The sequence below is a fragment of the Megascapheus bottae genome, chromosome 16 (assembly GCF_031878675.1).
Source record: "Megascapheus bottae isolate mThoBot1 chromosome 16, mThoBot2.hap1, whole genome shotgun sequence".
Classification (NCBI taxonomy): domain Eukaryota; kingdom Metazoa; phylum Chordata; class Mammalia; order Rodentia; family Geomyidae; genus Megascapheus; species Megascapheus bottae.
The window spans coordinates 7,543,971-7,651,865 of record NC_143524.1 but is presented as its reverse complement, the minus strand read 5'-3'; the positions used below and the strand labels follow the sequence as shown (position 1 = coordinate 7,651,865).

General features: G+C 49.9%; 5 protein-coding genes across 7 annotated transcripts; 3 read left to right on the top strand and 2 right to left on the bottom strand.

The window, feature by feature from the left end:
• Positions 1 to 7,969: 7,969 nt before the first annotated feature.
• On the bottom strand, positions 7,970 to 18,902 carry Prpf19 (pre-mRNA processing factor 19). Its single transcript, XM_090347591.1, has 17 exons — positions 18,690 to 18,902; positions 16,635 to 16,784; positions 16,408 to 16,484; positions 14,699 to 14,840; positions 14,544 to 14,617; positions 14,364 to 14,426; positions 13,339 to 13,380; positions 13,132 to 13,206; positions 12,698 to 12,773; positions 12,490 to 12,599; positions 10,944 to 11,099; positions 10,665 to 10,734; positions 10,401 to 10,486; positions 10,023 to 10,193; positions 9,781 to 9,886; positions 8,325 to 8,467; positions 7,970 to 8,073 (listed from the first exon to the last, which is right to left on the bottom strand). Exons 1-16 carry the CDS (start codon positions 18,706 to 18,708, stop codon positions 8,370 to 8,372), a joined length of 1,515 nt encoding a protein of 504 aa, XP_090203717.1. The 5' UTR covers positions 18,709 to 18,902; the 3' UTR covers positions 7,970 to 8,073; positions 8,325 to 8,369.
• Positions 18,903 to 24,587: 5,685 nt separating this feature from the next.
• On the top strand, positions 24,588 to 35,145 carry Tmem109 (transmembrane protein 109). The gene is made up of 4 exons (XM_090347590.1): positions 24,588 to 24,709; positions 32,232 to 32,476; positions 33,640 to 33,742; positions 34,476 to 35,145. The coding sequence occupies exons 2-4, from the start codon at positions 32,240 to 32,242 to the stop codon at positions 34,862 to 34,864; spliced, it is 729 nt and encodes a 242-aa protein (XP_090203716.1). The 5' UTR covers positions 24,588 to 24,709; positions 32,232 to 32,239; the 3' UTR covers positions 34,865 to 35,145.
• A 1,875-nt stretch (positions 35,146 to 37,020) lies between these two features.
• Positions 37,021 to 48,373, top strand: Tmem132a (transmembrane protein 132A). 2 transcript variants are annotated; one of them, XM_090347587.1, is made up of 11 exons: positions 37,021 to 37,232; positions 40,102 to 40,316; positions 40,541 to 40,759; positions 41,445 to 41,776; positions 42,604 to 42,753; positions 43,300 to 43,495; positions 43,570 to 43,713; positions 44,798 to 45,000; positions 45,758 to 46,034; positions 46,444 to 46,635; positions 47,048 to 48,373. In XM_090347587.1, the coding sequence occupies exons 1-11, from the start codon at positions 37,142 to 37,144 to the stop codon at positions 48,089 to 48,091; spliced, it is 3,063 nt and encodes a 1,020-aa protein (XP_090203713.1). In that variant the 5' UTR covers positions 37,021 to 37,141; the 3' UTR covers positions 48,092 to 48,373. The 2 variants fall into 2 exon arrangements, with proteins under 2 accessions (XP_090203713.1, XP_090203712.1); XM_090347586.1 differs by having other exon boundaries at positions 43,297 to 43,495.
• A 50-nt stretch (positions 48,374 to 48,423) lies between these two features.
• Positions 48,424 to 63,030, bottom strand: Slc15a3 (solute carrier family 15 member 3). Its single transcript, XM_090347589.1, has 8 exons — positions 62,316 to 63,030; positions 57,742 to 58,031; positions 54,808 to 54,958; positions 53,173 to 53,283; positions 52,212 to 52,380; positions 50,663 to 50,821; positions 49,239 to 49,394; positions 48,424 to 48,583 (listed from the first exon to the last, which is right to left on the bottom strand). Exons 1-8 carry the CDS (start codon positions 62,865 to 62,867, stop codon positions 48,429 to 48,431), a joined length of 1,743 nt encoding a protein of 580 aa, XP_090203715.1. The 5' UTR covers positions 62,868 to 63,030; the 3' UTR covers positions 48,424 to 48,428.
• Positions 63,031 to 72,131: 9,101 nt separating this feature from the next.
• On the top strand, positions 72,132 to 102,868 carry Cd6 (CD6 molecule). 2 transcript variants are annotated; one of them, XM_090347585.1, is made up of 13 exons: positions 72,141 to 72,386; positions 91,681 to 91,758; positions 92,928 to 93,257; positions 94,224 to 94,535; positions 95,508 to 95,810; positions 97,078 to 97,143; positions 98,234 to 98,374; positions 98,782 to 98,886; positions 99,840 to 99,962; positions 100,852 to 100,923; positions 101,104 to 101,343; positions 101,581 to 101,682; positions 102,016 to 102,868. In XM_090347585.1, exons 1-13 carry the CDS (start codon positions 72,338 to 72,340, stop codon positions 102,081 to 102,083), a joined length of 1,989 nt encoding a protein of 662 aa, XP_090203711.1. In that variant the 5' UTR covers positions 72,141 to 72,337; the 3' UTR covers positions 102,084 to 102,868. The 2 variants fall into 2 exon arrangements, with proteins under 2 accessions (XP_090203710.1, XP_090203711.1); XM_090347584.1 differs by lacking the exons at positions 99,840 to 99,962; positions 101,581 to 101,682; positions 102,016 to 102,868 and having other exon boundaries at positions 72,132 to 72,386; positions 101,104 to 101,430.
• The last annotated feature ends 5,027 nt before the right edge of the window (positions 102,869 to 107,895 follow it).

Genomic DNA, 107,895 nt, shown 5'->3' with positions numbered 1-107,895 from the left:
CTCAAGGCTGCCTGCTCAACCACTTGCATCACACCTCCAGTTCTAGCTTTTGGCTGGTAAGTTGGAGATAATCTTTTTTAAGGAACTATGAGCCATCAGTGTCTAGCTTTTGCTTGAACTTGGGGACCTTGCACTCACTTGACTTTTTTCATGGTTGGTGTTCTACCACTTGAGTCATACCTCCACTCCCACAATTTGAGAAACTTATTCCTTCGATCTAGCTCTGCTCTTTAAAGAATTATGAACTCCATTACAAATAGCCATGTACCCCATGTCATTGCACTCCAAAATGTCATAACACATGATGGAGCTGAGAAATTCCTCCTGCCTGGTATAGTAGGAAGTTTAGAACACATGTGTGTGCACTGTGACCTTCAAATCAGCCTTCTAAAAGAGTGCATCAAGGGCCCAGAGTTTGGCATAGTGGTAGAGTGCTTGCCTAGCATGCATGAAGACCTGAGTTCCGATTCCTCAGTACCACATACATAGCAAAAAGCTGGAAGTGGTATTGTGGCTCAAGTGGTAGAGCTCTAGCCTTGAGGAGAAAGTCTAAGGACAGCGCTCAGGCCCTGAGTTCAAGCCCCACAACTGGCAAAAAAAAAATTATGCATCTAGAGGCCCCATAGAACAAGGGACCCACTTGGGTGTGTGGAAAACTTTTGGTCCTGTGATGGGATCACTTCAAGAGGCATTCTCACCCTTCTGTCTTCGTGCAGCTCGTATGTGTGCCCTGGGCCTCAGTGGTGTCGGTGGTGTCGGCTGCCTGGCAGGGCTGGAGGTGGGACTCTTGAACTCTGAGCACATAAGACTGCATTCTAGGCAGAGGAGCCAGCCCAGGGCACAGACTAGCAGCTGAGAAACTGGAACCTGACCAGAAGGCAAGCCAGGCAAGGCGGCTTCTCAACTTCCCTAAGACAGAGTATTGAAGGGGCATCCTCAGGGCACCTGCAGTGTGGTCTTCTAGGTGAGAAGGCAGAGTGTCCAGGGGGAGAACCTGAGCTTGGGGATAGCTCCCAGATCCTGGTTCAAGCCCCATGACTAGCAAAGCCTAGTCACTCCTTCAGTCATCACAATTACTATATGCTTGCTGCTAAGACATGTCACCATGGCCAGTCCAGGATGGGTCTGCAGCCCCAAGAGGAAAACCTGATACTCAGTTTCGCCCCCTTTATCCGGACAGAGCCACCTGGAAGTTTTCATTACCCCAGATACCTGCTGTGGGGTTAAGTGACTCCCTCCTCTGGGCCCACCTTCTATCCATGGCTACTCCTGGCCAGTTTTCTGCTTGCCCAGGGGAACAGGGGACAGTGTACAGGACTGGGGTGGAATAAGAGAGGCTATCTAGCGGGGCTGACTTGCTCTTGGGGGCTGAGTTTCCATTTCAGTGCTCGTCCCCTGAGTGGACCTAGGGGAGACCCCTGTACTCTGCAGGCACAGGATGCATTATTCCATAGATACCAGTTGGAGTCAACATGACAAGAGTATCTGCATTGTTTTCTATCTGAATACAGTCCCTAATTCTTGAAAGTATTTGATGCTTTTTAAAAGGAAGGCAAGGGCCGGGAGTTTGGCCTAGTGGTTAAAGTGCTTGCCTAGCATGCATGAAGACCCGGGTTCGATTCCTCGGTACCACATACATAGATAAAAGCCGGAAGTGGTGCTGAGGCTCAAGTGGTAGAGCTCTAGCCTTGAGAAAGTCCAAGGACAGTGCTCAGGCCCTGAGCTCAAGCCCAGGACTGGCAAAAAATAAATAAAAGGAAGGCAAGTGTTATAAAGTGCAATTTTTAAGCTAATTCTATCGTATACCATTTTCTTAGAATAAATTCACAGGAGGATATGCTGGGTGAAAAACCACATCCCTTATGCTTGCTGGGCATTGAGACGTGCTGTATCTGCTGCCCACAGACTAATAACCACACTAGACCTCTGCCTATCTGAGCAGAAGGCAAGTGGCTTTGTCTTAAAATGGATCTCTTTGATTAGATTTTTTTGTTTTTTGCTAGTACTAGCATTTGAATCGAACTCATTCAACTTGCTTAATTGGCTGGTGCATTCCCACTTAAGTCCCATCTCCAGCCTGGCTTTTTTGCTAGTTAATTGAAGATGGTCTAATGGGCTTTTTCTGCCCAAGCTGGCTTCAGAGTGAGATTCTCTAGACAGATCACAGCCCACTGAGTAGCTAGGATTATAAGTGTAAGCCACAAACACTTGCATCTTTTACAGACATTAGTATCTGGTGAACTGCCCTTTATGTTTTATATTTCAATCATTTGTCTGTAAAGAGCATTCAACATGCTCAAAGATCCCAGTGATCAAACATTGGTTTGTGTGTGTGTGATAACTGTTTAAAAATTGTCACTCATATTTTATTTTCCCTTGTATCTTTGAATATGGCAAAGATCTTCCTCTGTCCCATATAATCACGAAGTGTTTACTTTTGTGATATTCAAGTATTTCTTACTTTCAAGTGTATATAAGTACATGGGTTTGGTTTTGTTGGTGTCAGTGAGGTTTGAACTCAGGGCTTCAGGCTGGCTCAGTAGGAACTCGGCTACTCGAGCCACAGCTCCATATTCAGCTCTGTCGGGTTAATTGGAGATAAGAGCCTCACAGATTTGTATGCCCAGGCTGGCCGCTTAGGATCACAGCTTTGGACCTCAGTCCTCAGATCTTAGTCTCCTGATTACTAAGAATTATAGGCATGAGCCACTGGTGCTTAGCTGGTATGTGACTTTTATAACTTTAACTGATATTTAAAGTATCCAGAGGTTTTGTCAACACATCTATATCAAAGAATTCTGTGTTCAGAAACAAGCTGGGTACCAATAGTTCACAAGTATAGTCCTACTCAAGATGAGATGTGAGGATTGAAGCTGGAACCCATCTCAGACACGAAACTCCATGGTTCTTATCTCCACCTAACCACCAAAATGCTGGAAATGGAGGTACACCTTAAGTGGTAGTACACCAACCTTGAGCAAAATAAAAGACAGCACTAGGTCCTGAGTTCAGGTCCCGAAAGGAGCTCAAAAATCCACAAATTAAATTGTTCACTACAGTACCAGGTTCTATGCTATCATGGCAGGAAAGCAATCTAACTTTTTTTTTTTTCCAAGTCCTGGGGTTGGAACTCAGGGCCTGAGCATTGTCCTTGGGCTTTCTCAAGGCTAGAGCTCTACCACTTAAGCCACAGCACCACTTTCAGCTTTTTCTATGTATGTGGTACCTAAGAATCAAACCCAGGTCTTCATGCATGCTAGGCAAGCACTCTACCACTAGCTCCCCGTCTTGAAAGTTCACTTCAAGCCAGCTGGGACAGTAAAGTCTGTAAGACCTGATCTCCAAATAACCACCAAAAAGCCAGAAATGGAGCTGTGGCTCAAGTGGAAGAATAGCTGCTAGCCTTCAGCAAAAATGCTCAGGGACAGCACCTAGCCCGAGTTCAAGCCCTAATACTGTTGTGCGCACACACACAGAAATAGGGAAAGTTGCTGTTCTGCGATTGTCTAGAGGATCTAGAAGACTTTGATGTTCTGCTTGGATGAGTACAAGGCCTGAAAATTAAGCCCATAACTAGAAAGGTGGGAAGAGTCGAGATGTTTGTGTCTAAGGAAGCTGGGAGCCCATGGGTTGCACTCAGTGCAAGGAGGAGAAACTTTCACTGTACAAAACTCTCACAACAAGAAGGGGATGGGAGGGAATCTCACTGTTCTTACTCTTGGTGCTGATGGATGATTAGAAAAGATAAATAGGGCCAGGAGTGTGGCCTAGTGGTACAGTACTTGCTTAGCATGCATAAAGCCCTGGAATTGATTCCTCAGTATCACACAGAAAAAGCCTGAAGTGGTGCTATGGCTCAAGAGGCAGAGTGCTAGACTTGAGCAAAATGTGTTCAAGGATGCACTAGGCCTTAAGTTCAAGCCCTAGGACTGGCAAAAAAAGAAAAATGTCCTGTGATCATCTTTCCTCTGGGTGCAGTCCAAATTCCTAGCATGAGGGAAGAAATGAGGGGATCCTCAAAGGGTCCTGAGGAAAAAGCCCTCCAGGGCTGAACTTAAAGTGATCCCTGGTTCAGGCAGAAGCAAATACAAATCCCATGTGAACAAACTTCAGCCAGTTTCAAGACGTTCCGGGGATCCTGTTACAAATCCATCCAGCACCTCCCAACAAGGGATGGCACAAGGGGGAGGACAAAACATAAAGCGGGGACCACAGCTCCAACACACTGTTGGCCAGGAATTGCTATTCAAACACATGCATCTTTTTTAAGAGCTACAAGCCATGAGAACAAGACAACACAAAGAAATAGGTACAACACATTATAGAAGCTTCCAGTGATATAGAAAAGAGTGAAAAAGACGGGCTGAGATCTGAGGCTCTGTGAGTCTCTAAGTAATCATTGAAAATCATTGTGGCTCAACTGGGAGGGCATCAGCCTTGAGTCAGAAAGCTAAGGGACAGTGCTTAGGCCCTGAGTTCAAGACCCAGTATCTGCACATAGGTGCGCATGCACACGCACACACACTGATCTTTTTTTCTCTTTTTTTTCTTTTGGTGGATCATGTGGCTTGAACTCCTCCTGGGTGCAGTCCCTGAACTCTTCAGCTCAAGGCTACCGCCCTAACCTTGAACCTGGGCGTTGTCCCTGGGTTCAACAGCTCAAGGCTACCACCCTACCCTAGAGCCAAGCTCCACTCTCCATTTTCTAGAGGTTAATTGGAGATAAGTCTCAGATCATTTTGTGCCAGACTGGCTTTCAGCCTTGATCCTCAGATCTCAGCCTCCAGAGTAGCAAGGATTATAGGCGTGGGACACTGCACCCAGCTACACTGATCTTTTAATTTTGCCAATCTTTGAAGTTCTTTTTTCCTAGGGCTTTGAATCTCTAAGTGTTGGTACGTTCTGAGGATAGAAGCATCCCATCACTGTCACAGAAGGTCAAGACATTGACATTGTCTAATTGCATCCTGTTACCTAACATCATGGCATGTGTGCTCTCAGGCTGGTAGCCCAGAATAACCCCGGCACCAGGATGTTCACAGTAACATCGTTCATAACCACGAAAAAGGGATGAAACCAAAGCAACAATTCTGATGTCTATTAACAGACCACATCTTCCTACAGAGCTTTGACAGTGATCAACTGTAAGGTGGGCTTGGACCCCAGTCCCCTAATTATGTCTGAGGAAGGGCTGGGTTCCATGTATGCAATGCAGCAATTTGGCATGGGCCACGTCACATACAACCCCAGCTACACTTAGATCCTAGACCACCACTTCAGAAAACCCGACTGGGAGACAGCGGGGGAAAGGGTAACACTGTCCAAAAAGAAATGTACTTATTGCCAACTTACAAAACTGTACACTGCCATTATAATTTTTTTAAAAAAAAGCACAACCCACTGGCCCAGTCTCCCCCGCCCCCCACCCTGTTCAGCTCACTGCTAGAATAGGGGGGCCACGAAGGACAGCAAATCTGCAACTGCTATCTCCAAACAACACTGGCCCAACACCTGGGCATGTAGTCTGCTGTTCCACACATTTGCTGTACAACAGCGAATGAACTACAGCTACAGGTACCAGTACAGGTAACTCAAGAACAACAGTGAGTAAAGGAAAGCAGATCCAACAGTTCCATTTATACAAAGTTGAAAAATTAGTTTCAATGTGTGTGTTTGTGTGTGTATACACCTCCTCAGATTTCAGCCTCCCGAGTAGCTAGGATTTCAAGTGTGAGCTATCAGCACCCAGCCCAACCTGCTTTGTGTCCTCAAAGCCTACAGATGGGTCTGTGGATGACCAGGCTCTCAAGTCAAACCTTCATAGCATGTATGTCCACGGCAGGGGCCACCCAGACTCTCTACAGCAGTGTGGAGCAGTGACCTTAGTAGCCGACATTTTCATGCACTCTCTGCATGTATTTATGTATTATTACAGCACCATCAAATAGGCAACCCAAAGTTCCCTTTCAGACACAAAAGCCCAACAGAGAAAACTGCAGAGCACTGCACTGCCCCCAGGTGACTGCTTGTGTCAGTGCTCCAAGTTCAAGCATGAGATAAGATGACCTGCCAAGTCTGCCCTAGACTAGAACGCAGTTAAGAATTGATTCCATCCTTAGGTAGACCTTTGAGGACGTGCATTGACATGAAACACTGGAAACCACTGACAGCTCCTGGGACAACGGCACCTCCGAATGCCCTGGGCCCTACTCTCAAACCCTTGGCTCACAGCTAGCTATCAGTCTACCTAAAGCTCAGTTGTCCTAGTTTCTATTTAAATTTGTCTGCCTCTGTCTCAGAATTATAGGTGGATCTCTTCTTAAAATAATGTGTAGCCCGGTCCCTGAGTTCAATCAAGCTTCAGGACTGGCCAAAAAAAAAAAAAGTAGCTGGGAGTTTGGGCTAGTGGTAAGAGTGCTTGCCTAGCATACACGAAGACCCAGGTTTGATTCCTTGGTACCATATACATAGAAAAATGCTGGAAGTGGTGCTGTGGCTCAAGTGGTAGAACTCTAGCTTTGAGAAAGCATAAGGACAATGCTCAGGCTCTGAGTTCAAGGCCCGGGACTGGCAAAAAAAAAAAAATGTGTGAAGGGCTAGGATTTACGTCTCAAGTGGTAGACCACCTTGTCTGCCAAGTACCCAAGATTTGTGTTCAAAACCTAGTACTGCCAAAAAAGTAAACAGTACCCCACACCTGTAATCCCAATTACTAAGGAATTAGAGATTGGGAAAGGCTACCCCAAAAGTTAAGTGAGACTCCATTTGAGGAAAATGAACTAGGCCTAGAGGCATATGCCCAAGTTGCCAGCCAGGGAGGAAGCACAGATAGTAGGATCCTGCTCCTAGGCCAGCATAAAAACACAAGACGCTATATGAAAAATAACTAAAGCAAAAAAGGTCTAGGGGGACCAGCTGAAGGAATAGATGGCCTGCTTGGCAATTTAAAGGCTATGAGTTCCATGGTTTATGTTCTGATTCCTAGCACCACAAAAACAAAAAAAGTTTTATAGATTAAATTACTACAATCACACCTTAAATCATAGCTTTGAAGACTGGCAGCAGTTTGGCAAGGTTTCTTGTGATAGAAGCTTGAGAAAGCAGGAAACCCTCTCAGAGCTCAGCCACTTCCAGGGGGTTCCAAGATGCTTACTGGCACAGCCTTTCCAACAGCTGACACCTGGGTTGTGCTAAGAGCAAGAGCCATGAACCACTAGCTGGTACACAGTGAGGACATACTGCTCTACCTGGACAAAACTAAGTGAGGTTACAATGCTTCCTTGCTGCAGGGATTTCTGGAGTATTCACTAGCTTCTAGGAACAAGGCCCCAGGGCAGATGGAGTGAGCTATGCCTACAGAGCATACCTGGACGCCATGTACCAACAGATTCCATTTCCAGTTCCCCTCCTAGCACAAGTTCCCATGGGTATGGACTCCCCAAAGAGCATTCAATCAGCACTGCCCTCCCTGGGCCATGCCCAATGGCTACCACACTCCACTGGCCTCCATCCTACTCCTTGCATCTTGTGTTTTTTCCCTCCATCTGCCACTCTTCTCCCCCTTGAGCTCCTTGTCTTCCAGGACCCAGTGTCCTTGTCCTGCCACTGGCACTCCACGACTTGATGTAAAGCAGCTATAGGACTCTGCATTAACCCCTCCACACGCATCTGTCACCAACCTCTTAATTTCCTGTTTGTTGGCTGACTCTCCTACAACCAGCTCTGTATCAACGTATCAACTCCAGTCCATAAGACCGCCTTTTTGATCTTGGCTGGTGAGCAACGTTTACCACCTGGAATCAAGGAACCACCACGGATTCACAGCTCCTGATCAGCAGGCCCAGGCTGAGCTTCCTGATGGCCAGCCACCTCCTTTGTATGCATGTGCTCCCTCCTCCCGAGCCCACTGCCTCCATCCCCCAGCTCAAGATCTCTAGTACAGACAGACATAGGAGGCTAAGGCTTACTGTTTTCTTTTTTTAATGAAACTATATCACTGCTTACAAAAACCTGAACAAGCCCCTCTTGCCCGCCCGCTTCACAGTTCCCTTGGCTCAGCCTGTGTCACGGGAACTGAAACAAAGGGAGTATGGAACAGCTGTCACCACCAGGGGAGGCTCTGGACTCCAACCCTGAGCCTTTCCAAGGTGACAGCTCCCCCAGGTCATGTTGGTCCCCAAAGAGCCTGGAGGCTGCATGGATGAGGATGTTCTATGCCCCATGGCTCTCAGAACCAGACCAGAGTGAAATGGTATGAATGTTCCCACCCCCCACCCGCCCTCCCCAAAAAGGTGCCCCCCACCCCCTTTCCCCCTAACTCTAACCCACTGCTGAGATGAGGCCCCAGCTACTGTAAGAAGGCACAGGGCCTACAGGCTGTAGAACTTGAGGCTTCTGTCCATGCCGGTTGAAGCAATGAACTTGGCGTGGTGTCCAAAGGCCACACCAGTGGTCAGGCCACTGTGCTCTGGGGAGAGAGACAAGAGGCAGGTGTCAAGAAGGCTTTTCCCTGTCCTCCTTCAGGGCTGGCGGTAGGGAGCGCTTTGTGTCACCCTGCTAGTACTCAGCACACTACATGGTACTGCTAGTTTATGCAGTCCCTGCTGACTAAACCCACAAGGACAGGATCCTGCTCACCAATCCCCTCCAGTGCGCCAGCACCTGCACAAAGCAGGCACCCCACTTTTCACTAGTGGGATGAATGACTATAGGAATGTCAGTCCCCCTTCTTGCCTAAGTTTTCTGGGTGAAATTCAATTCAGCTGGAAACGCTGTTGTTCACTTTACTGGTATATGTTTAGTTCTAACTTCTTGTTTGTAACTAGAGAGGACCGTTAGCTTGATGGTGCTCACAAGCCTCCAAACCCAAGGCAACTGGGCCCTAAAACACTGGGCCAAGGGCGACTGAGGGTAAGCAACCCTCTCTCTGTAGGGTCAATTCCTTCTAGATTTCAGATGACATGTAGAACCCACCAGCTCCCCACTAAAAGCCTGTCTAGTTCCCTTCCCCACCCCACCCTCCCCGACCCCTGCTGGTCCCCTCCAGCTGCCACTCTTCCCAAGTAGCTCCCAATCAAAACTAGTATGGAGCTGAAGCCATGGGAAACATAATTAGGCTGTGACTCCTCTGGAACACAGACACAATGAGCACGGCTTGGAAAATATGGGGAGTGAAGAAAACACCTAGAATCTTGCCTGCATTCTGGTAATAAATCTCATCACTAGAGCCAGGAGTTTGGCCTAGTGGTAGAGTGCTTGCCTAGCGTGCACGAAGACCCGGTTCAATTCCTCGGTTCTATACACACATAGAAAAAACCTGGAAATGGTGCTGTAGCTCAAGCAGTAGAGTGCTAGCCTTGAGAAAGCCCAAGGACAGTGCCCAGGCCCTGAGTTTAAGCCCCAAGTTTGGCAAAAAAAAAAAAAAAATAATCACTAAGACAACAGAAGCTAGCCTTTTTATTCAGCATCTAAATGGCATGCTACCATGCATGCAATCTCCACACTATCAGCTGGCACCCTCGGCTAACTAGTGCCAAGAGCCCCACTTCGAGTTCTCAGAGGGCAAGCCACACACCTGGGCTCTACCCAGAAGTAGGAAATCTATTTAGGTACTGCAGTTAAGTAAACACTGTACTGACCTTGGAGCAGAACATTTGCCTTACGCACACAAAGCCCCAAATTCCACCCCAGCTACAAGAAGAGAGAAAAAGCAGCAGCCTGGACAAATCCAGGCCAAGCCCCAGGCTTCCCACAACCTTAGGAACCCAAGACCAGCCCTACCTGTAAAGTGAAGAATCTCTGTCCACTGTTTGCAGATGTAGATCTGGACATCTGTGCCCCCAAGGGCCAGGTAGGTACCGCTCTGGTCAAAGATCAGAGACTTCACCTGCCAGAACCAGAAAGAGGTTTAGCCCACAGGGAACAGGAAGTATGGATAGCTGGGGACACATAGAAGGAGCAGAGTTAGTTCAGTGAGCAATCAAAAAACAGAGAAGTGAGCAAGTGTTGGGGGAGGAGTGTACCTCAAAGTTGTTGTCCAGCTGCAACGTTTTGAAGTTCTTAAGCTTGCGCAAGTCCCAAAGCTTGACAGAGGAGTCATCCGCTGCTGTGGCCAGGTAGTAGCCATTCTCTGAGAAGGCGATGCTGGTGATGGGACCTGAGTGGCCAGGGAAGTTGGCCACATTGGTGCGCTCCTATAGGTGTGGTTTGAGTGGTAAGTAGGTCACTTCAGAAGAAGCAAACTCCTACTTCTAACACCTGTGTCACTTAGGGATGGCGTGGGCACACTCCACACATGCCACACACAACCACCCTTCGGAACACCAGAGAGCCCAGTGCCATAATCAACCAGACAATGGCCCTAACCCCAAGCTTCCAATTAAAGTGTGTCTGTGTCTCACCTTTAAGTCCCAGATCTTGATCTGAGAATCCATGGTTCCTGTTCCAAAAATGAGTCCATCAGGGTGGAACTGCGCACAGGTGAGGGCTGTGAAGAAGGGAGATGGCTTGTAATCAACATCCGCCAAGAGAGACTAACAGCAGCCGAGGCTGCCCCTTGTTGTCTCCTGCTATGCCTGCAGCACCAGGCCAGCACCGTGGTAAATATGTTCCTCAGAACAAATGACAAAAGCAAAATGACCAAGCAAAAGCACCCAGCAACTTACAGCAGCCAGAGGCCTCATCCGTCACCTTGGTGAGCACACGCCCTGTCTGGATGTCAGAGAAGGCCCAGTACTAAGAAAGAGAGACAAAGAAGACAGTGAGAAATGGGTCCCTAGAGTCCAGTGCCCTTCAGAGAGCCCATGGTACAGCAAACCCCAGCAAAGCTAGCTCTTCCTGCAGAAAGGAAACTATGTCCCAGGACCCAGGAAACTGGCTGTGGCTGAGAAGAGGCCCCCCCTCTTCCAAGCAGTTCAAGTTCAGGGAGCTGCCAGGAACAGCACCTGATCATCAGAGGAGCTCAGAAGATAGTCGCCAGTGGCATGGAGACTGAGGCCTGTCACTGCGCTCTCATGGGCCCGAACAACCTGTACACATGAGGTGTTTGGGACCGACCAAATCCGGATAGTGGCATCTGGTGAGGCAGAAAATACCAGTTCCTGAAAGAAAAGCCAAGAGGCAAAACATTAGAGGACAAGAAGAAAAATAGAGTAAACAGTCTTTAACGTAAGCTAATTTTCAAATAAAAACAAAATAGTCTTTCACATGGGAACAGGGATGGCCAAAATTATCAGCTGCTTCTCTTTTCAGCCCTGCCCACCCAGGAACTACCAAGCCAAACAACGCCTAACAGAGCTAATCTAAAATGGTACTTAAATGGTCAGACAACATCAAGCCTATGGTGACTTTGTGACCCGGTAGCAAAGAGGGTAACTACCGCTGACAGGTATTTCCCAACAGATTTGGAGAACCAGAGAAATGTGAATGGTAAAATTGAAGTAATGAATTCTTAATTTAGTTTGCTATAGGGAGCAGGCTTGAACAGTGCTGGGTCTGAGAAAGGCTATCGGTCATGTTTCAATTGGTTCCTGGATTTCAGGCACCAATTAATTTTCAAAAAGACCCAGTGTAGAACAGGGAGAACTTAACAGCATTTACCATTATTTTGGTAAAATATTTTGCTTAGGACTTTGTCACAAGATATAAATAACTATCATTCTTTTATTAACAATTTGACAAAAAGCAAGACTACTAACACCAAGTAAACAGATAAAGTGCTTTTAGTTGGAATCAAGTGTTAGTTTAGTAAAAATATGCTTTGTTAGCCAGGCGCCACCTATGGCTCATGCCTATAATCCTAGCTACTCAGGAGGCTGACATCTGAGGATCACAGTTCAAAGCCAGCCTGGGCACGAAAGTCCCTGAGACTGTTATCTCCAATTAACCATCAGAAAACTGGAAGTGGTGCTGTAGCTCAAGTGATAGAGCACTAGCTTGAGCAGAAGAGCTTTTGGACAGCCCCCAAGCCCCAAGTTCAAGCCCCATGACCAACCAAAACATAAATAAATAAATAAATAAATCTTACTCTTTAATCTCCTACTAACCAAGGTCAAGAGAAAAGCATGGTTGCCACAACCTCTGCAGTCCTGGACCAAACAACCCTATAAGTAAAACTCAAGTTCCATGGAGACATTTAATCTGGCCTAATGAGCTCCCCTTATCCTGAAAGGTTATCCAGAGGTTCACATCCTTTTGAAGCTAACTACCCCGGAGGAAGCATGACTCTATCTTCCTCAGACACACATCAGCTGTCTTCTACAGTTTATATTAATGTTTCAATAAAGACACCGTATCAAATAGCATTTTGCCTTTGCTGCTGGCCTCCGGACTGTTGTCTAGGCCTTCACGGAGCGCAATCTCTGCTCTGAAGGCCCATAAATGCCCACTCCTAATCAGAGCTTCCTCTGCTCTTCTTCACCAAGAAGACTGACCAGAAGCCTCTGAGACAGGGCTCGAGAAAGATAAGCACAGATGACCAAGAGAACTCACCTGAGAAGGGTGAAACACCACACTGGTAACTTTCTTGGTGTGGCCCTTGAGGGTAGCCAGGATTTGTTCAGAACTCTTATCAAAGACAACAACATTTTTATCTGCACCTCCTAGAGAAGACCCAAGAGACTGTCAGTACACTGACCCTTTTGCAGAAGAACGTCCTTCTGTCCTCAGGCCCACGAATGGACCAGGCCCACAGACTCACCAGTGAGGATCTTGTTGGTATCGGAGGGACAGAGATCCAGGGCAAGGATCCCAGGAATACTGGCACTGTGCAGCCCCTTTGCAGAGAGAACAGCATAAAACCCAGTCATGGCCAAATGGAGGCAGGCCAAAAGCCACACAACTCCCCCACTTCCACCCCAATCATCTTGCCAGCCAGGCAAACAGGAGTGACTTTTATTCCTTATCTATTTAGTTTGGCTTTCTGCCTGGAAGCAGCAACTTGCTCATTGTACTACTGGGAAATGCAGCAGCTAAGAGCTAAGCAGGCAAAGCCTGGCAACTCAGTAGCCAAAATGAGGTACAAGGCCAGAGCCCTGGACAGCTTTTCATTCACTGCTCCCCATGCTACCTTAGCCTCACCAGACTGCTGGGAGCTTATCTCCAAGTTGGGGGGGGAGGGGCCCAGCCACTCACCACATGTGATGCCACCTGCCGGTATTTGCTAAGCTCTTCTGGCTTCACCAGCTCCTCAGGCACCGTCTTCCCTCTCTAAGAAAATGCAATGCCCCCCCGCCAAAGAAAAGCAGCAATGAGTGCCAGACTCCATGACTCTCTTTCCTTCCCAAGAAGCCCAGCAGCCCATGTCAGGTGAACCGTCGCATGGCTCAGGGAAAGACTCACCTTCTTACGCTCTGTGGTCAGCACAGTGGCCTTGTCTTGCAGCTGTGAGAGAGAAGTAAAGAGGCACAATGTGAGACACATGATTGTGCCAGTGCACTGGATGCCAGGCACATCTGGATTTTCACACACACAGAGTTCTATGCTTATATGATAGGTGAGTGTTTAGGGCTTGTTCCACAGTGGTGGAACTGGAACCTCAATGAAAAGAAGTCACCTGCCTTGGGGCCGGGAGTTTGGCCTAGTGGTTAAAGTGCTTGCCTAGCATGCACGAAGACCCAGGTTCAATTCCTTGGTACCACATACATAGAAAAAAGCCAGAAGTGGTGGTGAGGCTCAAGTGGTAGAGCTCTAGCTTTGAGAAAGTCCAAGGACAGTGCTCAGGCCCTGAGCTCAAGCCCAGGACTGGCAAAAAAAAAAAAAGAAGTCACCTCCCAGGCCACAGAGATAATAAATGGTACAGGGAAGACATCCCCCTGCTCTGTGGAACTCTCAGGTTTGTGCCACATAAGTGAGAACTTGGAATGTGGACACCTGAGCAGCTCAGAAAAACTTTATCAAGCCCCATGAGGGAGGGCTCTGGACATGAATCAGGAGCCCAGCACTACCTCTTCTAGGCTATATCTTTGAATCTCAGTCTCAAAGTGCTTCAGCCATAAAGATGAAGATTCCTATCCTGTCTAACAGGGAAAAAATGTGAAACAATGCAGTTTAATATCTGCAAAGAACTCCCACTGGAGCAAGATGTAAGCACTGCATTTATCAATAATTTAAATCTTTTCTCCAGGCCTGTGAAGAAGGTGCCACTGCTCACAGGTTAGAAACTAGAGGAATGAACCACAGAAAGGTTGGCTAGGTGAGCAATGGGCATAAAGCTTATGAGTAGCCACACCAAAATACATGCCTGGGCAACTCGGTTCCAGAGTCCATGCTCTGCTGTACTCCATGCTCCTCCCCACACGTGGGTTTTATTATTGGCAATGGACCCAAGGTAAAAAGCACTCGTATTACGTGCGAGCATGACTTACCTTCTGGATAATCTCGGGGGTCATTCCCACCAGCTCACCCAGGTCCATGGGCTCACCTGCGCCCTGCCGAGAGAAAAGTGGGTGAGAAACACAAATGCTGGAGATGAGGGAGGTGCTCTCCTGCTCTGCACAACGACAGCTTGTGCAGAAATGGCTGCTGGCAGGTGGAAGAATACTCACCACAACACTGGGCTGTGAGCTCGGCACAGCTTGCGGCACTATGAGACCAGCTTGTGGTTTCAGGGTAGCCAGAGCTGCAAAAAAAGAAATGTTAGAAAGGGGCTGTTACATAGCAGAGCCCATCCAGAGTGGGGACACCTGGGGATAAGCCCCACCTTCTCGGGCAGCGGTGACCTCCTTGGTGAGACGGGCAATGACACGGCAGGCAGCATCGTGCTGGTAGAGAGCATGGGACAGCTCCTGGCGCGTCGTCTGCAGCTGCTGGCGCAGGGTGAAGCTGTGCAGCATGACGGCATCCTGGGAAGGGAAAGGTCACTAGGAGGGAGGAAGGGTTCAGGCCCTGAGGAGGAGATGCTACCTTCTGTGCTGAAACCCACAGGAGCTGTTCAGAGAACCAAGCAACATCCAGGGACCCTGGATGCAATGGCAGACAAACACCCGGAGCTAAGCACACAGACATAAGTGGGAGCCACCTCCCACCTTCTCCGATTTCCCAGCAAATAGTAGTTATGTGTCACCTCTCTGAGAGTAACATAACTGCTGCCTCCATTAGTCATTTGTGCCATGTTAGGACTAAACCAGATAGTCCCTCAAGACTCACTCACTCACTCACTCATTCACTCACTTATTTAGTGCCAGTATTTCGGCTTAAACTCAGGGCCTGAGCATTGTCCCTTTTTTTGTTCTGGCACTCTACCACTGGTGCCACAGCTCCATTTCTGGCTTTTTGGTGGTAAACTGGAGAGAAGAATCTCATGGACTTTTCTGTTTAGGCTGATTTCAAATCTAATCCTCGGTCTCAGCCTCCTGAGTAGCTAGGATTACGGATATGAGCTACTAGTTTCTGGCTTCATCCATCCATATTTTAGATATCTATATACCAGGTATTCCTCTTAGCCATAATTAAAAAAAAGTCCTTAATGTTGGCCAGTTGCTGGTGGCTCACGCCCGTAATCCTAGCTACTCAGGAGGCTGAGATCTGAGGACTGAGGTTCAAAGCCAGCCCAGGCACTAAAGTCCCTGAGACTCTTATCTATAATTAACCACCAGAAAACTAGAAGTGGCACTATGGCTCAAGTGGTAGAGCACTAGTCTTGAGCTGAAGAGCTCAGGGACAGCACCCAGGCCCAGAATTCAAGCCCCACAACCAACAAAAAGAAAAAAGTCCCTGACGTGAAAAACTCCTATTTTAATTTTATTCTTTCTCCCTATAAAACCTAGAGACACATGTAATCTATGTTTTGTAGTCAGGCAGGAAAATCAGGACTAAGAGACTGAGCAGCGTGCCCAGTCACATAGTTAATAAGCAACAAAGCAAAGCTTGGAGCCCAGACCTGCAGGATTCCAATAACCAGACCCCTCCTGTTTCGCTATCCTGCTCCTCAAACAAGAAAACAAAGCTGGTAAGAAAACTAGGGTGTTAGTGGCTCATGCCTGTAATCCTAGCAACTCAGGAGGGACGATCTGAGGATCATGGTTCCAAGCCAGTCTGGGAAAGAAAGTCTGAGAGAGTCTTATCTCCAATTAAACTAACCACCAGAAGACCATAAGTGGAGCTATGGCTCAAGGTGGTAGAACACACTAGCTTTGAACACATAAGCTCAGGGACAGCATCCAGGCCCTGAGTTCAAGCCCTAGGACCAACACAAACAAAAATAAAAAATAAATAAGAGTGCAATCAAATGGTAGAGCACTTGCCTAGCATTAGCGAGGCGCTCGGTTTGGTCCCCAGAAGAAGAAATGGAGGAAGGAAGGAGAGTGAGGGACAGAAGGAAACAATGCTCCATTCTTCTAGCCCACGGGTGGTAGTCCAGTGATGCACTCTACTAGAGTGAGGGAGACAGAGTCTCTTCCAGGAACTCACCCACTCATCCTGCAAGGCTTTCAAAATGGCTGGGATGCTGGTAGCCGAGGGAGGTTTGGGCCGGATTGGGTGAGCAACTGCCAAATGAGGGAAAACAGGTATGAAGAACCATATGATCCAGTCTCACCCACCTCCCAATGCCTTTCCCTTTAGCCAATGGAATCCACTATCAGCCATCCTCCTAAGCTGAGCTATGGTGGCTCGGAACTGTGGACCTCAGTAGGCACCTTTGATGTCAATGAGCTGCTCCTCCGAGAGAGGCTGGTTGTTGATAGGATCGGTGCCATTCTCTGCAATGTACTTCTCAATGAGCCGCCGCTCATACACGTGATTAGAGACAGGGGACACGCATGGATGCTCTGGCACTTCATTGGAAACTGCAGAGGAAAGCAGGTAGTGAACTTGGGGAAAAAAGGAATCTTGGGCTCAGGGGCTTCTTCATTTGGTTCCCAAATGCTTTCTAGCTACATAACTGGTTTCTCCGTTAGCCTCCTGACAGCAAGAGAATCAACAAATGAATACGAACACAACTGTGTGCCAGGTACCTCGATGGCAGTCAATTAGCCCTGACCATTTTTTGAACAAAGATACCTAGGAACATTGAAGAGATATAGAGGCAGAGACATTGCTCAAATTGCAGCCATCCATCTCAGTCTAAAGCTCTGGATGAATCATCAGAAATTTCAAAGCAATGTGACAAGCACTATATTAAATATTTTCAGTGTTTTCTAGGTACAGAGCATGGCTATAAGCACTTCAGACTAGATCATGAGCCCTTGAGGGCAGGGATTACAGCTGGTCTCTGACCTCCATTATAATGCAGATGACAGTACAGATACCTAGAAAGTACTTGGTAAACATTTAGATGGTAAAGGAATGAGTGCTTGAGTACTGGGGTTCAAAAAAAATGATACCCAGAGTATGCAGCTTCGGCATGTTGTGTACACTGAACTAATAAAGAGACTGGAAGGCCTTACAAGCCAGGATCAAAACCAAAGTCTCTGGCACTTTTTTGGTCCTCCTGTCCTTGGAATTTTCTCTCAAATTCCCATAACCAGAAAAGATGAGCTAACCTTGGCAGGGGACTGGAGGCCTTCATACTCAGAACTGTACCTACTGTTTTGAAGGCTGCTTGAAAACAACTTTTACTACTTGTGAGGCTTTTTATCAGCACAAGACAGTTTTTATTTCCATCTAATTCTCTTCACCCTGTCATAACCTGTGTGTCACTAGTGTGTCACTCTTTTAGAGCCCCAAGCTTTTTTCTTTTTGTACTTCTCTATAAACTCCCCCTCTTGAAGACTCCTATTTTGAAGGATTCTGGTGCCCACCCATGTAATGAAATATGGTCTTCCTCCTATTAATCTGCCACTGTCAGTTCGTCTTACAGGCTCAATCATGGAATCAAGACAAGTTTTCCCTCCCCTCAAAAGTTGGTGCTGGGCAAATGAAACCGTGGAAGTGAAAATAGTTGGTAAGCTATAGTTTCTTCGGGGTGACAGCCCCTTTTCTGTTTGTTTCCTTTCCTTCTTTGGATTAAAGGAAAAAGAGCAGAGAAAGTGATGGGACATCTAGTGTCCTGGTGATGAAACACGAAGAACGGAAAAGACGTGTATACCAAAATAAAAGACAATAAGCAAGTGAGGGGGGAAAAATGGATTTAGGGCCATGGGTTTATACCATGGGTTAAGGGGTTTCTTGTGAAGATAAAGACGGGATCACGGTCTTGGAAGCGCGTGAAAAATTAATAAGGGATTAATAAATGAGCGTTGTTTGTGTCTGACACCGAAATCCCAGCCTCTATCGGCTAAAAACTCAATTGTGTGCGCTTTCCAAACTGCACAAAACTCGAGATACTCGAGGCAGGCTCCTCCCCGGACAAGCAGGCACCGGGGGCCAATCCTTTCCATTTCTGAGGCCCCGAGGCTGGGAGTCACATCTGGAGGTCGGGTGCCCGGGTCATGACCAGGTCCTCGGGCTTCCCACCCAGGGGCCGCTTCCCCGGAGCGGGCTTCCCTCTGGGCCGAGCCCGTTCCCCGCTGTAACGCCGAGGGGGTGGGACTCGAATGACCCCACGCCGCGACCCTTCCTTCCCAGGAGGCCTGCAGACCGCGCGAATGCATCCCGCTACGAGGACCGGTGACCCTCGGGGGCTGACAGGCCGGAGCGCGGCCCGCTGGACGCCCGTTCCCGCCTCCGCCCCGACCCCCGGCTCTCAACGGCCGCACCGCCCTCGGGGTCCGCTCTCGGGCCTCCCGCGACCCGACGCGGCCAACACTCACTGGAGCAGATCAGCGACATGGCGCCGCCTCAGCGCTCCGAGTCGCCTCACACGGGGCTCCCGGACCAGCTCCTGAGCTTCCACGGGCCACTTCCGGTTCCCCGCAGCTTCCGGGACGCGCGAGCACCGACCCGGCGGCCCAGCGAGGCTCGCGTAGCGCTTCACGTGGGAATGGGGCCGGTGGCGCGCCTCAGCCTTCAACACCTAACGGAAACTGCCCTTTCCCAGAATGCAACTCGGCAGGAAGAGGCGCGCCACGGAACGCTCGGCTATTTCCGGATCGACTCGGATGGGTTCCGGAAGGCAGGAGGCGGGAAGGCGATCTGAAACTACATTTCCCAAGATGCAGTGGGAACTTAAAGGTGTAGCTGTTTGGCGGCGCCTTTTTGTGCCGTGTGTGTGTGTGTGTGTGTGTGTGTGTGTGTGTGTGTGTGTGTGTGTGTGTGTGTGTGTGTGTGTGTGTGTGTGTGTGTGTGTGTCAGAGCCGGCGCTGTCCTGAGCTTTTTAAAATATTTTAAATTGTTATTATTAAAGTGATGAACAGAAGGTCAGAAGGTTTACAGTTACATAAGTCAGGTAAAGAGTACATTTCTTTTTGGACAATATCTCCCCCTTCTGAGCTTTTTTTTGCTCATAGTTAGCAAATCACTTGAACCACAGCTTCGCTTCCAACTTTTTGGTGGTTAGTTGGAGATAAAAATCTCATGACTTTCCTGCCCAGGCTGACCTCTCACCCTGAGATCTAGCATTACAGATAAGAGCTACCAACACCTGACTTGGCAATGCTTGTTTTGAGACTGTACTGCTTGCTGTACCTTGCATGGCCCTGAGGCAAGCATTTCTAGGCCCTCTTTTGAGGGACACTGCTAGATCTTCCCGCAAAGAAAGCTCAGCTGAGCCCGTGACCATTGCTACGGTTCATGCCTATAATCCTAGCTACTTGTGAGGCTGAACCTGAATAGTAAAGTCCATGAGATGCTTGTTTTCAATTAAACACACACACACACACACACACACACACACACACACACACACACACACACACTCATAGCTGGAAGTAAGCCGTGGCTCAAATGATAGAGAGCTAGGTTGGAACAAAAAAAAGCTGAGGTACAGCACCCAAGTCCTGAATTCAAGCTCTAGGATAAACACACACACACACACACACACACACACACACACACACACAATCTTTCCTGTACCAATCAAGAAACTTCGCACCTAACTAGTACCCTGATTGCACCCTCCCCCACTCACACACACACACACAACAGCCAGCATCTAATTATCAGGACAAATCTATTCACATTGTTCCCCAGACTTTTCATTCATTCATTTTGTTTGTTGTTGTTGCTTTTCTTTTTTTTTAACAGGTGCCTCCTCTGAGCCTTGTTCTGATAACTGGAGATATAAAGAGAAATATGACAAGTTCCTGTTGTCTTAGAGCTTACATTTTTGTGTTGGGGGGGGTCAAAAGATACAATCAATATATAAAAGGACAAACAGTTCCAGAAAGTAGTGCTATAAAGAGAAATCAGTGTAAGGTAGCTAGAAGCATGTACCAGTCCTGGCGTCTTGAGATCGGGTACTGATCTGTCTCTGAGCTTTTATGCCACATCTCCACTTTTTTTTCTTTCTTTCTTTTTTTTTTTTTTTTTTTGTGGGTCATGAGGCTTGAACTCTACCTGGGCACTGTTCCTGAGCTCTTCAGCTCAAGGCTACTAGCACCCTACCCTTGAGCCAAGCCCCATTTCCTAAAGGTTAATTGGAGATTAGAGTCTCAGATTCTTTTGTGCCCTGGCTGGCTTTGAACCTTGATCATCAAATCTCAGCCTCCTGAGTAGCTAGGATTACAGGAGTGAGCCACCACACCAGCTTCCATTTCTGTCTTTTTGGTGGTTATCAATTAGAGATAAAAGTCTCAATAGACTTTCTTCTCTAGTGTGGTTTGATCAGTGATCCTCTGAATTCAACACCTTGAGTAACTAGGATGACAGATAAGAGCTAAAGAAGTGACATTTTTTTTTTTTTTGCTGAGACCAGAGTCACTCCCAGGACAAATGAGGAAAAGGAGCAGAGGAAATCTTCCCCCAAGTCCTGTACCTTCTTGTCTCCCTTCAGCCTTCTCTAGTCTTACCTGGACCTTTCAATGCCTCAAACACACCCACTTAGGCAGGTAACAAAACTGTTTCCTGAAATGCTTTCTGTCTCCTTTGCCAAACATCCTCTACCAAGCCTTCCAGTGTAAAATTCAGTGTCGTTTTAAATGTCTCTTTCTCTAGAGCCCCTCTTGTGGCCTCTGGCTGGCTGGCTGGTGTGTGTGTGTGTGTGTGTGTGTGTGTGTGTGTGTGTGTGTGTGTGTTTGTGTGTGCGCGTGTGTGGTTGATTAGAGATAAAATTCTCTACATAGCCAGGCGCAGTGACTCATGCCTGTAATCCTAGGTACTCAGGAGGCTGAGATCTGAGGATTGAATTCAAAGCCAGCCCGGGCACTAAAAAGTTTGTAAGACTCCTATCTCCAATTAATAACCAGAAAAAAAATTCTCCACAGCACCGTGATTTTCCTCCAATCAATTTCAAACAACTATTGTCATTCAATTGTTTATAGAGAGCTATTTGCTATCCCAGTTTCCTGCTATACATAAATTATGTCTGGCTTATTCTTGCTCTTAGAGGCCAGGACTGTTACACCATGCCTGCCCTTGGATGACAGGAGAGGAAATAAATGACTCTTTTTTTTTTTTTTTTTTTTTTTTTTTTGCCAGTCTTGGGCTTGGGCTCAGGGCCTGAGCACTGTCCTTGGACTTTCTCAAGGCTAGAGCTCTACCACTTGAGCCTCAGCACCACTTCCAGCTTTTTTTTTTTTCTATGTATGTGGTACCGAGGAATCGAACCCGGGTATTCGTGCATGCTAAGCAAGCACTCTACCACTAGGCCAAACTCCCGGCCAGAAATAAATGACTTTTGTTTTTGTGTAGGTGGGATCTCAAATCCAAAGCGTGTAGACTACATTGAACTGGCAGTATACTCTGGGTTCATAGCCAGCATGGGCAGGAAAACCTATGAGAATATTTTCTCGAAGCACCAGGAAGTCAGAAGTGGAGCTGTGGTTCCAGAGGTACAGTAGCAGCCATGATCAGAAAAACTAATTAAGAGCAAAAGGCTTTAATTCAAAAAAAAAGAGCAAAAGGCTTTAATTCAAGCCCCAGTGAGGACATTTTTTTTTTAAGTTTGTGCTCTGTCTGGCCATGTGTGTCTTCTGCCATGTTGATGTAGTGCCCAACAGATACCAGTGCTACATTCTTGAACTTCTCAGAAACACAAACTAAATAAGCCTAGTCTTTATAATTATCCAGATTGTGGTATTCGTTTACAGCAACAGAAAACAGACTAAGAAACCTAGTAACTATTGGCTCTATGTGTCAAAGCAGATACTGCATGTGAGCAGCAGAGGTGTCCTGCTATTAGATAGGTTATGGCTCTGATGTAAGCAGAGCATATCCAAGGGGAGCATCTTGAAAGCCTTTCCGTTTCAAAGGCCAGCTCTTCAGGATCAGAAAGAATTTAGGGTACAGAAGAGAGAAAAATTATTATCTGTACCCTCTGAGGTTTTTGGTAATTGGATCAAATAACATAAATAGACAGTGGATTAATAGGAGAAAAATCTATTTTAATTACATTTTTCCAGTCTTCGGTCCCACAAAATAGGAAATGAAGAAGAGCCAGAGGAATGAAGATTTTCTAGTATCCTGAGCTAAAAGATAGGGGCTTTCTACTTCTGGGAAAGGTGATGACACGGTGTCAGCAAATGGTGGCTTGAAGCTTTGTTCTCTCGGGTAATAAAAGTCTGCCAGTGAACAGCAGCCATCAGAAGACTCATAGTCTGTGACAAAGCCTGTCTCTGTACCAACAAGTTCATCTTCTCTAGTACATGATTCCCAGGCAGGACCACTGAAACTCCCCATTAGAGATGTGTCCATCTCTAGGTAGATAAGATACTTGCAAAGAAAGCACCTGCAGGCACTTAGGGGATGGGGCTAGAGGGGTTAGAGACTGGAGGGCCTGGGGTCTGAGCTGGCTTCTAAAGCCTTCAGGGTCTCTATTTTTAGCATGTCAAAGTACAATGCTTTGGGGGTAATTGTTGTTTGTTGTTACTGGCTTTTTTTTTTTTCTCCCTGAGTCTCAAGGTTAACTGATTTTTGGAGTAAATAAGATTCTTAGGCAGTTATATGTACAAATGTTGATGCTTTTGCCCCACCTCCAACCTTACCCCACCCCCACTTCCCAGGTTAAGACTGCTGCTGCTCCAGCAGTGTGGGGACACATTGGTCCCAAACCCAGAAACATTTACATTTCCCAGAAAGATTCATTTTGTGCCACTGGTTTGAACACACCACAGAAATTAGGGCAGGATTGTGACTCTCAAGAGTTGTTACCTTGGGGCTGGGATTTTGGCCTAGTGGTAGAATACTTGCCTAGCATGCACAAAGACCAGGGTTCGATTCCTCTGTACCATATACATAGAAAAAAGCCAAAGTGGTGCTGAGGCTCAAGTGGTAGAGCACTAATTTTGAGAAAGTTTTGAGGACAGTGCTCAGGCCCTGAGCTCAAGCCCAGGACTGGCAAAAAAAAAAAAAAAAAAAAGTAACTGACACTGAGGGGTTAGATGAACCAATCCCTTCCTTTTAAGTCTATGAAAAACTTCTAGATGATCGTTATAACCTAAAAACCAGGAACCTGTGAAATGTCTGACATTGTTTCTACCACCTAGAAGTAAACTGAAATTTAAATCAGAAAGCGTATCCCAAGATAATGCCAAGTGGCTGCTGGAAAGCTGGGGAATGGAGATCCAGGATTCTACCAGACCCCATGCTGAAGAAAGCCTCTCTGGGCCGGAGTGTGGCCTCGCTGTAAGAGTGCGTGCCTAGCACTCACAGAGACAGGGCTCTACTCCTGGGTACCACACACATGGAAAAAGCTGGAAGTGGTGCTGAGACTCAAGTGGTAGAGTACTCGCCTTGAGAAAACACAAGGCCAGTGCTCAGGATCTGAGTTCAAGCCCTAGGCCTGGCAAAAGAAAAAAGAAGAAGAAGAAAAGCAAGTAACTACGGGCCATCCCAGGCACACATGCGGTAAGACTAAGAAAACAATCCGACACTTTGGAATCTGATGGCACTCATTAACTTCTTGAAATTTCCAAACTGGTAATGAAATGCTACTCCGTGTGTGTGTCCTGGGACTTGAACTCAGAGCCATCACTTCACGCCCCACCTCTACAGCTTTTTGCTGGTTCACTAGGGAGAAAGTCTTCAAGCTGAGCTCCTCAGATCGCAGCCTCGGGCTGAGGTGATACCTGTGGTCTCCTACAGCTCTCCCAAGTCAAGAAACTGAGGCCCAGGAAGAAAGGCAGCAGCAGCGGGGTGTGGGGGCTGATTCCTGGGCTCAGGTTCGGAGCGGAGCCGCCTGCAGCATCCCTGACCGCCACCTTTCCTGCTTTTGAGCGCGAAAACAACGTGTTCAAACCCCCAGGCGTGAGGACTACATTTCCCATGATGCCCCGTGGCTGGAGCACTTGCCCTACACAGCCCAGCGTTAGCAGACGTCGGAAAGCAAGTCGACACTAGCTCTACAGCCCGGGTAGAACCACTGTGTGCCTCTCCTTTTCCTGCCCGAGACTTCCAGCTGCAACACCGGATCCCATTCTTCTGGAGGGAAAAACTCAGAGCCAGCATGGTGAATCTGGAGGGGGGGGAGGTGCGCAGGGCGCATGCGCCAACTCGCCCCCGGCCCCCCCCTCCCCTCTCCCGCCAAAGAGGCCGTCCGGACTCCTCGAAATCTTGCGTTGTACGCATGCGCTACGGCGCCCGCCCGCCGCAGACTCCCCAGGGAGGCCGTCCTGGCTCCGTCCAAACCTGCGCACGCGCAGACCGTCCACCAACGCCCGGGAGTTCAGGCGCGGCTCTGGTGGCGTGTTAGAGACCAGTCGCACGTGAGAAGATAGCGGTGGCCGGAGGAGGGACGGTGAGCACGCGCCGGGGTCGGGGCTGGGAGGCCACACGCAGGACGGGGAGGCGACAGCTCTCCGCAGGCAGGCCCGGAGGGGAGCCGCGAGTCGGCCTGCCAGCCTGACTGGGGAGGGAGGGAGAGAAGGAGGGAGGGAGGCGGGGGTCGGCCGTCGAAGCTAACCCGCACCCGGGGAGCCTCCTGGCTTTGCAGTCGGGGGCGCTGTCGCTAGGTGACCTAGGAGCGGGGGGCTCGGGTCGGGAGGGAGGGGCGTCGGAGCTGGGCATTGCGGATCCCCCCGTCCCCTCCCGGGCCCACCTTCCCCCGCCGTCGGCGTTCCCTGAACTCCCGAGCCGAGGCCACGTCCCACGCCGGCGACGCCGCCACCGAGCAGCCCTTGGCAGGGGACGCCGCGTTGGAAATAGCACATGTCACGCCGTGTCCCCAGGCCCGGCCCGCGGAGCCGCCCCTCCGCGCGCTCCCTGCCCCCCGAGCAGTTGCTGGGCAGCTGCTGTCGGGCTTCGCGGGGGACTGCCTCGCACCGCCAGGACGGTGACTTCATTCTCCCCCGTGGAGGCGCCTCTGTGGTCACTGAGGATCTTTCTGGCACCCAGCAGTGGTTCTCCGGTGGCCATTGTATGTGAAAAATACACAATAACTATCGGTGTTTTTTTGCCTTCGTGGCCTCTTGGCAGCCCACTAATAGACATCTAACAAGTGTTTGTTCCTCATCGGTCTGTGCTAGGGGATGGACATTCCAAGAACCTAGATGTCGAGTCGGAGAAAGGGATTCCCAGTGCAGCTGGGAGGTGGACAGATAAACAGCTAGACCGTGTTACAATGTAGTGAGTGGTGTCGCTGCACATTCATGTGCTACAACGAAACTCTGTGGATGTCTGCAAAGTGTTGTTTGCAGAAACATCTTAACTCTTTGCAACAGCTTTGAACCCAGTGCCAACTGGATTTTCCGTGTAAGGAGGCTAAACCAGATTAAGTAACAGGTATCAAGGGATAGCTTCTTGCTTGTGGCAGAATGGAGTCTGTGATGGAAGTCAAAGGTCCTTTGAACACCATGAGACACTAGAACATGGACCCAACCACCTCTGACCACTTTGCCTTGCATTCAAGGTCCTTTGCAGCAGCTGCCTGCTTAGCACTGGAAATCTCTGGGGAGCTTTTTAAACAAAAGGCCATGCTGGCATGCTAGATCTGTGGGAGAGTCTGGGTGCGGTAGACATCCTTGTTTAACAGGCTGTGCAGGGAATTCTGATGGACGGACAGAGTTGAGCAGCTTGGGATAGGTACAGCAATGAGTAGTGATGGGATAGTTGGGGCCAACAGAGGGCACCTATCAGCTGCCCTTTCTGCCCTGTAGTGATTCATAGCATGAAAGGAGAGAAAAGAGGAAGGAACATTGACAGAGGTTTGTGTGGCTGGCTCCTCCCTTCCCTTACAGAGCAAACCACAGTTGAACATATAACACCTCCTTAGCATGCCATAAGTAAAAGTTTCTCCAGCAAGCTGGCTTCTCTTACCCCAGCCTAAGCTGGGGTTACAGCTGTCTGAGTGGGAGTGACAGGTCTTGCCCAACTTTGGCTGACTGGTAGAGAATCAGCATTTGGAAGCCCAGCAGATGGATCATCTGATGTGTGGTCTCCTCAGGATTCTATAGCTTGTTGAGATTTTGGTAGGACTTCAAATTCCTGTGGGTGAAGAGCCTGTCTTACCTAGGCAGTGTGTGGGTGAGGCAGGCAAAAGGGCACGACTGAGTTCTTGGGTTCTGGAATAGAGTTCCAGTTCTGTGGTATGATATTGGGAGTAACTTGGCCTCTCTTAAGTCATCTTTTTTTTTTGGAGTAAAATGAGGAACTTGTATGAACTTAAATTATAGGTACTTCATACCTATAATCCTAGTTGTTCTGGAGACTGAGATCTGAGGATCACAGTTCAAAGCCAGCCTATGCAGGGAAAATCCAGTTAACCACTAGAAAAGTTGGAAGTGGAGCCATGGTTCAAGCAGTAGAGTGCTAGAGCCATGGTTCAAGCAGTAGAGTGCTAGCCTTGAACAACAACAACAACCAGCATGGCATCTTTCTTATTAAAAGTATTTGAAATGAGGGGCCGGGAGTTTGGCCTAGTGGTTAAAGTGCTTGCCTAGCATGCATGAAGACCCGGGTTAGATTCCTCGGTACCACATACATAGAAAAAAGTCGGAAGTGGTGCTGAGGCTCAAGTGGTAGAGCTCTAGCCTTGAGAAAGTCCAAGGACAGTGCTCAGGCCCTGAGCTCAAGCCCAGGACTGGCAAAAAATAAAATAAATAAATAAATAAATAAAAGTATTTGAAACGAACACCAGTGGCTCATCCCTGCATATCTGTTCAGATCTGAAAGTCGAGGTATGAAGCCAACGCTGGCAGGAAAGTCCATGAGGTGAGACTCTCATCCTCAGTTAACTACAGAAAAGCTGGAAGTGGAGCTGTGGCTCCAGTGACAGCCTTGAGTAAAAAAGCTCAGGGATAGCGCTCTAAGCCCCAGTGCTGGCATATATACTCACACACACACAAAAAGTATTGAAAGTACTGTAGAAGTAGCTCAATAATAGAATGCTTGTATAGCATGCTCAAATATCCCTAGCACTATAAACACACACGCGTGCGCCAACACTGCCCTAGCCAGTGGCCTTCTGAAATGTGCCAGAAACCAAATCTAGCAGGAACCTAGAGTAGACTGTTCAGAGCTAACTGGTGTAGTGACTGATTCATTTCTCATGCTGCTTTTCCTGACCTGGGCTGCTCCTCTCTTCTTCCCAGTTAAAGTCAGGCACTAGGACCCAGCACCATACCATCCTATCTCCAGGGGTGTTGGCCTCACTATGGGGAGTTTACTTCTAGGTCCTTAGTTTGGGACAGATGGCCAGTTGAGGTAGAGGCTGGCTCTGATCACCCTGACCTTTTTTGGGGGGTGGGGAAGGGAGGGAGACGATATCTGATTCCTGCAGCTGGAGGTCCTTGGATATAGGATCCAACCCAAGATAGCCACTCTTGAAGTCTGTAAGATGACCCAGATAGCTCAGGGACAGACCTGGGCTTGCTTCCTTTCTACCCTGGCAGGCAGGGACCACCTGGTTCTTTATTTGTGCCAAGAAGAATAGAAGGCTTTCCCAGCCAGAGGCTGTGGCACACAATTATGTTTGGCAACCCTGCCTGACGCTACAGGCGCGGGCTGGGGCTTTGGGTAGGCATTTCTAGGCCAGAAGGTACCTCATAGTTGTTTTTCTGTTTTTGTTGTTTTTTTCCTTCTCTTTCCCATCCTTTTTCCTCTCCTTTAACCAGATGGCTGCCAATTTTGGGCCAGTTCCCAGTGTCTTGGTAACTGCAACATAAACTCAGGTGTATTTGAAAAATACCTCTCTCTCTCTCTCTGAAAATGTTGTAGAAAGCCAGGCTACAAGGCCAGATTCAAACATCTGGCTCCTCTATCTTGGCACAAGTGGCTTTCTAAGTCGAGTTACTTAGCCTCGGATCACCAGGTCTGAATCATTGGAACTCCTGGAGCTGCAGGTGCCTTGTAGACCTTCAGAGCAGGGGATGTGTGGGGCAGTGTAGACAGTGCACTAGCGTGGTGACAAGCCAAAGGTAGACCTGCAAATATTTTTCTTGGCTGATCTTCAGCTGCAGCACCAAGTCGGTAACTTGTCAGGCCTTAGCTTGTCCATGGCATTGTGTTACAGAGGAGCTCAGAGCCCTGAACACAAAAGCGCGTAGGTGAATTTTCATCTGTAATTCACTAAGAGAAGACTGATGCATTCCAAGTTTCTTTTAGCTTATGAATAATCTCTTGGGACATTTTGTTTTTTTTTTGAGAGTCATGGGGCTTCAACTCCAGGCCTGGGCACTGTCCTTGAGTTATTTTGCTCAAGGCTAGCACTCTACTACTTTGAGCCACAGTCCCATTTCTGGTTTTCTGGTGATTAACTGGAGATGAGAGTCTCACAGACTTTCTTGCCCAGGCTGGCTTTGAACCAGGATCCTCAGTATCAGACTCCTGAGTAGCTAGAATTACAGGCGTAAGCCACTGGTGCACAGCTTGTTATTTGTTATATGACTCTCTTTCTTTCTTTCTTTCTTTCTTTCTTTCTTTCTTTCTTTCTTTCTTTCTTTCTTTCTCCTCCTCCTCCTCCTCCTCCTCCTCCTCCTCCTCCTCCTCCTCCTCCTTCTTCTTCCTCTTCTTCCTCTTCCTCTTCTTCTGCCAATCCTGGGGCTTGAACTCAGGGCCTGGGCACTGTCCTTGGACACATTTTGCTCAAGGCTAGCTCTCTGCCACTTGAGCCACAGTGTCACTTCTGGCTTTTTCTGTGTATGTGGTACCGAGAAATCAAACCTAGGGCTTTGTGCATGCTAGGCCAGCACTCTACCACTAAGCTATGCTCTTGCCCCCCTTGTGTTATGACTTAATTTTTTTATTTTTTTTTGCCAGTCCTGGGGCTTGAGCTCAGGGCCTGAGCACTCCTCCTTGGGCTTTCTCAAGACTAGAGCTCTACCACTTGATCCACAGCACCACTTCTGGCTTTTTCTATGTATGTGGTTCTGAGAAACGGAACCCAGGCCTTTTGTGCATGTTAGGAAAGCATTCTACCACAGGCTAAACTCCTGGCCTGTTGTATGACTTTCTAAGCCACTTCTAAGTCTAAAGTAAGAGATGGCATAGTAGAGTGGTTGCATGTGAAGAGGCCAAAGATGGATCCTTCCTCCATTTTTCCCCTTTGGAAAACAATAGCCAACCCTGTCTAACAGATAGTTGTGCAAGATAACCAGTTCATGGCAAGACCAGAAACATGTTAGCTCTATGTGTGTACTGGTGCGTGTGTGCACGCACCTGTGCTCCCATACCAGTATTGCAATTTGAACTCAATGCTGGGCATTATTCCTGAGCATTTTTTTTAAATTTATTTTTTATTTTTTATTTTTATTTTTATTTTTGCCAGTCCTGGCCTTGAGCTCAGGGCCTGAGCACTGTCCTTGGACTTTCTCAAGGCTAGAGCTCTACCACTTGAGCCTCAGCACCACTTCTGGCTTTTTTCTATGTATGTGGCACCGAGGAATCGAACCTGGGTCTTTGTGCATGCTAGGCAAGCACTTTAACCACTAGGCCAAACTCCCGGCCCCTCCTGAGCATTTTTGCTCAAGGATAGCTCTCTACCACAGTTCTACTGGCTTTTTGCTGGAGATAATTGGAGATCATTTTCCTGCCTGGGTCAGCTTTGAACTTTGAACCTCTAGATCTCAGTCTCCTGAGTAGCTAGGATTACATCAGCTCTCTGAGCCACCAGCACCAGCTTTTTAATTCATTATGTTTTTTTGTTAAGGCTGTTCTTCAAGCCTTTGCCTATTTGAAGCCAGGTTGTGACACAAGAAGTTGTATATTATAGATACAGCATTTTGGTTTCATCCATACTTCCTGACTCAGAGCTCCTGTAGCCCTTGCCATGTCCCAAGTCAATAGAGCAATTAGAATGCCTTTTGCTAAAAATGTTTGGCTTTTTGGCATAGCTGCCTGCAACAACTTCAGAAGCCGAAGGTAAAAGATAGAGTTGGCTTTTGTTTTCTTACTTTGTTGTTATTTATAACAAGTTCTTTCAAATGCACTGGAGTTTAAGTGTAATGAGGCCATTCTGCTGTTGAAAGATTCCTTATATAACCACAGGATGAGGGGCTATTCCCCAGAGAGGCAGAAGTGTCAGTCCTCTGGGGAGGTAGGGCAGAGGATTGAGTGAATCACCAGCAGTAGTTTGGAGGGTTGTGCCTACAGGATGAAACTTGAGGAAGAATGGGGTTTGGGGAGCTTCATGATCCTTGAACACATGGAGGCTCCTGGAGGGTAGTAGCCATGGAAACGCTTTGCCCCACCCTCCACCTTGTCCTATCTAGCTTCACATCTAGTGCTCATCATTGTAACCAAACCTGAGAAGGGAGTCTTATTGTCTACCCAGTGTGTCAGAAGCACAGATAATACAAGCGAGGACTGGCATCTGAAGTTGTTACTGGACTCAAATCTGCCTGAAGGACACTACTAGATAGAGATGCCGGACAGGAAATCAGGTTCAGCCAAAGGCTGACCCTGAGAAGATGGAGGGATGATTGTCCTTCCAGATCCATCTTAGGGGAGGGAGCTCAGTCAAGATACAGGAAAGGGACTTTACAGGGAGGGGAGGTGTGTGAGGGGCAACAGGCAATGTGTTCAGTGAGGTCTTCTCATTCAGGGTATGTGACTTTTTCTTTAGCTGACATCATATCAGCATATACATTCTATTAGTTGAACTATTATGTAGTCCCTTATGAGCTCATGCCCATAATTCTAGCTACTCAGGAGCTAAGATCTGAGGACCACAGTTCAAAGCCAGCCTGGGGAAGGAAAGTCCATGGGACTCTATCTCCAATTAACCAACCAAAAAAACCCTCCAAAAACTGGAAGTAGAGCAGTTGTTCAAAGTAGTTGAGCTCCAGCCTTGAGCAAAACAGCTGAGACAGTGCTAAGGCCCCAAGCTCATGCCCAGTAGAACCTGTGTGCTTGGGGACAGACATGATGTTTGCAGGTGGTTACATCAAGCCACCCTGGTTGAGAGCCTCTATATACTCTGCCTCTCAACAAGTATAGGATCTGGAGTTCATATCCTGGCCTTTCTTAGCCTAATCACCTTGCACAAATGCTTAACTTCAGACTCCCACTTTCTTCTTATCCGTCCCCAAGAGAGGCCAGGAAGAGAACAGGCACTTCGTGTAATGGTCCTGCAGAGCCAGTGACACAAATGTAATCCTTGTTCGAGCACTTAACCAAGCCCTTTGCTTTACTTTATTGCACAATGATAATCTTCTTAGTGTGCTATTTTAAAGGTGCTTTGTATATTTTATCTTAAGGAGATTAGAAACTTTGGGGGGGGGATGAAGCCTTAGACTCTTAAAATTCTTTTATGCCCCATGACACCTATGACATAGAGATAAGCCTTCAGGTTTATACAACTGGAATAAATTTTTATTATTTTTATTTTTGCCAATACAGGGGCTTGAACTCTTGCTTGGCTTCTTTGCTCAAGGCTGATGTACTTGAGCCACAGCACTGGCTTTTAGTGCTTACTTAAAGATCAGAGTCTCCCACACATTTCTGTCCAGGTTGGCTTTGAACTATAATCCTCAGATCTCAGCCTGTTGAGTAACTGGGATTGTGGGCGTGAGCCTCCAGCACCTAGCATGGGAAAGAAGTTTTCTTGGCTACCCCGAATCATTGAATAATGAAGCATTTTCTGCTTATTAACATGAAGTGAGAAAGAAAGCAGAAAAGGAACTTGTGAATCTGATAGTAGAACCCAGCTTCAATTGCAAGTCCCAGTTTTTCCTTAGCAAGCAGCTTGGTCTAGGAGGGCATTTGCTGAGTTTAGCTAGAGTGTTTGCTAGGCACAGGGCTGAAGGAAGATGATGGCACATCAGCCAGGAATGGCTGTCTGTCAGATCCCACCCACAGTTTCCCCTGTGCCTCTTTCCTGGCAGATCCAGTCATGGCAGGTTCCGGCAACTGTCCACCATGCAGCAAGCATCTGTTCAGAGCCATCCCGATGGTCCTCGTGGCCCTTGTCCTTCTGCACTCAGTATCATCTCAGTCCCATCGAGACTTTACCCCACCAGGCCAGCAGAAAAGAGAGGCCTCAGCTGACCTTCTGACCCAGATTGGCCGATCTCTGCGGGGGACACTGGATACCTGGCTGGGGCCTGAGACCATGCACTTGGTTTCAGAGGTAAGGACGGTTGCTCTTACTGTGGCTGGCCCTGCACATAGGGAAGACAAAAGAAAAGTCATTGCTAAGGCCACCACATCCTCTCTGTGTCATAAGCCTGGTGCCTAGAGCCCCAAATTCCACTAAAGGTGAAGACTACGGACATCTTGCTTTCCCATGTGAGAGCCTTTTAGCTCCATCTCTGTCTTCCCCTGGCTGTGGCCAAAGGCTGGAAATGAGTTGTCCTTGCGGGACTAGAGTCTGACTTTGATGGAAACCTGGCAGCCTTAAACTGGTAACACGGGGCCCTAAGTCAAGGTTTCATCTGTAGCATTCGGGTAGGGTTGGTAGAGACTTATGGCAGGATCATCTCTTCTAGCCAGTGATGTCCTGAGTATGGGGCCCATCCTTCCTGTGCGTTATGGATTGGTGGTTCTGAAGTGCTGGGGCCAGCCGGCAGCAAACCAGGGTTCGCAGATTGGGGTTCCTGAAATAGGGGGCAAGGACTAGGAAAAAATAGAAGAGAGACAGACACACCGGGTCCGGGATGTCTGCAGCCCAAGTAAAGACTGCCCCGTTTATTGTCAACTCCAGCTTATATCCCTTCTTGAAACCAGGGAACTTCCAGCTGTTACATTCATATGGTAAATCTCAGGTAATTTAAACAGAATAAGGCCATAAAACAATAAGACAATAAAGCCATGGTCTGATGCAAATCAAGGTACAATTTGATTCTACTCTGGCTCCCAACACTGAAGGGCAGATGTAATCATTTACAACATCCCACCATAGTACCACAGTGAACGCCTTTATCATTGGAGCCTCTGACTTTTATGGAGTTCTTGGCACATACTTCCAGGCTTTGCTGGGAGCTTGAGGACTCCAGGGGTGATGACTAACGGGATGGATAACCCCCCTCCTGTCACACAGAAGTGCACCCCCTATTAACTGCACAGCATCCCCGAGGAACATCCCACCTCCCACACATCCTGATTTCTAGGTTAGGAGGAAGTGGCCCTGGTCTGGAAAGTGGACGGGGAAGTAAGGTCCCTGACTTTAACCCAGGCCTATCACTGCTGGCTGAGAAACAGGTTAGACCTTCCCTGCAGGCTTCCTCTGGGCTCTGGTGACCAGACGAGGAGAAGAACAGCCTCATTTAATCCTTCCCAATTCTCTCTCCGTAGAGCCTGTCTCAGGTGATGTGGGCTGTCTCTTCCGCCATCTCTGTGGCCTGCTTTGCACTGTCTGGGATCTCCGCACAACTGCTGAATGCCTTGGGCCTGGATGGTGAGTGGCAGAGAACTGGCTTGCCTGTCCTCTCCTGTGGGTGGGAGTCTACCTTTGTTGGGAGTCTAGCTGACACTCCCCAAAAGTTCCTGGAAGTGTGATGTAAAAACAGCTTGTCTTCTCCTCCCCCCACTCCCTGGTGTCTATTTGTGTTAGGCACAGCCAAACATCTTCATAGCTCAGTGAGACAGGAAGAATTAGTCTGTTAATAAATGGAGCTGAGTCCTGTTTCTTTAATGGAAGAATGACTGTTAGTAAATGGAACTCAGTTCCATTTCTTTATCCCTGGATGCCAACTAGATGCCTAGGGCTCCACAGAGCAAGCTGAGATTCAAACCTGTGTGTAGTGTGTGTGTGTGCGCATGTGTGTGTCACATGCGTCTGCATGCACACGCCAGTAGTAGAGTTTGAACTTAGGGCCTCAAACTCTTACCTGGCATTTGCTCAAGGCTGGTATTGTACCACTTGAGCCACTTCTGGATTTTTACTGTTTAATTGGAGATCAGATTCTCATGGATTTATCTGACCAGGCTGGCTTTGAAATGTGATCCTCAGATCTCAGCCTCCTAAGTAGATAGGATTACAGGGGTGAGCCACTTGTGCCTAGCTCAAACCCACAGCTCTTGGTGCTATGGGGACTTGGAGAAAGGCTGGCCTCCCCCGCTTCTCTGGTTCTTACTCCTCTGTGCCTTCTCCACTTCTTCAGGTTGCTGACTCTCATTCTCTCTTCTAGGTGACCACCTCACCCAGGGCCTGAAGCTCAGTCCTAGCCAAGTCCAGACCTTCCTGCTGTGGGGAGCAGGGGCCCTGGTCACCTATTGGCTGTTGTCTCTGCTCCTTGGCTTGATCTTGACCTTGCTGGGGCGGATCCTGGGAGGTCTGAAGCTCGTCATCTTCCTGGCAGGCTTTGTGGCCCTGGTGAGGTCAGTGCCAGACCCTTCCACCCGGGCCTTGCTACTCCTGGCCCTGCTAACTCTCTACGCCTTGCTGAGCCGGCTCACCGGTTCCCGGGCCTCTGGGGCGCAACTGGAAGCCAAAGTGCGAGGGCTGGAGCGTCAGGTAGAGGAGCTGCGCTGGCGGCAAAGGCGAGCCAAGGCCTCCCGGAATGTGGAAGAAGAGTGACAAGGATGTCCCCAAATGCCATCACCTTCACCATACCAAAGAGCTGAGCTGTTTCTGGGCTGAACAGCCCTCCTTGCAGCCCCCTGCCCTTCCCTTGCCCTGTGTCTGAACCTTCAGTACCTTTGTCCCTGCCTTGCCCCTTGCTCGGGACTGGTCCTCCACCTGAGGCAGGCGATCTGGAGGTAGATTTCTGCCCACACTCCCCTTCCAGCCTGTCTCAGCATGGCAGGTTGGAGGGGGGTCTCTGCTCCAGCTTCTGCATCTGCTTTGGACCCCGTCACTGCCACTGCCACCGGTCTCCTGTGACTTACCCATCCCTCCTGCTGCTGCCTGGCTTCCACCCCAAACTCCACCTCACCTGCCATTTTGCTCCTCAGCTACGCCTCCAACTCCCTTTTCCTCCCAGGCCTGATCCTACCAAACCGCAGCCTCTGGAGGCCTGCCGGTCCTCCTCGTTGCCCCTCAAGGTGGGGCCTGCGTCTAGGGAAGAGGAAATGGGGATCCTGGGCAGGTAGGGTGGGGAATCAATGTACTTTAAATCTGTTGTTACAAGTGCCTTATTCTGAGCCAGCAGAGGGCTCTGCTGGCTCACTGCCATACTGTATGTGGGAAATACTGCTTTGTTCATAATAGAGCAGTCCAGTCTCTCCAAGAATCTGATTCCCCTTCAGCCAAAGCCCAAGGCAGCCGCTGCTCTGTAGGCTTGTCCTGCAGCTGGGGCTCTGAGGAAGTTTCAGACACCTTGAACGAGGTTGGAGGACTTGATGCCTTGTCTGCCTAGCTGGGAGATTACTCTCTGTCCTTGTGGGTGGCTTCAGTAGCCGCCACCAAGGAATAGTGGCTGACTTGCGCCACCCAGCAGTTGGGGAGAGCCCAAAGTGGCCCTTTTGCTGTCCATGCTCTGCAGGACACAGAGGGCTGCTAACCTCCCCCCTTCCCCCCACCCCCAGAGTGTCTGCTCACTCTTGGACTCTGGCTTTCAGGGGCCTCTTCCTCCCCTGAGGCCCCCGTGTTCTCTAGGCCAGGCTAGCTCATGATAATGAAGTTCTGACTGTTCAGGTTTGATGTGGAATCATGACTGCAGTGATATATATTTTTATCAGCGCTTGGTTGGTTTTAAATAAAGTGCACGCTATTTTATTATCATGTTCTGAATTAAAAAACGTATTTACTCAAAAGTCTGGATTGCCTTAACGTCTCCCTCTGCTGTCAGACCCCTTTCTGTGGTATAGCTGTGCCTCCTGACTTCTCCACTAGGGGCGCACTGACGCTGTGAGGAGGAAGAGGGCAGAAAAGGCACTTGGTACCATGTTACCCGTGGAGTGAAGGAAGGAGGGAAACATGCCCCATTACAGAGCTTGCAGGTCTGGCCAGCACTGCTGCTAGGGTGTGTGGGGGAAGGTACCCCTTCCCTGCTGTGCTGGACGGCTACCAGGCTGGTTCCCTGGAGGAGGCATGCCTGCCCTCTTTCCTGTGGAGGGTGGGTTTCCTGCACCTCCTTCTCACCTGGGGTCAGCTGTTTTGTGAGGGCACACATTTGCTGTTTCCCTGGGCCCGGGCCACTTGCTCTGGGCCTTTCTCAGCACCCCCTGGGGGCAGACCTCCCTCACCAGAGCCGGCCAGCCCTCATCCTTCTCCCTTGGGGCCTTTTCCTGGGTGGGGCTGGGCTTGAAACCGGAGCTGCCTGCCCCTGGAGGAGTCTTCCCCAGAGGTGGCCCTGTCAGGGCAGGCCCAGGCGGGTGTCATCTGGCCTCATTTGGCCTCTCCTTTCCTGCCCCTGCAGCTCTATTCCCACAAGTCCCAGAATTCTAGTTCGGATTCAGGTGAAATACCTCTGCAGGTGAGATGCTTGTGGGGGGAGGGGGAGAGGAGAGGCTGAAAAAGTCCGTTCCTTGTAGAACGGCCAGCAGTCTCCGAGGGGGACCTCCACGGAAGGTGCCACGTGCCTCCCGTCCGTGGCGTCCAGTCCGGGTTCAGTCTCCGGGGACGTGGCCTTCCTGACCGAGGGCCCCCGAAGCGCCTGTGGGGTTGCAGATCTGTGGGGCACTAGGACCCGGCGGGGCGGAGGGGGCAGCCTGAGTGTGCGCCGCGCTCCCTCCCACCCCAGCGCTCCCGCTCCATTGTCTGCGAGCTGCGGCCGCGGGCGGGCGGGCAGCGGCGGCGGCAGCGGCGGGGACTCCGCCGGCCGAGAGCGCGGGCGCCGGCGAGTGCGGGGGATGCGCGCTCCGACCGCCGCCACCTGAGCCGCCGGCCTGCGCTGGGAAGGCGAGGCGCCCCATGGCTGCGCGCGCGGCCCCGGCCCCCGCGGGGCTCCGAGGCCCCTGGCTCTGCCTCCTGGTGGCCCTGGTGGCCCTGGACGTCGAGAGAGGTCAGCGGGAGGGGCGGGGCGGGGCGGGGGGTAGCGGGGGAGACGTCTGCGAGCCGGGCGCCCCGGTGCTGGCACCCGACCGGAGCGTGGTGGCCGGGAGGCGCGCGCGCCGGGACCCGGGGACGTCCTGCCTCCGGGCGCCGGGCTCTGGTCGCCCGCCTCGTGGGCTCCTTCCTGACTCGTGGCTGGCCTGGCCGGGGGCGGGGGGCGGTCCTGGCTCTTCCTCACCCGCCCCCGTCCCCACTCCGGCTGCCAGAGTTCCCTCCAGCCCGGACCTCTAACCCCGCCACCCCGCTCCGGGCGCACCAGCCTCTCCGCTGCTTCTAGTCTCAGATTTGGGGAGCTGGACCTCCCCACCTTTCAGGACCCCTTAGCCAGGGTCCTGCGCGATGTGCAGCCTCCCCCCACCTTGCCCACGATCACTTTCCGAACCTGGAGTCTTCAGGGATAACCCCGTTATTGCATCTCTAGCTCTGGAGAGGTTACCTGGCACTGGGTAGGGTAAGGAAGAGATAGGGGCTCCCCTGTGCCTGGAGGTGGGGGGGGGGTGACTGGGATGGACTGGGGCGAAGGATGCCACAGAGGAGTCGGAGGTGGCCAGGCCCTCCCCACTCTCCTTCCCCGCACAGAGGGAGCTGAGCTGGTGCTGGAAGTCCGTGGGAGTTTGGTTAGTGAGCATCTTGTAATTAGGGAAGCGGTGGAGTAGGTGGTGGACTGGAGTCCAGGAGCCATCCCAGGGGGCAATAGTGATCAGGTCCTTGGGGACATCTTGTACACATGCTCCTTAATGGGAAAGGCCAGAAATGAGGCTGAAACCAAGCCCCCCTCGCCCCAGGCTGAGGGGGGAGCTGGCTCAGGCTGCTTTCAGCCACCTGCTCCCAGCCTGAGGGATCCAGGGGGAGCCCTTTATGGCCCCTTCCACAGGGATAAGGGAAGCCTTGTTACTACATCCATTATGCAACAGCATCAATCCCATTTCCAGACTTGCCGCGGCCGTCCCCTGTCCACAGGTCACTCAGTGATTCATGCCAGCTCTACAGGTGGAGGGTCATCCCAGAATATCGACCATCAACCGGTCTTTCATTGAGTAGAGCGTGGATGTTAAGTCCCTGGGAGCTTCTCCAGGGGGGGATTTCCCAGTTTGGGGGCAGTTCAGGATGAGGGGGGCAGTTCAGGATGAGCGAGGCAGGCTTTTAGGTTGGTGAATTCAGAAGCCACAAAAGCAGTGTGGAGCACCTCTGTGGTCCTACCTACTAGAGGGCCTGGGGTAGGAAGATCTTTGAACCCAGGATCTGGTGACCTTCCTGATTAACACTGTGAGACCCTGGCTCCAGAAGAGAGAGGGCGAGGAAGATCAGCAGAGGGACGGGTGGGAGGGTGAAAAATCAAGAAGGCTTTCCTTGAGGAGGCAGCATTTACTCTTTTTTTTTGGATGGGGGGTGGGAAATCCTGGGGCTTGAGCTCAGGGTCTGAGCACTGTCCTTGGGCTTTCTCAAGGCTAGAGCTCTACCACTTGAGCCTCAGCACCACTTCTGGCTTTTTTCTATATATGTGGTACCGAGGAATGGAACCCAGGTCTTCGTGCATGCTAGGCAAGCACACTACCACTAGGTCAAACTCCCAGCCGGTGCAGCATTTACTCTTGATCCAAAAAGAGGAAGGAGGTACCACCAGGTAGAAGAGGGGAAGTTCAGTCCAGGAGTGAAGGCTCCAGGGCATGCTGCTGCATTCTGAGGTGGAGAAATAGATGTGGAAGGAGAGGCAGGGTAATCTAATGGTCAGTGCCTCAGCTGGACTCCCAGCTCCATCACTCCAGTTGTGTGACTACAGGAAGGTCCCTGAACCTCATTTTATAAATCCACAAAATGGGGTTCATTGTACTAGAACCTGAGTCTCAGAGTTATGAAACCACAAGTGATATAAGTGAAATGTCTAAAGCAGAGCCTGTATGGTTATTGTTAATCATTATAATGGTTCAAACCAATGTGATCTTAGTGATCCTTTGTCCATTTGTGATTGAATAATTTATCTCCCCAGGCTTGTGGTTCTCACCAACAGGGTACATCACAGACCTCTCTGAACCCCTCCACCCCCAGCACCACTGCTGCACTTGGGTACCCACTTGGTACAGGGAAGGAGGTAGCTTGGAGGGATAATGTGGGTTGTCATGGCAATGGTGGGGTGGGGGAACATTGTCCAATCAAGTCCTGCCAAGGGCCCAGGGCCAGATAGTTGCTGCTTCTATAAAGCTCATCTCTAACCTTTTTGTAAAAACTGCAGATACTATGAGTGGAGAATCATGAACAACCCCCCTGCCCTGCCCCACCAAATGCCCTAATATTGGAGACAAGCCAGCAGTAGGTAGGAGTCAGGGAGAGACATTGAAAGCTGTGTTAGAGGGAAGAAGGTAAGGCCTGTGCAGGGTAGAGGTGATGACTGGAAAGCTGCCATCGCTTTGTTATAGGCTACCTGTGTAGGGTTCTTTATGTGTTACCTCATCTATGAAATGGGGAGGCTCCCCTACTTTCTGGGGGGATAGGATATTTACAGTACAATTCTTTCTTCACTATCTGCCACTACCATCTCTCCATCTCTACTTCTTTTCTTTTCTTTTTCTATTTTTTTTTTTTTGTGCTTGAACTCAGGGCTTTGCAGTCTCGCTTAGCCTTTCACTCAAGTCTGGGGCTCTCCCACTTGAGCAATACCTCTACTTCTGGCTTTTGGCTGGTTAATTGGAGATAAGAGTCTCATAGACTTTCCTGCCTGGGCTATCTTGGAACTTGATGCTCAGATCTCAGGCTCCTGGATAACTAAGATTACAGGCATGAGCCCTGGTGCCCAGGCATCTCCACCCTTTATTCCTCTCCAGTGAACTGTGACCAGGCCCACCAGGCCCCCATCTACCTGCCAGTGGCCCTGGAACTCCTAGATACCCCTGAACATTTTCGTGTACAGCGGGTAGGCCACTACCCACCTGCCAACTCTTCTCTGAGTTCCCGATCTGAGACCTTTCTGCTCCTGCAGCCCTGGCCCAGGGCCCAGCCTCTTCTTCGGGCCTCCTACCCACCTTTTGCCACCCAGCAGGTAAGGAGGGGCACACAGGACTCAGAACCCAAGATCCAACAGGTGTGGGGCTCAAGGGCTTTCATTAACCTCTGTTGTGTTCCTTGTTTTCCACACTGAGGGAAACTGAGGCCCATAAAGGTTCTGTCCTGCTAGGTTGGGCTTAGACGTCCCTCTTCCCAGACCTTCTCGGGCCTCCTTTCCCAGTGTGCCTCTGCTTTTGTTTGGCATTCTCATTCTTCCAGGTGGTTCCTCCCCGTGTCACTGAGCCCCACCAACGGCCGGTACCATGGGACGTGCGGGCTGTTTCAGTGGAAGCAGCTGTGACGCCAGCGGAGCCCCATGCTCGCGTCCTGTTTCACCTCAAAGGACAGGATTGGCCTCCGGGGCCTGGTAGCCTGCCCTGTGCCTGGCTGCATGCCACTCATCCTGCAGGCACTGCCCACCAAGCCTGCCGCTTCCAGGTGAGTAGGCTAGCTGTACTGCTGTGCCAGCCAGCAGTTGTCGCAAGGAGGAGAGGAAAGAAGGGGTTCAGTACTCCTGGAAACCTGGGGTTGCAAACCACCTGAATCCCTTCTGGCTTCATTCACCGTCAGTCCTGAGAAAGGATTAAATAGGGCCCGTTAAGATGTTTGGTTCATTGTGTGTGACTTTGGGCAAATAGTCTGTCTGGGACTCATTTGTAAGATGGGGTAATAACAATTCCCAACTTCTATGGGGCCGACGAAGGAATAAATGAGGTGAATATAAGAATTGCTTTTAGCAGAGCAATCACTGATATTGCTAGTGTTGCGTGAATCGTTTCTATCCCCATTCTTTGGAAGCCTGGCGTAGGAATATAATGGAGAATGCTATTTTTCAGGTTTTAGTGCTTTGAGAAGAAATCTGAGTTGTAGGCAGGGCGGTTGTGGGGACCTGATCAGAGCAAGGTGCTGGGACTTGTCTGAGACTAGCTCCAATGAGACTAGTCTGAGATGTGTTCTGAGATGGAGACTTGGTGTCTGGCCCTAACGGATCACTAGCCCGTCATGTCACTTGGGCTGCATCCCTGAACTGTTTTTGCGCACCGCTCTAGCTTGGGGTCCCTGGTATAGAGAGGGTTTCTCCCCTCACCCAGCCCTGAGCCAACTACAAACCTCATCTTCACAGCCGTCCCTGGGCGCCTGCGTGGTGGAGCTGGAGTTCCCCTCACATTGGTTTTCCCAAGGCTCCACCACACGGGCCGAGCTGGCCTACACGCTGGAGCCTGCAGCCGAGGGTCCCAGGGGCTGTGGCCCTGGTGGAGAGGAAGAGCCCGGGGAGCAGGCCCTCCCTGTGGGCAGCGTGGAGCTACATTCAGCGGACCCCCCACAGTACCAAGAGGTACCTCTGGATGATGCTGTGACCCTGCGGGCGCCTGACGTGCCAGTGCGGCCTGGCCAGCTTTTCAGTGCCACCCTCTTGCTTCGGCACAACTTCACTGCCAGCCTCCTGACCCTGAGGTGGGCACTGGGTCCCTGGGGATAAGAATGAAGCAAGATGAGTGGGGACTTAACTCAGCAAAACGTGAAACCACCATACCCTGACTAGGAACAAGGTTGTGGGATCCTGGGATGGGTGATAGGCATAGTCCAGAAGTCAGATATCTCCTGGCTACCTGGCATCTCCCTGAGAGCCAATGAGAGTCTGGCTTGTTTCAAGAAGAAGAAATAGGAGGGCCCAGAACCTGGAAAGCATGCGCCTAAAACTGCCACAGAGACTGGAATATCTCTCCAGTCCCATTCAAGGTGGTTTCACACCAAGAGGCCCCCAGAAAAGGGTAGAAGAGAGCTAGATGGAAAGGAATCAAGTGATCAAAAGGCCTGGGGGGCTCTGGTGAAAGTTTGCCATGCCATGGGATGGTTGAGCTAGTGGGGCAGAATAAGGGAAATGCCTAAAAGAAACAGTGTCTGAGTGATCGGTAACATCCGGGGTCAGCAGAGAAGCAGGACAGATGGAGAAAGATGAAGTCACAGTCTGTTTCTGTGGGAAGAATTTTTGGTAAGGGTGAAGCATAGAGTGCACGGAAAAAAATGTCTCAGCCCCAGATGTGGCTGGATCAGGGCCTGGAGAGACTCATGCCAGCCCAAGACAGCAGGGCATCGTGGTGGTCTTTAGTGGTGGAAAGGCAGTATGGTATGACCTTTGTGAGGCAAGGTGATTCTGGGAGGGATGGGAGGAGACTCACACCAGATCCCAGGAAGTCAGACAGGAGGCTGATGCGCCCTTTGGATTCCAGTCCTCCGTTCAGCCCTTCCTTTGACAACCCGAACCTATAACCCCTGCCCAGGATCAAGGTGAAGAAAGGGCTGCATGTAACAGCTGCCCGCCCAGCCCAGCCCACCCTCTGGACTGCCAAGCTGGACCGTTTCAAGGGCTCGAAACACCACACCACCCTGATCACCTGTCACCGTGCAGGGCACACAGAACCGGATTCCAGGTGGGTGGAGAAAAGAGAAGACAAGTGAGAAGATTTGGAGGCCCAAGAAAAAAACAAGAAGGCCAGGGAGCCAAGCAAGCATCCTGGGAGGTGGTTAAATGGCTCTGTAGACCATTTCCCTCCCTCACTCCCTCCCTCCAGCAAGTGGAGCTTGAACTCAGGACTGTCCCTGAGCTCCTTTGCTCAGGGCTACTGCTGTACCACTTTGAGCCACATCCAGTTTTCTGGTAATTCATTGGAGATAAGAATCTCAAAAATCCCTCCCCCTACCGCTACCCCAGGCTGTTTTGGACCAGGATCTTCAGATCTTAGCCTCCTGAGTAGCTAGGAATACAGGCTCTGTAGATCTTAAGAGAGGCCGAGACTGAGTAAGAGTCAGGATGCCTGGCTTTAGGGCTCAGCTCACTTTTACTGTGTGCACTCATAACTTGGCTCCTCTGCTTCCTCACCATTATAATGGGGAGAATTGCGAGGCCTGCGCCTGCTAGTGACAAAAAGTCCCTAGCTGCTAGCAAACACTCTGTTCCTCTCTCTTTGGGCCAGCAGTCCCCTTGAACTGTCCGAGTTCCTGTGGGTGGATTTCATGGTAGAGAATGGCACTGGCGGAGGTGTGGCCGTCACTCGACCTGTCACTTGGCAGCTGGAATACCCAGGCCAGGCCCCTGAAGCTGAGAAGGACAAAATGGTGTGGGAAATCCTAGTGTCTGAGCGGGACATAAGAGCCCTTGTGCCCCTGGCTAAGGTAAGGACTTCTGTGTGTGCCTGGCTTGCACGGGAGCCCCAGGGCCTGGTGTTGAGCGACTTCTCCATCCCCAGGCCGAGGAGCTGGTGAACACAGCACCCCTGACTGGGGTGCCTCGACGTGTCCCCGTGCGCCTTGTCACCGTGGATGCTGGGGGGGCTCTGGAGGAAGTGACGGAGCATGTGGGCTGCGAGTCAGCCAACACGCAGGTCCTGCAGGTGAGTGGCAGGCACTGGTGTCCGGGTCACATGCATTTGGGTGTGCAGTCACGCATTCACAGCTCTCCTTCTACCACAGGTCCCCAAGAGAGCAGCTTCTCGCCCCAGAACCTCAGGGCAGCACCATGACTTCAACTTTTGCCCTAACTTCTGCTCTCAGTGGTCAAGTGGGAGCCGTGTCACCCCAGCCTTGAGCACTTTCTTAGCAAATGAGCTGAGCTGGGAGGGCAACAGCATGCACGCGGCATCAGGAAATATGAGCCCCAAGGCAGCAGTGGCTCACACCTGTAATCCTAGCCACTCAGACAGCTGAGATATGAGGATCAAGGTTCAAAACCAGTCTTGGCAGAAAAGTCTGGGAGACTCTTGTCACCAAAAGGTCAAAGTAGAGCTATGGCCCCACCAGTAGAGTCCCACCCTTGAGTAAAAAAGCTAAAGAAGAATATGAGGCCCTGAATTCAAGTTCCAGTATCCACACTTTTTTTTTTTTTTTTGCCAGTCCTGGCTTGAACTCAGGGCCTGAGCACTGTCCTTGGGCTTTCTCAAGGCTAGAGCTCTACCACTTGGGCCACAGTACCACTTCCAGCTTTTTCTATGTATGTGGTAACTGAGAAATCAAACCTGGGTCTTCATGTGTGCTGGGCAGGCACTCTCCTACTAAGGAGACCTACCCTTGAGCCAAGCCCCACTTCCCATTTTCTAGAGGTTAATTGGAGATAAGAGTCTCAGGTCCTTTTGTGCCTGGGCTGGCTTTGAACCTTGATCCTCAGATCTCCGCCTCTTGAGTAGCTGGGATGACAGGCATGAGCCACCCACCGGGAAGACCTCACAACTCTTGCTTGGCTTTTTTGCTCATGGATGGCATTCACCCACACTTTCAGCTTTCATTTCATTATTTTTTTTGCCAGTTAATTGGAGATCAGATCTCAAGGATTTGTTTTCCCCTGGACTGGCTTCACACCTTGATTCTCAGATTTCAGGATTCCAGGCCTGAGTCAGGGGCCTCAGCCCTGCTTATAGCCCCTTGTGACACACGCCTGCCGCCTGTGTCTCAGCCTACCTCCTCCCTCCTGCCCTCCCGCAGGTGTCTGAGGCCTGCAATGCCGTGTTTGTGGCTGGTAAGGAGACCCGGGGCGCCAGGGGAGTGCGAGTGGACTTCTGGTGGCGCCGGCTCCGGGCCTCACTGCGCATGACCGTGTGGGCCCCGATGCTGCCCCTGCGCATTGAGCTGACCGACAGCACCCTGGAGCAGATCCGAGGCTGGAGGGTCCCTGGCCCTACTGAAGGGTAAGTGCAGGCCTGTGGGAGCTGGCAAGCCTTGGCAAAGGCCCTCTGCGACCAAGGGCACTAGGGACATAGCCGTGGACCCAGGCTAGGAGCTGAAACACTGCTAGAGGTCTGCAGCTCCTGATTCTTCCTCCTACCCTTTCCCCCTCAGGCCCCCCACCCCCACGCTCCTCACCTCATCCCCCTTTCCCATCTCACCACTTCTCCCATCCCCCCTACTTGCACACCTGTTAGACTTCCATTCTTTTTGCTTGTTGTCTTCCACCCCTTCTATAGACTCAGTCCCTGAGAAGGCAGGCTATGCTCTGAAATACAATGGGGTGAGGAGATGGAGGCTCCCTGGAATGGAGGAGAGGGGCCTGAGCCTCTGGAAGGAATCCTCCGCCACCCCAGAAGTCTTCAGAGGCCAGTAGGAAGACCTCAGTAGATTTTAGACGCTGACTGGCAGGAGACACACCATCAGAAGTGTGTGTGTGTGTGTGTGTACACAGGGGCTTGCATTTGAGTGCACACATCCACTTCCATCTTTTTTTGCTGGAGATAAGAGTCTCTCAGTTTCTCTGCTTGCCCGGGCTGACTCCCAACCTAGATCCTGAGATCCCAGCTTCCTGAGTAGCTAGGATTACAGGCCAGAGCCACTCCTGCCCTGCTGGGCGCCTCCTGACAGGAGGCTGGACAGGAGCTGGAGCCTGGGGGTGTGTCCTTCCAGTGGGCAGGGCCTGAACCCCACACCCTGGCCTCTACTCCTTCTGTGCAGGGCCTCAGAACACGAGGCTGGGGTCCCTGAGGAGGTAGAGCAGCGCTCCCGCAGCTGCCGCCTGCAGTACCAGCGTGCAGGCGTGCGCTTCCTGGCGCCCTTCGTGGCCCACCCCTTGGATGGTGGCCGCCGCCTCACTCACCTACTCGGCCCTGATTGGCTGTTGGATGTGACCCACCTCGTGGCGCCCCAGGCCCGCGTGCAGGACCCGCGGGTGGCCTCGCTGGAGGGAGGACACACCCTGGTGGGCCGGGAGCCTGGTGTCACCTCCATAGAGGTGAGCCCCACGGAGCACAGCATGCTACAGAGCAGCCTTCTTTCCCCCCAAGAGTGTAGGTGTCCCCAGAATGGTCACAGACAGGTGTGGCCAGCAGAGAGGACGGGTCCTGGGAGAGGAGGCGGGATTGGGTGAGGACAGTGGGTTGTGTAATGGGGGAGTCCTCTAGGAAAGAAGAGCTGGGGTGTCTGTTGGGGGGGTGGGAGTCAGGTCTTGCTGGTAGGAAGGAGGGGTCCCCTAGACTCAGGATTGGAGCTGAGATGTGTATATAGATGGGGTTGGGGTATGGAGGAAGGGGGCTAACGGAGATGCTGAGTGAGAGCAGGAGCCCCTTAAGATGGCACCTTGACCTGTCCAGATCCAAGCCCAACCCACCCATACCCCCACCTCCCCTCCTCCCTGCCTTCAGGTGCGATCTCCACTTTCTGGCTCCATTCTGGGGGAGCAGGCACTGGCGGTGACAGATGACAAGGTGTCTGTGCTGGAGCTCCGGGCACAACCTGTGATGGGCATCTCACTGGCCCTGAGCCGGGGCACTGCCCACCCTGGGGAGGTGACAGCCACATGCTGGGCACAGCCAGCCCTTCCCGCCCCGAAGCAGGTGATGGTGGGGGACAGGGGATGGGGAGTGGTACCCCTTTCCGTAGGGACCCATGGTAGAGGAGAACTGCAAGAGGGCCCTGGTGCCTGGAACCCTTTTACCATAGGGTTTTCAGAAGGACTATGGATTCCCCTGTGAGGTGGCTAGAGTGTGGGAGTGGAAGGCTGGTTAGATAGCTCTATCTGACGACCCCCAGGGTACAGTCAGACCCATACCCTCCCCTTCCCCCCCCAAAAGTTGAGTGGCAGACAGGTGATTGACACACGTCCCCTCTTCTCCCTGTGTTTGTCTGCCTGTGTCTCTGTCTTCTCTCTGATCTTTCCTCCGTGTGGCCTGTCTCTGTGGGAGTGAACTGTGTGTGCATGCTTTCGTGCCCTCGCGTGTCTCTTGCCTGTGTCTATGTGCCCTGCAGGAGGTGGCCCTCTCCTTATGGCTGTCCTTCTCTGACCACACCTTGGCTCCAGCCGAGCTCTATGATCGAAGTGATCTGGGCCTGACCGTCTCAGCCGAGGGGCCCACTGCTGTCCTGCCCGCCAAGGAGCAGGGTGCCCAGCTTGGGGTACTGGTGAGTGGGGCCAGTGCCGAGGGACTGCCCTTACAAGTCTCTCTGTACCCACCCGAGCCCTGCCGCCGTGGCCGCCACCGTGTGCCCCTGGCTTCAGGCACTGCCTGGCTGGGTCTCCCTCCTGCCCCCACCCCAGTCCCCGCCCTCCCATCCAGTCCTGCCTTGAGTTCACTGGCCACAGAGGCCAGCATTGGGGGCAGACGGCAGGTCGGGGGCAGTGTGGGGGTGAGAGGCAAATTTGAACAAGCAGAGGAAAAGATCAGAAAGGAGGAGACAGAGGCCAGAGAGGAGGAGGAGGAAGAAGAGGAAGAGATGGTGCCTGCCCCTCAACGTGTCACCGATCTAGAGCTGGGCATGTATGCCCTGCTGGGCATTTTCTGTCTGGCTATCCTGATTTTCCTGGTTAATGGTGTGGTCTTCGTGCTACGCTATCAGCGTAAAGAGCCCCCGGACAGCTCTGCGGACCCAACCTCGCCCCAGCCCCACAACTGGGTCTGGCTGGGCACTGACCAGGAGGAACTGAGCCGCCAGCTGGACCGGCGGCCCCCTGGCCTGCCCAAGGGGGAGGGGGGCTGCCCCTGTGAAAACGGAGCAGGAGGGGAGACCCCCACTTCAGTCTCCAACCCTCCCGGGGACCCTCCCGGGGACGCTCCCGGCTCCTCCAGCACCCTGGCCCGGAAGGAAGCTGGGGGGCGTCGGAAGCGTGTAGAGTTTGTGACATTTGCACCAGCGCCACCAACCCAGCCACCTGAGGAGCCCGTGGGGGCCCCGGCTGTGCAGTCCATCCTGGTGGCAGGTGAGGAGGACATCCGCTGGGTGTGCGAGGACATGGGCTTGAAGGACCCCGAGGACCTTCGTAACTACATGGAGAGGATCCGGGGCAGCTCCTGACCCATCCGATCCTGCATGGCTGTTCACCGGCCAGGGGCGGCAGGGGTGGGTGGGGAGGGTTCGGCTGAGCCTCCCCCAACCTGGCCCTTCATGCTCCACTTTTGGTGCTTGTTGATCCAGACCCCCTGCCTGGTCTTCTCCCAAAGCAATTCCCTTCCTATCCCCACCTCTGCCTCGCCCCGGTCATGGTCCAAGATCGTGAGGAAGAGCTTATGTCGCTTATTTATGGGAATCCACTCTATCCTAATGTCGGGTACAAAAATAAACCAAGAAGGAAGTCAACACTGCTGGGACTGTTCTGCTGCTTGTCTGTCCAGGTGGAGAGAAGGGAAGTGGGTCAGCCCCTGTCTCTGCTGGAGGGATTTTGAGAAGCTGTGCCCTGTCGAATCTTCTCGTAGCGATGAGCGATCCAGATAAATAGGAGGGCTGTGGTGGCCTGGATACCGGCCAGCAGGAAGAAGTAGTTGTCCATCCGGCAATTGTTGATGTTCCCTAGCAAGGAGGATTGGCATTTAGATCAGGGAAAGGTTCCTTATCTCTAGCCCGACCACAGCCACAGCCAGGGCCTCGGGCCAGCAGCTGGAGCAGTGTGGTCATTGGGTACAATGGGAGAATAGGTGGGCTAGAGAGTTCCTTGGATACTGCCACAGTATCTCCTGGGGTTTCTGTAATTCTATGTATGTGAAGACTTGAAATAAATACAAGAAAAATGACTGCTCAGCCAGAAGGGTAAAATTTCTGAAGCCTGAAAAAGCCTCCATGGCCAATGAATCCATTTGTGTGTGTGTGTGTGTGTGTGTGTGTGTGTGTGTGTGTGTGTGTGTGTGTGTTGCCATCTAGTAAAGCTTAAACTTAAGGTTTCGCTTAGCTTTTTCAATCAAGGCTGATGCTCTACCACATGAACCATTCCTCCACTTCTGGCCTTTTGGTGCTTACTTGGAGATAAGAGTCTCCTGAACTCTTCTGCGATTCTCAGATCTCAGCCTCCTGAGTCATTAGGATTATAGGTGTGAACTATCATTGCCTGGCAGCCGGGGAAACTGAGGCCTTAGCAGGTGATGCTATGGTGTGCTGTGGCAGAAAGTCAAGTTGGGGCTACCAGGCCTCCCACTTGCCCACACCCTCTCCGGGGAGCCCTGGCACTCACCGAAGTCATCAGGGCAGTACATCCAGCCTCCTGGCAAGGACAGCAGGGCCACCAGGCTGGAGCCCAGCAAGGAGCCCACGCCAGACAGGCAGAAGAAGACACCCATGATGGCGCCCTGCATGGAACGTGGTGCCTCCGAGTAGGCGAACTCCAGGCCTGCAGAGAGGGAGCCCAGAGGGCCTCAGGGACTGCTGGGGATGAGAGCAGCCCCCTGCAAGTCTCTATCCTAGCTCTCTTGCCCTGGAGCCAACCTTTTGATCCGACCTTTAAAATGTCTTCCACATGCTCTTCTCCCTGTCTCCTCCACCCAGCTGTAGGTACTTCCTGTTGACCCCTACAGCCTCAGCTGCCACATGAAGCCAAATGGCATGGGTCTATCCTATCACTCACAAGTCCTTTGCCAAAATCCTTGGAGACTGAACAAGGCACTGGAGCCCTCAAGGAAATCCCTGTATAGACCAAGCCCACAAGACACTATGACTGTGTGACTGTGTGACCTTCCCCTCCACCAGCCCAGTAGCTTCATTTCCCACCTGGAGAGGCCTTGTTTATTCAGGTCCCTGTGCCTCTAAGTCCTTCCAGCATCTGCTGAGCTCTGCAACCCCGGAGACCCTGCTCCCCTGCCCCTCCTCACCTTGCTCCAGGAACCCCCACATTCTACCACTGTCTCCGCTGTAGCACTAGATGGGGTTATTCTGTGTCTCCATTCCCTGAGTGAAATTCCAAGAACACTTTTTTTTTTTAAATTGTTTTGGTCCTGGGGCTTGAACTCAGGGCCTAGGTTATGTCTCTGAAGTGTTTTGCTCAAGGCTGGCCCTCTACCTGTGGACTCACAGCTCTGTTTCTGGCTTTTTGGTGGTTCATTGGAGATAAGAGTGTCACAGCGTTTCCTACCTGGGCTGGCTTGGAATTGTGATCCTCAGACCTCGGCCTCCTGAGTGGCTAGGATTCCAAGCATGAGCCACCAGGGCCTGGCCTAGGGATCCTTTTGTCATAAAGTCCTAAAAGCCTCCCCTGACCCCCAGCCTGGCAGAAGAGCCCACCCAGACTTGTAGCTCTCTACCCAGTTGGAAGAAGGCCGCCACATCGAGACTTAGGGCTGTACAGAGTTCTCTGTATGGGAAGGGACGATTCTTCTGCCCAGAGGCACTGAGGCTTGGAATTGAAGAGGAAATAGGAACTCATCTCCAAATGCAGACAGAGTGCAATAGCCACTGAGGATTGTGGGGGAGAGGGCCCTGTGGGCAGTGCTTTCTACTTCCATGGTGCCAGTTCATGCCCCAGCCCCTCTGGGGGCACTGCTGCCCCCTCTCTAGGCAGAAGGGTCTCAGGTTCTGCCTGTCATAGACAACCTGATCTGCAGGCACCAAGGGGCAGAGCATTAGCCGTGATATAAGAATGGGGGGCCAGGGGATCTGGGGTACCTGGAATGCTGGCAAAAATCTCGCTGATCCCAATGAGCAGATACTGGGGGACCTGCCACCAGATGGACAGGGGTGCTGCAAAATACTCGTCCTTCCCGATCACCTGGGACACCGTCTGGTTGGCAGCAATGTACTGTAAGCGCTCCCTCTCCAAGACTCCTTAAGGGACAACAAAGAGGTTTACATTCAAGACCACTCAGGCTCAGAGTAGCCCAAGGCAGAGATTAGTAGTCAGTGGGTGCCATTAAGTAACCAAAGATTGACCAGGGAGCAGATAAGAAAAGCACGAAGGATAGAGGTGAGAGTGAGAATCAAGATTTGGATTCCAACCTGTCCCTTTTCTGCATTGGCTGTTAGGAAACTCGGGTTTTGTGCTTAGTGAATTAATCAAGAGCCTGTTAAGGCATTCTAGTCAAGGCTGCATCTGTAGGGCCAGAATATCTGGTTTCAAAAGCTGGCCTACTTTCTATGGTCACATGACACTTGTGTGGTAACATCCAGGATTGTAGCAGTGTCTCTAACCTGCCTTCTCAGTTTAATTATTCTGTCTCCTTCCCTTCCCTGTTTGGAAAGTAGCTTTGCCCTAGTGGAAAGCCTTTCCACTAAAGCAGTGAGCAGTAAGTTGGAGGATTTGAGTTATGCTTCTAGTGTGACTCTGGCTTGCTTCTCTTGACATTCCATTCCCTTATACAAGAGATGGGAAGAAAATTCTCTGGGTTATGACGAGGACGGAGTAGGACAAAGGGCATTAAAGCAGTAGCTAAAAAGAATCCAGTTTGGTTTTCTCACATTAATATAACACTGTTCATTGAGTGCTAATTTTTTCACCTCCCACTTGACGTACCTGACAGGGTCCTTTGTGTGCATCATCATTGTGCGTGTGCGTGTGCGTGTGTGTGTGTGTGTGTGTGTGTGTGTGTGTGTGTGTGTGTGTGTGTGTGAGAGAGAGAGAGAGAGAGAGAGAGAGAGAGAGAGAGAGAGAGAGAGAGAGAGAGAGAGAGCTCTCTTGTGTCTGTCTGTGTGTTAGTACTGGGGGTTTGAACTCAGGGCCTCACACTCCTACTTTTCTTTTTTGCACACGGCTAGTGCTCTAGCATTCAGGCCACAGCTCCATTTCTGACTTTTTGGTGGTTAACTGGAGGTAAGAGCCCCGCTTTGAAGGATGATCGACACATCTCAGCCCCCCAGTAGCTAGCATGAGCCACTAGTACCCGGCACCGGTCCTTATTTGCCAGGCTTTTTTGGGAAATTTATTCCAACCCACTTACTAACATTCTATGCCATTTCTCCATAGAAATGAAGGAAAAGGAAAATTAAAAACATCTTCCTGCCTTCGAAGAGCTTCTGTCACATGGACAGGAATGCTTGTTCCTCTCTGCCTGAGTTTCCTTTCTCTGACCAGACAAAGGGAGGCTGGATGTGATGAGCAGGGCAGAGGAGACCAGAGCTGACACCCACCAGCCTCAGATACCCTTGATTTGGGGCAGACCGGGCTCCCCCACCCCAGACAAGAAAAGCCCAGCTCTTGGTCCCACACCCTTCCACGCACCTGCCACAATGACAGAGGTAAACCCAAAGAACATTCCCACGGCCATCTTCTGCAGGGCTGAGGGCAGCAGCTTGCAGCGCAGCAGTAAAGGGTCGAGCAGGTGATCCTTCACAGGGACCAAAATCAGCACCACCACCACATTGGCCAGGAGGAGCCATGCTGCAGGGATCTAGGAGAGAGCCAAGAGATACAGGCTAGCAAAGCAGAAGGAGGTGTGTGACCCAGAAACAGTTCCTGCCCCACTCTGGAATTCAAACTCCTCAGCTGTGTGTAATCAGGAGATGGTATTAGATCACAGATGTGATCTCTATTCTCTCTGTGCTCCCATATTATCTGTCTATTGGTAGTGGTTGCTTAGAACAATCATGGGCTCGGTGGGAATGTATCAGGATTGATTGGTGATGTCTGCCCGGGGAGGGGGGGGGGAAGAAGGGACGTAGAGTTGCAAATAATTGTATTATTTACTTAGCAGCTTTGAAGAGCTCGAATTTTATATTTGTGCAATGCCAAAGAACTAGTTTAGGAAGATGTGGGGGAGAGAGAAGGAAGGAGAGAGAGAGAGAGAGAGAGAGAGAGAGAGAGAGAGAGAGAGAGAGAGAGAGAGAGAGAGAGAGAGATCCAAGAGTTCCAGAGAAGTAGGAAACAAAGACCTGTATATGTACTGCTTCTATCTAGCCTGAGCTTGAACTGAGCATACATTTTCAGTGTGTGTGAAGTGAGTATTGGCTTGAACTGAAGGCCTGGGCTGTCTTTAGCATATTTTGCTCAAGACTGGCATTCTACTATTTGAGCCAAATCTCCACTTCTGGCTTCTTGGTGGTTCACTGGAGATGAGTCTCCGGGCAGTTTCCTGCCTGGGCTGGCTTCAGACTGTGCTCGTAGATCTCAGCCTGCCCAGGTGCTAGGATTGCAGGTGTGAGACACCAGCTCCCGGCTCTAAGCACACATCTTTGTCTCTCACCCTGTAGTCGGTGCCCTGGGCTGTCAGAGCTGAAGAGCTGTTTGTAGGGCTGGCTGAGAAGATGTTGGGGATGTGAAGGTGGAGACCTTGCAGGACATAGGTGGACTGCATCTGTGGAGAGATGGAGGAGGCTGGGCTGGAGTTGGCTGGCCTGCCCTGGGGCCTAGAGTTCCCACATGTACCTTTCCCAGTCCAAAGAAGCCACCTCCTCTCCTGCTTAGGAACCAGCCTGAGGCCTGGGGGACCAGAGGCCTCATCTCCCCCACTATCAGCCTTGTGCCCGTTGTCTGGGCTCAGCTGGTTGGGCTAGGCTCTGTCTCCAAGGCCTGACAACAGCATGGGTGTGGGTAAATGTTTGTTGAAACGGAAAGGATAATGACACAGCTGTCCCCGCCGGGAGTCATCATCTGACACTGAAGCCACGCTAAGTCCCACAGGTTGACGCAGTCAGGAACTGCCATTGCTTCCTCTTTTTTTTTTTTTTTTGGTTCTAGGGCTTGAACTCAGGACCTGGGTGCTTTGCTCAAGGCTAGTGCTTTACCAACTGAGCCACAGCACCACTTCTGGCCTTTTCTGAGTAGTTTATTGGAGGTAAGAGTGTCATAGACTTTTCTGTCTGGGATAACCTCAAACCATGATCCTCAGATCTCAGCTTTTTTTTTTTTGCCAGTCCTGGGCTTGAGCTCAGGGCTTGAGCACTGTCCTTGGATTTTCTCAAGGCTAGAGCTCTACCACTTGAGCCTCAGCACCACCTCTGGCTTTTTTCTATGTATATGATACCAAGGAATCGAACCCGGGTCTTTGTACATGCTAGGAAAGCACTCTACCACTAGGCCAAACTCCCGGCCCCAGATCTCAGGCATGAGCCACCAGTGCCTGGCTGGCATTGCTTCTTTAGTGGCTGCATGGCAAAAGCCCAGGGGACTCCCTTAGGAGGTGCCAAGGAAAAGGAGGGCTCTGTCATTATGAAGAGAAATGACCACTTACTGACCGGCATGGAAGGAGGTCAGCATTCAGCATGGTACCAACCCTGGAACCTGTCTCTTCTCTGTGCCAACTGCTGCAGCTGGGCCTGGACTTACTCTGCCTTATGCTGCCCAACCAGGCAATGGCTTAAATGCTGAGGGTTAGACTGCTGTACACGTACACACACACACACACACACACACACACACACACACACACACACACACCGCCATCCCTTCCCAGGAAAGTGGCCCCTGGGGTGGGAAAGACCATAGTTGTCAAGCCTGATTGTTCAGCAACCTCTGAGACACCTGCACATGCCGTGTTCTCTCCACTGATTCTGTGGCCTGAGTCCTTTTTGCTCAAGGCTAGTGCTCTACCGCAGCGCCACTTCTGGTTTCCTGGTGGTTCACTGGAGATAAAAATGTCATGAACCATGATCCTCAGATCTCGGTCTCCTGAGTAGCTAGGATTACAGGCATGGACCACCAGCACCTGGCTTCCAGAGCATCTCTTACAGTCACCGAGGGACTAGTCTTTGATGGCATGGTGCCAGGCCCACACCAGCTGATGAGCAGTAATGAACACTCTGCCCCAGCCTTCCTGAGTGCCTGGGAGCAGTGAGGGGTAGGAAGCCAGGCCCCCAGAACCACAGGCAGTGATGCCCACCTGGAAATACACCATCCAGTAAGGCACCAGGGTCACCATCACAGGCAAGATCTTCACCAGCACCTGGAAGTTGGCAACATCCTGTAGGCTGGAAGGACCAGGTTGCCACCAAGACCTGTGGTCAGGCAGCAGGTGGTCACGCTGGGCGTCTCTGTGGGCCACAAGAATAATAGAGAAAGGGTAGCATGGGTGTCTCATCTCTGCAATTACCACTGTCACCTCCATAATCTCTGTGATCCCCACTTAGCAGCCCTGGCCTCTGAAGTCCCCCCTCCCCCCTCCCCTCTGTTAACTAACCTGTGCCACTGTCATGTTAGTATAGTGTGTGTGAGAGTGCACGTGCATGCACGCATGCACGCATGCACACGTACAGGTATTGGGGCATGAATTTAGGGCCTCACACTGACTTGGCTTTTCTTTCTTTCTTTTTTTTTTTTTGTTTGATTTTAGCATAGCTGGTGCTCTACCACTTGAGCCTTATTTCTACTCCTGGGATTTTGCTGGTTCATTAATTGGAGGTAAGATTTTTGAGAACTTGCCTGGCCCACAGTGGCTTTGACCCTGGATTCTCAAATCTCAGCCTTCTGAGTAGCCAAGGATGACAAGCATGAGTCACCGACCCTGGGCGAATATTTCTAATGTCTTTTCTGTAGCCAAGGTGACCAGTCAGACTCGGGCCAGAAGTGTGGTCTCTGGTTATTGAGGGAAGTCGGCCCCTAATTTGTGTGAACAGTCTTTAGGGAGTATTTGGTTCATGGCATTGACTTTGCACAGGAATCAGGGAAGGTTCCCATCCAGATCCGCCTCGGAGGCTGCCATGAATCCAGTACACCCAAATTCCCTGGCTATCCACCCCAAATCCGTCTTCTCCCTACATAACAAGGGTGGAGAAACAGGGGGCAGGGACCATCATTGAAGGCTAGAAAGGTGTACCAGCAACACAACCTCACCCTTTGCCCATTTTCTGGAGAGTTTCTGGTCCCTTCTTGTCTGAGCCCATCATCCTTTACAACTCCAAAAGGGACAATTGGAGTGTCTTCATCTCCAAAGATAACCAACATCAACTCCTGCCCTTGCACTATGCCATGCTCTCTTCCACCGTGGGAGGGGGATGGTGGTGGTTCTTTTTCCTGCCACTGATCAAAGCATTTATTCTTGTAATGTTCTCTCCTCTTTCAACCCCAGACACCATGTGCTGAGCCCCAGGGTACTACTTGTCCCAGGCCACAGGAGGGGAAACAGATTCTCTACCAGCAAAGCTTGCACAGCTCATCATCACCTGCCAGTCACCTAAGTGAAGAGGTCCTGGCCTTCTCAAGCTCTCAAATGCTGCCAGCCCTGGTGACAGGAACAGTTGACAAGCTGTCCCATTGAGTTCAGTCACCCACTGAATTCAGGAGAGGGTAAACAGATAGATGTGTAAGCCATCAAGCCTGTCAAGCTTATTAGACAGCAATGAATAATTAAAACATCCTGCCAGGATCTGGTGGCTCACGCCTGTAATCCTAGCTACTCAGGAGGCTGAGATCTAAAGATCATGGTTCAAAGCCAGCATGGGCAGGAGAGTCTATGAGATACCTATCTCCAATTAGTAACCAAAAAGCCAGAAATAGAAGTGTGGCTCAAGTGGTGAAGCATAAGCCTTGAGAGGAAAACCTAAGGAACACTGTCTAGGCCCCAGAAATGGCACAAAAATGAATGAATGAATGAATAAACAGACTCCTTGGTACTTAATAACTGTTCTGACAAACTTCTAGCAATGCACCAGGTTGAGCAAGATAAGCTTTTAACCTTTTCCATCTAGATCCTATTCACCAGATTCCAAGGTCTAGAGACAGATCTGCTTAGCTTAAATGATCAATTAAGGAAAGGACAAAGGGGAGTCAGGACCACATTCAAGGCCATTCAGAACTTTCTCTCTCTCTCTCTCTCTCTCTCTCTCTCTCTCTCTCTCTCTCTCTCTCTCTCTCTCTCTCTGTTTCTCTCTCTTGGATGTCAGTTAATGGAGGTGGGAGCAAGACTGGCTGACTTCTTAAGACTACAATACTTCAATACAGAACGTTGTAGAATTGTTCATATGATATCCCAGTAACCTTCAACCTAGCATCACCATCCCTCTATAACTGTCCATAACCAGTGTCATGGGGCGTGAACTCGGTCTGGGTGCTGTTCCTGAGCTCTTCAGCTCAAGGCTATCACCCTACCCCTGGGCCTGGCATTGTCCCTGAGCTCTTCAGCTCCATGCTACCTCCCTACCCTTGAGCCAAGCCCTACTTCCTGTTTCCTAGAGGTTAATTGGAGATTAGAGTCTCAGGTCCTTTTGTGCCTGGGCTGGCTTTGAACCTTGATCCTCAGATCTCAGCCTTCTGAGATTACAGGCGTGAGTCACCGCACTTCACTGGGCAGATAAATCTTTTTTTTTTTTTTTTTTTTTTTTTGCCAGTCCTGGGCTTGAGCTCAGGGCCTGAGCACTGTCCTTGGATTTTCTCAAGGCTAGAGCTCTACCACTTGAGCCTCAGCACCACTTCCGGCTTTTTTCTATATGTGGTACCGAGGAATTGAACCCGGGTCTTCATGCATGCTAGGCAAGCACTTTAACCACTAGGCCAAACTCCCGGCCCTGGGCAGATAAATCTTATCTTTAATGAATTAACCAGCAAAGAGAAGCTCCAAGTAGAAGAGTGCCAGTCCAGAATGGGCAACAAAGCCAATCCAGAGTGAGAGGCCTTGAGTTCAAGACCCAGTACCGACATATACAATTACTGTCACCACCATCCCAGCCCTATCAGCATTCGTCATCTGCCCAGATGGGCAGCTGTGGTCACTGGAGGCAGATCATAATCAAGGGCATAGCTGGAGCGGCATAGAAAGTGCAAAGCTTGCCACGCCTCCCGGGAAGCTTCACAGCCTGCTGTATCCACAGCGCCTTCCTACCGTGCCGATTGTCTTTGCCATAGCCGGGGACAGCAGTAGTAGAGAGCCAGCTTTAGCATTGAAGACACTTGGCTACCCATGGGGGGCTTGGTGATGAAGACAGGGGTGGCGAGGAGGAAGATGAAGAATCCCAGGCCCACACAGGCTACGATGATGCTGTAACCCAGCAGGAAGTTGATGTTCTGTTGGATGAAGGCCACCACGAGCAGGGACAGGACCGCACCCAGGTTGATGCTCCAATAGAACCAGTTGAAAAAGCGACGGGTGGCATCACGGCCGAGGTCCATCACCTGCCAGCCAGTCAGCCAGGGGGTGAGAGGGAGGGTCTGGGAGCCCAGAGGGATTCTCTGTACCTGTACCCACCCCTCCCACAGGGGCAATTCTTCTTCTTTTTTTTTTTTTTTTGCCAGTCGTCAGGCTTGAACTCAGGGCCTGAGCACCGTCCTTGGACTTTTCTCAAGGCTAGAGCTCTACCACTTGAACCATAGCACCACTTCCAGCTTTTTTCTATGTATGTGGTACTGAGGAATCGAACCCATGCCTTTGTGCATGCTAGGCAAGCACTAGGCCAAACTCCCGTCCCCTCACAGGGTCAATTCTTGAGCCAGTCGATGGTACTTGCCTCATCTCTGCTCACAAAATGGACACTGAATAAATATTTGTTGAATAAACAAAAGAATCTTTCTCTTGGGAGCTACTGTTCACGATCAGGGCATTTTAGCACAGCTGTTTTTACATGCCCAAGGAACATTACTTTTTTTTTAATTGTCACTAAGTAGGGCACACACAGATGTCTCTGAAGCTGTGTTGTTCACTTGTGGTTGATTTATCCCTTTGTCTTAGACTGAGCAACCTATATTGTGCCTTGCTTTTATAGTCAGCTAAAAGCTCATAAAGATCTCAATTACGTTCCACACTATTAAATATGATGGATGCATAATACTACAAGAACAGTTGCAAGTCTGCTTGAAAATGTTCTCTGCAGGTTGGAGATGCAGAGGATTGTATGTGGTCCACTCCCTCCCCACACTTCTCTCTCTCTCTCTCTCTCTCTCTCTCTCTCTCTCTCTCTCTCTCTCTCTCTCTCTCTCTCTCTCTCCCTCTCTCTTTCTCTCTCCCTCCCCCCCCTGCTCTATGAGAGTCAAACACAATTGGCAGAATTAGGGAATATGGAAGGAAGAGGTCCTAGCTAGAACTCTTTTGAAAGCAGGTTCTGACCCAGCAACACACACACACACACACACACACACACACACACACACACACACACACTTACACCTTTTCAGGCCCTTTAGCACAAACATATGGATTGAAAATCTCTCTCCAGAGTTTGGACTAACCTTTCATCATCAAGCCTTAGTCCTCACTGTGGCCTGCTGGCTCTGGGTGTATTGTTTGTGCCCCTTCCCAAATCCTGGTCCCAGCTTTGGACTCAACAGGCCTGAGGCTGGGCCTTGTGCCCTGGTTGTGTGCAGTGTGTGTGTGTGTGTGTGTGTGTGTGTGTGTGTGTGTGTGTGTTCATGTTGGTATTTGAACTCCTGGCCTGGTGTTCTTCCTTAGCTTCTTTCTTGCACTCAACCACTGGAGCCACAGCTCCACTCCCAGCTTATTGCTAGTTAATGGGAGAATAAGTCTCACAGACTTTCTTAGCCAACCTGGCTTTACCTTCTGAATAGCTAGGCTAACAGGTAGGGGCACAGCACCAGGCCTGAATTTCTAAGGTAAGGAGTGAGAAGTAGACGATAATTCTCAAGATAAATGCATGTCTATCTTGTTCAGCCAGCCTCCCCACATCTCAGATTCTAATGTTGACCTCCCACAGCCCCAGAGGCATATATAATCCACTAGCTACAAAGATTTTCACCAAAAAAAGCTCAGTATCTTGGCTGCTCATCTGAAATCATCTCCCACACCTCTGTTCTTACCATTGTGTTCTGAGAGAGTCTTGGGGTTCTCTGGGAGATAGAGAGGGAGGGGCATGTCACCTCCCTCACTCAAAGTCCTTGCTGTGGACTTTCAAGCAGAAAATGGAATTAAGTCCTGTGATGAACAGACACTTCCACTTATTAATTGGAAGTAAATGCACATGACAATTGTAACTGGAGGAGAAAGAACCAGCCACCCACTCAGGAGATAAACGACTTCTTCCAGGCACTTCATTGAGAATGATGGATGGCTCTTTCTGATACCAGCAAGTGTGTTAAACACACAGCCCCTAGGTAGATCCATCTGCCAGATGGTGCCAGACTCAGTTTCCACCCCCAGAATCCCACTCTCCCAGAGCTCTAGTGCATCCATTTCTTTTGTCAGTTGTAGGGCTTGAACTCAGGACCTGGGCGCTATTCCTGAGTTCTTTTACTCAAGGCTAGCGCTTTACCACTTGGAGCTGTGGCACCACTTCCAGTGTTTGTGTGGTTCATGGGAGATAAGAGTCTCATAGACTTTCCTGTGTGGGCTGGCTTTGAACTCAGATCTCAGTGTGTTGATTAGCTAGGATTACAGGGGTGAGCCACCAGCATTCAACAGAGATCTAGACTTTCTTTCTTTCTTTCTTTCTTTCTTTCTTTCTTTCTTTCTTTCTTTCTTTCTTTCTTTCTTTCTTTTGCCAGTCCTGGGGCTTGAACTCAACCTGGGTGCTGTCCTTGAGCTTCTTTTGCTCAAGGCTAGTACACTACTATTGAGTCGCAGTGCCATTTCCAGCTTTTTCTGTTCATGTGGTACTGGAAATAGAACCCAGGGTTTCAAGCATGCTAGGCAAGCACTTTACCAGTAAGCCACACTCCCAGCCCCAGGTCTAGACTTCTCAAGACAGCTTTCTAGTCCAGCCTTGATCTGCCCAGAATCCCTGCACAGGAATGGTTGTCTCTGTGGGTGTCACAGGAGGCTCCACGCGGTAGCCTGGCCTTTGGGAGACCACTATAAGGGGGTACTGGAGGGTTAAATCCCTTGGAGGTTAAGAGGTCAAGGACACAGTTTAAGGACGGCTAGTAGTGGTTGAATGGTGAGTTGTCAACGAAACAGTAGAATTAAGGGGCCATGAGAGGTTCCTCTAGGCACATATTGGGAATCTCTGGTCAATGCTAAGTATTAGAGAAATGTGGAAGTCCCAAGGGCCCCGAGTAACTCCATCAAAGGAATCTACACTGGATATGGTGGCTCAAATTTGTGCTTCTATCTTCTTAGGAAGCAGAGATCTGGAGGATTGTAGTTCAAGGTCAGACAGCCCCCCCCTCAAAAAAAACCCCAAAATTACAAGACTCATCTCAACCAGAGGCTGGGGGTAGTGGCCTATCACCCTAGCTACACAAGGAAATACAAACAGAGGACCACAAGACACAAGGGCCCAGACCCAAAGAGACTCCATGCCCGAACTCATCACTGAAAATGGCTGAGTGACTCAGGAGGTACAGTAGCTGCTTAGTGAGCATGAGGCCCTGAGATCAAACCTCAGGACAACCCCCAAACAAAACAAAAACCCAGAGGGGGTCTTCATAGTCCAGAGAAAGGACTGGACCGGGTTGAGGGCTGGGCTGTGGAAGCCAGCTGGATGGAATGATTTATACAAAATGTCCCCCTGAGGTTGGGGGCAAAGGCTTAGGTGGTTAAGCCTGGTGGCTGGGGAGGGGAGGTCCAAGGAGCCCAGCGGACCGAGGACAGTGCTGTGCAATCTGTTTCCGGTGGGTCTGTTCCTCTGTTTTTTCACATGGCTGCCTACATGCTGGTTTGCATCTGGCGTGTGCCCATTTACCCTGCATGGGGTTGTGTTAATGATCACCCAAAGTAGCTTAAAATCACTATCCTGCTGCAAACAGCTAGCAAAACACGGCCACACGATGAGTCCTTTTGCTCAATCCCTTAGCAAATATTTGCCAAATTTCCTCCACAGGCCACACTCTGTCCGAGGGAATTAGAGAAAGATCAGAGGGTGAGATCCATGTTCAGATGACCCCAGCTTGCACTGGACCCCTGCTGACCTTGATCTAGCAGAGCTGCCCCTCCATCCTTTGCATCACTGGGAGGGAAGAAGTTGTTTGGGGTAGGTAGTTAACACGGTCAAGTTAGCCAAGGGTATTGGCTCACACTTGTAATCCCAGCTACTCAGGAGGCTGAGATCCGAGGATCGAGGTTAAAGGCCAGGAAAGTTCAGGAGACTCTTATTTCCAATTAGTCAGGAAAAAAGCCAGATGGGGAGCCGTGGCTCAAGTGGTAGAGCACCAGCCTTGAGCAAGAAAGCCAAGTGAAAGTGAAAGGTCCTGAGTTCAAGCTCCAGTACCAGAACACACACACACACACACACACACACACACACACACACACACACACACACACACACACACACATGCAGAGTCAAGTTAAAAACAATCAATCAAAAGTAATAGGGCCAAGGACATGGCTCTGAGGAAGCTATGGTTATTTCTGCAGAGTCTTGCTTTGTATGGCTAGCCATCCCTACTTCCAGCTATGCAAACTGGACCAGAGAGGGAAATGCATCTCCTGACTGTGGATCTGGGCTGCACTTAGAAAAACTAGCTTTTAGGGTCCCCCCCCCCCCCCCGGACTCCGCAGCCACTCACCTGATCGGCCCCAAAAGAGGTGAGGTTGCTCCTCACCGAGCTGGCAGCCAAAGCCAGCAGCAGCAGCCCCGCGTAGAGGACAGGCGCGCAGTAGGGGCTGGGCCAGGTGCCCTGGCAGTCGGGCGAGGAGCAGGATGGTTCCAGAGATGACATGGGTACCTCACCACAGAAGGACAGACGGCCATCGGGGAAGGCTGTGGCCAGCAGCAGGCTGGAGGCGGCCAGGTAGAGCAGCAGGCTGAGCACCACAGCCCAGTGGCGGCTCAGGTACACATCGGCCAGCCAGCCGCCCACGGGGGCCAGCAGGTACGACGCCCCCAGGAAGACCAGCGCCGCGCGGGACGCCTGCTCACCAGTCCAGTTGAAATTCTGGCTGTTGAGGTAGAGCACCAGGTTGGCCGCCACACCGAAGAAGGCGGCCCGCTCCAGCAGGGACACCAGCAGCACCGCGGCCCCCGCTGTCCGACGCCACCCTCGGGGTCTCCGGCCACTCTGGGCCAGCAGTGGCCTTTGCTCCTCTGCCGAGAGGCTCTGCTGCTCCAGGCGGGGCATGGCGGCCCCTCCGGGTCCTCTCCCAGCCCCTTCCCTGATGGAGCTGGCCCTCCTTGTCTGTCTTTCTGAACCCCTTATCTTGGGTCCCCTCCTTCCTTCCTTGCCCCCTGAGGTCTCTTTTTCTCCCTCTCCCTCACTCCTCCTCCTCCTCCCTTCCTTGAGACTCCCTCCTCTGCCCTTCCCCCACCCCAATTCCTTCCTACCAGCTTGTCCCCCCTCCCCAGCTTTCCACCACCTGACCCTGCCTCCCCTCCTTGTCTTCCTCCGAGACTTCCCAGCCCTGCTTCTCCTATCCTCTTCCCGTTTCCTGCTGGCCCCCTCAGTCAGTGGTCACCCTTTCTTGACCTTTGTCTCCCTCCCCCTATGACACCTGGGCTACTCTGGTCCTCACTGAGCCCTCATCCCATCCTCAGACTGCATTCTCCCTCCTGCCAGGCCCCCTGCCCATTCTCAGCTTTTCCCCTGTCGGGCTCAGCATGGCTCCCCCAGGCTGGCTTCTGCTTCTTGAGAAGTTCAGGCTTCCCCTTTCACTGGCCCTGTGGCTGCCGGGTCACATGATTTTTTAGGAGAAGTGAAAGGCTGGGGCCTCAGAGTCCCCGTGATCCCAGCGTCCTGACTTCCCCCATCTCTGGCACAAATACGCAGATTTCCTTTTCCACTACTCCCAGCCTCCCGGAATCAGTGGGGAGGAGGACTTCCTTTCAGTTTCATTTCTTCACAGGATTCCCCCCTCCTTCGTTAGCTGGAGACTGCAGAATTAGAGGCCACAAATGGTAGGGTTAGTAATCCTGGCCCATTTCACAGGGGCAGAGACTGAGCCCTACTGGGAGGTGGGGAAGGGACATGGGGACCCAAGTGGGGAGATAAATCACAGCCCGGTGAGCATCACGCAATGCAGATTGAGCAAGCGCTGCTGCTGAGGAAGGAAGGAAGTGGTGGCCCAGGCTGTCCAGGGCTCCCCACAGAGCCACAGCAAGCAGTGAGGGGGTCAGAGACAGGATTGGTCACTTCCCTACTCAGGACCACAGCCAGCCTACAAGCAAGCCCATCAGGAAGGCACCCTAGGGCTGGTGGCCCACATCTGCCATCCTAAGCCATTCACAGGGCTGAGATCTGAGAATCCAATGATCAATGACAACCAGAGCAGACTCTGATCTCCACGGATCCACCAACGAGCTGAAAGTGGACGTGTGGCTCAACAGGCAGAACATTAGCTTTGAGCGAGAAAGCTAAGGGATAGTGCCCAGATCTTGAATTCAAGCCCCAGTACTGGCATGTGTAACACACACACACACACACACACACACACACACACCCTCATAGCTTCTAGGAGGTTCCATTCCCTCTCTTCCTTCCTCCCTTTTGCTCTCCTGAAAGGCTCTCCCCACCTTTGCATCATAGCTCATGGCTCTCATTTGAGCTTCAGCTGAATGGTTTCTTCCCTGATCATTTTTTTTTTGTCCTATGACTGCCCACTGGAACCTCAGCCTCCTTTGTCACATTGCCTCATCTTTATAAGTTTGTGACAGGGCCTCACTCGAGTACAGAATGGGCTGGCTGTCCTCACACTCTCAATCCTCCTGCCTCCCCTTCCCAAGTGCTGAGATTATAGACACAAGTCCCCCATTGCTGGAATTGCAGACATGCGTCACCATGCCCCAGCTGCATTGTCTCTTTGAAATGTCTTCTGACTCCAAGGATGGTTTACCATCTTTCACAGAGTCAAGCACTTTGTCTAACTTTTTCTATTTTGAATCCATGAAGGTGTGGACCTTGGGGGAGACTGGAGGAGACAGTGAGAAAACAAAGCTCTTCACTCAGGTCCGGTCAGGTAGCCAGGGACCATGTGCCTTGGGTAAGGCAGGCAGAGAGAACAGGACAGGAGAAGCTGGCTCAGGTGGGCCTCTTCTTCTCTTAAAGGAACCTCACAACCCTTTGGTTGTGGTGAGGGTATGCAGGTGGCCTCAGACCCAGTGCCCTTCAGTCTTGGCAAGGTCATTAACCCTGTCAGAAATGACAAATAACATTCCACAGGGCTGAGTCCTCCTCACACCATGGCTGTCTTGTCATGGGTGGTCTTCAGGGGGTCACGATGGAGAAAAGGAAGAAGAAGAAGAAGAAGAAGATGAAGAAGAAGAAGAAGAAGAAGAAGAAGAAGAAGAAGAAGAAGAAGAAGAAGAAGAAGAAGAGAAGGAGGAGGAAGAGGAGGAGGCAGCAAAGAAAAGTATGGTGATATATCTCACCCTATGCCCTGTCACTCTGAAGGTCCAGGTGGGAGGATCAAGAGTTTGAGGCCAGGGGCCAGGAGTGTGGCCTAGTATGTGCCTGCTTAGCATGCACAAAGCCCTGGGTTCGAGTCCTCAGTACCACATACACAGAAAAAGCCAGAAGTGGTGATGTGGCTCAATTGGTAGAGCACTCGCCTTGAGAAAGCCCAAGGACAGTGCTCAGGCCCTGAGTTCAAGCCCCAGTTGACAAAAAAGAAAAGAAAAGAAAAAAAAGTTTGAGGCCAGCCTAGGCTACATAGACCCTGTTTGAAAAGGGAGGAAGGAGAGGATTGAGAATGCGAAGGTGTGTGAGGAGTTTTATGAGGGAAGGAGTGGCGAAGGGTGGACAGGAAATCTGTGCTGTGTGGGGCAGAGCAAGCTTCCAGCCTCCATGTAGGCAGGGGATGGGGTGGGGGAGGGGGGTTCCTGGGGAAAACCATGGGGTATACTGGGCCAGGGGAAGGAAGGGGTGATTTGCATGAGACATACAGGGGAAGCAGTGTTCTGAAAGTAGATGTCATTGTCATGGCATGACATGAGTGACAACACTTTTTGTCTGTGTAAGGGGATGGGAGCAGAATTTTAGCACTGAGGAGGCCCAGGGCTGGTGGCTAGAAACATAACCCATAAACCTAGGGGGCTTTTTCTAGGTAGAATTTAGCCACATGGTGTCAAGATTGTTCTCTTATTTTTTCTCATTAATTTTTTTCTTTTTTTTTTTTAAGAACCAGACACTAGCCAGGCGCGGTGGCTCACGCCTGTAATCCTAGCTACTCAGGAGGCTGAGATCTGAGGATCACAGTTCAAAGCCAGCCTTGGCAGGAAAGTCTGTAAGACTCTTAGCTCCAATGAACCATTTAGAAGTCAGAAGTGGCCAGATACCAATTGCCCATGCCTGTAATCCTAGCTACTCTAGAGTTTGAGATCTGAGGACTGTGGTTCAAAGCCAGCTGGGGCAGTAAAGTCCATGAGACTCTTACCTCCACTTAACCACACAAAAAGGCTGGAAGTGGTGCTGTGGCTTAAGTAGTAGAGTGCTAGCCTTTAGCACCAAAGCTCAGGGACAGTGCCCAGGCCCAGAGTTCAAGCCCGAAGATTGAAGCAGAGCAAGAGCTAAGCTCTGAAAAATCTAAGAAGCAGTGTGAAATCCTCAAGTTCAAGCCCCAGTACTGGCACACACATGCGTGTGCGTATATACACATTTTTATAGCCTGGCTCATACCTATAATCCTCACTACTCAAGAGACTCAGATTTGAGGATCAGGGGTTGAAGCCAGCCCATCAATCACGTCCTTGAGATTCATCTCCAATTAATCAGCATAAAGCCAAGAACTGGAGGCAAGACTCAAGAGGTAGAACGTTAGCTGTGAGCAAAAAGATTTCACAATATTTGGAGATACTGGGTTCACGCTCCAGTATCAGCACACAATAATTAAAAAAAATAGCTAGTTCCTTTAAAATACTAAAAACGTATTTGCTCAAACTGGGAGCCAGTGGCTCGTGCCTCAAATCCTAGCTACTCAGGAGGCTGAGATCTGAAGATCGTGGTTCAAAGCCAGACTGGACAGGAAAGTCCATGAGACTTTTACCACCAATGAACCACCAAAAAGCTGAAAGTGGATCTGTGACTAGTGCTGTGGTACAACAGTAGCCTTGAGAAAAACAAAACAAAGCAAAACAAAGCTCAGGGATAGCACCAAGGCCCTGAGTTCAAGCCCTAGTGCACGCGTACACACACACACACACACACACACACACACACACACACACACACAATTTGCTCAAAAGTTTGAATCTTTAGATTCGATTTAGAGTCTGGCTATAATGTGTCTGCTACTAGATGGGGAAGTGGCAGTCACCTAGTAAGGCAAAGTGATCTGCTAAGAAGTCTATGGGCCATGGCTAGAGGCAAGGGACAGCCCTGGCTTCTCTGTCGGGTGTGAGGAACACAGAGGCTGCATTGTGGAAGATGAAGGAGGCTGTGGCCTCCAGAGCGACCCTCATAATAACAACAGAAAAGAAGAGCTGTCTTGACAGGAGAAAGTTCCATAATGGGCCTCAGAGGTAGAGCTCCAGCTCTACCTGCTAGAACCCTATGCAATTATTATTATTATTATTATTATTATTATTATTATTATTATTATTATTTTGGGGGTTGTGGGGCTTGAACTTGGCCTGAGTGCTGTCCCTGAGCTCTTCAGTTCAAGGCTACCACCCTACCCTTGAGCCAAGCCCTGCTTTCCATTTCCTTTTTTTTTTGTTTTGCCAGTTCCTGGGGCTTGAACTCAGGGCCTGAGCACTGTCTTTGGGCTTTCTCAAGGCTAGAGCTCTATCAAGGTCTTCATGTATGCTAGGCAAGCACACTACCACTAAGCCAAACTCTCAGCCCTATGCAATTATTTTTGAGGCTGGAAAAAAACCCAAAAACTTGGCGATGACATTTAGACTTCCTATTTCCAGGTATCATCATCATAATCATCATCATCATCATCATCATCATTATTTTAGCAGCACGACCAGTGCCACCCTGCTGCATCTCTCCCAGCTTACGGAGACACAGGCAGGCATTAAATGGGCACAGCAGAGATGATTAGGATGTGACCATAGCCAGGGAATGCTCATTTTCAGGTCTACCCAAAGTCTCTCCCACATGCACAGCAACTGGAATTTAACCTGGCTAAGGACGACCTGTACCTGTGGGAAGATAGGTAGAAACAAACAGGGCACCTGGAGGAAAATATTTAGCCACGGTACAGAGAGGGCCGCGGGACAGAGCGCAGAGCACCCACCTGACTGATAGAGTATCTCAAACCGTACCAGCCACCAAGCCTTTTTTTTTAATTTGGGAGATTTTCAAACACACATAAAAGTGAAGAGAATACTTTTAATGAATGAGAAGATCTTATGACCCCATTTTAGCAATAACAAATACTCACTCTTATTGTCTTTTTTTTTTTCTTGCCAGTCTTGGGTCTTGAACTCAGGGCCTGGGTCCTGGACTTGGACACTTTTTGCTCAAGGTTAGTGCTTTGCCACTTGCGCCACAGCACCACTTCTGGCTTTTTCTGTGTATGTGGTACTGAGGAATGGAACGCAGGGCTTCATGCATGCCAGGCAAGCACTCTACCACTAGGCCAAACTCCCAGCCCCAACCATGAGCATTTCTTTAATTATAATAAAAAGAAAAGGTTTATTCCACTATTAGATCTCACCACATTTAATTGAATAGCTTCCATCCCTGCACTTCTAGGATGAGGTGCCTTTTCTCTCCTTTTTCTTCCTACTTTAATCCTGTTATATTAAAATAAATTCCTCGCTAAAACTTCCACCTCATGGGCTAGGAGTTTGGCCTAGTGGTAGAGTACTTGCCTAGCATGCACAAAGACCCAGGTTCAATTCCTCGACCACATATATAGAAAAAGCCAGAAGTTGTGCTGTGGCTCAAGTGGAGGAGCTCTAGCTTTGAGAAAGCCCAAAGACAGTGCTCAGGCCCTGAGTTCAAGCCCCAGGACTGGCAAAACCAAACCAAACCAAAACAAAACTCCCACCTCGTGAGACTCTCCTGTTTTTTAATTTAGTGAGACACCTTGAAATGCTCCGTGCATGTGGATCTCAAGGGCCTGCGATTCTGCATGACAATTAGGACTTCTGGCAACATGGGGTCATTTGCCATCAGAAAACACAGCAAGGGAATCTCCCCTGGAGACAGAAAAAAGCAAACACAGGGTTGCTATACCTTGACCTTGAATTCAGACTTGTAGCTTCCAGCACTGTATGAGTCAATTCCTGTTGCTTTACATCATCAGGTTGTGAATAACTCCAGAGCGTTAGGACCTCATAGGACCAGAGTCTACAGTGGTAGAGGTGCTTGCTTCAGTCAAAGAAAGCCTTTATGCTAGGACATTCCTGTCTTCTTACCATCAAAACACTGAATTACTGGGCACCAGTGGCTCACACTTGTAATCCTAGCTACTCCGGGGCTAGAGATTTGAGGATTGCAGTTTGAAGCCAGCCCCAACAGGGAAGTCCATGAGACAATGACTCCTCCTCCTCCTCCTCCTCCTCCTCCTCCTCCTCCTCCTCCTCCTCCTCAGCTTCCTCATCATGGTGCTTGAACTCAGGGCCTGGGCACTGTCCCTGAGCTCTTTTGTTCAAGGCTAATGCTCTACTGTTTGAACCACAGCACCACTTCTGATTTTCGAGTGGTTAATTCAGTGTCTCGGACTTTCCCACCAGGGCTGGCTTTGAACCAGGATTCTCAGATCTCAGCCTCCTGCGTAGCTATGATTACGGGTGTGAGTCACCAGCGGCAGGCATGAGATTCTTCTCTCCAATGGACCAGCAGAAAACCAGAAGTGGCTCTGTGGCCCAAAGTGGTAGAGCACTAGCTTTTCACAAAAGAGCTCAGGGACAGCACCTAGTCCCTGAGTGCAAACCCCACAACCAACAAAAAAGAAAATAGGCTGACTTACGCATGGGTCCAAGTTCAAGGTGCTGGTTGGAGAGATGTGAGTGAGTTCAGAGCCCAGCACTAGAAAATTCCTACTCCTTCTTAGCCATGGAGTCTTCAGCAAACGTAGCCTTCTGAGTTGGTGCTCCTATCTGCAAAGAATCCCTAAGAACATAAACTATTTTAGCGAACTAAAGTCTTGATTGCATGAAACCTTCCTCAAGGCCTCACAGAAGCACAAGACCTCTCTGGTTCTTCCTTCTAGCTTAGGGATTCCAATTTCTTTCCACAGTGTTGCTTACTCTCTTTTGCTGGGTCAAGGTTAGGAGAGAGATGTAGTCTGGGTGAAAAAAAAAAAAAACTGACGAAAGCTTGGATTCTTCAAGGATGGAGGACTATTAGGTAACCCTTGCGAAATGAGATCAAAAGATCCCGATTGGGAGAATTATAAATAAAGATGAGCTCTTTGATCAGCATCCAGCTAGATTCACCTTCCAGCTTCTTGGTCAAAGCTTCATTTGTGCACCATGAATAGCGTGGAGGTTATTCTGTCATGGCAGCCTGCTGGCCAGGTGCTATTTGGTCACCATCCCCTGCCAGAAGTCCCCTTCCTCCCCCAAACTCCTCCCCCCGCAGCCACCTGCCCATCCTTCTGTCTGTCTATTCTTTCTGTTTCATTTTTTCCCATTTCCTTTTTGATTTTTAAAAAAAAATTATAGCAGGTTTTCTCCATTATAGTTTATTGCTCGGCTAGTTTGTCATGCACATTTCATTTAACAAAGTCAAAAAGGACTCAACATCTTTCCCTCCCACCAAATGGTATGATGTGTGTGTGTGTTCATATGTGCATGCATGTGCACCAAAGTTTTTTTTTTTTTTTTTGTCAGTTATGGAACTTGAAATCTGGGCCTGGGAGTTGTCCCTGAGTTCTTAGCTCAAGGCTACCGCCCTACCCCTCGAGCCATAGCATCACTTCTGGTTTTCTGGTGGTTAATTGGAGATAAGAGTCTCATAGACTTAAGTGCCTGAGCTGACTGAACTGCGATCCTCAGTAGCCTCCTAAGTAGCTAGGATTACGGGCATGAGCCACAGTGCCCGGCTTACAGCACTAATTGAGTGAAAAAAACTAAGGGACAGCACCTAGGCCCTAAGTTCAAGTCCCAATCCTAGCCTATGTACAACCACACACAAAATAGTTTAAAATAATTTTCTCGCCTCTGAGGATGGCTTGAACTCGTGGGCCGCATGTTCTTAGAGGTCAAGAAGGTCGTCCCCTCCCTCCCCCTCTCATGGAGTCCATCCCAGAGCCCCTCAGGCTGCAGCCTTTGGAGAGCAGTGGAATTGAACCCAGCTGTTAGATCTACCCATGAGTCCCCTGTGCTGCCCACGACTGTGACTCTCCACTAGAGGGCGGCCTCAGCTGATGCCCGAGGGATTCCACCCCTCCCTCCCCCCCATCCCAGGGCCTGCTGGGGCCTTCCGGTGTGTAGGGCCTGGCTCCAGATGACTCCCCAAAACTGCCAATCAAGTGATTCATCTTGAGGAATCTCTGACATGCCACAGGAAAAGAAAATGAAGGCCAGCCAGGATGAGGAGGAAGTGGAGGGCCAGGAGACAAGATCCTACCAGGCAGGGCTAGAGTGGAGAGCCAGCGCCTTTCTAGACTCCATGGTTCTGCCTGGAGAGCCAAATGATCAATTCCTTCATTTTCTTGGCAAATAGTTATTCAGCACTTCAAGTATGCAACAGAGGAGAGCAATGCTGAATTAAACCTAATTCTTCCCATCTCTTTTTTACCCAGTCATTGACTGCAGTCCAATTGGACCACAGCATTTCCCAGACAGTGCCTGCCATTCTCCAGCAAATTGCCCCTGTTGTTTTTGTGGCTCAAAGGCTGCTGAAAGCATGTCAAGTCTCACAGAGGGCACTCAGTTGCTACTCAGAGGTGTTAGGAGCTGGACCTCCTGTGCCATCTGTGAACAGCTCATATTTGAGGTTAGTGCTTTACCATTTGAGCCATAGCTCCACTACTGGGTTTTTGGTGGTTAATTATGGATAAGAGTCTCATAGACCTTCCTTCCTTGGCTAAATTCAACCCTCCATCCTCAGATCTCAGCCCCTTAAGTAGCTAGGATTCAAGGCGTGAGCGACCAGAGCGCGCCTTTCTCTCAGGTTCTTTACCATCAGATTTGGTGGTGAAAAACTTAGGCTGTTATCTCTTGAACGTTGCATTATGACCACAGCCCTCTTTGCTCCTCAGCACCTTCTCCTCAGGAGAAGGGAAAACTTGGGACTAAATCCCATGAGTCTGATTCTACAAAAGGAGTTAACAGGGTACCGGTAGTTTTTTCTAGTTTGTGTTAGGTAAGCATCTACTATGAGCCAGTTTTCCCTTGGTCTATCCGGATAGAGGCACAGCCCCTCATTTCCCTTTGCTTTCCTTGGAAGTTGTATGTGTGTATGTGTGTGTGTGGGGGGGTTCAGTTGAGCTGGGTGGGCTCATGGTGGAAGCATCTGGGGCTCCCTCTCTACCCCAGCCTCCAAAACACCAGCCCAGCTTCCTGGAGATCAAAACCACAAGCAGAACGTAGAAGCGTGAGATACTCGTAAGCCGGAGAGAGGCACAGAGACAAAGACGCCCACAGGAACAAAGAGGGCACAAGGACGACACCGGCACACGTTGTCCATCTCCTGACCCCAGGATGACACTTCCCCTGGACAGGGACGTGTGATGCTCAGAGAGGACAACAGCCATGTGGTTCTTCGTTGGGCTCACTGGATTCCTGGCCACCACCCTCACAGGTAGCTCTTTCTGTCACCTCAGGCGCTAGGGGACCTCAGTCCTACTTGCTTGGCTTCTTTCTGGCTGTTCCTCATGGCGACCTTTCTGGGATTTTTTTAGTCCAGATCATACCTGGAAAACAAGGGACCCTGGTTGTGACAATAGTTCAGAGGAACTCCCCTGAGGATCAGGACTAGCTAGACAGTGCCCTGTGCTCACAGGCCTCGTGGGATGTGTCATAGGCAGTGACCTTTGCGTCTTATCAAGGACATCTGAAGAGAAAGGCGCAACTCCCACCATTATTGCTTCCCAACTCACAAGAGGGAACCTCACCTTCCAGAGGGACAGGACCAGAAAAGAGTCATTTCAAAAGAAAAGCCAAAGCTTGGGGTTCACCAAGTTGGAGAAACAGGAGGTTCCCAAGAGCTCCTGCCAGCTGGTCCCTGGTGGTTTTTAATATATTGTGTGTATGGGGGAGGGTGGGGTAGTTTGGGGCACAAATGAGCAGGAAAGTTCTTAAGGGCCAGCTGCACCATCCTGAGCTGCCCCCAGTGCTAAGGTATCCTCTAAGGATCCTGGGGCCCCAGGGCTGTGTGCGTCAGACCCTGTCCTGCAGAGTGCAGAGGCCACATTGGTCATAGCAGTAGCCCAGAGACCCAGGAGGTCCTGCCTCAGGTTGAGGAGCTGATAGGGAAATGGAATTTGAGACTTGGCTAGTTGGTGGGGGGCCGTGAGGTGGGGCAGCTGAGTGCTTTCAGTTTGTTGTATGGGAGACCCAGGAAGGCCTCTGGGTATGGAAGGAGCATTGTGCTGGGGCTGGGAGCAAGAATGCAGGGCTCTGAGATGTCGCCCCTCTGCCTACATCTCAGGCCGATATGTGTTCTGAGGTGGTTCTGGGAAAGCCATTTGATGCGGGGAGTGGGGTTTTAGCATGGCTTCAGCCCCGAAGGCCAAGGCCTCAACTTGACCAGCAGTTTCCCAGAACAGTAGTTCCAGCCAGGCATCTCTGGCCCCAGGCCTGTAATCTTAGCTGCTCAACAGGCTGAGATCTAAAGATCATGACTTAGTACCAGGCTAGGAAGAAAAGTCTATGAGACACTTATCGACAATTAATTACCAAAAAGTCAGAAGCAGAACTGTGGCTCAAAATGGTCAAGCACCAGTCTTGAGTGCAAAAAAAAAAAAAAAAAAGAAAGAAAAAAGAAAAAAAAGCAAAGGGACAGCAGCTAGAACCCGTGTTCAAGCCGCCCCAGTAGCAGAACAATAACAACCAAAGGAACACCAGAAACTCAGTTGCTTTCTGTCCTGAGCTAAGGGCAGATGATGTGGTGAGGCCATCTTCTGCTTCTTCATCACAGCTGCCTTGTCTGAGATTCTCAGGATTAAGCAGTGGTCCCAGAGGCCTTTGCCACCTCCACTGGCTCCCTCCATAGCTGCCCAATGACAATGAGAACTAGGCTGGGTCAGACCTTCTTCCCTGGAGTCTGTAGGGAGTGGGACCACTGGATGTGGCAAGGTTCAGTGGATCTAAGGGAGGGTCCAGGAGCCACTCCATACCCCAGGGCTTTGTCACCCCCACCCACCATGTTCCTCTTACTGCCACTGTGGTCTCTGCTATGTTTTTCAAATGGTGTTGACTCACCGACCCATTTCTTGTTCCTGATACAAGTTTAGATTTCAAAGAAAAATCATCTACCTCGTTTTTGTTAAGTAGGAAACAGCTATCCTTTGTCATTAATAAAGAAGAAAAAGAAAATGGTGGCCCAAACCAGTTTGTGATCCGAGATAGATCAGAGTTGAAAGGGTGTCCTGGGGCTGGAAGCCAAAGTCCACTCTGTTAAAAGGGGGACAAGGGAGATGAGGAAGATGTCATCACCCCCAAATCACATTCAGAGGGGCTGAAAGCTTTCTGAGCAAGGGAATGGCCTTCCGTTGATGTGATTGATTGGCAGTCCACGCTGCTCCCGACCCTCTCCAGATCCCTGGTCGATGTCTTCCTGCTGAGAAATGGTGGCCTGACAGGAAGGGCGTTGTAGGCAACCCAAAGGAGTCCCATAGCCCCCATCGAGGTGCTGAAGTTGGGGAGGCCTCACTGCTGGCTCTCAAGGCCAATCCTGGTTCTCTTTACCTGGTTCTGCAGGCCCAGATGAACTCAAATCTTGTGTCTGTGGTTGGACCAGCTATATTGGGGAAAGGTGATTAGGGAAGGAAAGAAAGAAAAATGATAGAATAGAAAGGAAGGGAGGGGAAAAAAAGAAGTGTGTAGGAGGGGTTCTGGTCCAAAGAGCGGTGCTCAAATCCTGGGTAGGCTGCCTGGCTCTGCTTGCAGGACAGGGCTGGTAGAATCTAGACTTCCTGGGCTCGGGCGGATCTTTCCTCTCCTCAGTCTTGATACTCAGCGCTCTTCCCTAAATCCCATTTCTTTGCCCAGGCAGCCTGAGGTCTGAGCTGGTTTCTGATTGGTCCTTTATGTCAATGTGTGACCGAGACTTGGTTCTCTAATTCAAATGATATACTGCTCAGTGGCCTAAGGTCTAGGACACTCCAATTCTGTACCTCAGTTTCTTGCTCAGCCCCTGGGGAATAAAAGAGCCAAGAGAATGAGCTAGAAGCCAGTGCCTGTGGTAGGTAGATGGAGTCAAGGCCTGAGATGTTACCCCAGTCCTGCTTCGAATTCCACTGGTACCTGGGCTCCTTTTTCCTTCTCTTGGCCTCAGTTTCCTCATTAGCAGAATGGGGCTTTGCCCTGAAAGGACTTACTCAAATCTGAGACATGCTGCTGTGTGAAAAGTGTTTCCCACCCGAGTGGAAGAGGTCCACAACTCCAATTCATTCCACAGGACGGTGTGGTGACGAGCACCGCGCAGGCTGCTTTTGTGAGCTGGAAAGGCTGCCAGTGCCTACTTTGAAAACAATTCCATGCCCAGCACTCGTGGCTCATGCCTGTACTCCTAGCTACTCAGGAGGCTGAGAGCTGAGGAAAGCCCATGAGACTTATCTCCAACAAAGGGTCCATAGGCCACAAGTGGAGCTATGGTTCGGATGGTAGAGTGACATCCTTGAATGAAACATCTAAGGGACAGCACTCAGGCCACAGGCCACACGCGCGCGCGCGCGCGCGCGCGCGCACACACACACACACACACACACAAAATGTCCTCTGCTGAGTTGGAAGTTCAGTGGTACATTATTTGCCTAGTATGTGCAAGGCTCTGGGTTCAATCTCCAACACTAAAAAAAAAACATTTTTTTTTTTTTTTTTGAAAATCAAGACTCTATTTTCCTTAACTTGGAAGTTCAACTTACAACTTTTTTTTTTTTTTTGAAGGGGATAATGCCAGTGATGGGACCAGAACTCAGGGCCTCAAACTCTCCCGTAGTTTTGTTTTGTTTTGTTTTTTTTTTTTACTTTTTAAGGCTGATGCTCTAGCTTTTTTGCGGGTTAATTGGAGAGAAGATGCTCGCATGTTTCTGCTCAAGCTGACTGTGAACTGTGATCCCCAGGTCTCAGCTCTCGAAATAGCTAGGATTATAAGCATGAGCCACCAGTGCCTGGCTTACAAATTTCATCTCATTTTTAAGCCCGATAATTTTTAACAGTGGCTTTCAAGGGGACTTTGATTAATATTTGAGCCAATCAAGCTAAAAGGAGGAAGCTTCCTTAAATAATAAGTGTCTGGCTCAGATATAGCTAATTAATTCCCTTAAAACTGTGGGATCTAATGCAGTTACCACTGCACTGGTATATGTGTTTAAAATGCAGTAGTTTGATAAGACATATTGCACTCATAAACTGACAAGTTGAATTGCAACCCCTTTGTACAGCTACTTCAAGATAATAATAATAAAAGTGGTAGTTCAAATCGAGACGTGTACAGCGTAAAATTTATAGCAGTGAAGATAACCACTAAAGGGATATAATAACTCTCCTTAATAAAATGTGTGTGAATCACAAGTTGAAATGATAGTATTTTATTATAGAGTGCTAAATAAATTTGATTAGCATTAAATTGGCTTATTCCTCTCTACTTTAAATGGAACTACTAGAGAATTTAAAATTATACATGTAGCTTGCCTTGTATTACTATTGGCTAGAGCTGCCTTTGATATTCTAAACTACATTTAGGAATTTAATAGTTTTTTGTTTGTTTTTTTTTTGCCTTGGGGTGCTGGGGATCAAGCCTGGGTGTGAAGGAATTGATAGGCTGAAGCATTGAACTTGACCCTCAGATCTCAGCCTCCTGAGTAGCTAGGATTACAGGCATGAGCCACCGCGCCCAGCCATTTTTTTTTTTTAACAAAGAAAAGATAGACCCTTCTGGACAGGGAACGCTCTCCAGCTGGATAGATCCTTCAAATCACAGCTTTTGGGTATAAATGAATTCAACCTGTGCCTCCTCACTTGATTGGGTTCAGTTAAACACACACTTCTACTTCTTTTGTTTTCTGCTTCTGAGATGTGTGCTGTCTTTGAGCTTTTGTGCTTAAGCCTAGTGCTCTACCACTTGATCCACAGCCCCACTTCTGGCTTTTTTGATAGATCAGTGGAAATAAAGGAGTCTTATGGACTTCCTGCTGGGGCTGGTTTCAAACCATAATCCTCAGGTCTCAGCCTCCTTAGTAGCTGGAAATATAGGCTTGAGCCACCACCGGTGCCTGGCTTACTTTTACTTTTCCATCCTGATTTCTCTTCATATTCTTCTTGTCAGCAATCTAACTCCTGAATGTAACAGGAGTGCAGACTAGCTTTTGCCTATCTTCGGTGTGGTGTGGTGTGGTGTGGTGTGGTCCACATGGGGACACTTTCATGGTGTCACGGCTGTGGCTGACCAAAGGTGACAGGCCTGGCTCATTGAGCTGGATACCAATGGTTACAGAGAATATGTGGTAGGAGCAGGATGCACCAGCCACCTGAGTTCAGAGTTTGGTGAGACTCCATGGCTGTGCCTGTCTTGCTGGTGGACAAGAAAAGTGAGGGAATTTGGGCTTCAGCTGTTGGGTTAGAGGCTAAAGAATTCACGCTGGGACAAGGAAGATGAAGCAGATGGCCCCAACGGAGGCTTCAGGACACAGGATGGAGGGCCTGCAAGGCTGCCTAGACCACTGGGGAATCAGCCATTCTCCACAAGCTCAGTACACTGATTGGACTCACCAACTGCAAAGCCATACCAGGTACCAGGCCTGCTCGGCAGTGCCTTTCCACAATCCACCCACCCTCTTCGCTCATCTCCCTGGCTCCAAGCCTAGAGTCAAGGCCTGGGGAGTTATTCATGCAGCATTGTGGGGCTCTCTTTCCAGTCTCCTTATCTGCTGTGGAAAGTGCCATCACTGTCTTCACCTAACACTTTAAGTATAAATACATGTGCTGATCTATTTATTTGTTGCCTATATGAGAGTTTGAACTCAGGACCTGAGTGTTGTTCTTTAGCTTCCCCCCCCCCCTTTTTTTCTTTTTTGTCCAAGGCTGGTGTTCTGTCACTGGAGCCATAGTTCTGGCTTCTGGCTGCTTCATTGGAAATAGTCTCACAGACTTTTCCTGCACTCGCTGGCTTATAAAAATGATCCTCAGATCTCAGCTAAACTCTCCGAGTAGCTAGGATTACAAGTATAAACCGTCATTACTCAGCTACGTATGTTTATTTTTTACAAGAGACTATCTGGCTGGCTTCAAAGGGATGCTATTATAAAGCAATAGTGATAACGTGTAATGAAAACAAAATAGTGTATTTAATTTCCAGGCAGATGCTTTGCTGCTCTCCTTTGGCTCAAAAGAGAGGTTGGTGAGTGTCAGGGAGGCATTCTTAGCTAGCCATGAGGAAGGACAGAAGAGAAAAACTATCACCTGCTCAGCTAGGTGCTGGTGGCTCACTCCTGCAAACCTTTCTATTCAGTCCTCCGATCTGAGGACTGTAGTTTGAAGCTAGCCTGGGCAGACAAATCTGTGAGACTCTTATCTCCAGCTAACCAGCAAAAATCCAGAAGTAGAGGAGTGGCTCAAGTGGTAGAACACCAGCCTTGAGCAAAAAAGCAAAGTGTAAGACCCTAAGTTCAAGTTCCAATAATGGCATGCCCACGCATGCGCGTGCGCACACACACACACACACACACACACACACACACACACACACACACCAAATCCATCTCTAAAACCTACATTCTGAAAGATGGGCTTCAATGTGCTGGAGCTAGAAGTCAGGACAGGGTGTGCCAAGAGGTGACCTCAGGGGAGGCTTTGTGCTCTCTGAGGTTGCATTAGCATAGGTGGGAGAAAACATTCCAGGAACAGAGGAATTTAAAAACCAAATGTATGCAAGACCAGTGGTAGTTGAGTGGTGTGTCACTCTGTCAGTTGCGTCGTGCCACCTCCAACTTCCTGTTGGACAATGTGTTCTATCACATTACATGAAGCCTGTCACCCTGGCAGGGCAAGGGGGAAGTTGAGTGATGGGCTTCTCAGAGCTAGTTTTGAAATGTCGTGTCTGAGTATAATTTCAAAAGAAAAAAGATTGCAGGCAGAAGTACCTAGCTGAGTCAGACATTTGTGTGTGTGTGTGTGTGTGTGTGTGTATGTGTGTGCACACGCGCACGGCGCGCACACACAGACACATTCATGTGCCCCCCCCACACTGGTACTGGGACTTGAACTCTGGATGTCTTGCTCTCTCATTTGGCTTTTTCACTGAAGACTGACACTCTACCACTTGAGGCCTCCACTTCTCGCCTTTAGCTGGTTGATCGGAGATAAGAGTCTCACAGACTTTTCTGCCTGGGCTGGCTTTGAACCATGAGCTTCAGATCTCAGCCTCCTGAGTAGTGAGGATTCAGGGTCTGAACCACGAGTACCTGGTGGGGCCAGAGTTTCCAAAGGAGCTTCAGCCCAGGCTCGTTCCTCTGTGTTGGCTCATTTGACTGGTTAGAATGGGGATTCCATGATGTCCTGCTGACCAACCCCCTTCCCCCCCCACTCCATGCAGTGGCTGATATATTCTGGAGAGGAATATCCACAGACATTCTCCAGGCAGTGACAGGACGCTGACCTCTGCGGTGGCACTCTGTAAATGCATAAAACTCCCTTCTCATCACAGCCCTGAGAGATCGGAGAGACTGTGTCCACGTTGCTGATTAACAGAAGCAAGAGAGAGTGGTGTGACTTTTCCTAGAGTGACCTGATTTGAGGTCAGTACTCACTCTTTCCCAGCCCTGGAGATAGAGCAGAGAACCCTATGCACCTCAGAATGACTGCGGGGAAGCCAGCTCCACTCTTGGAAAAGCGTTCTACCCCATCATGGGCTAACGTAGGATCAGTTCTGCTACTTCTGAGCTTGTCTCTTCAGCTCTAAGCAAGACCAACAGCAGCAGGTGCTGAGGGGTTCACCATGACTCACTTAGAGAAGTTCTAGAGTGGCTGGGATGCTAAGAGGGTCCTAGCAGGTCCTAACTGATGCTGGGGATGAGGCCAGAACAGGAAGATACAAGATAGCAGGAGGGGAAAATGGCGCCAAGCTCATTTCTGTCCGACATTTTGTAGACTCCTGAGGCTGGACTGGCTCCTGCCTGAAAATGGCAACTGAGAGGGGCCAAGAGGAAGAGCAGTAAGTTGTTGAGTTGTGGAGGAGGCTGCGGGGCCCTTCAGAGTTTCTGGAGTGGGTCCTCATCATAGGAAAGCCACCCCTTGCTTTCCTCTGCAAGTCACGATGCCCGTGGGGCCCCTCTTGTGCTAAGGAAGAGTCAGAAGGAGGTTTAGCCTCCTGCGCTCCCTGTGACCCCGTCCTGATGGGGGGAGTTTCACCCCAAGAAGAAGCCCATGAAATCTTCATGAGACTGAGGCTCAGGGCCATGTGGAGAGACACAGGAAGGGAAGGCCAGAGGCACAGAGCTGGTTGCTTTTGCGGGGAGTCTATCTAACTCTGGAGCTCACCTGCTGTTCTGGCAGAATCAACTGGCCGTGTCTTCAGAGCCAGGTGCACAGTGGAGGATGACAGTGCCCATTTCATAGAAGGAAAATCAGTGTCTAGATTTGTTTTTTTTTTTGGTCAGTCATGAGTCTTGAACTCTGAGCCTGGACTGTGTCTCTGAGCTCTTCGGCTCAAGGCTACTGCCCTACCCTTTGAGCCACATGGCCACTTCTCATTTTCTAGTGGTTCATTGGAGATAAAAGTCTCATGGTCTTTAGTGCCCAGGCTGGCTTTGAACCACAATCCTCAGATCTCAGCCTCCTGAGTACCTAGGATTACAAGCGTGGGCCACCGTGCCAGGCTGGTGTCTAGAAAATTTGAGCAATACCATTTGTCACTTTCTGGTCACCCACCTACTGCCTCAAGGGAAAGGCTTTATCTATATGTTGTTATATTTTTAGTTAGGGTGCTCACCTCTTCTGGGAGGGGTGCCTGAGACAGGGACTTAAGACAGAAATGTGGTAAGCCCAGTCCCCTCTATTTCTCACCTGTGGGTTCACTCCTTTTGGGGAAATGTGTTTGCTGGATGAAGTTCCTTAGAAAATTTGTGGCTGTGCTCAAGTGGAATTCTAGAAGTGCAGTGGCAGGCTGTCCGCCTACCCATTCCTTGCAGCAGAAGAGGAAAGTGAAATGTGGACTGGGAGGTGAGGCAGGCAGGTCACAGAGATGCTGGCTTTACCATCCCCCTCCCCCCCAGTGTCTAGTTTGTGTTCTGGACTAGTTGAGAGAAGGTTGTAGACATAATGTCCCTTTCACATCCATACTCCAGTGTTTTGATTTTTCTCTTGTATTTTAGTTTAGTTTATTTTGCCAGTCCTGGGGCTTCAACTCAAGGCCTGGTGCTGTCCCTGAGCCTCTGTGTGTTCAAGGCCAGTCAGTGCTCTACCACAATACCACTTCCAGCTTTTTCTAAGCAGTTTTTTTGGAGATAAGAGTCTCGTAGACTTTCCTGCCTGCGTTGGCTTTGAATCATGATCCTCAAATGTCAGCCTTCTGAGTAACTAGGATTACAGGCGAGAGCCACCAGTGCTTGGCTGATTTTGTCTTTTTTGTTCTTTTCCTTTTCCTTTCCATTCTTCCTTTCCTTTCCCTTCTTTGCTACCTCCTTCTTTCTTTCTTTTTCTTCTTTTCTTGAGTCTTAGACCTTCACTGGGTTGCTTAAGTTGGTCTCAAACTTGCAGGCTCAAATGATCCTCCTGCTTTAGCCTTCTAAACAGCTGAGACTACATGCATCTGCCACTATGCCTGACTATTTATTTATTTTGAAATAGTCTCTTATGTAATCCCAACGCGTTTAGCATAAATGGGAAATTAACATGAATACACTATCAAATCGTCTACAGACTTTATTTGGAGCAATTTCAATCATAGGCCCACAGAAAACTCGATTTAATTGAATACATTTCATTCTCGTGTCTCTTTACTCTCCTTTCATGGGGATATTCTGTCAGGTTCTCTCTCTCTCTCTCGGAGGACATTGAATTTCTATATGAAGTATACAGGCTGGTAATTCATAATTAGATGCGAGCCGTGCTTCTTTGGCAATAGCTTCGCAGGTGTGAGGTTTCCTTCTCAGTGCAGCGTCTCAGGAGGAACACGGCTCATCTATCAACTACTGATCTCATTAAAGTGTTACCTTTTGAATTTCCCTACTGTGAAGGTTCTCTTTCCTCTTTGTAATTAACATGTATCTTGCAGGTAGATTCTCTGAGAATCTGTAAGTAAATACATAATTATTTGGATCCATTGAAATCTTCCCTCACTAGCTGTGTCATTATTGATGATCCATACTCCAATTAGTTATAATGACAGTTGGCAGAGGGTGATGTTAGAATTCAGTCATCCCTTTGCTGGCTTAGAGAGCCATTTGGCAGAGCACACTGAAGGCTGGTAGGAATTAGGTTAGCTTGGAGTTTTCCCTCAAGTATAACCTCTGATGGCTGCCATCTTTCCTGCATCTGATTTTGGAGTTGGCTCAACATCTCTTTATCACCACACCAAGTCTATCTACTCTTTCAATTTTTGCCATTGGTTTGTTGAAGCGATACTATCTGTTAGGCACTGATTCCAACCACAAAGCTTCTAGAACAAAGCCCCAGCCTCAAGGAACTTGTATGCTTGCAGGTTAAAAAAGACAAACAAACAGACACATTTAAAAAACTAGTATCATGGCTGGGAGTTTGATTCCTTGGTACCACATACACGGAGCTCTGACCTTGAGAAAGCCCAAGGACAATGCTCAGGCCCTGAGTTCAAGTCCCAAGACTGGTAAAATAATAATAATAATAATAATAATAACAATAATAATAATAATAAACCTTGGGTCACGAGCCAGGTGCCAGTGGCTCACATTTGAAATCCTAGCTTCTCAAAAGCCTGAGATCAGAAGATCTCAGTTCTAAGCCAGCCTGGGTAGGAAAGTCTGTGAGACTTTTATCTTTAATTAACTAGCAAAATGCCAAAAGTAGAACTATGGCTGAAGTGGTAGAGCATCTGCCTTGAGTACAAAAGCTAAAGGACAGTGCCCAGACCCTGAGTTCAAGTCCAGTACACACACACACAGTGCACCAAGGTCACCAAAGCACCACAGCAGCGGGGACCCAGGTGAGGCCTCAGGAGACATCTGAACAGAGACCTGGGGATGAGCAGAATTGAGAGCTCCAACACTGGAGAGGAGACGCTCAGGCAGAGAGAGCAGCAGCCAGCAGCCGTGAGGCAAGGGAGGTCACCACTACACAGTACTGGTGGGGAGGGGGGACTGGGAGAATGGGAGGTAGAGAGGTCAGTGGGGTTTGGAAGTGATTCAAGAAAAATGGGGAAAAAAATCACAGACAGTTTTAAATAGGAAAGGATATCTCCATATACACAAAGCAAACACTGGAAATAGGTGCCCATAGAGAGCCCGCTATCCGAGCTGGAGTGGATTCACCCTTGGTTTAAAAATGAGAGGTGAGGGGGCCAAGAACTTGGCCTCATGGTAGAGTGCTTGCCTAGCATGCACGGAGACCCGGGTTTGATTCCTTGATAATACATACACATAGAAAAAAGCTGGATGTGGTGCTGTAGCTCAAGTGGTAGAGCTCTAGTCTTCAGGCACTAAGTTCAAGACCCAGGATTGGCAAAAAAAAAAAAGATGAGAGGTGAGCCTGGCACAGTGGCTCATGCTTGTAATTCTGGCTACTCAGGAGGCTGAGATCCGAGGATCAAGGTTCAAAAGCCAGCCCAGACACTAAAGTCTATGAGACTCTTTTTTTCTTTTTTTTTTTCTTTTTTTTTTGCCAGTCTTAGGCTTGAGCTCAGGGCCTGAGCACTGTCCTTGGACTTTCTAAAGGTCAGAGCTCTACCACTTGAGCCTCAGCACCATTTCTGGCTTTTTTCTGTGTATGTGGTACCAAGGAATCTTTGTGTATGCTAGGTGAGCACTCTACCACTAGACCAAACTCCCAGCCCCAAGTCTATGAGACTTATCTCTAGTTAACCATTAGAAAACCCTACATGGCTCTGTAGCTCAAGGGGGTAGGGTGGTAGCCTTGAGCTGAAGAGCTTAGGGACAATACCCAGGTCCAGAGTTCAAGCCCCATGACCAACCAAACAAAAATTAAAAAAATAAAAATGAAAGATGATTACAGACTGAGTAGCATTACATCGGGTCCTGCCTTCTTCCTTCTGCCTCCTTCTTTTCCTTTTGTGCCAGCACTGGGGCTTGAACTCAGGGCTTCATGCTTTCCTTTAAGCTATTTTACTCAAGGCTGCTGCTCTATCATTTTTTGGTGATTAATTGGAGATAAGAATCTCTCAGAATTGTCTGCCTGAGGTGACTTTGAACTTGGATCCTCAGATATCAGCCTCCTGAATAGCTAGGATTGTGGGTGTGAGCCACTGGTACCCCGCTGAGATTTTCTTCTGGATACAATGGGAAAGATTGAAGAATTGGAAAAGGCATAATTCGTTCACTGTGAGATTTCATTCCATTTAGGCTCACATGTTAAATTCTTTTCTGAACCAAGCCTGCTGCAGACAATGTTTCATTTGTTGGTGGAAGCAGTTGGTGGAAGCAGTCGGTGGATGGTGGGGGGTCTGTGTTGGAGAGGAGAAAACACAACCTATAATCAGAGGCTGTGACTTGGGAGAGGGTGTCCCCCCACTCCTCAGTCGGGGCCCCCAAGTAGCCCAACCCATCCTGTGTTGTTTGTTTGTGATAGGGTCTCTTTAGTACAGGCTGCCCTTGAACTTGAAATCCTTTCTGCCTTGACCTCCCAAGTGCTAAGATTACAGGCATGCACTGCCACACAGGGCACCAACCCATCCTCTGATCAGGAAGAGACTCAGGCCCTGGGAGGGTCATACCAATGGCTCAATTTTATTCCTCCCCACCCCCCATTCTAGCTGAAAATTCAGACATGATGTAAACACATTAGTCATCCTTATTTGAAAACATTGTCACAACCACATTAAAAGGAAAATAGAAGTCTCATCCAGCACCTGTAATGACTTTCATTTTTCTTTTTCTTTTCTCCCCCCCCCACCTCAACAAGGCTAGTGTTCTATTACTTGAACCACAACTCTATTTCCGGCTTTTGTACTGGTTCGTTGGAGATAAGTGGTAGGCAGATGGGCCTCGGGCTGGTTTGGCACCACTTTGGTCACTTCACCACTCTCTCTGTGAACTTGGGCCGGGCCCCGAACCTCTCTGAAGTAAAATGAGTACTACTCGTAGGCCCACCCTTTAGTTCTCTGCCAGGAACAGGATCCCAGTTCTCTGAGGACTTTCAAGGATCATTCTTAGTCACCCACCATTTGTGGGACTCAGCGCCAGTCATGTCCCCACAGCTCTGAAACTCATGTGTGGGCTTCTGGAGTCTACTGGCATCCGGAAGTGACGAAGGCTTCGCCCTCCATCTTTCTGGCTCCTCTCCTCCCTCCACAGAATTCTCTAGAAGCCCTTCTGGAGGTGACTTTTGTGGTAGGTTTGTGTGGAGGTGACTTAGTTTCTTAGCACAAGCTCCAAGGATTTGCTGTTACAGTTCTGGGGACTAGACATCCAAGAGTGTCACTTCCTCCTCCATGCTTGCCTTCCTCTCCTCTACCCCCAGCCTGTGTGTGTGTGTGTGTGTGTGTGTGTGTGTGTGTGTGAGAGAGAGAGAGAGAGAGAGAGAGAGAGAGAGAGAGAGAGAGAGAGAGAGAGAGGCAGACAGACAGAGAGACAGACAGAGAGACAGACAGAGAGACAGAGAGACAGAGAGACAGAGAGACAGAGAGACAGAGAGAGACAGAGAGAGACAGAGAAAGAGAGAGTCCTTGGGCTTGAACTCAGGGCCTGGGCACTGTTCCTGAACTGTTTTTTGCACAAGGCTAGTGCTCTACCGCTTGAGCCACAGCTCCATGTTATCTTCAGCCTTTTTGGTGGTTAATTGGGGATCAGGGTCTCACAGATTTTCTTGCCTGCGCTGGCTTTGAACTGTGGTCCTCAGATCTCAATCTCCTGAGTAGCCTGGATTGCAGGCATGCTCTCCTGGCATACCTAGCTTCAACAAGCTCTTGTTAGGGATTACAGAGGGCAGGAATGGGGGTTTTCTTGTGATCTTACTTGAGTCCTGGGAAGTTTTTACATGCTTGTGGTGAGGAAAGCAAATCAGGCACATAATGAGAGTTGCCCAAGTTGCACCAAAGATAAGAGGAAGCTCCAGTGTTCCTTCTCTCTAAGACCAGGTGGATGGGTTTTCCCCCTCATCAGATGCAGGGGCTTCATCCAAGACTTCTCTGTAGGTGGAAATCTAGACAGCCTTATCCTCCACTCCATCATTCTTAGAAGATGGAGCCAGAGTGTCCGTCCTGCCGAAGGTATGGTGGAGCCCAATCCTTACTGTCATACCTAAAGGGTTTTGTTGGGGTGTTTGTCACCGTCCAGGATTCAGTGTCTCATCTTGCTGTCTGGGATCTGCAGAGAAGAGGTAGCCGGAGTGAGCCTGGATGCCAAGACCGGAGAGCCTTTTCTTTTCAAGAAAACTCCCGTTCCCATGGCAACCGCAGCTCCCATCTATTCTCCAAGAACATGAGATGCCATGTTTGAAGAACCAGGGTAGCAAGCAGCCAAGTTACTAATGAAAAGCAGCTTTGAGATGGGTTAAGAATAAAGACAGGATGGGGGGAAGAAAGGCCACATCTCTTGGGAAAGCTGGAATTTTCCCTTTACAGATAACCTCACTGATCCAGGGCCACCTGGTACCATATCCACTCAGGGCTGAACCACAGCAAGGAGGGAAGACTTCGGGTGGAAGAAAAATCCCAGCAGCTGGCATATACCAAGCCCTGTGCTTGTGAATCACAGCACCCCATGCACCTGGGCAACGTATGCTCAGAGCCAGTGTCCTGGCCAGATCTAGCTGTTGCACAGCTAGAGACAGGCAGGCAGGAATGGGTCAGGCTGCTGTTTCGTCTGCCTCTCAAAGTCCCTTTCCTATCATGAAAAAATATTCTTGAAACTAGGCATGGGTGGCTCACGCCTGTAATCCTAGCCACTCGGGAGGCTGAGATCTGAGGATCCAGATGGAAAGCTAGCCTGGGAAGGAAAATCCACAAGGCTCTTATCTCCAATTCACCACCAGAACAAAAGAGGTAGGCACCACCAACAAAAAAGCCAGAAGTGGACTGTGGCTCAAGTGGTAGAACACTAGCCTTAAGCAAAAATAGTTTAGGGATAATGCCCAGGCCCTTTGTTCAAGCCCAAATACTGGCCACAAAAATAAAAGAAATGTGCATGCGTGCGTGCATGCATGCATGTGTGTGTGTGTGTGTGTGTGTGTGTGTGTGTGTGTGTGTGTTCTTGTGTGGAAATTGTGATACAAATAAATTATTGGTGCCTGAGGAAAATCTGGGCTGCTTCTACTCTCTAGACCATTCCATTTATACTTATCTCTGTAATACCTGCCCAGCTATGGCCTGTGGAACAAGTTCAGCCGATGTTAATAGAATTGGATGCGGGCATAGCTAGACTCATTTCTCAGCTTTCAGGAGAGCAAGGCTCACATGAGCTCGATGGCTTCAGCAACACAGAGAGAGATGGCAGAAATTAAACTTCCCATTTAAAAGAAAAAAAAAAAACCTAGTGTATTGCATGAATCTTGTCTTCATGCCACCTCATTGCAAGGTTGTGAATTGCCCTCTGCTTCTCCTTGGCTGTAGTAAGGGAGGAGGAGGAAGAGCAGAACTAAAACCCAAGCAGGGACAGGAGATATTCTTATCTCCAATTAATCATCAGAAAACCAAAAGTGAGCTGTGATTCAAAATGGTAAAGTGCTATCCCTGAGCAAAAAGAGCTCAGAGACAGCGTGCAGACTCTGAGTTCAAGCCCCATGATTGACTAATAATAATAGTAATAATAATAATGCTGAATTTTTCTGGGTACTGGTAGCTCATGCCTCTTAATTCTAGCTACTCAAAGAGCTGAGATCTGAGGATCATGGTTCAAATCATACCCAGTCTATAAGACTCTTAGCTCCAGTTAACTATTAAAAGCCCAGAAGTAGAGCATTAGCCTTGAATAGAAAAAGCTCAGAGATAGCTAAGATTCTCTCTGATTCTGTCATAGAAACAGACTACTCTGTGATGACGTGGTTTTTAAAATTTTTGAACAGGATTTTATTTCTGGTATGTCTATAATGACCTGCTTTAGCCAAGTGGTATAAAAAGTCCCTTCTGGTTTTAGTAATTTCTATTTTTTACATGTTAACATATGTACTTAATTTTCATGCATGATTTATTTTTAACTTTAGCGTCCCCCGACTTTTTACATTTTACAATTCTCTAATGTCATCATCAGCACAGGAAGAAGGAGGTATAAAAGTCGTAAACAACAGACAGACAAATAACTCAATGACACAGCACAACACTGAGAACAGACAGCAAGTATAAATCATCAGAAGTGGAAAAAATGTCACTCACTATGAACTCGTACATATTAACAAGGCTAAAAAGCCTTATAAATATATATGTAGATAGATATATTTATAAGTATAAATATAGACATAGAAAGATAGCTATAGATAGGTGTAAAATATATTTTGTTGTTGCCAGTCCTGGGGCTTGAACTCAGTGCCTGCATGCTGAGCTTTATCATTTTGAATCAAAGCTCCATTTTCAGCTTTTTCTGGTGATTAATTGGAAATAAGAATCTCAGAGACTTTCCTGCTTGGGCTAGCTTTAAACCACAATCCTCAGATCTTAGTCTCCTGACTGGTTAGGATCATAGACATGAGCCATCCATACCCAGATTGTAAATATTTTTAGCAATGAATTTAACATTTTTATAAACTTCAGCCTTTTAAAAATTATTTCTTTTTTAAAAAAAAAACCCATTGCTATTTTCTTCTCTGAGTCTTGCTTTCTTTACTCTATATAATGAAAATCCCAGAATCCAGTGTGGTTTGATTTCTTTCTTGTTAGGCCAGCACACTACCACTGGAGTTAGGTCCCCAGCTCAATTTCTTTATGAGCACTTCCTAAGATGTCATGCCATGTTAAAATCATGATTTATTCAGTAGTCTCTGCAGAAATGGATAGCCATTCCAGTCCCAGTTGCTCACTGTTCTAAAATCTGCAAGGGATATTTTTATGTCTGGGCATTTTTATGGTCTAAAACAAATTCATGGGAAAGGACAATGATTCCTTTGCAAATAGATGTTATTGCTACAAAACTATCAAACCAACTTGAAATGTAAAGAGAGGGATTGGCCAAAAGTGATCCTAGCTGGGCTCTGGTAACTTACATCTGTAATCCTAGCTATTCAAGAGGCAAGATCTCAAGAGGATTGAGGTTCAAAGCCAGCCCCAGCTGACAATTCTGAGAGACTTTCATCTCCAAAAAACCAGAAGTGGAGATGTGGATTAAATGGTAGAGTGTGGGCCAGGAGTTTGGCCTAGTGGTACAGTGCTTGCCTACCATGCACGAAGACCCAGGTTTGATTCCTCAGTACCACATACATAGAAAAAAGCCAGAAGTGGTGCTGAGGCTCAAGTGGCAGGGCACAAGCCTTGAGGAAAAAGCCCATGGATAGTGCTCTGGCCCTGAGTTCAAGTCCCAAGACTGGCACCAAAAAAACAAAAAAATAAAAACAACAACAAAGACATCAGAAAAGTAGTCCTGTGGGCTGTGAGCATGGCCTAGTGGTAGAGTGCTTGCCTACTGTGCAAAAAGACCTGGGTTCAAATCTTCAGTACTACAAACACAGGAAAAAGCTAGAAGTGATGCTGTGGCTCAGGTGGTAGAGCACTGGCCTTGAGAAATACCCAAAAACAATGCTTAGGCCCTGAGTTCAAGTCCCAGGACTATCAAAAAAGAAAAAGTAAAGAAATGCAGTCCTGACTCAGGGAAGCCCCTGTCCTGCATAGAGGTGGTATGGTAGCTTTTGGCTTGGTTTCTAAGAGAAGTTAGAGGACACAAAAGTCAGGCTTCATTCGTGGAGTTGGGGAGGGGAGCAGGATACATGGAACACTGTGAGAGAGATTATGTTTTGTGCCTTTTAGCATGAGAAAGTGCTTCCCTGGGCCAGAGAGAGGGGAGACATAAGTGAACTGAAGACTCCATGTAAAAATTTGCTCTCTCACACAAACAAGGTGGCAATCATGCACTATCCACACAGCCACACACACACACACACACACACACACACACACACACACACACACACACACACACACACACACACACACACCAGCTTCTCAATCCTCCTTACTGCCCTCCTCACACACATGCAGAAATATTGAAAATTACACAGGAGCTGTGGGACTGTTGCTGTGGGAACCAGGATTCTGGAATGTGCACTTGTGGGCCTCTGATTTCTTGCTCTGAATATTACATTTGCTACAGTTTGTGCTCTGAATTCTGAGCTATTTCTCCTTTGGGGATCAAGCTAAGACAGCCAGCCAGTTGATGAGGATGGGCAATTAAAAGGCTGATTACTTTCTGTCTGGGTGGTGGAGTGGCTGGGATGGGAGTTGGTAGGCAGGCTTTGTCTGCACTCTTGCTTGTGCTCATGGGTGTGAGGGTGGAAATTCGGGGGGGAGGGGTATGAGGACGCACTGCCTCTGGATCAGCCCGCTAAGCTGAGCTATTGTAACAAGCACACCCCTATGCCCTTGGGTGGGGGTGCTGGTCCTGGGACTTGAACTCAAGGCCTGGGCACTATCCCAGATCTTTTTCCCTCAAGACTGGCACTCTTCCACTTGAGCCACAGCTCTACTTTGGCTTTTTGGTAGTTAATTGCAGGTAAGAGTCTCACAGGCTTTCTTGCTTGAACTGGCTAGGATTACAGGTATGAGCTACCAGTCCCTGGCTTTAAATTTATTTAAATTATTTTCCTATTGGTCATGGGGCTTGAGCTCTGGGCCTGGGCATTGTCCCTAAGCTACCTCCCTACCCCTTGAGCCACAGCACCACTTCTGGTTTTCTGGTGGCTACTTGGAGATAAGAGTCTTACATTCTTTAGTGCCCAGGCTGGCTTTGAACCATGATCCTCAGATCTCAGTCTCCTGAGTAGCTAGGGTTACAGGTGTGAGCCACTGGCACCCGGCTAGCTCCCCGCTGGCTAGTTTACTTTTTTTTTTTTGGTTGTTCATAAGGATTGATTTCAGGGCCTGGTTACTGTCCCTGAGCTTTTTCACTCTAGGCTAAAGCTCTACCATCTTGAGCCACAGCACCACTTCTGGTTTTCTAGTGGTTAATTGAAGATAAGAGTCTCAGAGATTTTTCTTGACCTGGCTGGCTTTGAACTGTGATCCTCATATCTCAGCCTCCTGATAGCTAGGATGACAGACATGAATCACTGGAGCTAGGCTCAAGTTTACTTCTTACTCATGCAAAATTCATGTGAAAGGGCCAGGAGCATGGCCTAGTGGTAGCATGCTTGCCTAGCATTCATGAAGCCCTGGGTTCGATTCCCCAGTATCACACATACAGAAAAAGCTGGAAGTGGTGCTGTGGCTCAAGTGGAAGAGCACTATCCTTGAGAAAGCCCAAGGACAATGTGCAGGCCCTGAGTTCAAGCCCCAGGACTGGCAAAAAAAAAAAAAATCACGTGAGGTCATCGTCTCTTGCATTTTGCTATTACACCTGGAAGAACCCAGGGTCTCTGATGTCCCATAATAGAGAAGACGCAGGTACAGAAGGTTCTTACCAAGTCCATCTTGCCCTTGGCTCAACGTGTTTTCTACCCAGGCTTGCATGGCTCAAACCTACGTGCGTACTCCATAAGAACAGGGTGTCCACAGCAGGCTCCAGAAAGTGTGTCCTGCCACTGGAGGCTTTTGTGACTTCCCTGTCTATGTTAACTCACCTGTGTGCTTGCTGTTGGTTACATTTTAGGTCTTCCGTCTCCTGCCCAGGCAGGCAAGCATAATACCAGCAGGGCTGAGAACAGGCCCCTGAAGCCAGGGAAGCCAGGTAAGTACTCCATCTTGACCAAATAGAGGAACTCTCAGGTAATGAAAATGGTGTGTGTGTGTGTGTGTGTGTGTGTATCGTGAGGCTTAAACTCAAGGCTTAGACTCTGTCCCTAAGCTTTCTTGCTCAAGGCTAGCACTCTACTACTTGAGCCACAGCTCTACTCCTAGTTTTCTTGTAGTTAAGTGGAGATAAAAGTCTCACAGACTTTCCTGTCTGGTCTAGCTTTGAAGCATGATCCTCAGATCTCAGCCTTCTGAGTAGCTAGAATTAGAGGTGCGAGTCACTAGTCCCTACAGGAAGTAGACTTTTAGGGAAACAGAGGCACACCCTAACTTCGGTCTGGTCATCACTGCAATGTGAGGCGTCCAAGCTTGCAGCTGTGCGGTTGGTGCTAGGTTGTGGAGCTCATGAGGGGTTGGACAGAGCACACTCAGACTCTTGTGGGGTGGGAGGTACCATCAGACATGTCTTTCATTTGCATAGCATGAGTTTATTTGAGGACCTGCTTTGTACAGGCAGAAGGCTTTGCGATGGTGCACAAGCCTGGGCAAAGAAGGCAGGTGGCTCTTGTGGAAAGGGATGTGGAGAAGGGAGAGGCCCCTTCCCATACAGCAGTCTATGCTTCACACCAGTCTTCTAAGGTCCCCAGCAGCCCCATGGGGCCAGGGACTCTATGCCAGATACCTGTCCTGTCACAAATCCCCAGTGCCCCTGGGTGGGCACTGTGGCTCATGCCTGTAATCTTGGCTATTCAGAGACTGAGATCTGGGGATCACGGTTCAAAGTCAGTCAGGGCAGGAAATTCTGTGAGATTCTTATCTTCAGGGAATCCCCCAAATAACTGGTTATAGAGCTGTGGCTCAACTGGTAAAGTGCTAGACAAAAAAGTTCAGGGCCAGCATTCAGACCCAGAGTTCAAGCCCCAGGGCTGGCACACTCACAGAAATGATCCTCCATCCCCCAATCCAGTCTAACCTCCACAATCTGCCTGAGCCCCTCATCTCCTGACTCTGGGATAATCAAGCCTGCAAGGGCCCCTGGACGTTCCCGCAGGCCTCTTCCTCTTCTTACAGAGCTGCAGGGCCTTGCCTAAGGTGGTGCCTCAGCAACCACTGGGGGAGCCGGGACCCCATGCAGAGCTCTCAGCCTTGGTCTGACACTTCCAGGGGAGCTGGGGGTCCGCCTGGTGAACGGGAGCAGTGGCTGCAGTGGAATGGTGGAAGTCCAACTAGGAGGAACCTGGGAGCCCGCCTGCGGGGAGCTCTGGAACCACCAGGCAGCCCAGGCTGTGTGCCAGGCCTTAGGCTGCGGCATGGCAGAGACCCCTGCCCAGCCTGCATCACCCACCCTGGAGCTGCCACCTGTGCCCACCGTAGAGAACACCACACGGCTGCTGGCACCTGCCATTGTGTGCCACGGAAGTGATTGGCAGCTGTGCGAGATCCTCCACCAGGAGTGCGGTAGAGAAGGGCGGCCCGCCTGGCTCACCTGCACAGGTGAGCATGGCCGTTCCCCACCCCCACACCTGTCCCCTTGGCCGCAAGGGCTTCAGCCATGGACCCTGGATCCAACCACTGTACCCACGTCTCCTCCCCGCGTGTAAAACGGATGTCATTTCTGATCTGTGCATATCCCCAGATCTGACCCCCAGGCCTCTGCCCTCTAGAACTCCGGATCATCCACTTGAACCCCCATCCCAATCCCATGTCTGGATCTACTTGTTGTGGAACCATCCGATCCCCTCCCACACCCACACCTCCCCTTCTCCTCACAGACCTCTGTATCTTGCCCATCCTGCCGGATACATAAATATGTCAGATTTCCTTTATTTTACTTTATGTTATTTTATTTCGTTTGTCGTTGTTGTTGTTGGTGGTGGTGGTGGTCTTGAACTCAAGGCCAGCGTGCTGTCCCTGAATTCTTTTCCCTCAAGGCTAGCACTCTATCACTTTGAGCCACAGCGCCACTTCTGGTTTTCTAGTGGCTCATTAGAGATAAGAGTCTCACAGACTTTCCTGCCCCAGCTGGTTTTGAACCACAGTCCTCAGATCTCAGCCCCTTTAGTAGCTAGGATTACAGGTGTGAGCCACCAACCAGTGCCCAGAACGGCCTTCCTTTATTTTAAAAAGAAATCAAAAAAATTTTTTAAAGATCTTTAACTAGTCCTACAAAGGGATTTCAATTTGTAAGTCAGTCTGTGCATCTTGGTCAGGGTCACCCCTTCCTTCCATCATCTCCCCCAGCCCTCCCCTCCCCTCACTTTACCTGCTTTCATGTTCACACCCTTACACAGAATATTCAGACTGCATTCGCCCATCCTTTCCCTCTCCCTTCCTCAGTGCCACCCTTCCTGTCAGCCTTCCCTTAGCACTGGGGCTCCGGGTCCAGGCCCCAGACTGCCCTCTACCTGGGTCAGCACAGCTGGGCCCTCGCTCAGGCCCCAAACCCCTCCCACCCCCCAGAAAACCGGGCTCTGCGACTGGTGGACGGTGGCAGCCCCTGCGCGGGCCGCGTGGAGATGCTGGAGCGCGGCCGGTGGGGCACTGTGTGTGATGACACCTGGGGCCTGGAGGAAGCCAATGTCGTGTGCCAGCAACTCAAGTGCGGCCCTGCCGTCCAGGCCCTGCCTGGCTTGCACTTTGCCCCAGGCCGAGGGCCCATCCACCGTGACCAGGTGAACTGCAGTGGGGCCGAGGCCCACCTGTGGGACTGCCCCGGGCTGCCCGGAGACCTGTACTGCGGACACAAGGAGGACGCGGGCGTGGTGTGTGCAGGTTGGTGGGTCTGGTGGCTGCGTCTAGGGTGGTGCCAAAAACAGATGGCCTTATCATCGGTTCGGTCACCAGCTGCAGAGCAGACGGTCCATCTCCTGACCACGGCTGGAAGGATGGCTCTTTCTTATTTTAAGCAAGGGGACCTAAGGCAGGATGGATGGTTTCTGAAGAGACGTGGGCCCTCCAGCTGAGACCAGGAGGTTCTGGTCCAGCCAGTACTTCTCATTAACACCAGCAAGAATGGGTAGAAGGCACTAAAATATAAATAAGGCTGGGCCAGGGGCCTCCTTGCAAAAAACTGCCTTGTCTATCAAAGTGTTGCTTGAGAATTCCTGCTTTGACCTGGTGGCTTGGCTCTTGTCAAGGAAAAGAGGAGCTGCTTTGGAATATGGAAGGGTTTTTGAAATATAAGTATTTGTCTTAACTGTTTTTTTGGGGGGAGGGGAATTAAGATGGAATTAAGGCATATCTCAGAAGACAAACCTCAGATTGTTGAAGACATAGCAGAGGATGAGGGTGTATTTTGAGATTATTTGTGTGATGTTAATTAATCATATTTCCAAGTCACCTTACGTTAGTACATCTTACCCTGTTCAAACTAGCCAGTCACCAGCAGGTTGTGACTCTGGGCTCAACCAATCTGAGCAGAGGGGTGGGGCCTGCTCTATTAGGGATAAATAAGGGGGCCGCCTGCCTGTTTGCCAGAGTTTTGGCAGAGTTTGCTTCTGCAGAAGTAAATTTTGCCTTGCTGAGACAATTCTTTATTTTCCTGTCAATCATCTTGACTCCAGTGATTCTTGCAGAGCCTATTTATAACACAGGGTTGGCCAGAACAATGGGGCAGGGAAGACAGGCACAGAGGAGGGGAAGCGAACCTATGGTTGGCTGCATTTCACCGTAGCATGGGGGTTCTGGCGGCAGGAATCGGGCCTATGGGATCCTGACCTGTGTCTCTCTCCCCCTCCCCCGCAGAGCATCAGTCCTGGCGCCTGACTGGGGGCGTTGACCCCTGTGAGGGACAGGTAGAGGTGTACTTCCGAAGGGTCTGGAGCACCGTGTGTGACAACGAGTGGTACAAACCAGAGGCCCAGGTGCTCTGCCGGGCTTTGGGCTGCGGGAACGTGGTAAACCGGCCTAAAGGGCAGCCTCACAATCTGGAGGGCAAGATGTCCTATTCATGTAAGGGAGAAGAGCCCACCCTCTCCAAATGCTCCTGGTGGTTTAACAACTCCAATCTCTGCACCCAGTCGCTGGCAGCCAGGGTCCTCTGCTCAGGTATCTCTTCCCTTCCCTTCCTATCCCGGGCCATCCCCGCAGGCTGAACCAGAATCTTGGGAGTCTCCATGTAGAGCTTGGACTAGATTAGCAATAGTGAATACTGCAGGAACCATCATCATTGCTGTGCCCAAGCAGACATTACTAGTTCATTGCCGATTTTTTCCCCTATAGATGCCTGTCGTGGGATTATGAATCAAGCATTTATTAAGGCATCATGATATGCAAACCAATGGTCCCTGTTGACTAAAATTGGTTCAGGAGATAATTGGTTCCAGGGCTGATAATCATAGGAAAGATTAGTATTCCTAAAAGAACACTGATTTGGGAGAGCACAGACATTGGATAACAAATTCCAACTCTGCCTTTTATTGGCCTCCGCACTTGGGATAACCACTTAAACCTCTGTGGCCTCAGATTCTGTGGTATGGGGATTCTGAAGTTGCTGATCCAAGCATTCCAGAAGTTAACTGGGAAATTAGATGCTATGTGCTTACTGGCCTTGGTAAGCTCTGTTCCTTTGTGAGTAGACCAGTCAAATGGAAGCTCAAATTAGGGCAACGAGGCTAACCTCAGCTCCCCAACTCCTGAAGTCCCAAAGAAGAACCGATTTGTCTGGCAGCCAGGCTCGGTGGCTCATACCTGTAATCCCAACTTCTTGAGGAGGTAGAGTTCTAGGTTCAGAGGCAGCCTATCTGAAAAATGACTAAATGGGTTATGTGTGTGGCTTTGGCTCTGGCCTTGGCTTCTTCTTTCACATAAGAAGATATAATCATATTGGCTCTGACAATCGTAAAGAGCAAATAAAGGTGATGGCTGGACACTGTTGCTCATGCCTGTAATCCTAGCTACTCAGGAGGCTTGATCTGAGGATTGAGTTTGAAGCAAGTGTAGCTCAAGTAAGAGAGTACCTACCTAGCAAACAAGAGTTCAAACCTCAATACCTTCAAAAAATAACTAAAAGAAACTGAAGGCTGAGTTAAAAAAGAGGCTTGGAGTCTGGGACAGATTATACAGACCGAAGTGTCATTCTTCTATTAGTTCCTTAGTCTAAGCAGAGCCCCTCCCTGGGCTTCATCCGGGAGCCCCTCCTTGTTGCTGAAGACGGGGGCTAGAGTGGGATTTTGCCCCATGCCCAAATGCCCATGATGGGATCACCCCCCCACACACACCCTGTTTCAGGACATTTGCCTGTCTTCTAGACCTGACATCCAGTAGATGCTCAGGAAATGTGTTGAGAGAATGAATGGGTGATGCTTTCTGACAGGCTCCCGGAAACTACAGAATCTGACCACTCCTGAAGGCTCTGCGAGTACTCAGCCGGTCACAGTAGGTAAGTAAAAGCCTGGGCACATGAGTGTGTGCAGTCTGTGCCCATAGGTGTGCATGCATGTGTGCCTGTATCCACACATGCATGTTTCCACGTCCTCCCACTTCCATTCCAGCTGGTGGACATGTCCCCTGGAGACCGTTCTGTGTGCCCTAACATGTTTATTTCTTTATTTGTTGGTTGGTTATACCAATACTGAGACTCGACCTCAGAGCTTTGCACTCTTGCCTGGCTTTTTGCTCAAGGCTGGTGTGCTACGGCTTGAGCCATACCTCTGTTTCTGTTTTTTGTTTTATTTTATTTTTTATTTTTTGATTATTAATCGGCAATAAGAGTCTTGTAGACTTTTCTGACCAGGATGGCTTCAAACCTTGATCCTCAGATGGAGAATCCTGAGTAGCTAAGATTACAGGTATGAGTGCCCAGCCATCACCTTTATTCTGTCTTTACTGCTGTCAGAGCCAATTTGATGAGGTTTCAGTATGTCTTTTCCTTTTTTATTTATTTCTTTATTTTTTGTTGGTCGTGGGGTATTTTTTGTTGGTTGTGGGGCTTGAACTCTGGGCCTGGGAGCTCGAAAGCTCAGGGCTAGTGCTCTACCACTTTAGCCATAGCCTCACTTCTGGTTTTCTGGTGGTTAATTGGAGATAAGAGTCTCATGGACTTGCATGCCCAGGCTGGCTTTGAACCACAATCTTCAGATCTCAGCCTTCTGAGTAGCTAGGATTATAGACATGAGCCACTGACACCTGGCTCTTACTACATCTTTTCATGTGAGGAAGAAGCCAAGGCTGAAGAGACAGGCTAAATTCTACGCCCCTAGCTCCACTCCAGGCCCACATTCTGTCTACCAGCGGAGGATGTGCTCCTACCGATGCCCCTTGCTAGCGTGGGGCTGTGGGTAGTTCTTAATCTCTCAGAGCCCCAGATTCCTCTGTTTCAGAGTACGATGCCCACAGTGCCTCTTTCCTGGCTCTACAGTGAGGCTTCAGTGAACTTCAGCCATAAGATAGGATGGAAAGACAAGGAAAAACCAAAGAGAGCACGATGCCTGTCTTTTCCCCCTTCACTGAACTGCCTTTCTTGTTTCCAGAATCTTCTGTGAGAGTGATAGTGGAGGAGAGAGAATCTCGGGAGCTGCTGCTTCTCATCCCCTGCATCGTTCTGGGAGTGCTCCTCCTGGGTGCCGTCCTCTCCATAGTCATCCTCCTCTTGAAAGTCAAAGGAAAATACGGTAGGGGGGAGGATCTGGGAGCCACAGGATCAGCAGGAAGGGCACAGGGACTCAAAGCAGCAGACCTGAGGCCTAGCAGAGGCCTGGAAGCCTCGGTAAAGCTCTGGCCAGAATGGCATGACCCAACAAAGGTCACGCAGCCTGCAGCCCAGCCCTGGGAAAGCTCCCTCTGCTGCGGGAAGAATTTTCCCAGCATGCCCAGCGGGAGCAAGTCTACTCGTGTGGGTCCTCCAGGAGGGCCAGATTCTGTACATGTATGTATACATGCCTATAGTTATACACATGTGTATGCACATATGTGTCTCTGCGTGTGAACCTCTCTGCATGTGCGTGTGCATGTGTGTGTGAACCCAGTGGACTGGAAAGGGCAGAAAGAGGCTGTAAACACTGTGCCTCCCTTCTCCCAGCACTCCCTGTAACCAGGAACCACCAGCAGCTTCCCTCCACCACCCCAGCGGGGGTCAATAGTTACCAAGCTGTCCCCATCACCATCAGCATGCCCAAAGACGAAGGTAGGACATCACCCGTCAGAGGATGGAGAGGGGGAGGGCAGACCCTCTGGAGGGTTGGCACTACTGTGGTCACGATGTCCCTGGCCAGTCCACCTTAGTCTGCCCTTGGGCAGGTATATTATCCCTTTTTTGCCTACATGAACACCTTCTAGGCTCTGGGGTTCTGCCAATCAAGGGCATTTTGGGGGTGTTGGTTCTCAGAAGAGAGCTTGCCCTGCTCATTGGCTGATAGGCTTGTGATGTGGTCACATTACTCAAACCACAGCCCTGCACAGCCCTGGTAAGATTTTCCTGGAACATAATTTTATTTCACGGTTCCTGAGTAAACAAAAATGAGATCACTCATCCGTCCTGCAGGAAACATGGATTTAGACCTCTTGAGCATCTTGCCAAAGAGGGCGCGTTTATCACCTTGCATTGTGACTACAGCCAGTGCCTTGTAGTGCTTAGATAAGAATGCAGCAATCGCACACAGCACTCATGTGTGTAAGCAGGGGCTGGAAAGCTGGCATCTTGCACAGAGCAGTATTTAAACACAGAGAACACTTGCGCACCACATCGTACGCTCTAGAGACTGAGATCTGAATAAAGTGAGGACCTCTGGGTACCTCAGTTTCCCCAACTGCAAAACGGGACAATGATGTGCCTAACTCTCCTTTTGAGGGCTGAATGAGCTCACTGATCAACATTAGCATAGTGCCTGGTGCATTGTGGGTCTTAGCTGTCAGATTGGCTACATAAGGACATGTATAGGTTTCCATATGTGAAATGGGGTGGGATGGGGCGGTGTCCAGGCCAGATGGCCCTGACCCAGCTGAGCTACATGGAATTCTCCTGGCTACTCTGTCCCCATCAGACTCCACCATCCCTATTCTGGGATCCTTTCCCTTTGTCTTCCCACCACGACACCATGCCCACCTGCCTCTCCTTGGTTCAATCTGTTTTCTCTTCAGTTGCCAAGTTGCCCATCCAAGTCCGGGACCCACACCCCGTGTACTCGGACTCCAGCTCGGATTCAGATTATGAGCACTATGACTTCAGTGCCCAGCCTCCTGTGGCCCTGACCACTTTCCACAGTGAGTGCCTGCAGGGGCTTTCCGGGCACTCCAGACCTTCAGTGCAGACCCATCTACGAGACATGAGCAGAATCCACAAATACCCTGAAGCCTTCAAAGTGCTTTGCCACCCTAGAAGGGCTTCTACTCCAACCCCTGCCCCTGCCATGACTGTCTCACCACACAGGGGCTCAATGAAGAGACAAGGCTGGGGAGAGCCACCTTCAAGTGGCTGTGTCTTTGTCACATGTCATAGGGTCTAGGAAAGAAGTACATTTGAGACCGTTTCTTGCAGAGGGTGTGTCCTACCCTCTGGCCTTAGGCTTTTTTTCCTCATAGACTGTGTTCTACCACTTCAGCTACCGCTCTATTTTTGTTTTGTTTTGTTCCCTTGCTGGTTAATTAGAGATAAGAGTCTCTTGGACTTTTTTTTTTTTTTTTTTTTTTTTTTTGCTCAGACTCCCTTTGAATCACAGGCCTCAGATTTCAGCCTCCTGAACAGCTAAGGTTATAGGTGTGTGAGCAACAGAGGCACAGCAGGACACTGAAATGCTTAGCATCACAAATTGACTACTCCTGATTCTGAGACTGGAAGCTTCCACAGAGCCTGGAATACAACCATGTCAGACTAAGCTGCTTGTGGTCTGGGGAAGTTTTTGAGCCCATTTCCAGAGCCTCTAGGATGTGAGGGAGACCCCAGACTGGGATCTTTTCCTGTGCCAGGAGGGGCCACTGGCAGGAAAGCAGGTCCTAGGGTTTCTGACTAGAGGCAACCTATCTCCCTGCTGGCTCCAGAGCCTGCCTAAGATTGAGCTTAGCTCTGGCTGCATTAGGATGGGAGACTGGGCCACGTGTTCCTCTTCTCATGTCACCTGGCCTGTCCCCTACTTCTGTGACCCACTTCTTGTAGATTCCCAGCGTCTCCGGGTGACAGAGGCTGAAGCCCAGCAGTGCAGATTCCAGATGCCACCCCTGGAGGAAGGTGGGTGAAGCCAGGGTGAACCCACAGCTCAGCTCACCTAGAGACATAACAGCAACCGCCCGGACCCAGCCATTCTCCCTAACTTTAATGATTTCCCAAGGCAGAAAGTTCTTTCTGAAATCTGACCTAAAGCCTTCTTTCGCCATTGTTTCTTTCCTCATTCTCCCTTTCCTGGCCCAGCACTTGAAGAGTTACATGTTTCCTACACGCCAGCTGTGGACCCCAGACCTTACATGGCAGACGCCCCCTCAGCGGGCCTGGAGTGTCACACTCGGAACAATAGTGGGTCCAGCACATCTTCTGGGGACAATTACTGCAACAGCCCCAGGAGCAAACTGCCTCCGTGGAACTCCCAGAGGTTTTCTTCAGAGAAAAAAAGCCCCAATTTGGAGCTAGCAGGCCCTCGCACAACTTTTTCAGGTATGTGTGTATCCCCCTTTCCTAGCCTCCTCCCACAGTCCTCTAGCTCGTGGGCTGGGGGAAATCGCTGGGAGCCTCCTCGTTAGACCAAGGTCAGGATTCAAGTCCCTTCTCTGCCTGGAGGTTGTGGGCCTGTCTCCTCCCATCTCTGGGCTTTCCTTTTGTCTCTGGGACCCCCTAGATCTGGCAGCTGCTGTCTGTGGAGAGGGGGTAACTGGAGGGGGGGGTCTCCCGCAGGGCCCTCGGCAGACGACAGTTCAAGCACCTCCTCAGGAGAGTGGTACCAGAACTTGCAGCAGCCACCCCAGCCTCCTCTGGTAGAGCAGCTGGAACATCCAGGTGCTGGGCTTAGGGAACAGGAGGGGGCCGGGAGGGGGTGTTGGCAGTAGCCAAGGAGAGGGGAGGTCAAGGGCAGGTACCTGGATCCACTGGATCCCAAGAGGAAAAGGGGGAGAAGGGGAAGGGGGAGGAGAAAGATTTAAAATATACATGCGTGAAGCCAGATGCCTATGGGTCACACCTATCATCCTCAGAGGCTGAGATCTGAGGATCCCGGTTCAAAGCCAGCCTAGGCAGGAATGTCTCTTATCTCCAACAAACCACCGCCCGCTGGGGGAGGGGCATCAAGGCAATGACTGAGCCTCCTGCTAATCTGAGCCCCTGACCCCACAGGGTCCCTTGAGCCAGCGGTGCCAGACTCCAGTGATGAGAGCGACTATGATGACATTGGAGCCGCCTAGTCTGGGCCTGTTAAGATGTGTGCTGGCCCCATCCCTCTCTCCTCCTCTCTCCCTTCCTCCCTCCCCCGGCTCCCACAGGCCAAGGTCTCCCACAAAGAGATGGACAGAAAATGGCCTCCACTAATCACTCAGCCTACTGGCACAACCTACAACAGTGGCCCAGGATGGAGGGCGGGGAGTGAGTGTGGTGAGCTCTGTCAATCAACCGCTGTGGAGCAAGTCATTGGGTGATCCTTGGGCACTTTGATTCCAGTCTTAGGCAGCCACTGAGGGACAGGAAAGGCCCCATGTTGGACCCTGGAGGACTGCTGGGCCTGTCACCTGGGCATGTTGTGCAGGACCCAGACTCTGGACTTGAATCCACTGGCCCCTGAACACCTGGCAGGGGACCTTACCTTCTTGGGCTCTGCTAGCTGCCAGCAAGCAGGATGACCCCCTCACCCCATCCCAGGAGCCGGGTCTGAAGCCAAGACCTGCCACCAAGATCCTGTGAGCTCACCAGGGATTCTGGCCCTTTGTGCTGTCCCAGGACAACAGCCTTATTCTGGGCTAGAATGGTTTACAAAGCCTGTCCAGCCCTCTCTCCATGTCCCCCCCCACCACCCTGGGTCATAAACCCAGTCTCTGTTGGGGTAGGGGTACCCAGATATCTGCCAGGAAGGGCCTGAGGCTACACTAGGTCCTCAGATGTTCTCTTGGGCTGCTGGGGTCTCGGAGGCCCCAGGCTCAGGCCAGCTTCGGTGGCCTATTCTGAATTTCCTGAGATTAAACTGTTGTTGTTTGAACCCTGAGTCTGAAGTGACTTGTTCTTGAACTGTTACAGAACCCAGGCTGTTTGCACATGCGTGTGCTCTGTGTGTGTGTGTGTGTGTGTGTGTGTGTTGTATGTGGGTGTACATGCATCCACAAATTCCTTCAGCCTCGGAGAAGACCAGGACTTCATTTAAACTTGAATTCTTTATTTGGGAACAGTCCCCGGGGAGGGGGGGAGGGAACCAGAAAGAAGGAGGAAGAGGGAAGAAGAGCTAGGATGCAACTCTGTTCCTGAACAAGCTACTGCCCCTGTGGGACACAGCTTATAACTGACCCCCCCACCCCAGGAACAAGGCAGTGGGATTCAGGCCCATCTATCTCACCTGGCATTGGTTTGGGGACCACCAAGCCCCTCATCCCTCGGCTTTGAGAGGTGAGCTGAGCAGCTCCAGAGGCCACAGAAGGTGAAGATTAAGGTGAGGGGGCTCTGACCTTGATAACCTTCATGTCTGAGAAGTCTTCTTTCCAGAAGCATCCAGGAGGAGCCCAACAGTTGGGCCTGAGGAGAGTGTGTATGTGGGCTCATGCACATCAGATGGGCAACATCATGGCTGCGTTTATCCACAGGGGGGAAATGGCAGGGTGGACTGAAAACCCACAGTGGCTCAGCACCCTAAAGAAATGTGGGGGGGACACGGGGGCAAGGGGACATAGAGCTACCACCTGGGGCTGCTCCCACCAGCCCTAGCTCTGTACTGAGCCCCCAAGAGCTTCCCAGGCAGGGATATGGTCTGGGTTGGGTGCCACAGGCACTGCAGGACACAGGAGATGAGGCTGGTGGAGGTGATGAAGGGGGATGTGGGGCTCCCTCCTGGCCCAAGGCCTATTCTGAAGGTGCAATTTCACCCCACTGCAGTGACCAGTGCCCAGCTCTGCCTGTGGGATGTCAGGTGAGAGCTAGGGGGTTCAGTTCCCTGCCAAGTCAGAGTATGCCAGCATTCCCCTCTCCTACTGGGTCTCAGACTCACAAAGAAGCTGCAGGCACTCCCCAGGGTAACTGTTTCAGGATGTGGTTGTCTGTGATGTGTGCCCACCCCCAACTCCCAATAAACCCTCCCTAGGGCTGTGGGGGGATTCCTAGAGGAGGAGCCCCAGCTGCGGTGGGTGGGCGCGTGCTGATAGGAGGGTTGAGGGAGCTGGGTTTTGTCTGGCAGCCCAGTTCAGCTCCTGGCTCCACATCAACCTGGCTGTGTGGCCCCAGGCAAACCCCTCACGGTCTCTGAGCCTCCAAGTTCCTGAAGTTTGGTTGTAGGGTGAGCTTAGCAAGAGTAAGTCAGTCACAGGCTGATGCGGGTGAGGGGCTTGGCAGTAAGTGTACCCCCATAAATAGATCCTTAAAAGGAAGAAACGGAAGCCAAGCCTGGTGACTCACACCTAGCCAAGAGGCTGAGATCTGAGGAGAGATGTTCAAAGCCATTCTGGACAGAAAAGTCTGAGAGACTCTTACTCCAATTAGCCAGTTCCTCCCCTGCCCTTTAATTAAAAAACAAAAAGCTGGAAGTGGAGGTGTGGCTCATGTGATAGAATCCCAGCCTCAAGCAGCAGAAACCAAGTGAGAGAACCCTCAAGACCCAGTACCCACTCAGAAAGAAAAGCAAAGGAGAAACAGAAGAGGCAGGAAGAAAGCACTTGTCCAAAATCACTGCCCTGAGTTCTACTGCTTCCTCTGTCCTGCAGCCAGTGGCCTTGAAGTGACAGCACTAGGGACAGTGTTCACACGGGTCCCAGCACAGTCCCATTACAGCGGCCCCTGGTGGCACCAGCCTCACCTGCACCTTACATCTGAGAAAACAAAGGGTCCAAAGATTTTGCAGGGCTGTTTGTAGTGTCACAGTGTAGCCAGGCCCTGGGTGCCATTCCACGTGGCTTCCCAAGGGTGGTTAGGTCCACATGAGAGGCTCACTTCTGTACTTACTGATCCAAATGCCCGCCAGAGCCCCACACCTTTCTGCAGCCCCAGCTCACCTGCCTTCTCCTAGGTGACTGAGGGAGGGGCCGAGGGGCGGGGCCAGTGAAGGCTGTGTCTGGATTAGCCCATCACAGTCCACCTGGACAGGCTGGAGGCTACGTCCAGGGAACCTAGGCTCAGCCTTCCTTTTCCTGGCATCACCAACTAGGACCCAACCTTCTCTGCTGGAAACCTCACCTGCAAAGCACACCTGTCACGTTCCACAAGGCTCCCTATCTCCCATCTGCGGTTTCCACTTCCCCCTCCATCCCTCAACAAAGACCCATGGTGAAGATGGTTGTGGCCGTGGGCAGAGGTGTCTGGAGCCCTGGGGCTGTACACTGTGGACCCCTCTCTTTGCTGCAGCCTCAGACCTCTATTCTGGCCTGCTGAAGAGGGAATGGAGTCTCCCAGCGGGGAGATGCTGGGAGCCCCCGCCAGGAAGGGGCAAGTTCAAAGTCGCCTCAGTGGAAAGTTCATCTCCTACCACATCCTTCAGCTGTTTACCAGCTTGTTGGGGTTCTGGTATCCTGACATGAAAGCAAGCACACTCCACCACCATCATGGAGGAAAGACCAAAATAGCAGCCGAGGAAGACAGAGAGATGGAGAGACAGAGAGACAAAGAAACCCTGAGAGACAAAGTGAGACAATAAGAAACAAAGACGGAGACAAAGAGAAACAGAGAGACAGAGATGGAAGAGATAAAAGAGAGACACATAGAAAAGACAGAGACAGAAAGAGAGATAAGACACATACAAAGAGAAACGGAAAGAAAGAAGAGAAGGAGGAGGAAGACACAGAGAAGAAAAGAAAGATGGTGGCCTCAGCCCCGGCCCCTGCCCCCTGCAGCTAAGCTTCCCATCATCTTAGTGTTAAGAAGGTCAAGTCCAGAGGTCACAGAAGTAGTTCAAGGTCCAGAGCACTCAGCTAGGAGGGGAGGAGACCGGCTTCGCAGTCTGAGCACAGAAATGGGATAAGCAAAAAAGGCTGGTTGGCTAGGGTTGGGTTGAAGACCCTAAGGAGGCCACACACCAATCTGTCCCACCCAGCCACCTCCAGTCACAAGAGGGAGTAGACTTGTCCCCAGCATGGCCAAGATCTTTTGTCACATGACTGTGACAACCCCAGACCCTTGACCCCCACATGAGGTCAATGCACAACTCCCCGCTCGCCCGCTTTGCTCTGCATTTCCTGTCTTCACCCTCTCACCTCCTACTATCTTGGTGACCCTCCTGCCTGCTGCCCAAATGACAGGCACAGGCACAGGCCTCCCCATGGTATACAGGATGCTACAGCTGGAACATTCTGGTTGGGCCGGGTCACCTCTCTTAGAGATAGCTAGTGCAGGGCCAAAGTAATCAACTACAAGCTATGGCCTCTTTAAGGCTCAAGGGTGGTGCAATGGGTAGAGCATCTAGGCTGTATTCCTGAGTCCCCTCCTTCGTCCCCTCCCTCCTCCCCTGGGGTTCCAGGACCCTCTCCACTTCCCTGCCCCAGATCAGCTTTCTGTCTGTCCCTTCAGCTCCTCACTTATGACAACTGCAAATGGGCCACACATGTGTGGTGCACCCATCCAGAATCTCCCCATCCAATCCTCGTGAAATCCAGAGATGGTTCAGCACCCGGGCTTCCTGACACCTTGGGAGGGATCCTGCTCCTTGCTCTACCTGGGATGGGCTTCCTGATTCCACTGTAGCCACTGTCCTGATCCCAGTGGGATGGAAGGAGGACCAGGGGAGAGTGAAGTTGATCTGAAAGAATGTTTCTTGAACCCGTGTCCCATGTACAAATCCATAGTTTTTGCTCAACCTGGGGCCATTTATACTTCAGGCTAGTTTTAGCTATTATTCTGGAGATTTTTTTTGCCAGTCCTTTGCCAGCCTTGAACTCAGGGCCTGAGCCCTGTCCTTGGGCTTTCTTAAGGCTAGTGCTCTGCCACTTGAGCCACAGCACCACTTCTAGCTTTTTCTATGTATGTGGCACCGAGGAATTGAACCCCGGTCTTTGTGCATGCTAGGCAAGCACTCTACCACTAGGCCAAACTCCTGGCCCCAAATTTATTATTTAAAACAATTTTAGTTGTTATTATAAAGGTAATGTATAGAGGGGTTGTAGTTCCATAAATCAGGTAACATGTACGTTTATTTTTGGATAATGTCATCCCTTCCGTTGTGCAAATGTCTTTCGACAATTTTACAAAAAACATCTGACATGAACTTCTCAAAACTGTCAGTGTCACGAATACAAAGATTCTGAATGCTTTCAGTTAAAAGAGTGAAAGAGATGTGTGACAGCAGATAGAAAGTGGGACTGCCATTTCCTTTCACTATAGAGAACATTGCTGGGACTAATGGGGAAATAAGAATGAGGTGAGTGGAATAGATAATAGTAGTGTGGCAGTGTCATTTTTCTGATTTTTGAAAAAGTGTACTGGAGCCACATAAGAAAATAAGCTTGCTTCTAAGAAAATACCACACAGGCCAGGTGCCAGTGGCTTACGCCTGTTAGCTCAGCTACTCAGGAGGCTGAGATCTAAGGATTATGATAATAAGCCAGCTCAGGCTAAAAAGTCTGTGAGAATTTTATCTCCAATTAACCACCACCCCAACAAAGCTGGAAGTGGTGCTGTGGCTCAGGTGGTAGGCCTTGAGCAAAAGAGCTCAGGGATAGTACCCAAGCCCTGAGTTCAATCCCCAGGACACCCCCCCACACACACACACACACAAAGAAGGAAAAAAGGAAGGAAGGAAGGAAGGAAAAGGAAGAAAGACATACTTGTGGGTAAAAGGGCAACAGACTTTGTAAATGATTGGGGAAAAAAATCTGTCATATGTGCACATGTGCACAGGTAGGGATGGGAGAGAGAGAAAGAGAGTGTCAGTCAGTCCAGGATTCTTTGTACTATGCTTGCACCTTTTTTATGTCTGAAATTATATTGAAAGAAACTATTACTAACATAAGTGGAAATCCCAGTGCTGCTTGCTATACATTGAAGAGAGTTCTAGAACACGGCAATGCTAAATCTACTGGTTAACAGGAGCCTGAGCCG

Coding starts and splice junctions, on each gene's coding strand:
- Prpf19 (XM_090347591.1), bottom strand. Junction 13,207..13,338: donor TGACCACAGAGCGTAAGAAG/GTGAGTCTTTCC, acceptor GCATTTTCTTAG/AGAGGGAAGACGGTGCCTGA. Junction 11,100..12,489: donor TGGTGTTTCACCCTTCTCAG/GTGAGTTCTCTT, acceptor CTTTTCTTTCAG/GAACTGGTATTTTCTGCCTC.
- Tmem109 (XM_090347590.1), top strand. CDS start 32,240: ATGGCAGGTTCCGGCAACTGTCCACCATGCAGCAAGCATCTGTTCAGA. Junction 32,477..33,639: donor CCATGCACTTGGTTTCAGAG/GTAAGGACGGTT, acceptor CTCTCTCCGTAG/AGCCTGTCTCAGGTGATGTG. Junction 33,743..34,475: donor GAATGCCTTGGGCCTGGATG/GTGAGTGGCAGA, acceptor TCTCTCTTCTAG/GTGACCACCTCACCCAGGGC.
- Tmem132a (XM_090347586.1), top strand. CDS start 37,142: ATGGCTGCGCGCGCGGCCCCGGCCCCCGCGGGGCTCCGAGGCCCCTGG. Junction 46,035..46,443: donor CTGGTGTCACCTCCATAGAG/GTGAGCCCCACG, acceptor CCCTGCCTTCAG/GTGCGATCTCCACTTTCTGG. Junction 46,636..47,047: donor CCCTTCCCGCCCCGAAGCAG/GTGATGGTGGGG, acceptor TGTGCCCTGCAG/GAGGTGGCCCTCTCCTTATG.
- Slc15a3 (XM_090347589.1), bottom strand. CDS start 62,867: ATGCCCCGCCTGGAGCAGCAGAGCCTCTCGGCAGAGGAGCAAAGGCCA. Junction 54,959..57,741: donor TGGCAAAGACAATCGGCACG/GTAGGAAGGCGC, acceptor TGTGGCCCACAG/AGACGCCCAGCGTGACCACC. Junction 49,395..50,662: donor GATTTTTGCCAGCATTCCAG/GTACCCCAGATC, acceptor CCCTCTCTGCAG/GCCTGGAGTTCGCCTACTCG.
- Cd6 (XM_090347585.1), top strand. CDS start 72,338: ATGTGGTTCTTCGTTGGGCTCACTGGATTCCTGGCCACCACCCTCACA. Junction 72,387..91,680: donor CCTGGCCACCACCCTCACAG/GTAGCTCTTTCT, acceptor GTTACATTTTAG/GTCTTCCGTCTCCTGCCCAG. Junction 93,258..94,223: donor CGCCTGGCTCACCTGCACAG/GTGAGCATGGCC, acceptor CCCACCCCCCAG/AAAACCGGGCTCTGCGACTG.